Here is a 107,520-nt window from a genome sequence, read left to right as displayed (position 1 = left end):
ACAATGTTTTTTTCAGAAGAGAGTAAGTATCTTCTGTTTCATTGATGGCACGCACCATGTTATAAAACCACCAGGAATACAAACGAGAATCAAACAAATCCGTCTTTATGTTGCTCATTTTAATGTAATTTTTATATCAAAACGAGGGCAATCATCATATATCGGAGAAACAGGCAGGAGATTCGACTCCATGAACATCAGAAAGAAGTGGAATTCCAAGAAGGCAACAAATTCACTAGATCAGAGCGAAAGCATTCACTGTCCCAGATCATTAAATCTGCATTACAGATCATTCCACACTGCAAAATCATATAATTGACTGGGAACATTCCAAAATAGGTAAAACAACAACATCTATGACCAAGTGTTAAACAAAGCATTGTCGAAATGACTACAGTACATTGTTATCACCCTTCGGTTACGCTCCACACTGGTCATTTGTCTGATGAAGGTGACTGTGTAATCATCGAAACGTCACACTCCAATCTACTGACTGTGTTATAAGTACATTTATTCTTTTGACATTACCAACCCTAAGGAAATGTTCCAAAATATACCAGGGCAATCTGTGGATACAATCCTAAAATATATGTAATTCTCACTTGTTCACCCTGTACTTTGAGTCTCAGTTCAATTGAAAACGTCCCGGATTAACAGCGCAAAATAATGCTTTTGACTCGTTTTAACTGCATTTTATTATTACGCGCACTATCACTCTCCCGGATTATCGAGGATACAATTTACTCCAAAGTATTTTCAATTTTTGTTTTCATGAATCTTCATCTAAATTTTCCTTTGTCTTCTAGCACATTGGGAATTATTTTTGTCGAGTGTTTTGATTCATTTTTTGTACATGTACGTCGTCACCTTTACTGTAATTTTGTTTATTTTTGTCGAGTGTTTTGATTCATTTTTTGTACATGTACGTCGTCACCTTTACTGTAATTTTGTTTATTTTTGTCGAGTGTTTTGATTCATTTTTTGTACATGTACGTCGTCACCTTTACTGTAATTTTGTTTATTTTTGTCGAGTGTTTTGATTCATTTTTCGTACATATACGTCATCACCTTTACTGTAGTTTTGTTTATTTTTGTCGAGTGTTTTGATTCATTTTTTGTACATGTACGTCATCACCTTTACTGTAATTTTGTTTATTTTTGTCGAGTGTTTTGATTCATTTTTCGTACATACACGTCATCACCTTTACTGTAATTTTGTTTATTTTTGTCGAGTGTTTTGATTCATTTTTTGTACATGTACGTCGTCACCTTTACTGTAATTTTGTTTATTTTTGTCGAGTGTTTTGATTCATTTTTCGTACATACACGTCATCACCTTTACTGTAATTTTGTTTATTTTTGTCGAGTGTTTTGATTCATTTTTTGTACATGTACGTCATCACCTTTACTGTAATTTTGTTTATTTTTGTCGTGTGTTTTGATTCATTTTTCGTACATACACGTCATCACCTTTACTGTAATTTTGTTTATTTTTGTCGAGTGTTTTGATTCATTTTTTGTACATGTATGTCATCACCTTTACTGTAATTTTGTTTATTTTTGTCGAGTGTTTTGATTCATTTTTCGTACATGTACGTCATCACCTTTACTGTAATTTTGTTTATTTTTGTCGAGTGGTACATGTCATCACCTTTACTGTAATTTTGTTTATTTTGTCGTGTTTTGACATGTTTCGTACATCGTCACCTTTACTGTAATTTTGTTTATTTTTGTCGAGTGTTTTGATTCATTTTTCGTACATGTACGTCATCACCTTTACTGTAATTTTGTTTATTTTTGTCGAGTGTTTTGATTCATTTTTCATACATGTACGTCATCACCTTTACTGTAATTTTGTTGATTTTTGTCGAGTGTTTTGATTCATTTTTTGTACATGTACGTCATCACCTTTACTGTAATTTTGTTTATTTTTGTCGAGTGTTTTGATTCATTTTTTGTACATGTACGTCATCACCTTTACTGTAATTTTGTTTATTTTTGTCGAGTGTTTTGATTCATTTTTTGTACATGTACGTCATCACCTTTACTGTAATTTTGTTTATTTTTGTCGAGTGGTTTGATTCATTTTTTGTACATGTACGTCATCACCTTTACTGTAATTTTGTTTATTTTTATCGAGTGTTTTGATTCATTTTTTGTACATGTACGTCGTCACCTTTACTGTAATTTTGTTTATTTTTGTCGAGTGTTTTGATTCATTTTTTGTACATGTACGTCATCACCTTTACTGTAATTTTGTTTATTTTTATCGAGTGTTTTGATTCATTTTTCGTACATACACGTCATCACCTTTACTGTAATTATGTTTATTTTTGTTTGTTATTACTTACAGTTTTTCTCTTTGCTGGTAGAGCTCACCTTAACACTTGTATTAATTCATATACTCATTGTAAGTCTGTGCACGCTTAAAATAACAATCCTGTGTTACCTTTTAAGGAAAGTAAGTGTTCAACAACACGAAACGTTTGTGTTAACAGATAAAATGTTTTAGGCGCCAAAAATTCAAAGCCACAAAGTATTATACACGCCAACGTTGAACAGAGTAAAAATCAACTTGACTTATTTGAAATCAAGACATAGAACTCAGTTATCCACTAATGTGTTGATTATCATCAATAAAAATCAAAACAGAAATAAATAAATAAAATATATATATATATATTCATTAAGGGTCACATTACAGGGTCCTGTTACAAATTGGGGGGAAAATTAAATATTGATTACCTACTGTCTATAATTATATATAAAGTCGGACATTTTGTAAGACACTCTAAAGAAGCGCCACTGCATGACACTTGCACTTTCCACCATGCCCAATGGAACAATTACAACGCAACAGATACATTTTAACTACTTAATTAACTGTTTAATTAGCCATATTTTTTTTATTGTAGATCTTATTGCACAAGACGTTCAAAATATGTCCTAAAATGACTTACCACTTTTTTTTACACCAGTGAAAAAAAGTACACTAATTATTCGAATTAGAAATAAGTCCCTGTAAAGCATCACGGACACAGATATATCTATATATCTACAACTAAATGTATTTGCATTTCTAGATTATGGCACGGACTAAGATATAGATATAAGTCCGAGGTTCTGACTTCGCTTTCCATTTTGCCGATATAGAAAATATGTTCTAAACGGAATAACTTGGAAGTTATGTTTATGTATTTCAAATTTCCTTTGTTTCCATACATACAATACCAAATTTCCTAAATCGAGAAATTTGGCAATAATAGAGGTAAGTCTAGAATGATCTGGAAGTATATGGCTCTTTATTAGTATGTCTATGTATATAACTTACAAAAAAGCCTTAAATATATATATCTTAAAAGAGTTTTCAAAATGCGTGGTATTAGCAGAAGCGAAGACTTACCAGACCCTGCTGTAAAACAAATACAGGAAAAAATAGGTTTATTTATTAGTAAAGGAAACCAGCGCATGATAGATCTCTTCATTCTTGAATGATTGCCGTTACACAGAATATTGCGTCGTGCCCCTCCTGTATGCAGTTATCGTTCTTGTATAACTCTTCAGTCAAAATTAAAGATGGCAACCATGACTAGTGAAATGCAACCCGGCATGTTTTCATCCGATTTGTCCTGCCCAGATTGGCTGAATGCCGAGCACGAAACCGGGGTAAGTTAACTGTATTGTAATTATGACGATATAGTGTAGATTGTGTATGTCTTAAATCATTTGGTCAATCAGCATGTGCAATGGGGGATCGATGCTTAACTGTTAACAAAGCTTAACAAATGACATTTGTCGTGTAAGATTTGAGTAGTACCATTGTCTGTGTCCCAATCGGCAAGATGCAATTACTATCGATATGTAAATGTCCATCGTCCTAGAGATAACACATGGTGTCTTAGCTAAGAGTAAATACAGTCTTATATTAAATGACGAGTGGTCAACCTGTTAACTGGGAAACTGATTATCTCCTGTTGGAAAGTCTATCAATTTATACTTATAGACCTAAATGTTATCAATTTATGTTTTGTCATGTCTGCCCTTAAACATCTTATTACAACCTCGTGTATCGAATCTTACTTAGTTTAAAGATACATCATTGCACAGGTTGGGTACAACACTGCATATGGGTCATAGTCCTGCATTTGAGGGATTGTTATTGCGTTCAGTAATCATTTAGTTACTCAAATGCATGCTCATTTTCAAATAGGAACTCATATTTTCTTCTAGATATTTATTTATGTAAGGGTGTCATATTTTTATTTTTTTTCAATAACCAATGCAACAGTGTACATTTTTACACACAAAGAAAATAATAAAAAGATTGTCTCATTTTAAATTTTAGTCACAGTGGCTATTGGGTCGAGGTGAAAAGATGCCACCCTGTTTTGTTGAAAAATGGAAAAAAAACCCTGATTACTCAAAGCAGTAGCTATTCCTCAAATGCAAGAGTATTACCCAATGTGGGGTTGTGGTCCAATCAGTTTTGGTATTTTCTTTTTTAAATCTCTATTTCAAAACTCAAATTTCATACTGGTGATTGCCAAATTAACTGAAATAAACGGAACCAACTGGAACTTCCAGTCCAAAATTGGAGATTTGACAGTTGTCATACTGGATATAGAACAAAACCTACAGTATATGACACAATATTAGATTCTAATCTACAACATGTCTAGAAATCTAAAGGGTTCTGACTGTTTATCTGCAATTTTATTTGTGTCTTGTTTGCAGTCAATAGACAGAATTCCTTCCTGTAGAAATCAGGAAATTTTGGTGACCTGTGTAATGAGTTGACATTCAGACATTGTTGTAATAGTTTACGATAGAAAGACATTATGAATTATAGAATAGATAAAAGTTATAAATCATGATGGAAAGGTGAAGCTTATAATTTTTAACCGTCTTGCTTTTGTGTCAAAGCATTTCATCGTTATAAACTATTTCCACTCATTTTTCCAAACAACTTTACTTCTCAGCATATTAACAATGGCTATACTTTATGAAATTTCTCCAAAGTTCTCTTTTTCAACCTAGCTACCAAAATTATACTCTCTTCAGACTGGAGAAAATGTATTGTATTATTATATTATTGAATGTCCATTTGTACATTTTTATTTCAGACAACTATTATGGCTGTACAGTTTGATGGTGGAGTAATAATTGGTGCAGACTCGAGGACTACAACAGGGTAACACTTTTGTTATGAACACACTTGGTAAAAAAATGTAAACTTCAATGCCCAGATTTTCTTGGTTTTGATTTCATTTCCTCTTTTAGAAACCTCAACTGATTTTCAAGTTAACGACATCATTGTATTTAATGGAGAAACAAAATGGATGATACAAAATTCTAAACTTTGTGTATTTACAGAGCTTATGTTGCGAACCGTGTGACAGACAAACTGACCAAAGTGACAGACAGGATTTACTGCTGTAGGTCGGGATCTGCTGCCGACACCCAAGCAATTGCAGATATTGTTACATATCACCTCAACTTCCACAAGTAAGCAGACCCATGTTACTAATTCCACAACTTAAGTGGCATTTGCTGGAGATTACAAAAAAAAAAAAAAAAAAAAACCAGTTCCACAAGCATTGCTGCAAATAGGGGAGTGCTGAAGGAAACAATAAGTAACAGATTCATGAAGGAAGTAATAGCACTTTCAAAAGTAAGTGGGTTCCTGAAAGTGATAGCTTTTCTACAAGTAAGAATGATACTGAAGGAGATAACAGCACTTTCAGACGAATAACAAGGCTCCTGAAGGAGATAAAAGCTCTTTCAGACAAGTAACAGGGCTCCTGAAGGAGATAAAAAGCTCTTTCAGACAAGAAACAGGGTTTCTGAAGGCGATAAAAGCTCTCTCAGACAAATAACAAGGCTCCTGAAGGAGATAAAAGCTCTTTCAGATAAGTAATGGAGCTCCTGAAGGAGATAAAAGCTCTTTCAGACAAGTAATGGGGCTCCTGAAGGAGATGAAAGCTCTTTCAGACAAGTAACAGGGCTCCTGAAGGAGATAAAAGCTCTTTCAGATAAGTAACAGGGCTCCTGAAGGAGATATATCTTGTAATGGCACTTTGAGATAAATAACGGAGGTCCTAAAGGGGATAACAGCACTTTCAGACAAGAAACAAGGTTCTTGAAGGTGATGAAAGCTTTTCCAAAAGCAAGGGTGATACTGAAGGAAATTACAGCACTTTGAGATAAGTAATTGGGCTCCTGAATGAGATGAAAGTACATCATTTTCTTTAACAAGGAAGGGGGTTCCTGCCTCTTGAGAGGAAATTAATCAGTCCCACAAAGAAAGAAGGTTCTTGCAGGAGATATGTTTTCTAAATTCAAAAGGGAACAGAAAGGGGTTTCTTTAGGGATCCTGAAATGATGACTAGAACACTTGCAAAGATAAGAGGACTTCTGTAGGAGCAAATTGAAAGATACCTAACACAATCAGGAGTATTTGTAAACTTTTCAGTGCAATGTTTTACTTACAGAATGGAACATGGTGAGGAGCCACCAGTGAAAGTGGCAGCCAATGTGTTTAGGGACTTGTGTTACAACTACAGGGACAGTCTGAGTGCTGGTATCATTGTTGGTGGCTGGGACAAAGAAGAAGGAGGACAGGTAAAACTCCACCACATTTAGGAACATTCAAATAATTCCTCCTTGATTGAACACAACACTGTCATAATCTCCACTTGATTGAACACAACATTGTCATAATATCGCCTTCATTTAGAACAAGTACAAGGAGTTATTAAACAAGAAAATGTGCAAAACTAAGGACTTCACTTCAACGATAGACCTTAAACAGGGAATATGAAAGTGAACAAATTATTTTACTGTCCCAATTCTTAATCCATGAGATGTTTTTTCCCCTGCTTCATTTGGTGTTACATGTATCTCTCACATAGGAATAGAAATCTAAGACATGTTCTTCAACTCTCAATTGTAGCTTCAGCAAGAACTTGGTGATCAAGATCATATTTTGTATGTGGTTATTTTTCTCTGTAACAGGTGTTCACAGTACCATTGGGTGGCATGTTGACGAGAATGCCATTCGCTACTGGAGGTTCTGGTAGTACTTACATCTATGGTTATGTAGACTCAAACTACAAGGAGGACATGACCAAAGAGGAATGTTTGAAATTTGTATCAAATGGTGAGTTACCTATTTATTCTGCTGAATTTGAAGGATTAAGATTCATGCTAATCATTTTTATATCATAATCAGTTTGATAACGCTTGTAAATTAGATAAAAGCACAGCCATTTTCTTACATGTTAGCGACCGAAGCCTGTTTTAAAACATTTGACCCTCTTTGGAGATTTGAGAAGCATTTACAAAAAAAACTTGTAAGACTGCTGGGCCTCTTTGAAAGAAAGATATTTGCTTTTCTTGTTCAACAGAAATAAGAAAAAAATATTATTTTTATTTTAGGTCTGGCCTTGGCGATGAGTCGAGATGGTTCCAGTGGAGGTGTTATCAGGATGGCTTGTATCAACAGAGATGGAGTAGAACGCTTCGTCATGACGGGGGATGAAATACCAAAGTTTTATGAGACATACTGACCATTGTCTCATCACTGAAAAATCATTCATAAAAGTTCATACCACATAACAACAAACTTAAATTTATGGACCATGAGATGTACCAATTGGATAATGGAGAAGCAGTGTGTTGGCTTGTCCATTTTCACAGGTCAAGTGGAAAGTCAATTCTGATATCGAGGACTGAAACAATTGAAAATGTCATTTGAAGATTAAAAAAAAATAAATGATTGACTTTTGATGTTGGAATAAATCTTGACTCCTCCTGATATACATCTTGTGTGGATAGCCAAGTATGAAGTGCTACAATCCTTTAGATATTCGTGTAATTGTGCGAATTGTTTATGATCATAATAAAAACATTGTTGAACTGATGTTTTTCTCACATTGTATGTACAGAAGAATTGTCTATTTCATATTTGTAAAACAGGTGGAAGAATTAAATAAAAAAGAGGCACTTGTCTTTTAGATTTTGTATACAAAGTAATAATTGAGAGTTCAGAGACATAAAGCTTACTTTATATATCACTATTTTATTAGTTTGCTTTGCTTGTCCTTAAAACATAATTGTGATGCTGAAAACATCATGACTCTTGTGGACCTTAATTAATTTTGGGATTTTACCAGTAAAAAACCCAACATTTAGCATTTAATTAGAACTGAAAGCATATTGCCTATTACTATGGTATACACCTCCTAAAATTTTCATAAAATTAGAAAAGAGGAATAATTCTTATGGAAATGATTGAAGTGAAGCTGTTATCATAAAAAAAACTCTTGTCAAACATTTTGTTTTTCAAATTATCCCAGAATTGACAAAGCAAAACTAACGAACAAGGGAAATCTACAAATTGGTATGATGTGGGCAGTCTGAAAATTGTTCTAATTGCTTACACGGTCATACCGTTTTATTGGCACTTTAAATATAATATTTCAGGCATAAATCCGGACAGACTTGCAAATATAAGTACAGACCTGAAAAGGCATGGTTGAAGCTTGTGAGAAAACAAAATAAGATCTGTAGGTCCACCCTGATTCCATAAGCCAACCTCACTTTATGAGAAATACATATGATCTAAATGTCGAAATTCCAGTTGGAATTTCATATATTTTAAGTTTATCTGGCCAGAAGGGCCAAGTGAGTCATTGATATACGGTGGCATCCGTCCATCAACTTTTTCTACAAATTGCTACTAGTCATGAACAATTGAATAGATTTGACCAGGGCCCAATATTGAAAATAGAGCATATTCTTTACAATCCTATTCCTCCTGAAGGAATGATTTGGTCTGAAGTATGAATGAATGGTATGGCTGATTCACTAGGGTCAAAGGGTTGTGTGCTTGGATATCAAGATTTCCTTTAGTTGTAATGAAGTAATTTTATTCAAGTAATGCTAGGTGAAAGATACAGGCCCTATAGGGCTTTTGTTTATGAAAGAATTCATGAAAGGATTTATTTGCATTCTTTTAGAAATTAATCATATAAACAAACAAACAATATTCTGTTTGAGGAAATCCTTTATAGATCTTACTAGATTGATTTAAAAACATAAGCTGACCCATTATTGAGCCACAACAGGTTTGCTAGCACTAGAATTCTCATCCCAGCTGAAATTATAAATGAAGCATACACACCTATGTATTCCCCTAATACCTCGCATAAAATCTATGATACAGTCAGTGTGGTTTGGATTCCCCGATGTGCTATATTTAGATGGTCTAAATTAAGCTTGACAAGGGGGTATTTTCAATTTCACTTGTCTGTTGATGTTGACAATAGTTTTAAAGGTCACTAGAAAGAGTTCTAAAAAGGCAAAAAAAAACAAAACAAAAACAACATAAATTTGCCAACTTGTGCAGAATATAATGTTAACATATGCATGCTCAAGTAAAGACCAAAAGGTCAGAGATAGTGACATACTTGAATGGTCCAAGCAGCTCGTAAGTGAAAGTTCTGCCTAGATATGACTTTCTTTAGGAAGAAATAGCCAGATTTTTGAGAGGACAGCTTTTGCATCCAACCTTCAATGGGTTTATATTTCAGTTAGGACTATAATTGGACCAGAAAAATCACAAATAAAAGTACTGTCTCAATACAGTTTTGTATACAAGTGAAAAAGATTTTCAAGATTGTGGCTACGGTTCCCTTATTAAATGATACACTGGTTCAAACTTTAGTTTTGTCCTTTTATAGTCCATATTCACCTATTTGTTGAAAGTCCTTCGGATAAAGCTTTCTGTGAAAGTGAAGTATCAAGATTTTCAAAAATTGTGGTTGTGGCACTCGTCTTAAATAATGAACTGGTTCTTTCATTAGTTAGGACCCTTTATGGTCCATATTCAACTATTTGTGTGAAAGCCCTATTGATACAGCTTTGCGTAAATATGAAATACATTTTTATAAAGATTTTCAAAATTGGTTATGGCATTCATTTTAAAACTGCCATGGTTCAAACTTTTGATGGGGCCATTCATGATCATACTCAACTATTTATGTGGAAGTCCTGTCAATACAGCTAAGTGTACAAGTGAAATATCAAGACTGAAGTTATGGCACCAGTTTTCAATGCTACACTAGTTCAAACTTAAGGACTATTTATGGTCCACACTTAACTGTTTGTTCTAAAGCCCTGTGGATACAGCCTTTTGTGCAAATGAAGTATGAAGATTTTAAATGTTGTGACTGTGACACTTGTTTTAAATGCTGCACTGGTTCAAAGTTAATTAAGGAAGATTTATGGTCCACACTGAGTTAAGTTCCTGTCTATTTATCAGGTGAAGTAGTTCATAGACCAATGGATAGACACTGAACAAGGTCTTTGTGATGTAAAGACAATGACCATTAATGGGTTTTTTTCAAAAATGTTCTTTATTCTTATGATCTTACATTACAAAATGATAATCAACATGATTTTGCAAATCACAAATTGTAGACCAAATTTTGTGTATTTCATACAACAAAATGTATATCAATAATAACAAGCACATAATTTAAACAAAACAAAAAAAAAAAAAAAGAAAAAAAAAAGAAAAACCGAAAACCCTATTTAGCTTTCTCTAATGAATGATGACAGTACATAATGACCGTTGCGAACATACTGACCATACCAAACAGAAGAAGTTGTTAACACAATTTGTTAAGGTAAGAATACCATTAAATGAGTTATAGGCGGTTACGAACGGCAACTCTGGAAGATATTGCTACTGTATATAACCTTGTTTGTTTCTTTTACCTTATAAGTGTTATGACTTGAGCTCATAATTCACTGCCAGTATATATACAACTAATAAATAACAGATGTAACATCACCCCTGTATGTAATTCAAACCAAACACTTTAATCCACCAAAAAGGAATTAAATCACATTTGTAATTCATTTTTGTAAGTCAATGTTAGAAAATACTGATTTTTCCATTGGTACAATATTTTCATGTTCATCAAAGTATACTTTGAGACCAGCTGTCCTAACGTTTTCCTATTATTTCCATTCAATCAACTCACGTCCATGACAACAAGATCCAACTTAAAAAAACAATGATTGTATTGTATCTGTATTATAAATACAAATAATCACAGACCCTGGATGATACAATGAATTAGGCTTATCATTGTTCCTGTATTTTTCATGAACAACAAAATGATTTGCCTGATGGCTGCCAGTGATTAGTTAATGTGATACTGTGATTTTGAATGTCTGGTGAAAAGGCTAATATTATGTTACAATAACTTGTGCCACATCTATTGCTTTACACTATGGCAATGAATTATGTTTAAGTAAAATAATAACATAACGAAGCAATTGATTATTTCATAGACCTGTACTGTAATTACAGTGTTACTTCAGAATATCTCACTCATCTTTGCAAATTTGTAATCAGTGCTCAGAGGAAATATAGACAATGAAAAAAGCAGCAGCTGATCATGTAACTACGGTCATGTTTTCACGTTCAAGAAAAATATGATTGAGTAATATATGGTATTATTTATGGATATTCTGACTTATTGGTAAAAACAGTATTCAGAGCTACAACCCCAATCATAATGAAACAAACACATACCAAAATTTTAAATCATTCCAAGAAACTTCACAAACACATACACTGAAAATTTGAAACCCGTAAAGTCAAAAACTTGTTAGAGAAAGTGGATTTTATGTTAGAGTGGATTACCTGCCTTAGTACAAATTATCTCCACTAGACTGCGCACGTTGTATTAAAAAAGCAAAATCTAGTGGAGAGTATAAAAACTATGCCAGGCAATCCAGTCTAATTTTAACCAATCAGGATGAAATAACATTATTATCATTTCCTGTTGATCTAATATCTGGTTTAAAGCACAGAATAAACTAAAACATGAAGCAATATGATATAGAACTACTGCAACATTTCAGGGAAATTTCCAACAATCTTCGAAATTAACATTCCAAAGATCTCAAGAAATTTCCCGGAGATGTCATGATAGACCCAACAAAACCATACTAAAATAGGAAACATTGAAAAGTTTGGCAGGTAACGAAGCCCATGTATAAAGCTATCATCACTTGCCCCTGTGAGCAGTAGCATCAAATTATCAGATAATGAATTATCAACAGATGTCCCTAGTTTCACAAAAAACAAAAACATTGACTCAAGGACCCACTAGTCACTTAGCTGATATAAATTTACTTCTCATAGTATTGAAGACATTGCACTCACTCTACGGCAGTTCCTATTTCTTATCATATGGCCTTTATAGACTTATGTACAGCCTCAAACGTACTGAGCCTGGATGATGAGTGCAAATATTTACACAGCATGGATGATGGAGAAAATCATTAATATGACTGGGGTGATTTGGGTCGCTTTTAGCATAACCAAGCAGAAATAGTTCAACATTATGGTGAAGCTCGAAAAGCACAGAATCGGAGTTTCCTATAAAACATAACAATGAAGCCCAGCCTCAGTCTCAATATGTGTTTGGTGTTTCTCTTGCAGGTTCATCCAGCCTTTAACAGTTTAAGTCAAAGCGATCATGGATAATGATAACAATCATTTGTAGAACCTGATTAATGTGTTCAAACATTTACAGAACCTGGATGCAAGCACGAACATTCACACAACCCTGATGATGTGAAAAATCATTAAAGTAACTGAGAAGTACAAACTTTTGAAGTAACTGGACGATGATTACATGAACATGGATAGACAGAATCACAGATGACCGAGAACTAAAATTCACACAACTCAGACAATAGGTACATCATCAACGGTACCTGGACAAGAACATGTCATCAAGCTCCTTTATTTTTGAGATACATATCTTGCATTTAATATTCATAATGAAGAGAGTCAATAAAAAAATTATACAACTTAGGAACATTAAGCAAAGCACATTTAATAAGATGAAAGTCACACAAACATATATATATATCTGGTTTTATTTAATTCACGATATTAATTGCTAGCAAAATTTCATCAAGTCATTTAAAGCATTCCAGATATCTGCAAAAATACAAATTCACAAAAAAAACCCCGAGATTTATAGTATTTTGCATTACATAATTTGTTATCCCACCACGGTTATTAGATCATCATCATAATTAAATACAATAGTTATCACCTTTACTTGTTTACATATAAACAAGGGATCATGTTTTTTCTCAATAGGTAATTCGGCAATGAGAGTAATTTATTCTCACCGAAGATACTATGAAACAAAACAGTTCCTATGAATAATAAAATATGCAGCATGAATGCAGACGTCTATTCATGCTCAACAATATGCAAATATATATATATATATTATGTTTATATATCTGAACTGTTTCCCAAAAAAAAAAAAAAAATTTGGTCAGAAACACAAAACCATGTAAAAATATCCATGAAGTACATAATAAATCAGAAAGGCTTGAATCAGAAAATTAAAAGATTAATGTGAAGATGTATTTAACACGTGCATGTCCTTAGGTAAAAAGATCTTTCATTAATTAATGATAACCTTGACCTTGGAACTATCATCATAATATAGTTTGATCAAAATTCCTTAAATCAAACAAGTGGTTCAAGTAATGTCACTGAATTGGTTGATTTTCAGTTATGACGACCTTGTTCTTAAGACTTCCTTGAATTCCGTAAAAAATGGAGTCCAAATGAAATCATTGTTGATAATTTTCTATGATTATTAATTAATGGTGACACTGACACTGACCCCTGAAATAGGATTTTATCAGGTAGAGTGAGATTACTGAGTTGGGATGGGACAACACAAAGGACACCAGTAACAATATTTACCTCTCCATGTAACTGAATCATAACAAGATGATTATGACAGTATCAGAAAGTTGCTAATGGCTGCTTCAATGTACAGACCAATGTTATACACGTAGATGACTGGAAAGATCAAACACACACTTCCAGGAGAATCTATTCTGGACATCGCCAGGAGATTCAATTGTTTAGATGACAACATCAGGACAATCACAATTTCAGTATTACAAATTCGGTTAGAATCAGTATTTTCAATCTGAAACACTGTGAATTCAGCTGAATTTCCCACACATATCAATAGGACTGTTCCCTTGTCTTCAAAGTTTCTGTACAACACAATGATCAGGGGAGTGCAATTCAAGCCAAAAAAATTGCTTCTTGTTTATTCCTTAGAGAAGAATTTTTATTATCCTGTAATCAAATGATCTGTTAGCAACATCTTGACAATCTTAAGTAGGTCAAGACAAACTAGGTCCATAAGTGCCATTTTCACTTTTAAATAGTAATTCCCTCTTATCTCCTAGCTCCTCTTCGTTTGGCTTTGGTCATGGCACGAGGCTTTGTTGCAGAATTACTGGCTCCTACATTAAACATGCCTTGACCAGCTGGTGTACCAGGTGCCTGACCAAATCCAGGGGCTGGTGAACCTGCTCCAAAGCCAGGGGTTCCAGATCCTCCTGTCAACAAAAACATATCTATCAAAACCAATGTGAAATCTAAGTGCATGCAATTAACCATCAGGTCGAATATGTGATTTTTTCAATACAAGAATTATAAGTAATAATATGTGTGGGGATGATGGCAATACATATTGTGATACAAGTATATCCTAGGTCTGAACAGAAAATCAAAGTTAGCTCAAGTGAGAAGCAAAGTCTACAGTAAACATGTGGAATTTTTCAATCTGAAATGTGTGCAGGGATAATGATACTTTGTTAGAAATAAAGTTCAAATGTGAGCTAAGCAGAAAACTTTAACAAAGCTTTGTTAACAAGCAAAATCCTATTATATAATGAATGTTTAAATTTTCACTGAAAACTTCTACTAAGATGTATGTAGGGATGATGATGATAATTATACGTACATTAATCATTAAACTTGTGCGGTGATGGTTCTCAGCAATAATCTAGAGTTTAATACATGATAAACAAAAAAAAACATTTTCTGTCTAGTGATAGTTTGAACCCTATCTTTTTTTGCTTTATTATATTATCGGAATGTTTGAAAACATTGAGAAATCATATTTAGTCCAAAATATTGACAGAGACAACGATGTCATAATTATTGCTCTATATATATTTAGTCACTATTCACTTGGAAGGTAATGCTGCTGGAAGGGAGTTGAAAACGACCAGTGTTCAGCTGTTCAGCTTTTCCTTTAAGATTGTGCACTGCTGACACAAATTTTGGCTCAAATTCTCTACAACAAGCCATTGTCAAAGATTGCGCACTGCTGACACAAATTTTGGCTCAAATTCTCTACAACAAGCCATTGTCAAAGATTGTGCACTGCTGACACAAATTTTGGCTCAAATTCTCTACAACAAGCCATTGTCAAAGATTGTGCACTGCTGACACACATTTTGGCTCAAATTCTCTACAACAAGCCATTGTCAAAGTTTCTCATGATATTTTAATGTCTATAAGTATGTTAAGGTTTACTAGAATTTCATTAAAATCTTTCAAGGAATTAATGCTAGAGTACTGACAATTTTCTAAAAAAAATAGTGACAGCAACCTTGACTTAACAAACCTGAAACTCAAACATGTCCAAGATAGTTTATGTTAAATAAGTGCTTTAAATATGATTAAAGGAATGAAGCCACTAGAACATGGACAAACTTTGTCACAGATAGAGAGACAGACGGAGTGACTGAGAAGAAATCTGTACCCCTCCTCTTCCCGTTTCCTAAAATGGGACTAATAACCCTTCTATTTCAAATGGATATTGAGCACAAGTTAGGATTTCATATGATGATTTCATGCAAACAAGAGGCGCATATGATAAGTATCGCATACATGGCAGATTTTTTTTATGGAAACTTAAGGAAAAGGAAATCCAAAAGTTTTCATCTATTTCTTCTATAAGCTCCCTCCATTCTCCCCTCATGTTTTCAGCAAAAGTGTCTCCATCACCAAAGAATGCTTCAGACTAAATTGAGACACAATTCCTTCAGATTAAAAATTTTTAAGAATTTGCGCTATTTGACCCTAGATGTTGAGACCCACTGTTACACGAAAGGATGCTTGAACCAAATTGGGAAAGAATCCTGACATTCTTTTTATTTTTTAGCATTAAGATTTTATAGAATTTGCTTAATTTTCTGATTGGTCCCTGCCCTTCCTGCCTTAGGGAGCCAAGAACTACTGTTTACTCCTTCACCTTAAATTCTTTATAACAAAATTGTGACAGACTACCGTTCCTACAGAAGAAGAATCTTAAGGAATTTGCTTTATATCCCCAATTTGGCCCAGCCTCTCCGGCACATGGAGCAGGGAACAACTGTTTATAAAAAAGTTCAGAGGACGATTCAGGTCAAATTGAGACAGAATCCTGAAATACTTGCAGAAGAAGGGATTTAAAAAATTTGTGATATTTCCCTATAGGATCCTGCCTCTGTTGTCCCTAGTGCTGTCATTAGTTTTAAAATCATTAGAAAGAGTTCTAAAAGAATAAGACCACCAGAAATTTGCAGAATATTCCTTAAGTATGTATTTTTAAACAATGAATTAACTTATATTGGTTTTCTATCAATAATTGATGATATAGTTGCAGAGCATAGAATCGTTTACTTACCAAAATTGAATGTAGAAGAGCCGCCTCCTGCCCCAGCAGCACTGAAGTTAAATCCACTTGAGTTATTGCTAGACTGTTGAGTTGTAGCTCCAAATCCAAACACAGAAGTGACACCACTAGCAGCCTGGGGAGCAGCTGAAGTAGCACCACCACTGAACCCTGTAGATGATGTTCCAAAAGGATTTGAAGGCTTAGGGCCACCACCAAAACTTGGACCAGTGTCACCAAAAGCTGGTGCTGAACCCGACTTTGTCATACCAGTCTGGAATGCGTTTCCTGGCTGGGTCTTTGAACCTCCAAACACTGATGTTGTACTTACTTGAGGCTGTGCCATGCCAAAGGCCGGAGCTGCCCCTCCTTTGTTTGCTGCATTGTTTCCAAAACTGAGAGAAGATGCTGTTGAAGCAGTAGCTCCAAAACTGAATGTTGATGCAGAAGTTGTTGGATTTGATTGCCCTCTGAAATTGAATGTTGATGTTGTTTGCGGTTGGGGATTTGATTGCCCTCCGAAATTGAAAGTTGATGTTTGCTGTGGCGGATTCGATTGTCCTCCAAAATTAAAAGCTGATGTTGTTTGTGGTTGTGGATTTGATTGTCCTCCAAAATTAAAAGCTGACGTTGTTTGCGGCTGCTGATTGGATTGCCCTCCAAAACTGAAAGCTGATGTTGTTTGCGGCTTTGCATTTGATTGTCCACCAAAATTAAAAGTTGAAGATACTGCAGCTGTTGGTTTTGAAGAAGCAAAATTAAAATCGGATGATTTTGTAGATTGTATGGTTGAATTACTCCCAAAATTGAAGGCTGACGCAGCTGTGGTTGTCTGCACTGAAGTACCAAAGTTAAAAGCTGAAGTTGCTGCTGTAGAGGCCGTTGTAGTAAAAGCAGTGGTGTTTACTGTAGAGTTCGTAGCACCACCAAAAATGGGGGCTTTTGCAGTTTGACCAGCTCCACCAACAAAATTGAAGCCACCAGGTGCCGTTTTAGCCTGTGGTGTGGGATTTCCAAAAGCTGGTGTATTCTGTGGTGTAGCAAAAGTGGTTGTTGCGCTTCCAAATGCAGGTGGGTTTACTGTTGAGGCCCCAAACATGTTTGCCTGAGTGGTTGGGTTTGGGGCTCCAAAAACTGGGGTGAACTTTGGCTGATTTGTTTGAGCTCCACTTCCAAATGTAGTTGCAGCTGTTGGCGCTTTAGGAAAATTGCTGGCACCAGAAGTTGAGTCTGAGCTGCTGATAGATTGAGTCGTGTTGCCGAACAGAGGAGTAGGGGCAGCACCACTGGGTTGGTTAACACTGGTAGCAGATCCAAATGGGAATCCTGTGTTGACACTCGGCATGCTGAATGCTGGAGTATTTTTTTCTGTGGCAGTAGCTGTGGGTGCTACAGCTGTGGCTACAGCATTGTTAACATCTCCAAATTTAGATGTTCCAGCCACTGATTGGTTAACCCCTAGACTTGGCTGTACAGTAGCAGCCAACACATTTGTAACACCACCAGGAGGTGCAGTTGTGTCTTTACTTGTGTTTGCTTGGCCAAAGTTGAACATACCTGGACTTTTTGAAGCATATACTGCAGAGATGACACTAGAAAGAGCTGCACCTACTGTCCCTGCCTCAGCATTCGCTAGTTTAGTGACATTAGATGAATTAGATTTTGAGTCATTAAGTGAACTCATAGTAGTTTTTGTTGTCACACTTCCCATAGGGAAGCCGCTTGAGACTGAAGCCACCGTAGTAGTAGCAGACATGGAAGCTGTAGTGCTGTTAGCCAGTCCAGTAAACATGGAGCTACTTGGAGTGGTTACCACAGAAGTATTGCTGCTCTGTATGACTAGACTTGTGGCTGGTGTTACACTCTTTGTGGCACTAGCACCAGAATCTGTAAATGACAATGGAGAGGCTAGAGAGCTAGACGCCAATGTTGGAACATGTGCAGTAGTTGTTACCTGTCCAACCTGCTGTGTAGGGGAAATCTTGACTGTCGTTGCTGCTGTTGTTGATGTGGTAATAGATTTGGAGACAAAAAGGGAGTTCACCGACAAGTTAGGAACCACGCCAGAAGAAGCTGCAGCTGCTGCAAAAGTGTGGAATAATGGATCATATGGAGCGATTGGGTGCCATCACAGGTATGGGAATGATAAGAATTTTATGGAGAAACTTAGTACCATCACAGGCTTAAATACACGACGATGAAATATTGGCAAATAATATGCAAAAAAGGAATATCTGATGGGGTTATTATATGATTAATAAGGTTGGACTTATCACTGGATAAGGTAAGTACCATCAGCGTAGGGATTTTTCAGGTTTTTGATCTGAATTCAATACAACTGCTGACCTAGAGTTTCTGATTTTGTCAGAGCATGCAGAGAAAGTAAGTGTATTCGAAGTAAAACCATTAGTTTGATCCAGTTCTGAAACCCTCATTTGCCTTAGTTCTAACCTAATTGAAGTAGAACCTTGATATATTCACAGCTGATAGAAATTAATTGATATAAGACATTTCACTGAATATTTATGGTTAGTGAGGCACTAAAATCTTTTTTGATCTTTTTAACATTACTCACAAGTACTGGCTATAGAAGAAGCAGCTTTAGGTGTGATGGTGGATGTAGATGTGGCTGAATTGGTCACTCCTAGAAAACTCTCTGTACAAAAAACAATAGGAATCAAGAGATGAATTTAAGTAACATTTTTCTACTTTGTTTATGTTATCAGGGAATAACTTCAATGAACCGTGGTAAGTTTTACATGAATGAGGAAAAAAATTAATCCTTAAATTTACATTTTTTCCCTTAAAATACAGTTTCTTTTTTATCCATTCCAAAGTTTACAGACACAAAAGCGATGAAAACATGTAGTTTGATGGGCAAACCAATCATCATGGAACAGCTGTTTTAGTTTTTCCACAACCACAAAAATAACAACAATTTTCTATATTCATATATCAGTTAAACTAATAGAAAAAGAAAACCTGAAAAGACTGGCATATTTTGCAGGGGAATTTTAAATGTAGGAAATTCAAGCCAAGGGTGATTCATTGACATCATGTTATAGTCCTTCATTCATAACATCTTAACATGTGCCAAGGAAACTATCATTATCTATGTATAATGATAATGAGAATCACAGAGTTATGTAGTTAATTACAATAGTAATTGTAAATATATCTAATCTCAGAACTTTTCCTCAGTTCATATCTAAATACATTTACCAGTTATTTCAAATTCTGACTTCCCTGTTCACACCCTTAAAACCTCCTGATTTGATGTTGTTCCTAAATACTAACCTTTTGTAGTGTTTTTATTGGTCTCTTCACTGGATACTATGTCCTCCAGCATTTGTTCAACTCGTCGCTGCTCTGCCTCACGGTCCGCTTCATAATCCTCCATACAGGCTACAACGTTAGACTTGGGTACCTGTAATGAACACAATGACATTTCACACATTTGAATACATTTAGCAAGAAAGAGTTACTCAGAAACAGAGGTACTGCCTTGGCTCCGTTCTACTGCTATTTATAACTTGACCTGTGTGTGTTGAATTCATCTGTGAAATCTGTCAGTTTTTCTCTGTTTTCATGTATCAGAATATGTGACAAATAATAGCACTATTGAGCTGGATGATCAGTCATTGGTCAACATTGCTTTAAATAAAATATGATCTATTGGTTGAGGTCTGTACATAGGGACAGCTGACCTACATTTATCCTGAAAGAATTTGTTGCTGCCTGTAGCGACATCTGACCTATATATCCTGAAAGGACCTGATTTAGCCTGTATAGAGACATATGACCTGGACTTTCATCCTAATGAAATGTCTCTTGTACCCAAAGAAAACGGATGTTGTACTTACTTTTGAAAAGGACTTGTTGAGGCCTGTATAGAGAGACATCTGACGTTTACGAACAGAGAAACTCTTGTTCAAGGTCACTTTTTGTCTTGTGTTCATCGATTTGTTCTGAAAGAAAAAATATTCTTGATGATAATGTATGTTATCATTTAAATTGTAATAAGCTGGATTCTTATATGTGCCACAATCTGTGCCTCAATATAATTTGATAGCTACTTATGCCAAAAGGGTAAACAGTATACATGGATTACATATTTTACCACTAGCCATGATCGGGTGTACACCTGCTCTGACACTGGTTTATGTATCAATATTGTTCCTGCCAAGATGGTCTTTTCAAGTAGCTTCTCCATACAATTCTCATCACTATCACAAGGTAACACAAGATAAAACCAAAACTAGCATGAAGCAACCATCTGTCAATAACAGTATATAGAGAGACCCACCAACCATTTGTATAGTGTATAGAGACAAAGTGACTGTCTATATAGTGTATACACAGACCCAGTGACTGTCTATATAGTGTATATACAGACCCAGTGACTGTCTATATATAGTGTATACACAGACCCAGTGACTGTCTATATAGTGTATACTCAGACCCAGTGACTGACTATATAGTGTATACACAGACCCAGTGACTGTCTATATAGTGTATACACAGACCCAGTGACTGTCTATATATAGTGTATACACAGACCCAGTGACTGTCTATATAGTGTATACACAGACCCAGTGACTGTCTTTGTAGTGTATACACAGACCCAGTGACTGTCTATATAGTGTATACACAGACCCAGTGACTGTCTATGTAGTGTATACACAGACCCAGTGACTGTCTATATAGTGTATACACAGACCCAGTGACTATCTATATAGTGTATACACAGACCCAGTGACTGACTATATAGTGTATACACAGACCCAGTGACTGTCTATATATAGTGTATACACAGTACACAGACCCAGTGACTGACTATATAGTGTATACACAGACCCAGTGACTGACTATATAGTATATATACAGACCCAGTGACTGTCTATATATAGTGTATACACAGACCCAATGACTGTCTATATAGTGTATACACAGACCCAGTGACTGTCTATATAGTGTATACACAGACCCAGTGACTGTCTATATAGTGTATACACAGACCCAGTGACTGTCTATATATAGTGTATACACAGACCCAGTGACTGACTATATAGTGTATATACAGACCCAGTGACTGTCTATATATAGTGTATACACAGACCCAGTGACTGTCTATATAGTGTATACACAGACCCAGTGACTGTCTATATAGTGTATACACAGACCCAGTGACTGTCTATATAGTGTATACACAGACCCAGTGACTGTCTATATAGTGTATACACAGACCCAGTGTCTATCTATATAGTGTATACACAGACCCAGTGACTGTCTATATAGTGTATACACAGACCCAGCGCCCACTGTTTAGTGTATAAAGAGACAATTTGTACAATAGCTTTCATAAAATACTGACATCAGACAAAAGGTGTCACAAAACAATGACATAAGACACAAGGTTTCATGAAAAAAGAGACATCACACAATAGCTTTAACAAAACACTGAACAATAATAGTAGATAATTGCCTCCATGAAACAATGACAAGAGAACTAACCTTTGATTGGTCCAGTAAAGAAGTATCTGATGCAGAAGCATCTAGTGAGTGGTCCTCTTTCTCCAAAGTTGGTGTCAACATCACTGTTTCGGCTCTGATGAGATTGAAAGTTTTTACAAAAATTCATTAAAAACAAAAACTATCCTGAATGGGTGTTACCATCGATAGGAGTTATTGTACAGACAGGAGGCTAAAAAGGCCTGCATCACTCATCTGGCTACTTCAGCTATTAAGTCATTTAACATAGAAATGTGAAATATGAAAAATAATTGGGTCCCACTGTAGAATGATAAACTTTCAAAGAACTTGGCTCTTTTTGGCCCCATCCCTCACTAACCTGAGGGCTGAGAACCAATACTTATACAAACTTGGTTACCATTCATCCAAAGATGCTTCTTACCAAATTTGGGCAAAAAACATTCATCCCTACAGGAGTAGGATTTTGAGGATTTTATTCTATATCTCTTATTGGGCCATGCCCCTCCTGCCTCAGGGGGCAGAGACCTAACAGTAATACAAGATTGATTCCCCTTCACCAAAGAATGCTTAAGACCACATTTGGGCAATAGCCATTCATTCTTACAGGAAAAGTAGGATTATAAAGACTTTTGGACCAGGTGAGCTAAATATGATTCCATGCCATGTCATGTTATCTCAATATAGTATTCTAAAATAGAAATAAATAATGAACAATTGTTTTTTATGTTCTTTAACCTTTCAAATGTTTTCCCTACATCATGTAAACTTGAACAGCAGAGAAAAACCCTCAAGCAAGGCGACAAATTTGAGTAGGATCCTTAATACTTTCCAAACTCTGATGCTATACATTCTATCTCTTCTGTAGGTAAACAGGTGAAAATTATAATGGTACCTCTGAAGAGCAGACAATGAGGAATCTGGATCCTGAGTCGAGCTGCTGACTGGAATATCCGCATTTTCTTTGCCATTTTTGTCTTGTGCTCCCTCACAGTGCAGCTGAAAAACAGAAATACTATAAACTAGATAAATCAATTAAGGGATGTAAGAAGTTAAATCAATGACATATTAATAATGTCAATGTAATGTTGTTCACACTGACAAATTTATAAACATGTGAGATTAAGTGTACTACTTTTCCTTTTTTAAGCTGTTTCTTTGGGTTAAAGTTGTGTATCTGATTCAGCAAAAAAGTGACATACATGTAAAACTCTTCCACTTCCATCAATGTTCAAAATCACAGTTTCATGTACAACAAGATCATCTGCAGTAAACGGATGATGAGACAGAAGGAAAAAAAAGTGATTACTAAAGAACACCTGCATCATGATATGTAGCTGTAACACAAAAATTTTATTGTTCATGAGACTGGTGAAATAACAAAACTTCATGCTAACCTTGTCTTAGAAAATTACAATCACTTTTGAACAATAGCTAGAAATTACATTTTCAAGCCTTATTCATATTTATGTTCCATGCTAATTAGCAATTAATGCAATTTCAAAATTAGATAATTTCTGACGGGTAGTTTTATATGGTTTGGTGTATCTTCATTGTCCAGGAAGTGAATCATGACTAGATTTCTACAACACAGCCCAGCTGTGTACAATACACTAATCATACCTAGCAATATGTGTTAGCACTAGCCTCTACAGTGGATAAGCTGATGTTGATAATTAGGTAAAGCAAAAGCATTGTTAGATTACAACAGCAGATTATCAGTATATAATTTCTTTAGCTCCAGTTGAGAAACAGTCGAAGTTCCATTCTCACTTGTAAACATCTTTAATGCCTCAGCAATCACATCTCAGCAAGATAATAGTCTCACTCTGTATGGTAAACCTCTGGTCAGCTTGAAAAGGTGGGAAGATCAAACACACATTTTTTTCGGAGAAAAACAATTAAATTTTCTATCTAGTGATTGTTCAAACCCCTTCTTTTTGTTTCACTAATAATTTGGAAAGTTTGAATACATTTACAGATTGTACATATGCCTAACTATTGATGAGATATTGTTGTATCTATTGTTCAGTGTGTTCACTCTGTACAAGGACGGTAAATGACCATCATTGACAAATGATTCAGCCAAATCACATGTCCGCGTTGATTCAGTGTGATTTCTTTCATATCTCACCTTGTAAGGACATTTTTTAACACTTATTCATGAATGATTTTGGACAATGTCAACTCTTATAGATTGAACTCTTAATTTATTATCACAAACATAATTTTTATATAGGTTCAACAATATTTATTTCATTTTGTTTAGCCTCACCAAAAGTTTACCATCAGTAAACAACATTTCCCTTCTCAATTTAGGCTTTATATTGTAATATTAGTAAATAGAATTTTTTATCACAAGCATTAGTAATAATGTAGATTGTTACTGTTACACTTGTCTTGTCAGTAATTTTTACACAGCTGCTTTTAGTATTATATATAGATTAATTTTAGCTAGTGATGGAAATCTATTTTCATAATCAAGAATTGAACCCACATTAATCAAATGATTATTGATTCTAATCTGTCTTAAGGTTTACAGAAAAATATTTGTATGTTTGCATTATAGAAAATATTTCAAATCTTTAATCTGTATGTATTTACTGATGATTGAATATTGTCCACTAAAGTCCCAAAACACATGGAAATATAATGCCTGCTACTTTATTTCGACAAAAACAGCTCTTTGTGCTTTTGAAATAACAAGAGGTTGCTTTTTATATTCCTGAAAGTTTTCAAATTAATTTTTGATGTATAATTATCGGCCTTTTAATAACAATGCCTTATTTTCCAATTTTAATCAAGTGTTGAACACCCTTGGCTAGCAAAGATTTTAATAATACTGATGACTTCAAAATTGTCAAAAGCACACCCCTTTTTAAGGAGGCACTTTTGATAACACAGCAATGAATGAATAACGCACACTCTCAAGACTGGTTTTACACTACTTTTGAGAGGACTGAGAAATCTAAATTTATCCTTTATGAAATCCCCTGCCCAGAGTAAATATTCAGTATATTGGTTATGGGAAAGTTGATTTGTAAAATAATTTAAGCTTATGGTTTTAAAATTGATGATCCTTCCAAAATGAAGAAGAGGGCTTATTTGAGGATATCTTTTGTTTGACTGTTTCAAATTAGTCTTATTGGCTAGTGTAAAAAAGCACTAACATAAGGCACTATATCATAAGTTTCTCATCTTCTGAACAGGAAGTATTGTTGGATGTCTTGTTCTAGATAAAGTTATTAAACAAGGATAATTCTTTCACACCAAAATCAGCCTGAAATCTAGTGTGATTTGTATTTTGATATATGAATAAGTTGATATAGATTAAGGTGAGTGTAAAAACAATATATTGTGGGAGCCCATACAAAAGCATGTTTTAATTGAGCTGATAATTAATTCTAACAAGGCAGAAATGCAAGAACAAGAGACACAAGAGGGATCTTGACACACTCTAGTCTGATTTTCATTTGTTCTAAAAGCTGGATCTCTCTATTCTTTTCTCTTCTATTTTATCTGCTCTTAACTATATAAAAATTTGAGACTTTTATCCATTTTGTTTTTCTGATCAGTTTCAATATCAAGAAGTATCTATGGACCAACAGAAAAATGAATATGAAATTTAAGAAAAGATCCATCCAGTTGTTCTCAAGAAGTAGCAATAACAAACTTTCATAGTCAAAGTCAACAATAGTGACCTGGCAGCCATTTTGCTTTTCTGACCAGTTCCAAAATAAAAAAAATGCACAATTATGTACCAAGGGAAAAGTACATATGAAATTTGAAAAGGATGTATCCAGTATTTCACAAGAACTGGAGATAACAAACTTTCATTATTAAATCCAAGATGGCCGCATGTCGGCTATTTTCTTTTCTGATCAGTCCCAAAATCAAAAGGGCATGACTAGGGACTGAAGGGAACCTACATATGATATTGAGAAAGATCTATTCCATCCTCAACAAATACTGATAACAACTTTTAATTTAAAATCCAAGCTGTTTTCCTAACCTGTCTCAAAATCAAAATGGCCGAACTAGGTACCAAGAGGAACCTTCATATGAAATTTGAAAAAGATCCATCCGGTATGTCTCAGAAATAAAGATAACAATATCTGTTTAAGGACAGATGATGTAGCACAAACATAGAGTGATTTGAACAGCTCACCATCTAATGATGATGGGCTAATAATAGATAAATGCATGTTGATGTCAATTTCTTTTTTATTTTTTCATCTGTCTTTCCAAATTATGCAATACTATCTTTAAAATGTTTTGGATCCCTTGCATATTTCCCTTTATTCTGATCAGGAAAAAATGAGAACACAGTCATCAAGTTGGTTTGGGTTTATCACTGCAAGCAGATCACTTGTCTGAGGAAGATAGGTTATGATAATCATAGGGTAGATAATATCAGTGTTTAGGCAGTTTATAGCGCCCAATGTTAGTATAGCTGTTTGAATCATGGAGACACTACAGTATAATCTTACTCGTAGACTAGTGACTAAATCACTCGGCATTTCCTGGGTAATTTTGTTGATTTCCCTTTGGATAGCTCGTTTCAATTCAGCTGTAGATTCCTTCAAGCAACCATAGAAATCGTACACAAAATTACATTTTAATTTCAATTTTTCTTAGAAATGAAACTTTTACATGATAAATCAAAAGTGTAAAGTAGTTAACACCTCTAAGTAGACACTGCTTCTGGAACAACCAATAAATAATGCTGTGCCATGCAGTGTCTCATTTTTCACAAGACATTTTGAAGGAGGTGAAAAAAATATGAAAGGAAGTGAAAGTTATTGTCAAGGGGGAAAAATAGAAAACATTAAGGAAATGGATTCAAATATTAAATAGATTTTATTTATTTTGAATATTAATCATAATCCTTCAATCTTGATCGTTGTCTTATCAAATGCTTACCTGGGACCAGTCTGGTCTGGGGCTGTAACTGCGATTGTGTCTCTCAAGGTAACGACTGGAACTGAGTGAGCTAGAGATGGAGTTGTATCGCCCCTCCTGACGAAGACGCTTGGCATTATTTCCTCTTCCCTCCCATTCTGAAACCTCTGGGGCAGCTGCCCTTTTCAAGGAAGGTGTTTCCAGACGAGGTATATTGTAATCAGAAACAGAAAGGTCTGGAAGGGAGGCAGGTAGGGGTGGTAATGATGAGGTGGAAGCATTCGACTGTTGACTTTCCTGTCGTCTGTAGAACAAATTTTTTTTTTAACTTATTTCAATAATTTCTAAAACTATCTTCATCATATATGAAAAAATAATGGTCTATCGTTCTCTAACTGTTCTGAATACCTAAAAGAAAATTCATAAAACAAGAGGCCCAATGGGCCTGCAGCACTCACCCGGTGTATATATATACCAGTCTAATATCATACCCCAAGGCCTTTAAGTTCATGAGAGGTCAATTACAAGTTTTAACAAATTTGTCCCCTGTGACCTTGAACAAAGGTAATGGTCATTTATTTTCGCAACTTCGTCTGGCTTCATCCTAAGAAATAACCAGCCAAATACCATGCCTCTACGCCTTTTATTTTATTAGAAGTTTTTTAAAGGCGTTAACAAATTTGACCCCTGTGACCCTCAACATCGGTCAAGGTCATTTATTTTTGCAAACATGGAAAGGTTTCATCCCCGCCAAATATCATGCCTTCGGGCCTCTTAGTTCACCAGAAAAACCTGTTTAAATGTTAAAACAAATTTGACAATGAAACCTAGGTCAAGGTCGTTCATTTGAACAAACTTGGTAGCACTTCATCCAGCAACAGACCTAATATCAGTACCCGGGTCTTTGATTTAATGGGAAGAAGTTTTTAGAAGATGTCCATACATTTGACCCATATAACCTTAACAGTGGGTCAAGGTCATTCATTTTACCTAATTTGTTAGCCCCTTATCCCAGCAAGCTACATACCTAATATCAGTACCCTGTGCCTTTTAGTTACTGAGAAGTTCTTTCAAGATTTTAATACATTTGGCCTCTGTGACCTTGAAAGTGGGCAAAGGCTATTAATTTGACAATCTTGGTAGCTCTTTCTGCCTGTATGCAAAAGGCCCAATATCGTTATCCTTGGCCTTTCTCTTATTGAGAAGATGATGTTTGAAGACATCCAACTCCTGTGACCTTGAAAGTGGGTCAAGGTCATTAATTTGAACAAAGTTGGTAGCCCTTCATCCTAGCATGCTGGAAGCCTAATACCAATACCCTCTGCCTTTCCGTTACTGAGAAGAAATTGTTTGAATCGAGAAGTTAATGCTGGACGGCAACGGACAGATGACAGACGCCGCACCACGGCAAATTGAAAAGCAAAATATTACAACCATTACAAAACACAATTTTTAAGTTATGTTGGCTTCAAGGTAGTGCTTAGGCTCAGTTGACTTCTTATTCAATTACAACCAACTCTGCTAGTAACCTCAGAGATGAGACAAAACCTGTTTATCACATTATGTAATACATGTTGACCAGATTTCTGTCCTCTCATAGCAATATGATATCAATTCATATGATATATGTGAAAGATCAACGCTGTATTTTCCCACATATAAAATAAGATAAAGAATTGTATATGGATGGCCAAATGGATCACAGACTGTGAATGCAGAGTGATCTGAACTACCCGCCATTTATTGACCATGGGGAAAATGACAGAGAGAGAAATAACTGTCATTTTCACCCTGCAGTTTCCATGGTAGACACCTGAAGATTTATATAAGTATTACATGACAGGTAAGCCTTTCAATAATTTTACCTAAAACCTTAATCAAAGTTTAACAGATATCCAGACAAATTCTAGTAAGCTATTAGGGACTGGTGAATAAGAATCCTTCTAGTATAAGTTAAATCAATGATTGCCAAGCTCAACTACAGCAGCAAATGAAAAATTCTCAATATACAGAGTGTGGGATGTTAACTTAAAAAACCGAAGTGATGATGGAGGACATCAGGGGAACAACATTAGCTCACAGTAAATAGTAGCTGTTGAGCTGAAAATAATTTTTCCCATAACATTCTGTACTACCTTAGTTACCTGTGGTCCCTTTCTTTAACCATTCATATGACAACTCAAAATTTCATTTTACCTTCTCTTGGATTTCTGGATCTGTACTTCAGGACAATGGGTATCCTCCTCTGCAGGGCCAGCTGTTCTCTTTCTTCTGTTAAAATATTACATTTATAATCAATGTAGAATAATTTGTTGATGCAGTGATGAAATACACTCTCAATTCAAAACTATCCATTTGCCTATTAAAATCTGAGGAGTGGAAGGGAAATCGTGATTGTACACTTTTCTGATCTAGATGTCAGGATGGTATGTCTAGTCAAGTGGTAACTAGATATCACTTCTTCTATTCTGAAACTATTCTGCAATGTTATCAAGGTCCTATTGTTGCTATTGCACTTTCTTTGAAATGTTGGGCGAACACAGACTAAATGTTTCAGTTCAAACTGACATATGTGAAATGGCAGGCCTTTCAACAGGTGTCGGCCTAAATGTTAATTTTATTTGTTTTTCTATATAGGAATATTTTGCCAATATGTTGAGGATTTTTTCTTAATTTCACCCAAGGTGCTTTTTCCAAATTTACTGAGAAAACAATTTTGCAGAATGTATAGAAACAGTCCACTGAAGACACTATTGTAACTCCTTTGATGAAAATGCATGCACTGGCTTCCTTTCCTAAAAATTCAATGTTAGTCCAACATCTGCTTACAGACGGTGACAATTTTTTCTGATTTTCCAAATGAAAATTGCATCACCTACAAGGTTACATTAACTTAACAATGATATGTATTTTCTGTTGCTCATGAATATATGTATTTGTCCCGAAGCAAGTCCACCTATATGTTAAGTAAGATTTCAAATCAGCATTATTTCATGGTCCTGTATTTATAAACCAAACCCTTGACTTTGTGTCAGAAATAAGGATAAATGCCAAAGTATTTATAATACATTACCTTTTTTCTTTGAGAGCAGTAAGAACAGATTGCATGTCTGGCGTCTTCCTGTTCTCATCTGTCACTGGATCTTTCCTTCTAACTTCTAGCACCCTGCCAAATGTCATACATATTTTGTAGATTAGTAGTAATTAACACATGAAAAATATTGGAGGCAAAAAAGGTTGAAAGATAACATGGAATGATAACCAAGGATACTGTTTTCATACAACTGTACAGCACAATGACACTAAAGCTAGGTATTTACATCAAACTCAAGCACACAATAAGAGCAAATGGAGTTGAAACTTGATTTACAGACAAAATTTGGTATACATAAATAATCGGGAGTTGATGTATACAGTCATGAAATCACTTCCAATGTGATCACAGAGTAGACAGATAGTCGTTAAAAAAAATTTATGTTCAACATATAACAAATTTTGAAAATTACAAATATAAATTTTAATCTTTCTTAATTACTATTACAGCTACTGGCTGTCAGTATTAATGCAAAACAGTCATGTCGCTGATAAAAACTTTGGTTATTGTATTAACAATAGTTTGGTTCCAGTGTCCTGTATCCCTGTAAAATCAACACACAAAATAGTGGGTTTAGTGTAAGCAAGCATGTGTATCCTAATTAGAGTAATGACCCCTGACATAAGATTTGTGTTGTCTGTTCTGGTCAATGGCTGTCAGAGGCCACTTATATATAATTGACACCTGAGATGAAAGAAAATTTTGTGAAATTGTCAGAACACAGTCTATCTATTAGCAAAATTGCAGAATTTAAACAAGTGAATTCAAGAACTATTAAGAATTTTTCTAAATGCTTGAACAAAGTGATGAGAAGTGGGCAACCCACTAAATATTGTGGCTGATGTGACTGTTGGCTGATTCGTATTATATATACAGTTGTGGGATCGCACAACATAACACAATGTGTGATGTGCACACAAAAGGAAAATTGGATGAAATAAGCTATCGCACACTGTTTTGTTTACAAAGAGCCAAACGTTACCAACCATAGTGTACGGCCGCATGTTATATATGTATACATTAAATGGACATCTCTTTATGTCAAAGCAATGATTCTTTCAAAATCTCATATCGACAGAAAGGAAAAGGACATTTTTCATTATGTCTGTATTTCTCTCATTTTTCATTAATTTTTTAAGCAAAAAATATATGCTCAGGTAAATCTTTATGCATAATTTTTTTGTAGTAGGCTGTGTAGTGAAAGTAGGAGTCTGGTTACCTGTCATGAACATACCCGTGGCGAGGTGGAGGTGGCCTGCCGTTCATTGTAGTCAAGGCACCATTACTGGCCACTTTCTGAGATGTGAAACTTTATGTGATAAAATTAATTAATGCAAACCCAGTGTTATGTGCTGTGTTTGTTAAAATGGACCTGTCATAATCATACCCGATCAATTTCAATATCCATGTGATCGGCACCATTACTAGCCACTTTCTGAGGTGTGAAACTATATGTGATAAAATTAATTAATGCAAAAAACAAAAAATGCAAAACGTCCAATCCTTTTGTACAATTGTACACATGATATTGTATCGTGTGTGTATGTGTGCGCACGATGTATTCACAAAATCTTTGGTGTGATGTGTGTTACCACACCTGCAAGACAAAGGTCTGAGTGATATGACAACCATTCATAACAACTAAGGTATATTTATCATCTAGAACCATGAGAAGGAAGCCTTTTTAATTTGTGTATAGATGAGGGATTGTTTTGAAGAAAATTACCATCAGTCCTGTGCAACATAAATTAATTTTTGTCAGACTGAATTTCACTGGTCAGTTTGGGATAATTGGTCATAAATTATGTTTAGTGAAATTAAAACATGTGAACTGGTATTGACAGGGAAACATTGTTTGGAGGAAAAATCTAGAGTATTGATATCCTGCTTGTTCAAAATCTTGATTGTATTGTTTGCATTTCTAATAAGGTTTGGGAATGTATTTCTTACTGTAGAATTGGAACATTTGCTCTTGTTGTTGGAAACATAAACAGGGTATGTATATTGCCATTCCTGACCAAGATTTATAGTCAGTTGTTGTTGTGATGGGAAATTGGTTAAAATCCATAATCCATTACTGGGTTAAAATCCTACAGACCTTTCGATGTAGCTGATATCTTAAATAATTAGCCACTGATCCGAATTGTAAATGAAGTAGGGATCCAGCTGATGTATATTTACAAAAAAACCAGGAAACGCAAAAAAAAAAAACCATACCTTGGACTGCCAAGCTTGTGAGGATCTGGGGGAGCTATCTTTATAGTATTTGGACTTCGCACAACAGAGGACCGTACTTTGGAGAGTGGATGGCGGTCATGGTTGGAAAGTCGAACAGCAGGGACAAACCCTGGAGAGGCAGTCTCAGGGTGACTTGTATAACTGCTATTATCATCTTTACCAATGTATCTACACAAGAAAAAATAAATTTACTAAATGGAAATAAAATGTGCCAAAAATTTGACATTTTTCTATTACTCCATTTTTATCTAATGACGTTCAGTAAAACTTGGCCATATAAAGACAAGAGTTATAGAAAAGTTATAAATAAAATGTAAATACTTTGCAAATATTAAAAAAGACTGTGCGTCAGGCAGAGGTTTTGATTGACTTGTACCCATTGATAACACCTCTTTAACACACTCATTTAGTAATTAAAATGGAAGATGGCAAATTGGTTAAGAACAGAGCAAAGGACCATTATCCAGTTAACATGTCATGGAATGTAAATTTAACGAAAGTAGATTCTTATATTTATCAATTTCAATTTTCTTTGTCATTAGGGAAATTAATCAATTTCAATCTGTTTACATTTCTTGCGATATTACTATCTCGTGGGTATTTCAAAGTGAATGATAAATACCGGCGGTATACAATCTTACCTGGGGCTGACTATTGTTTCAAGTCCCAGTGCTCTTTTGACAGTTGGTAAAAATGGTATTCTTGAATTGTTATTACTATAATGTTTAGCAGGACTTGTTGTAGTGTCTGCGGATTTCACAGAAAAGGAATGTCTTCTGGAAATGAGCTGACTTGCATTTCGAGTTCTTAATCCTGTTCCAACAACGGGCGATGCTACACCACGAGAACGTATACCGGGAGAACCGACAGGTGACCGCCATTCAAACGACCTGTCAAACTTTTTATCGATGAAAGAGGAATTCGAAACTCCATTAGTATGCATATTTTCATCGATAGAAATATCCTTTGAATGTTGATTATATTTGCTCCTTGAAAGTGGAGATGGTGACAAAGTTTTCTTTTTCTTTTTTATAGACGACGATGCAACTTCTAAATTTGCCGGTGACTTCAGCTTCGTTGCACAACGTTCTCGGTTTGAGCGCCTGCCGATGATGAGGATAAAGATACAAATAAAAGTGGCAATTAAAAACGAAATTATACTATAAAACGATAAAATATAAATAATAAAAAGCGAGAAAATAAAAATCACAAGTAAAATCCTAAAATCAAGCCGCATGCTTGATTCACAGGCGGTAAAAATTAAAAGTTCAAAGACTACAATCTAACTTCCGGTCTCGTCGAGGAGGCTCGAAGTTGACGTAAATTTCCAGGCAAAAATGTGTGTATGAATTAAAGCATACACACCTAGCACCTAAAACAATTCTTAGATTTCTTTTTTCTTTGTTGTAGTTTACACGAATAGTATTTTTTGAAATGAAATGAAAATAAATCGACGGGCAAATTATTACACTTTGATTTGATTGGCTATTGGCATATGCGGGCTAAAAGGCGGAAACTTCGAACGACAACTTAGAAGAAACGAAATCGGTGTTGTTGTCTTTTTGATAACTTGTAAGGATATGTGAATTTATGTATTACCAGACTAAAAAATGCATATATATGTTCCTTTTATGTGTTTTGTCTTGTAACGGTTAATTGCTAAAAATTGGTCGTGGATAATCGGTGTTCATCCCAAGAAATAAGTGACAGTTTTAAGAGTACAGTACTTGTGGTACATAAATTTTTGCCATTTAGTTTATTTTTTTTATCCAAATTCCTTCATTGAATTGACTATTCAAATTTACTTTTGATGCCTCAAGCCCATCCTATATATACAGACATACTCCTCTGTGGCGATTTTCTGTGTTTTCGTTCATAAAGAGCTCTAAAATTAGAGCTGTCATTGATGGCAAGAAATTTTATCAATATGCTTGATCAACCAGCCAAATCATTCATATTACTTCATGTTTGCTATTGGTCCTTTTCTTTTTTTCTTTTTCTTTTTTCAATTTCAACATAATTTAATCAAACTATTTCACATTAACTGCAAAACAAATTATTCGAAACTTAGTTAGCCTGGACAGAAGCGCCCAAAGGATCTTACTTTTGAAGGAAACCTGAGTACTCAAGGAAAACCCAATCAGATTTATAGCTCATCCTTATCTGTGTCTGACTATTGAATGCCATGTAAAATTATCTTCAAAATGTTTTTACTTTTCTTTGCATTATTTTCTATGTATCATAAATATTATATATGGTGATGTCATTAATCATTTTTAGTTATCATTAACATGTTAACTAGAAAAAGGATCTCTGACATAAATAAGATGACATATTATAACAGATCAAGATATCTTGTAAATGACCAAACATCTTGAATTATTTTAAATAAGATAAATACTACTTTGGAACATTTTCTACCTTAGTGTGCATAGGATTATAGTGCAGCCAAAAAAGTTGGTCGATTCTGTACCATCTAATACACTATGTATGTCAGTGCTAGTATACTTCACACTTGTCATTCGTCTGATGAAGGTGACTGTGTAGTCATTGAAATGTCACACTTCTAGTGGTTGTGTCATAAGAACTTCAATTCTATAATAAATACTTATTTGTAAAAAGTAATTTATGTCCAAAACAAACTTAAATTATTTATATATACATTACAGCCACCATGAGCTTTGAATTTCTAATTCCTGTTGCCCGAGATGACTTGCTGAACAAAACAAATGTGTCCCAGTTTGTTGTGGATGAGGTGTTATCACCGAGGGAGTTGACTGGTGCATTACATGGTACGTAGACAAAGTTTATAGTTAATTATCTAAGATACCTTTTGTTTTCAGGAAATTGCTTCATACACGTATTGTCAGGTTTATAAATGTATCATTGTATGATTGTAGGTTACAGTTGTATCATCTTAATAATCAGTTGGCCAAACGATGAAAAAAGAAAAGAAAAAAACAAGAAATAATTTGCTACACATTTTGATCAGATGTCAGACACTCGTAAAGAACTTTAATATCTTTGACAAGTTTGGTTTGAGTTTCAGGGTTTTAGGTTATTGTTGATTATTTGACAAAAATCTTGTCAAGAGGCTTTCTACTGTGAAGGATTCGGATTGAACTTCACATTCTAAGAAGAACTTTAAATTTCATAGGAAAGCAAATAATCACTTTGCATTTTCTTTCATATCTGCATTTATATTTCACATTCAATTTAGTGTGTAAAAAATCCATAAGTTGAAATCTTATTCTGTTTAAAGAGGTCGCAATCTGAAAGGGATATTCTGCCAATTTTCTGACTGTTTTGTATGTTTTAAGAACTCATTCTAATGACTTTTAAAACTATAAATATTAGAATTTAAAATATTTCTTCTGTGGTCAGTTCGAACATGTGGAAATAGTCTCAGCCAATATGAATTTAACTCTCTATAAAGCTTCAAGAAATCCAGAACTGAAGAATCACTTGATCAATGATTTTATGCAGAGTATTAGGTAATACACAAGTGTGTATACTGTTCGATAAAATATCTGCTGGGGTTGCATTTTCTTAACTTTATTTATTTTCTGTCGATTTTATAATTTACATGAATATTTCAATAACAACACAATCAGAGCCGTATGAACGTTTGTAAATCAATCTATAAAGAATTTCCTCAAATTAAATACCATACGTTTATTAAAATAGTAAATCAAGGTTACAATTTCCATATTAGAACAAGAGTACATAATTTTGTACAATTTTCTTCAAAAACATTTTATGAAATCCTAACTTGTGCGGAATATCCCTTTAATAATGAGGTAAACAAAATTGACAGACAAAAGTTGAATGACTCCATTAATTCCCCACGTCAGGATTCTTCACATGGTATTATCTTGGTCTCTAGAATAAAATCACCAAACTCACATCAATTTGACTTCCATATTTTCTGGATTATAAGCCATACCTTTTTTCCTCACAAGTCATGCGGCTTATGTGTGGATGGAAAAAAATGGCAGGATGAAAAAATGGGAAACATACCAGTAGAAGATAGTTGAAATAAATAATGACCTCTGTTACATTTACACATAATTTGATACTTTGATGTTGATATTTTTAATAATTTATATTACAAAAGTGGTGGTTATTTTGACTTAAGCTGGTGCAGGTAGTGTTTTCAGGTATTGACCAATACCTTTATAATTTCTATTTATAGAATTGAAGACAAACTTAAGATCTACTGGTGCTCGTGTAATTCTGGAACATTTTGATGTCCTATTCAGTGTCCTATGGTAAGTTTTAAAACTGTGTGACATTGATAAGTAAGGGAAGACTTAATGTTTAGCCCTGTTAATGCCCTTAATTTGGTCAGTTAGCTATGAAAAGCCTGTAATTGAAGTTTCACCATATAAAAGAATACTCTAAATCATGAAAAAAGTTTCAACTTATAGAAGAATATCCTAAATTAGGAAAAAAATCTTATAAAGTACTCGATAATTTCAGTGGGAAGTATGTTGCTGCTGATGGTAAGCAGATACTAAAGCAAATAAAAGTGTTTAGTATATTATTGTCCTCTCTGTGTTTGGACACTATTTACTATTGCTAGTTAGGACTCACATATACCCAGTGCATCCTCAATGGATCCTACATGTAGTTCCACATGAAATTTTTGAAGGATTTTTTTTCAGACGAGTCCAGAACACCAATTTAAAATTACTAAAAGATATAGTGAGTTCTCAGAATTTGAGAGAATCCAACAGGAAAAACATGAGTCGACGACTCAAATATCTGAGTCCCAAAAATCACTTCCACTTATTAACCACTTAAGAGGGATGTTTATCTTTCACTTTGCGTTAATTATGCCCAAGGAACAAAATTTATCAATAACATAAATAGATAAGTTAATGACTTTTTTTTTTTTAATTGTTGAGGTCAGCAATTTTGAATATATCATATGCCATGATTTTAAATCAAGCACTTACAAAATATCTAATTAATTTTCTGCTTAAATTTTGTACCAAAAAAATTATCGTCTTGTCTGTTTATTTAAGCTTACAAAAAGACATTTCTCAAGACGTGAAGGAGGATGCTTGGGAGCTTGTTGTGAAAAGTAAGTCATTTACCATGTAATAAGATATTTCACAGGTGTGAACTTCAGTCTCTTCTTATTGGAAGGTGGCTGAATATTATGGTGTCTTATATATTTTACATAGAAATGAACTGAAATAGATCATTTTGTGAATTTCCTTTGGACTTGTCAACTTTAAAAAATAATCACTTAAGTTATCTTAATAATGGAGCAATTTTATCTGTCCATAATAGGTCAATAAGATTTTGAAAAATTGAACTAGTTAATAAAAAAAGTCACTGATATATACTATTTACAGGTGTATGGCCCTTCATTTTTCTTGTTATAAAAATGATGTTATTTTTATCATTCCAAAATGTCCATTACATATTGATCTCAATCGTTGTCTTGTCTTATTTGATATTAGAATTAATCAAAATGGTATCTGTTTTTTGCTTAGTTGCAAAATCATTGTCCAATGAACTCGTCAATGTACTGGGAGATGTACTTCCCGCTAGGGAGGAGAAACAAGCCTGCCTCAATACTGTCAAGATGGTGTGCTACCTTTTGTGCCAGTACATGGAAATGTTGGATGCAGATGACTCTAAGCCAAGTGCAACACAATTGGTAAATGCAAAGGTAAGGTTTTGAATTGCTGTAGTTCAATCCAGGTATCTGTTCATTATCTGGAAATATTTTCAAACTAGTCTTTACTGCAGAAAATTATTCAAACCTGGCTTTTATAAACAAAATGATGCAGGATGCTACATTTTTTTGTTCAGGGTCGTGCCAAGACCAGTAAAATGAAGAAGGCAAGCACAGGAATGGATTGGGATGAAGAGAGAGCAATTGGCTTAAAGGCCCTGCTTCACCTAGTCTCACTTAATCTTCACCAGCTGTGGGACCCACCAATACCAGATGATGAATTTGTCAAGTATGGCTGATTAAAACAAGAAAGCAGTTCTTGACTACTTGTCAGTGTTTGATAGAATTCCTTGTATCTAGGTAACAGTGAATGTACCTTATGACCTTACGGTGGTCATCAATCAATGTTAAAGGGTCAAAGGTCACTTAGGACACTTTCTGCAAATTCATAAAACACCAATACTTTGAAACAAGGTTAAAGGGTCAAAGATCTCTTATGACACTTTCTACAAATTCATAAAAAAAACAATACTTTGTTACAAGGTCTCTTATGACACTTTCTGCTTTATAAAAACACGAATACTTTGAAACAAGGTTAAAGGGTCAAAGATCTCTTACGACACTTTCTACAAATTCATAAAAAAAACAATACTTTGTTACAAGGTCTCTTATGACACTTTCTGCTTTATAAAAACATGAATACTTTGAAACAAGGTTAAAGGGTCAAAGGTCTCTTATGACACTTTCTACAAATTCATAAAAAAAACAATACTTTGTTACAAGGTTAAAGGTCAAAGGTCTCTTATGACTCTTTTTGCAAATTCATGAAAAATGCCAATACTTTGATAAATTGATGATTACAAAACTCCGGGATATAAAATTGGAATCCAACTCTATGCATGTATGAGAATGAACATAATAAAGTAAGGTGTAAGAATTAACTGTTAAAATTAATAAGATATAGCATAACTATGATGTAATTGGTCATCATGTAAACATCTCTCAGAATAGATAGTGAAGCCATGCGACGGTGATGGTATTGTTAAAGTCACATAATACTATTGTATAATGTCACTGGTGATAGTATGTTAAAGTCACATGACACATCGCTATCCACAATGAAAAGGTGCCCAGAATTTAGTACTTTAGGTCGAAAATTTCTCTATGTTGTCGGCCTGACAGAGCCCTTAAATTTTGGTGAAACCTGTCAACATAACAATAAACAAGAAGAAACAACATACCCCTTACTTGTTGCAATTGATTTCTAATTTTTAGTTTGTCCCTTTACTCCAATCGCCCCTTACAACGAGGGGTATCCAAGCCAGGGATACAAAGAAGTGACCAAGCTCTTTTTAGTATACTGACATTGACTCTGTCCTGTGATTTATATTACACAGCATGGTGACAATAGTTTCAACTCTCTCACTTACACATGAAAACCAGGACATTTTTTCACTGGTTTCAGATAGGTTCTTTTATGGGGTAGAAAATTGATGCACAGAGAAGGAAATTTGTTGGGAGTATTAATTGCAAATTTTGGGACTTGGGTTAAATATACATTAATTTCAATTGGGAATGGGACCCATGATTGGTCCAAAATAAAATAAGCCCTGATTGCACAGTCTCATTAGTGAACTTAAATACTTGTGGAAAACAGAATATCCAGAACAACCTAAAACAAGAAAGATAACCCTTGATAGTAAATACACCATTATATGACCTGTTATAGTTACATTGTATACGTGTTCTCTATGAAATATATTCAAAACATTCCTTTTATAGAGAATCTGTTTGGAGCAAAGATGAAGATTTATCAATCGTTATTTTTCATCTTATTGGTAAAGAATTGATAATATTTTCTGTGAAAAATAAACTATTCTAAGTACACTCCATAAATTCGTTCAATCTGTGATCAGAGAGTAGATATTTGCACGATATATTGATGTATTAATTTGATCAGAGTTGACGTACGTAGAATGATGCCTGTTTCTATTGCTTTTCAGTCTGGTTACAAACTGTTGTTACAAGTTATTTGAAACTCCAAGACTAGCATATGCATCTGCATTGGAAACAAGACAAGTAATGAATCACATCATAGCTGTGATGGTGAAAAACTACAACCACAGTTTAGGTAAAATTCATCTTTATTTTAGAGATGTTGATGTCAGAATTGTAATTTGTCTTCGTTTTGTAAAGTCACTCAGATATTCACAAAACTTCAGTTGGCAATTGGAAAAAAATGAATACATCTTGCTTTTATAAGTGCCTTTAATTTACATAAAAAATCACTACATGTCATAATATGTGTTTTCAAAGGCAATTCACAAGTGTACAACTTAATTTGATCATCGTCCATGAAAACATTTTGAAGATATATTGTAAAGGTTGTTTTTCTCAACGGTTCAAATTTTCACACAAAAAATGAGAATGAAATGGACTATTGTTGTCTTTATTAGTGATATTTCAAAGATAACTTTTTTCACTGTCTTCATTCCATCCTCGAAAATGTAGAAAAATAGAATACCTCAAAATAACAACTTTTATAGTTAGTTAACGAGGAGAAAATTAAACTTTTTATATTGATCCTAGGCTGCAGTCTAAAGCTAGTACAGTTGGTGCAGCACTTTGAACACCTTGTTGCTCCTCTGGCCCAGACACTACAAGTCATCACAGAGGAATTTGGAGTCAAAACAGTTCTGTGTGAAATTACAAGGTACAGACAGGGATGTAAAAATGTCTATGTCGCTAGCCTGCAGCTACTGGAAAGTAAAAATCTACCAGAGCTTTTAATATCTATGTTATCAGTTTTTGATGAGAAAATTGACAAATATGTATACATTGTATGATTACTCCGGCCCATAAAGTCTCGACTTACATTTAATATTGTAGGTCAGACATAATGAAATCTTCCTTGATACTGATTTTACAATTAATTAACCTTTGAAAGATTATTAAAAAAGTTGTCATTAAATCTCAATGTGAAAAAAAGTTGTTGATCCAATCAGACATGAGTGTTAAAAAAAAAAGAGAGTACATCATCTACGTTGAGTATTTTGCCTGATATGTTAATTATCCATTCATGTGTAGCAAATTTTGCATTTACAAGTGCAATATAAGGCACTCCAAATTCTGATAATTTAAATGTAGGAATAGTCTTGAATGAAAGAAATGAAAAGCATTCTTTAGATTTAGATATTTACACTGACAAACTGTTGCAGAGAGATTGGGCGTCTTGCTCCAGAGGACGCAGCAAAAGACTCGTCAGGGACTCGCAACTGTTCCACCTTCTTGGTGGAGATAGCTGACAGGATCCCTGCGTTGGTCCTTCCCAATATGAGTCTGTTGCTGTGCCATCTTGACACTGAGCCATATGTCATGAGGAACTGTGTGCTGGGAATGATTGGGGAGATATTGATGAAGGTCCTCAACAAGGATGGTTTGGATGACAAGACCAAAGCCACCAGAGACGAGTTCCTTGACCATCTGGAGGTAAGACCAGCAGAACATTTTCCTGCTCTGAACATTCACAATTGGTTCAAAATTTGGTCAGAATTAACCAGTTAGGTGGAAAATTGAATACAATCAAATTTAAAAACAGAATTGATCATTTAATGATAATGTTTTTTAGAAGCAAATTAGATTTGTTATGATACGTTAACAAAGCTTTGCTGTGAAGGCATCTTCTCTTACCTGCACTAATTTGATTTTTTTTTTCACTGGTTATCAACTGTTTAAAGCAAAATAAGCTCAATAAACCTGGCCTATAGCACATTCTTTTACTCAGACTATCAACTTTTCTTAGAAAATATGTCTGTACTGATGTTCAGTGAACCAGGATTTGATTTGACAAATCAATTATTGATCTGAAATCTTTCAGTGTGTGATGTTGTTTTTGTGTGACCAGTCGGTAATGTTAAAACTCACTGTAGCAAGGCAGTTGCTTTCATTGAATTTTGAAAGACAATTGGATCCGACTTAGAAATGGGGTCTGATCATACTTACAGATAAAACAGAATATAATTAAATAATCACTGCAAACATGGAAATGTTAGATTTATACCCTTCAAACAAAGAAGGGATTGAGTTTAAGTTACGTGGTCAAATGTCTGTCTTTTTGTAACACTGGCTACATATCTTGTGACCGAAGTTTCAGTAAATTTTCACATATCTGTTTCTCACTCATTCCTACACAGTGTAGATGGTGTAAATCTATGTTCAGCCTTGAATCCTGGAAAAAGATTTTTGTGAAATGGATACAAGATTTCAGGCTTTAATACAATGCATGGAATGTTTCCTTTTCATCCCCCTAATAACGTATGAGTGGAGGGATATATATATTGTTACCTATGTCTGCCCTTTCTGTCAGTCAGACTTAAAATATCTATGAAGATAAAAGAAGTTCTTAAAGTCTGCATGTGACAAATTGGTTTACCGGTATATTACTAGAGCCACTTAAGCACCTGTAGAAAATATTTGTTATGATGATAATTGTAGTTTTTAATTTGGTTTTGTATTTCAGGAACATGTCCATGACTGTAATGCCTATGTCAGGAGTAAATGTCTGCAGATCTGGACAGCCATAGTAAATGAAAATGTAAATGTTACCTCACTGATCAAACTAATGAGTCACCAGGACAATCAATAGAGATACAGGCTGGTTTTCTCAAGTATAAAACAGCTTTCAATGGGAGGAACCATTTTATAAGAAAACAGTTACATTTGGAAAGAATTTGATTTTGAAAAAATACTTGCTGTCCCTGTGGTATTAATGTTATTTTAGGGACATTGGTCATTGCTGTTTAAAATCTAACACTTCAAAGATATTACATGCATAGAGCCTTGTACATGAACTGTAAAATTGCATAATTGAGTAAAGTTACATTGTGTTTTACATATAAAAGGAAACATTTGCATTAGTGTATGTATTGTCATGTTTCATACACAACACAAGGACATGATTAATATTGTAGAATTACATCTATCCTGAAAGTCTACAGAATTTTATTTCATCAGAAGTAAAATTAGAACAATGTTGTAAACACTAGCATTGGACTGCTCCTATCTATATTGATTAATGAATTATAGAATTCTGTAACAATTAAAAGCATGGCTTTTCCAGTGCCTTCCACTGAGGAGACAAGTCAGTTTGACCACTCTGGTTGTTGGTCGGCTAAAGGATAAATCAAGCTCGGTTCGGAAACAGGCCCTCCAGTTGATCACAAACTTGTTCAAGTGTAACCCATATGCAGCGAAGGTAAGGCTCAAACCTGTCTATATTTCCATTCAGTCTTGTAAAAACTACCTTCACAAAGATCAAGTAATGACAGTTTCCCTTTAGTCCAGTCCTGTAGAAATTATTCACAAAAAGACAAAGTAATGACAGTTTCCCTTTAGTCCAGTCCTGTAGAAACTACCTGCACAAAGACAAAGTAATGACATTCCTTGTCATCAAACGCTGTTTCAATTAATAAAATAAGTAACTGAATAATGATGAAAGAATCCAAGTGTATGTGGTGATCAGGGCATTTTGACATGTGGTTCTTCAGGGTGTTTTTTTCTGCCTTTCCATTCTGACATGCCACCTCCTTCATTTTTTTATTTCAATCCATCATACACATTCTCTTGGTGTGCCCTCTGCACTTTGGTTTAGGTCACATGGGTCAAAGATGTTATAATGCTCACACAAATTCTGATCAAAATAAAGACCTAGAATCATGGTAATTCACTGTTAGGTTTCTGAAATGGGGCTCAGCAAAGATTGAAAAAGAATTAATCTTTAAGCTTATTCAAGATCACAGGTGTCAAATTTGTTAAAACATCCAAACTACTTCTGATTATCCAAACTGGTATTTGATGTTGGGTTAAATTAATTGGATATACCCTTTAAATGTTGATGATGTGAGATGTTAATGAATTTGTGAAATATATTGAATACCAGGTGAGTGATATCATTATATCCACTTAAAATTCCATGTATTCTTGTTTTAACAATTGATCCAAATGTAATTTTCACTGTATCGTGTAGTTTTCAGTGAAAGAATTGGAGCAGAATTATGAAAGCGAGGCAGAGAAGTTGAAACAGCTGATGAAAGAGGATGAAGAGAATGGCGGACAAAGTTTGTATCAGTGATTTGAAGAACATTTCTTAAATCATATTAACTTAATAACAAATTGTCTTCAGGTTATACAAGAATTCTGAATTCCCAAGTTTTTGAGATATTATGAATACTTTGAGATTACTGTTTCGTTTCAATTGGGTTACTTCATGAACCAATATTGCTGAGCTGTTTGGTTGTTAACCATTGAATAGTATTTTTTTCCACTGTTGTGCTTTATAACAGCTTTTATATAATAAACATGTATACATGTAAATTTAATATTTCATCACCTTAATATTGTATGCATTGCTCCTAATGAAAAAAATACATGCAATATTTAACAATGATACTACATGTGTACCGTTTTAAGCAGAAGCTCCCCTTGCTGTAATAATTGGATCAAAATAGTTGATTCATTTAGTTTGCTGACCAGTAGTTCAGTCTGTACCACCCAAATGTGGTAAAGTTTAATGGACAAGTTTTTGAAAAGCTTCAAAGTACCTATTGGTATACAAATGTTAGGGATCTGAACTTAATGTTAAAACAATTTGAAACTGATTCTTTTTAATAAAATTTCTTTGTTTTGGACCTTTTTATGTTGTGAAAGGCTTCTAAGTCTGTTTTTTTTAACAATAATGCCCTTCCTATAGGGCAGTGCCACATTTACTGTAATTTAACATCATGCAGTGGCTACGACTGGTGGGCTTGGCTATCATCGATTGTACTTATAGTTACAACAGAATCTAGATCTGTTGGTCATTTGTGAGAAATGTTTCTTATATAATTCTGTTGGTCCAGCAGAATGGTTGGTAGCCTTTAATTTGACAACTACCATTTTAACATCACCTTGTTCGTTTTTGTGATATTATTACTAAATTCAGGCATTGATTAATGAATTGTTTGTCTATTGTGGTCAATTATTGAAAACTTGTTTAATTAGTAATAAATGTTTCCGTGATACCCATCAACAACCTGACTGTTTACTCTCTGTTTGATGTTTTACTTATCAAATACATGATTTCATTGAATTGCCCAGTATGTAATTAAGTTAACATAATATCTTATATAATACTATATTAACAACTAAAAAATAGAACCATCGTCAGTTCCAAGTTTGAGGGTTGATCAGTGGGGTACTTCGCGTTGGGTATGGATACCAAGAGGTATGCAGGGCGATGAAGTAAAATATTAAAATTAATAAAGATAGAATTCAATCACAACATACCCAAGCATTACCAATTAGTGGGTAATTTATTATGGTTGACTAGTTTCGCCTCTAGGGTGAGGCTTCATCAGGACATCAGAAGCTTCACCCAAGAGGCGAAACTAGTCGACCATAATAAATTACCCACTAATTGGTAACGCTTGGGTATGTTGTGATTGAATTCTACCTTTATTAATTTATATACTATATGTATTAAATGCTATACCATTGTGATGGTTGGAAGCTTGAAAATTGATGTTGATTTTCCATTTCATGTTGCCATCAGTACATTGCTTTGGGAGGTAAACTGTGAGTGTTGTGATGTTGGGCGTGAATTCTTATTTGTATTGCAGTCTCATTACACTTGTAATATCTGCTGGTGCCTAAACACATGTCTTGTTTAACAGGTAACCCATTAGTAGAAAAGCTGGAGAATGACTGGCAAAGGATTGAGATTATGATCAAGGAGGCTCTCCTTAATGAAGGAGACTCACAGGACACTGAAGAGAAGACAGAATCTGAGGAGGAAGGATCACAGGAGAAAACCCAACCAGACATTGTTATTACTGATGAGGACACTCAAGACAGGTGTGTTTAAAACTCCTTTTGTTAATAGGTAAATTGTAAACGACTGTTTAACCTTTGAAAAATGATGACACAGTTTTTCTTTTGATTTCTAGTGTGACAGAAAGAGTGATGACACTTCTGATGGAAGAAAAGTGGTGTGCTGCCTACAAACTGATGACGGCCATGGTGAATACCTACCCTGACATCATGCAAGAAGCTTCACAGCAGAATGAAAGGTCTTTCATCTGTTTTGTCTTGTTTCATTATATTTTTAATAATTTGTACATAAATTAGCAATATTGTGTCTGTACCCTAGTTAAACATTTTTTTCAAAATCAAATTTAGTAGTTTTAAATTCTGTTGATTAAGTTTTAGTCAAATTTGTCTTGCTTTAATTTTATCAGACTGGTGTTTTTAAAAAAAAAATGAATGAAATATGAAGAACAAGTTAATATATATACTCACTTTGCTTCTCTTTGCATGTGATGTTTTTTGTATTATTAGAACTGATTCACAAGGATCAACTTCAACTCAAGAAGAGGGTACAAGCATTATTCAGTGTCTTAAACAGATTTTTATGAGTAAGTATCAGATAGTCCATACCGATAGAAGTTTGGATTCCTTGAAGTAAAGATATGTCATTACTTAAATTGCAATATTTTTCTTTAAGACTACAATATGATTTTGTAAATTACATCTTGAGATAGAGTTTAGTGAGGTTACTGAGCAAAAACTACCACAAATACAGGGACTAAACCAGTAACCTAACCCTAGTCATAGTAGTAGCTTATCACAACAGACAAACAGACTGGTTCATCAATTTATTGTCAAGCAGTTTTGCCCCTAACTTGGGTTTCTTTAGGTCCTACTTTGGCAATAAATTGATGAACCTAGTCTCTTCGTCTGTTTTCACTGACTTATACTACACCTGATATTCACTCTTCCTTGAATCACCCTGCATGCCTTCAAGTATCCAGACAGAAGGGTTGAGGAACCCATTACTCATCACTTCAAGCTTACCCAGTTTGGTTCAAACTTCTCCTTAGCTTAATCCTAGTCAGATACTTCTTCAACGGAAATGTTATTACCAAGAAATATCAAAATGACTAAGTATAGATTGGTTAAAGGAGTGTCTCTACACAGAAAAAATTGTTTGTTGTTCTATCTTCTGTATACACTTTATGTTTTAAAGAAGTTTAATCTAATCATGTAAACTATACATTGACCTAGAAAATAAGATTTATAAAGGAAACTGTGTTTTGTTTCATAATTACCATGAAAATTGCTTCCTCTTAGCTGAAAAGTTTTGATAAATAAATTAAATTAGAGCGATCAGAAACAGCTTTGTGAATGGTCCAAAATTCAGTATGAGTACCTGTGATTACCTCTAACTTCCTTTACAAGTTAAGGGGCTACTAACTCCAGAAGGGATGCAAAGATTTTCATGAAACTTCCTTCAAATATTGATACATGTATTGTGACTTTCAAGTCAAGATTTAATTTAATAATGAAAATTGTAAACTAGTTAGAAAATATTTATATCTATGAAGGAAATTGGTCCATTTCATAATTACCATGAAAATTGCACCCTCTTAGCTTCAAAGATTTTGTAAAATTGCAAAATAAATAAGAGCCATCAAAAATGGCTTTGTACTTGTTCTAAAATTCAGTAAAGATACCTGTGGTTACCTTTGATTTTAGGGGCTACTTATTCCAGAAAGAATACATTGATTTTTATGAGTTGTCTGTCAAATATTGATTGTTTCAATTGTTTTTGTTAGTTGAGGTCAAGTTTGAAATTCAATATAATTAGCAGCATTGATTTGAGATTCAGAAATTTTGTTTTTTCTACAAATGATCAACAGTACTATTATTGCAGTTGTAATACTACTGTTTAAGGTAAAAGATATTAAGTAGTATATGCTTAATTCTATAGAAGTGATTTTATGATAATTGTTTTGTCATACAAGGAAATTTATTAAACCTTACAGGACATAAGAGCAGTAACATTGAGCTGGCTGCTGAAGCTGTTCAAAGCCAAGATTCGGAGGACCAGTGTGGAAGGGTCAGTGACGTTTCAAAACAGCAGGTGCTTGTTTGGTACCTAAAGGTAAGTGGCTGTGACCTAGTGAGATTGCTTTTCTGGTATCTTTGTCAGACAAACTGCCTGATTATTCTGTATTTTTTAGAGTTCTGACTTTTTATTCAAATGATGCTTTTCTTTTAATTTAAGATAAGCATTACCCTTTATCAGAACAACAGAAACTTTTAATGACTGATTTCAATCAAGTCATCACAAGTAACAGGTATTCAAAATTGGCCCTTAAGTGATAGATTTAATTCATGAAAGGAACAAAACACAATTATGGAAACGGTTACTTTAATATACCTGGTTAATCATCCCAGAGGATTAAAATAGGTTTATCCCAGAAAAATTAAGATAATTGGTAAAAGTACATTTTATGTGTGACATATTGATCAGTACAGAGTTACCTTTATCAGGCTGCGTTGTGTTTCACAGGTTGGTGGCCCTAGTGACCTGTTATGTGTTGACGGGCTGTTAAGATTGTAAAGATAATAATAAAAACCTTTATCCAGTAAATTACAGATGTGAAACATATTAGCACTGAGGCATACAATGTTAAGGATGGTAATGAATCAACAGAACTGTTGTAATCTTAATTTTCTTACTGGTTGTGGTATAAGAACTTCCATGCTGTATATATCTACCAACGTTAAAAAAACATTTATAATGTAATTGTTTTTACAAACAGGACACACTCGCCTTTGCTGTTGAAACTGAGAAAGCCTTTCCCGTTATCTGTCGTCTTTTGGGGTCAGAGAATGTATCGGACGTACTAGGTGCAGTAGACTTCTTTGTGACTGGGTTTAAGTTTGGTCTGTCCTCGGCCATGCAAGGAGTGCGGCGCATGTTACCTCTTATCTGGTCAAAGGAATCGGGTGTGAAGGAGGCTGTTGTTGATGCTTATAAAAAAATGTACCTGTCTCCTGAAGGCAACAATGAAAGGTGAGAGGACAAGGGGAATGATCTGGTAGCTTAAAAGTTAACGACTTAGGGCAAGCCATATAGTAGCTTCAAGGGGTAAGAAAAGTTCAATTCACAAGCTGTGATGAAAATCTGACCACTCAGTTGTAGAACAAAGGGAATTGGTTAAAGTATAAGATTGGAAACAAAAGTTGGTATTTGTGATTGTGAGAATATTGAAGATCTAGACCATTGAAGACGTGTCCAAATTAAATGTCTATCTGATGTATTCCTCATTTAGCTTTGCTGTTTCTGAATGTGATATAATATGCTATTTTTCAATTTCAGAGCAAATGCCTTAGCTATAGTGAAGAATCTATCAGCCCTGACGTTTGGCGTAACTATAGGAGATCTAACATCTCTGGAAGGCTTGGTAGGACACAGATATTTCCTATTCATATTGATTAATTTTGCAGTTGTTTGAAACAAAATGAATGTGTTAACCTTATTATGATTTAAATGCATTGCTTTTTATTTAGAAACATGCTTTTAGCCAATGAAGCTCCAAAGACTTGCTCATGAAAATAAATGTTAGAGAAAGTATTCTTTATGATCCATTCATACAAAAGACGGTAGAGAAGGGATTTCTCAAGTCCTATCCAATGTGAAGGTTTGTTCAGGACAGTACAGGAAGAATTCTCAAAACTCTTGGTAGTATCTATGACTCTTGCAGACACCTTAATTTATTTAATTGTAAGTCTAAGGTTCAGTCTAGCAGGGCAGTGTTTATAGGGGTTTTTTTCTTCTTATTTTGTAACTTATCTTTTTATTCAATAAAAAGTTTACAATACATCAGTAAATACACTGAGAGACACTTCCACTCAGATGTTCTTATATCCACATACATATCACAGATACCACAATATACATATATATAAATACATTCATACACTTTCAGAGTGGATAGAAAATGTCTACACCCTTCGTATACTTTATATTTATATCTATATATCTAATACAATTAGTCTTTATTGGTGAAATTATAAAAAGATGAATTTTTGCAGATGATAGAGCTGATGAAAACAGGAGACTTGAACAGTACTGTGATGAAGATTCTTTGGGAACGGTTCACTCTCAAGATCCCTAATACATCTGCTGAGGACAGCCGAGCTGCAATCTTACTTCTCTCTATGGCAGCTGGGTATGTTGCTCAAACCAAATATTTGATTGTGTGTGATTTCTTTGATTACATTTTCTGTCATGCTGACAAACTGAATTCAATACAAGATATCTTTAAGGAATTTCAGTTTTGCATCAAAAGGAAGTCAATTTGACCTCCATTTTGACATGAAAAGTAGGTCACTTTAACTTACATTTTTCCATTGGCCGACATCCTAGAAGAAGATTGTACATACTCTATCTCCTACACTACTTGTCACTGAAAGTTTATACTTGAGGTATGGGTTAACCTTGGTGAGGTGTTTGTCATGTAACAAAATATATGTCAATCTGACCTACATTTTGACCTTTGACAGACATCGAAGATAAAGTTTGTCAGTGCTCTGTCTTCTACACTTTTAGTCCCTGGAACTTAATACTTGAGGTATGAGTTTACCTTGGTTAGGCATTGTGTGGGAAGTTGACTGTGATTAGCCAGATTGATTTTATTGTTCCCTTCAAATTTCCGCAATTTCTCTAATAAAACCAGTCTTATATGACGATTAATATAGACAGCTGTTTGTATCGTTTCCAGGGCAGATAACACAGTGGTAAGAAGTAATATCAATGTGATGGTGAGTGAAGGGCTGGGACCAAGAGCACACTCAGACTTCATACTGGCCCGAGATACCTGTCTGGCACTACTCAAACTCCCTAACTCAAAGAGGGTAGGTACTAACATAAGATCTGTGTGTTATTCTAGATACACTTGTGTCTGATCAATCAGAAAAAGTGATTGTTACTCACAAGTTCCTACATATATCATGTTGCTTTCTTACTGTCTGAAATGTTATTTTTCTTTGATAAGTATGTATGGAGAAAAAACAATAGCTATTAATCATAAGTTGTTGTTTGACATGTTTGTTGTTAGGAAATCACATTTAAAAAGACAAAAAGCACAAAAAATCACATCTTAAATTCAGTAAAGCCCCACTTTCTCTCGATAGGACCACAATTAATTGACATGTTTTATAAAAAAATACCATGAACAGGACGAGACGATAATAGATATTGGTTCAAGGAATGTGGAATACTTGGAATAGTGTTACAGTAATTTGAGATAGATAATAAAAAATTGATAAGAGTATCGTCAGGCCAAATGATCACTTCAAGGAATAGATGTATTCAAGTAATGGGAGTCTGAGGCAATGGGGCTTTATGTCAGGCCAAATGATCACTTTAAGGAATAGATGGTATTCAGGTAATGTGAGTCTGAGGCAATGGGGCTTTATGTCAGCCAAATGATCACTTCAGGGAATAGATGGTATTCAAGTAATGTGAGTCTGAGGCGATGGGGTTTTATGTCAGGCCAAATGAACACTTCAGGGAATAGATGGTATTCAAGTAATGTGAGTCTGAGGCAATGGGGCTTTATGTCAGGCCAAATGATCACTTTAAGGAATAGATGGTATTCAAGTAATGTGAGTCTGAGGCCATGGGGCTTTATGTCAGGCCAAATGATCACTTTAAGGAATAGATGTATTCAAGTAATGTGAGTCTGAGGCAATGGGGCTTTATGTCAGGCCAAATGATCACTTTAAGGAATAGATGGTATTCAGGTAATGTGAGTCTGAGGCAATGGGGCTTTATGTCAGGCCAAATGAACACTTCAGGGAATAGATGGTATTCAAGTAATGTGAGTCTGATTCAATGGGGCTTTATGTCAGGCCAAATGAACACTTCAAGGTATAGATGGTATTTAGGTAATGTGAGTCTGAGGCCATGGGGCTTTATGTCAGGCCAAATGATCACTTTAAGGAATAGATGGTATTCAGGTAATGTGAGTCTGAGGCAATGGGGCTTTATGTCAGGCCAAATGATCACTTTAAGGAATAGATGGTATTCAGGTAATGTGAGTCTGAGGCAATGGGGCTTTATGTCAGGCCAAATGATCACTTTAAGGAATAGATGGTATTCAGGTAATGTGAGTCTGAGGCAATGGGGCTTTATGTCAGGCCAAATGAACACTTCAGGGAATAGATGGTATTCAAGTAATGTGAGTCTGAGGCAATGGGGCTTTATGTCAGGCCAAATGAACACTTCAGGGAATAGATGGTATTCAAGTAATGTGAGTCTGAGGCAATGGGGCTTTATGTCAGGCCAAATGAACACTTCAGGGAATAGATGGTATTCAAGTAATGTGAGTCTGAGGCCATGGGGCTTTACTGTATTTATTTTCAACTTTTGTTTCCTTTATTTCCATCTTAGTAAAAGCAGAATTGTATATTTCACAATTTTAATATTGATCTTCATTATAAAGTTTTTGATGGTTTAAAAACAACACATGTACATAAAACATGCAAATGTATAACAAATGTTTATAGAGTTTGGTATAGATTTTGCTTGTAATTACTTGTCTTACAACTCTGTTTAATTTTTTTAATTTTCTGTAGATATTTTCTCAATGGAAATTTCTTAAATGTTTCAGATGAAAGGTCAGGTGGCTGGTAAACCATTCCGTCTACCACAGAACCATGACATGTTTACCAGACTGTCAGACATCCTTGTTAAAGGTTAGCTCACATATTACACATTTACTATTCTAGTTTATGATAAGACTATTTTGATTATCACACCATTAATTAGCCCAAGACTGATCAGATATTGATTCATTTTCTGAAGACCCGAGGGCCGATGGAAGATGTGATATTAAAAGTCATATCACAATCCTTTTCTCACAAATTTCGGAAACAAACCTAAAAAGGTAATTTAGCAGTTCAGCAGTCTAACACAAAAATAATCAACATTATGATAAGGGACTGTAAGAGGTGTTTGCAGTGATTTGCCAAAAAATAAAGCTTAATCCAGACCAGAGAATTTTAATAAAGTGTCACAGAAAGTTTTATGAGTCTGAGATAAAAGTGAGATAGATAACCTTATTATACAGACTTTTGTGTTATAACCTCAGCTTAACTAAGGTTTTGTGGTAATCATTTTGTGCATCTGTGGCACAAAGTTTGTTTAAAAGATCATTACACTTATGAGTAGGTTTTGGTGGTCATTAGTCAAGATTAAATGTCACACTTGACTACTTTTAAATAAAAAAAGCTGGTGTACGAGATGATTCCTCTACAGATTAATATCCAAAGTATCACATCAAGTTTATCCTTCCTAATAACTTTCTAATTGGTTCTATTTAATACAGGTGTTGCTGATGTGGAGAACAGATACTGGATCCCTCTGGCAGAGCAAGCTGTCAAAGTCATATACAAACTCTCAAATCATCCTGATGCTGTTTGTCAGGAAATCATTCGTAAAGTTATTCACGAGTTCAATAGATCTAACAACGCAGATAAGCCCAGTGAAATGCCCACAGAGACGGCTAACGACAAGGAGACGGATGCAATTAGTGACACGCCCACTGAGACGGCTAATGACAAGGAGACAGATGCAATTAGTGACACACCCACAGATACCCAGACAGGTTAAATAAAATTTATAACAATATGGTTATCAACTTACACTGAACTTATTGTAAATGTGTGTTTCAGCTTTACTAAAAACAAGTGTGGTCACTATAATAGTTTCAGAAAAATTCAAGAACCAAGTGTAAATATGATTTGTTTTAATGAGGACTGTCAATACAATGAATTTGTCAGTATAGAAATTGATATCTGTTTCTTGGAATCAAGTTCTATTCTTTCTGGTTTCTAACATTTTAACAGCAGTGAATAGCATTAGTATATATTCTAAGCTAAGAAATGTTAAAGGGTTAATGAATTAAAGAATATGTATGCTTAATAGTTAACCACATGTAAGATGGAAACTGGAGAAGTGTTTAAATCTCTAACAATGAGACAATTTATTTTAAAAAATTTACAAGGAGATAACCATTCATGAAAAATAAAACCAACAACTGCATCCTACACTTTAAAAACCTATCAAATCATCAATGAATATGAAAGTAGGAGTTAAGAACGTGCCTCAGATATTCAGATTTTTTTTTCTAACTGATATACATATAGTAAGTATGATTTCTTTGCAGACCCTAGCTTGTCAGCTGCCACCATGCAGACGTCTGTGGTGGTGCTGACGCGTGTCCTATCACTGGCTGGACAGGTGGCTTTTAGTCAGATGATCTACCTTGAGAGTGATGTCCTGGATGAGCTGAAGCGTCGTCGTGCTGGAAAGGAGGATTCTGGCAAAACTCCAGCTAGACAAAACAAGAATAAATCTAGAGTAAGTACACCAGTTCATAGTCTGGCTTAGCTTTTATAACCAACACAAGCTACAGAATCTAATTCTTTACTTTTATCATAGTAACATTAAATTCTCGAACTCACACTAGATTAATGTGTTTACTGTTGAACAGAATTTTACCCATTTCCTGTATTGGAAGATAAATTGTTTTAATTTTTTTGATGAATTTATCTATCTAAGTCTTATTTTAATAATGCAGAGATCATCTGTAATGAAGTAGTTATCTCGTTGATAAGAACTAAGAATGTGTAAGTACTGTGACTGATGTATTATTAGTTCAGGTTTATTGCTAATTGCTTTTTAACATCATGTGTAAATATCATATTTTACTACTGAAAAATTGTCAGATTTGCATGAAACTTGTGTATTCCTTCGCTTAAAATGTCACTGACAGCTTGTCAAGACTTCTCTTCTTATAGTTACTAATGGATTTAGACTGCAAAATTATATTGTAACACTACAACACATACATGTACAAAATGAAGAATGAAATTGCCTCCGTGACAGGAAAGTAATGCCTCAGAGGCCATTGAGGAGGAGCTTGGTTTAGCTGGTGCAGCTGCTGAGGATGCAGAAGCAGAATACATTCGTAAAGTCTGCGAGAGGGACATCGTCACAGGTATGTTGCTGATAGGAATGGCTGAACATCTACTATCATAACAACCAAATCATTGATTGTAATAACCCAAATAGTAAAGCCTACAATAACACTTATAACAGAGTCTACAATAACCCCAATAACAAAGTCTGTAATGACCCAGTAATAAAGTAATCAGTAACCCAAATTAACAGTCTACAATAACACAAATAACAAAGTCTGCAGTAACCCCATTAACAAAGTCTACAATAACCCCAATAACAAAGTCTACAATAACCCTTATAACAAAGTCTACAATAACCCCAATAACAATGTCTACAATAACCCAAATAACAAAAAAGTCTACAATAACCCTTATAACAAAGTCTACAATAACCCCAATAACAACGTCTACAATAACCCCAATAACAAAGTCTGCAATAACCCTATTAACAAAGTCTACAATAACCCCCAATAACAAAGTCTGCAGTAACCCCAATAACAAAGTCTACAATAACCCCAATAACAAAGTCTGTAATGACCCAGTAATAAAGTAACCAGTAACCCAAATTAACAGTCTACAATAACCCAAATAACAAAGTCTGCAATAACCCTATTAACAAAGTCTACAATAACCCTAATAACAAAGTCTGCAATAACCCCAATAACAAAGTCTACAATAACGCTAATAACAAAGTCTGTAATTACCCAGTAATAAAGTAACCAGAAACCCAAATTAACAGTCTACAATAACCCAAATAACAAAGTCTGCAATAACCCTATTAACAAAGTCTACAATAACCCAAATAACGAAGTCTACAATAACCCTTATAACAAAGTCTACAATAACGCTAATAACAAAGTCTACAATAACCCCAATAACAATGTCTACAATAACCCCAATAACAAAAAAGTCTACAATAACCCCTATAACAAAGTCTACAATGACCTTAATAACAAAGTATACAATAACCCCAATAACAAAGTCTGTAATGACCCAGTAATAAAGTAACCAGTAACCCCCAATAACAAAGTCTGCAGTAATCCCAATAACAAAGTCTACAATAACCCCAATAACAAAGTCTGCAGTAACCCCAATAACAAAGTCTACAATAACCCTTATAACAAAGTCTACAATAACCCCAATAACAAAGTCTGCAGTAACCCCAATAACAAAGACTACAATAACCCCAATAACAAAGTCTACAATAACCCCTATAACAAAGTCTACAATAACCCCAATAACAAAGTCTGTAATGACCCAGTAATAAAGTAACCAGTAACCCCCAATAACAAAGTCTGCAGTAACCCCAATAACAAAGTCTACAATAACCCCAATAACAAAGTCTGCAGTAACCCCAATAACAAAGTCTACAATAACCCCAATAACAAAGTCTACAATAACCCCAATAACAAAGTCTGCAGTAACCCCAATAACAAAGACTACAATAACCCCAATAACAAAGTCTACAATAACCCCAATAACAAAGTCTACAATAACCCCAATAACAAAGTCTGCAGTAACCCCAATAACAAAGACTACAATAACCCCAATAACAAAGTCTACAATAACCCCAATAACAAAGTCTACAATAACCCCAATAACAAAAAAGTCTACAATAACCCTTATAACAAAGTCTACAATAACGCTAATAACCCCAATAACAAAGTCTACAATAATCCCAATAACAAATTCTACAGTAACCCCAATAACAAAGTCTACAATAACCCCAATAACAAAGTCTGCAGTAACCCCAATAACAAAGTCTACAATAACCCCTATAACAAAGTCTACAATAACCCCAATAACAAAGTCTGCAGTAACCCCAATAACAAAGACTACAATAACCCCAATAACAAAGTCTACAATAACCCCTATAACAAAGTCTACAATAACCCCAATAACAAAGTCTGTAATGACCCAGTAATAAAGTAACCAGTAACCCCCAATAACAAAGTCTGCAGTAACCCCAATAACAAAGTCTACAATAACCCCAATAACAAAGACTACAATAACCCCAATAACAAAGTCTACAATAACCCCAATAACAAAGTCTACAATAACCCCAATAACAAAGACTACAATAACCCTTATAACAAAGTCTACAATAACCCCAATAACAATGTCTGCAATAACCCTATTAACAAAGTCTACAATAACCCCAATAACAAAGTCTGCAGTAACCCCAATAACAAAGACTACAATAACCCCAATAACAAAGTATACAATAACCCCAATAACAAAGTCTACAATAAGCCAAATAACAAAGTATACAATAACCCCAATAACAATGTCTGCAATAACCCTATTAACAAAGTCTACAATAACCCCAATAACAAAGTCTGCAGTAACCCCAATAACAAAGACTACAATAACCCCAATAACAAAGTCTACAATAACACCAATAACAAAGTCTGCAGTAACCCAATAACAAAGACTACAATAACCCCAATAACAAAGTCTGCAATAACCCTATTAACAAAGTTTACAATAACCCTAATAACAAAGTCTGCAATAACCCCAATAACAAAGTCTACAATAACACTAATAACAAAGTATACAATAACGCTAATAACAAAGTATACAATAACCCCAATAACAAAGTCTGCAATAACCCTATTAACAAAGTCTACAATAACCCCAATAACAAAGTCTGCAGTAACCCCAATAACAAAGACTACAATAACCCCAATAACAAAGTCTACAATAACCCCAATAACAAAGTCTACAATAACCCCAATAACAAAGTCTGCAGTAACCCAATAACAAAGACTACAATAACCCCAATAACAAAGTCTACAATAACCCCAATAACAAAGTCTACAATAACCCCAATAACAAAAAAGTCTACAATAACCCTTATAACAAAGTCTACAATAACGCTAATAACAAAGTCTACAATAATCCCAATAACAAATTCTACAGTAACCCCAATAACAAAGACTACAATAACCCCAATAACAAAGTCTACAATAACCCCAATAACAAAGTCTGCAGTAACCCCAATAACAAAGACTACAATAACCCCAATAACAAAGTCTACAATAACCCCAATAACAAAGTCTACAATAACCCTTATAACAAAGTCTACAATAACGCTAATAACAAAGTCTACAATAACCCCAATAACAATGTCTGCAATAACCCTATTAACAAAGTCTACAATAACCCCAATAACAAAGTCTGCAGTAACCCCAATAACAAAGACTACAATAACCCCAATAACAAAGTATACAATAACCCCAATAACAAAGTCTACAATAACCCAAATAACAAAGTATACAATAACCCCAATAACAATGTCTGCAATAACCCTATTAACAAAGTTTACAATAACCCCAATAACAAAGTCTGCAGTAACCCCAATAACAAAGACTACAATAACCCCAATAACAAAGTCTACAATAACCCCAATAACAAAGTCTGCAGTAACCCCAATAACAAAGACTACAATAACCCCAATAACAAAGTCTACAATAACCCCAATAACAAAGTCTACAATAACCCCAATAACAAAGTCTACAATAACCCTTATAACAAAGTCTACAATAACGCTAATAACAAAGTCTACAATAACCCCAATAACAATGTCTGCAATAACCCTATTAACAAAGTCTACAATAACCCCAATAACAAAGTCTGCAGTAACCCCAATAACAAAGACTACAATAACCCCAATAACAAAGTATACAATAACCCCAATAACAAAGTCTACAATAACCCAAATAACAAAGTATACAATAACCCCAATAACAATGTCTGCAATAACCCTATTAACAAAGTTTACAATAACCCCAATAACAAAGTCTGCAGTAACCCCAATAACAAAGACTACAATAACCCCAATAACAAAGTCTACAATAACCCCAATAACAAAGTCTGCAGTAACCCAATAACAAAGACTACAATAACCCCAATAACAAAGTCTACAATAACCCCAATAACAAAGTCTACAATAACCCCAATAACAAAAAAGTCTACAATAACCCTTATAACAAAGTCTACAATAACGCTAATAACAAAGTCTACAATAACCCCAATAACAAAGTCTGCAATAACCCTATTAACAAAGTTTACAATAACCCTAATAACAAAGTCTGCAATAACCCCAATAACAAAGTCTACAATAACACTAATAACAAAGTATACAATAACGCTAATAACAAAGTATACAATAACCCCAATAACAAAGTCTACAATAACCCCAATAACAAAAAAGTCTACAATAACCCTTATAACAAAGTCTACAATAACGCTAATAACAAAGTCTACAATAACCCCAATAACAAAGTCTGCAGTAACCCCAATAACAAAGACTACAATAACCCCAATAACAAAGTCTACAATAACCCCAATAACAAAGTCTACAATAACCCCAATAACAAAGTCTGCAGTAACCCAATAACAAAGACTACAATAACCCCAATAACAAAGTCTACAATAACCCCAATAACAAAGTCTACAATAACCCCAATAACAAAAAAGTCTACAATAACCCTTATAACAAAGTCTACAATAACGCTAATAACAAAGTCTACAATAACCCCAATAACAAGTCTGCAATAACCCTGTTAACAAAGTTTACAATAACCCTAATAACAAAGTCTGCAATAACCCCAATAACAAAGTCTACAATAACACTAATAACAAAGTATACAATAACGCTAATAACAAAGTATACAATAACCCCAATAACAAAGTCTACAATAACCCAAATAACAAAGTATACAATAACCCCAATAACAATGTCTGCAATAACCCTATTAACAAAGTCTACAATAACCCCAATAACAAAGTCTGCAGTAACCCCAATAACAAAGACTACAATAACCCCAATAACAAAGTCTACAATAACCCCAATAACAAAGTCTGCAGTAACCCAATAACAAAGACTACAATAACCCCAATAACAAAGTCTACAATAACCCCAATAACAAAAAAGTCTACAATAACCCTTATAACAAAGTCTACAATAACGCTAATAACAAAGTCTACAATAACCCCAATAACAAAGTCTGCAATAACCCTATTAACAAAGTCTACAATAACCCCAATAACAAAGTCTGCAGTAACCCCAATAACAAAGACTACAATAACCCCAATAACAAAGTCTGCAATAACCCTATTAACAAAGTCTACAATAACCCCAATAACAAAGTCTGCAGTAACCCCAATAACAAAGTCTACAATAACCCAAATAACAAAGTATACAATAACGCTAATAACAAAGTATACAATAACCCCAATAACAAAGTCTACAATAACCCCAATAACAAAGTCTACAATAACCCCAATAACAAAGTCTAAAATAACCCTAATGACAATGTCTACAATAACTCTAATAACAAAATCTACAATACCCCTAATAACAAAGTCTGCAATAACCCTATTGACAATGTCTACATACTTGTAGCCTTACATTCTTGTAGCACTCTATAACAATTTTCAATCCTACTTGTTATGGGATGCTAAATACCATATAATTACCTTCAACAATTATGGGCCAGATCCATACAACCACCTTGCAGTACCTTGTACCACTCCACATCACTCTTACAACCTAATGCCACAAAGTGCCACTCTTCACCACAAATGTTATCCAGTACCACCAAGTGCCACTCTACACCACCACTACTCTGCATCATCCTTCAAAACTTACATACAAGGATGGTGACTCTGTTTAACTTAACTATGACAACTTACCATTTAGATATAAAACTGTATATAGGATGGAATAACACATTACCCAAAAGATACAGACACCACAGTTATATGTTCTCATTCATTTTGTGTCGGTATTCTGTGACAATTTTCTTTTGTTTTAAGGTAAAACCCTACTAGGTGCACTGGCTCCCGTCATTGTGGCTGTGTGTACCAATCAGGCTAAATATTCAGACCCAGAACTGCAGTCCGCAGCATCTCTAGCCTTGTCTAAATTCATGATGGTCAGGTAAATACATATTAGTGATTCTGTTGATAATATCAGAGTATCCTCAGAAAACAAAAAGCTTTTAAAAAATTAATGTTGTTGTGATTGAAAAAATAATATTCATTTGAGGCTAAAGGAGGTGTCTACAGTTTTATGCCTCAGCCATTTAGCCACAATAATACCCATGTCTTTCATTTTCATCTCATCCCCAAACATCCCGCTCCAAATCATTCTCAAAACTTTAGATCCTCTACACAGACTTAGTTCATCTATAATATCATAACATCAAGTTCTACACCTAGTCATCATGAGGAGGTCATTTTTCAAAATTGAAGGCAACTTCTGCTAATTATCAAAAATTGATACTTAGAGGTAGATGAATGGGAGGGGAGGCAATCATTTATTACAGACATTTTCTATACTTTTTATTCATTTGATGTGTAAGTTTACCTATGAGTTTTGATGAAACCTTATTTAATTTCAGTTCTGAGTTCTGTGATACACACTTGCAGCTGTTGTTTACTATACTTGAGAAGACAACGCATGCTACAATCAGAGCGAACATCATCATTGCATTAGGGGACCTCACTTTCCGTTTCCCAAACATGATTGAACCCTGGACCCCACGCATATATGCCAGGTATACCTTTTCACTCATTATTTACATAGCCAAATATATTCATTGATTTTCTTGTTTCATAATGTTTATCTGACCAAGGTAATATGTAATATTAACACACACAGTGATTATCACACTTTACCTTCTATGTAACAATCACACTTTACTTACGTAACAAACACACTTTACCTCTGTAACAATTACACTTTACTTACGTAACAAACACACTTTACCTATGTAACAATCACACTTTAGTTACGTAACAAACACGCTTTACCTATGTAACAATCACACTTTACTTACGTAACAAACACACTTTACCTATGTAACAATCACACTTTACTTACGTAACAAACACACTTTACCTATGTAACAATCACACTTTACTTACGTAACAAACACACTTTACCTATGTAACAATCACACTTTACCTACGTAACAGTCACACTTTACCTACATAACAGTCACACTTTACTTACATAACAATCACACTTTACCTACATAACAATCACACTTTACCTACATAACAATCACACTTTACCTACGTAACAATCACACTTTACCTATGTAAAAAGCACACTTTACCTATATAACAGTCACACTTAATCTACAGATACGAAGTTTTAAGAACACATAATGAAGTAAAGCAACACATGGCAAATAAATTGACATTTTCATTATTCATTATGTCTTTAATTTCTTTAGTTCCATTCTGTAAAATGACTTTTATCAACATTATTAAAAAGTGAAATCTATCAATACAGTAAAAATATCTTTTGTGTAAATTTTGTGACACTATCTGTAATTCTGGAACCTACTTTGTAAGTTACATGTTACCGCTTCTAGATGTTAGTAGTTACAGGTTTCAATTAATATGGGAATCAAAGCAAATAAACACTTTAAGATTTTTTAAAAAGTTTTTAAACAGCATCTCTGTTTTTACAGATTGCGAGACGAGTCAACCTTGGTGAGACAAAACACACTGCAAGTCCTCACCCACTTGATTCTAAATGATATGGTGAAGGTGAAAGGTCAGATCAGCGAGATGGCCACATGCTTGGTGGACCACAATGACAAAATATCCTGCTCAGCCAAAATATTCTTCACTGAGTTATCTAAAAAGGTACAAGATCACATTAAGTTGATAGAGAGGGGCTTTTATTTATTGTTACACTGAATAAATTTCATCAAGAGATTTTCAGAATTCACCTTTGTGACTTATCAACAAAAATTATTCATGGTTGTTTAACATAAAATGTTATTAAACCCCAACCAAGATCAACTTGTTATTTACAAAAGAGTGACTCTACTTAGAAATTCAAGTACTGGAAAACCACATATTGTTGAGTTCAAATACCATGGTTTTCCTTTAAATTACTTTTTATTGACATTTGATTTCGTGTATAAATAGAACTCAACAATAAACAGGAATCAACAAACATAAAACGCACACAAATATTAATGACTTGACAGTAACTTTACCACTATAGAGAAACTAGGTACAAACAGTATCAAATCAATGAATCAACAAACATAAAACGCACACAAATATTAATGACTTGACAGTAACTTTACCACTATAGAGAAACTAGGTACAAACAGTATCAAATCAATGAATCAACAAACATAAAACTCACACAAATATTAATGACTTGACAGTAACTTTACTACTATAGAGAAACTAGGTACAAACAGTATCAAATCAATGAATCAACAAACATAAAACTCACACAAATATTAATGACTTTTCAGTAACTTTACTACTATAGAGAAACTAGGTACAAACAGTATCAAATCAATGAATCAACAAACATAAAACTCACACAAATATTAATGACTTTTCAGTAACTTTACCACTATAGAGAAACTAGGTACAAACAATATTAAATCAATGATATTTTTTTTCAAAGGGAAATGCTGTTTATAACATCATGCCAGATCTTATCAGCCGTCTGTCTGATCCAGACGTTGGAGTTGACGAGGAACACTTCAGGACTATACTCAGGTACACTAGTTATAAAAGTAACATGTACTTCTGTCAGGTAACAAGGCAAATATAAGGTATTAGTAGACAAATTAAACACGTACTCAGTAGTAAATAGTCTGTTGTGATTAATTTCTGATTAGTTTTCGTTTAATCATCCTGGTTGCCTTTTGGTTTCATACTCACAGGGAAGTACCCCACTCATCACCTGTTTACACCTAGTTTTGGCTCCTTCCTCCTGAAATATTTAAGGAAATTACATCAATAATGATTATACCTCTAACTGTTTACTGAGAAAATTAGAACTCCATCACATTGTAACTGGACCTGTTTATAGACATGGCTTACTTACTCACCAAATTCAATCACCGTTGAAATTGTCTAACCAGACCTACCCTCAATGCAAGAAATGCCACAATAGCTCAATCTGTAGATACAACCTGTTGTGAAGTTCTGATGTGTGTGGTTTGAGGCTCCATACATATGGTGGTTTGTAGTTCTCAAGAAGATGAGAAACAGACCTGTCTGTGCCATCATGGTTGTTCCTTGGGAAAGACACAATTACCCTAGTTAACATGTAGTAGGCCTGAAATTTAATAATTGAAGAAGCCATCGCCTACTTAAGTAGTCCCCACCTGAAAATGACCCAGACTGTTCACATGGTGATAAACATTCAAACAAGCAAACCAGTGATGAAATCAGATTCTTTATGGTTTTTATCAATATATTGACATCTGTGCAGTGATCTAAAGCCTCATTTAAGATATAGCAAGGTTTTTCTTCTACTTGTATGTCATAAGAGTTTATGTCTGTTCCAGATACCTGTTTGCCTTTATACAAAAGGATCGACAGTGTGAGAGTCTAGTAGAGAAACTTTGTCAACGTTTCCGGGCCGCCAGGTGTGTTACTTAACTAGTTATTTTACATAATTAATTTCAAATTATCTGTTTTGATAAATACCTTGTCATACCTTTTTAAAGTAATCATTGAAACTTATTTCTGGAAATAACACACTGTTGAAAATTATAGTTTGGTTACAGTTAGGATGCAGTTGTTCACAGGAGTCATCAAATGGTCCATTTTTCTTTCTAATTGAAACAGTTTTTTTACTCTCTGCTTATAATGTGAACACTGTTTCTGATTACTTTAAAAAAAAAATAATCAAGTTCACTGTAACATCATTGGGTGTCAATCCAGCTTCACTTGAATAGATGGTAAATTCATCATGTATGTAACATTGGAGTAGTCCGAGAGGTCACATACAACACTTGTAGTACCCATGCCTGCCTGGTCACAATGGTGAAGAGTAAGAGGAAAGTAGTAAGGAAAGGGAAAGGATTGGGAGGAAAGTAGAAGGGATGAGAAATAGAAGGGAAAAGCAAAGTATATGAATACAATTTACCCCCAATATCTACAGGAACGAAAGACAGTGGCGGGATCTGGCCTTTTGTCTGTCCATGCTATCCTACAATGAAAAGAGTCTCCGCAAACTCCAGGAAAACTTTGTGTGTTTTGCTGATAAGCTGGCTGATGATGAAGTCTACTCTTGTTTCGTTTCCATCATCTCAAAGTCTCAATCATCTGGTAAACTTGGAGCAAAGGTAATATAAAAAGTATTAATATAAAAATATGCTTTACTTTAAAGTCTTTATGTTGTTGTGTAAACATTTGTTTTACTGTTTCCTGTCCAGCTTGTGTCTAGTATAAACATATGTTTTGTTGTCAAATCTGTATGTAAACATTTTGATTTATTGTCTAGCCTGTATGTTTCGTAAACATTTGTTTTTGTCAAACATTTGTTTTTGTCCAAGACTGTATGTATGTTTTTGTCTATGTAAACATTTGTTTTTGTCAAGACTGTATGTTGGGTATACATTTGTTTTTGTCAAGACTGTATGTTGGGTATACATTTGTTTTTGTCAAGACTGTATGTTGGGTATACATTTGTTTTTGTCAAGACTGTATGTTGGGCATACATTTGTTTTTGTCAAGACTGTATGTTGGGTATACATTTGTTTTTGTCCAGCTTGTATGCTATGTAAACATTTGTTTTATTGTCAAGCCTGTATGTTGGGCATACATTTGTTTTTGTCCAGCTTGTATGCTATGTAAACATTTGTTTTATTGTCAAGCCTGTATGTTGTGTAAACATTTGTTTTATTACCCAGCTTGTATGTTTTGTAAACTTTTCTTTTTGTCAGCCTGTATATTGTTTAAACATTTGTTTTATTGTCCAGCCAGTATGTTGTGTATACATTTGTTTTATTGTCCAGCCAGTATGTTGTGTATACATTTGTTTTATTGTCCAGCCAGTATGTTGTGTATACATTTTTTTTGCTATGTAAAATGTATCATAAAACATTTGTTTTATTATCCAGCTTTTATGTTGTATAAACATTTATTTTATTGTTCAGTCGGTATGTTATGAAAACACTTTTATTACTGCCTAGCCTGTGTGTTGGGTGAATATTTGTTTTACTGTCTACCCTGTATGCTTGGAGTTTTTCTATAAAATCTGTACATACACATCTTATTGTGAAGCCTGTTTGTTAAGTAAATACACATCTTGCTGTGAAGCCTGTTAAGTAAATACACGTCTTACTGTGAAGCCTGTTTGTTAAGTAAATACACATCTTACTGTGAAGCCTGTATGTGAAGTAAATACACATCTTATTGTGAAGCCTGTATCTTCAGTAAATACCAATCTTACTGTGTTGTAACAGGGGGCTTCTTTAGCACCTCTCCTGACGGAGCTGGAGGAACGGCTGGAACGTTGTCACAATAAGGGGATGGAGGAGGATGATATTGTACAGAAAGCCAGTCAATCCAGTCAGCGAGGAAAGACACCGCACAAAACTCCAGGTAATCATCTCTCCGATCACTTTAGAGATTGAATCAGTACTCAACTGGCTGCCTGTGGGTTGTAGACTCATTAAGACCTACCTGTGGGTTGTAGACTCATTAAGACCTGCCTGTGGGTTGTAGACTCATTAAGACCTGCCTGTGGGTTGTAGACTCATTAAGATGTTTGTTATGATCAGTTTCTCGCAGCAGAAGTTTGAAGTAGGCGTGGCCACAGTCACCACCCCCAACATTAAGAAGTTAGTTAAGATCAGTTTCTCGTAGCAGATGTTTGATTCAGGGGTGGTCACACTCTTCACACCCAACATTAAGTAGATTTGTTCAGATCAGTTTCTCGCACCAGAAGTTTGAAGAAGGCATGGCCACAGTCTCCACACCTAACATTTAGAAATTATTTTTATTTCACTTTCTGAGATGATATATGAGTGCTAGAATCTCCAATAAATCAGGACAAAATCAGAGTTAATGAATTTCTGAATGGATTTTCAAATATAGTGAGAATGATCTACAAATAAACCTCCTATATCATAGACACCTTCAACAAACGGCAAATGCAAGCTGTTTAATTAGTTAGTTAGAAATGTATCTATAATTATCATTCATTTTGATACATTATTATTCTAGTGAATCAAAAGGAAAATGGCTAGACATAAGATTTTGTAGAATTTTTGTTTATGATTATCTTAATCATGTGATATGTTTAATTCAAGGGAAATAAGTACTAGTCAGTGTGCTTTATGTTTTTTCAATTTTGAAGTCTGAAACCGAAAAAGAGGAAAAATCTCTAGCAAGAAATTTATACTTTTGAACTCTTATAATAAAGTGTGTCATAAGGAGCTAACTTTTTGTGGTGTTTGATTGACAGCTCGAAAGGGCAAAGCTGGACGACGTACTAGAAAGATGATTTCTGACAGTGAAGAGGATGAAGCTGAGAACAAGACACCAGTAGTGAGACGGCAGACACAACGGAAAGCCAAGCCTAAAATATCTTTTGATTCAGATGAAGAGAGTGATTTGGAGCTATTTGATCTGGATAAATCATGTACAGGTATATTTGACAATACTTTCTATAATCTTGTACAGGTATCACTGAGTAGACTTTCTATAATCTTGTACAGGTATATTTGACAATACTTTCTATAATCTTGTACAGGTGTCACTGAGTAGACTTTCCATAATATTGTACAGGTATCACTGAGTAGACTTTCCATAATATTGTACAGGTGTCACTGAGTAGACTTTCTATAATATTGTACAGGTATCACAGAGTAGACTTTCCATAATATTGTACAGGTGTCACTGAGTAGATTTTCTATAATCTTGTACAGGTATCACAGAGTAGACTTTCCATAATATTGTACAGGTGTCACTGAGTAGACTTTCTATAATATTGTACAGGTATCACTGAGTAGACTTTCTATAATATTGTACAGATGTTACTGAGTAGACTTTCCATAATCTTGTACAGGTATCACAGAGTAGACTTTCCATAATATTGTACAGGTGTCACTGAGTAGACTTTCTATAATATTGTACAGGTATCACTGAGTAGACTTTCTATAATCTTGTACAGGTGTCACTGAGTAGACTTTCCATAATATTGTACAGGTGTCACTGAGTAGACTTTCCATAATCTTGTACAGGTGTTACTGAGTAGACTTTCTATAATCTTGTACAGGTATCACTGAGTAGACTTTCTATAATCTTGTACAGGTATCACTGAGTAGACTTTCTATAATATTGTACAGGTGTCACTGAGTAGACTTTCTATAATATTGTACAGGTATCACTGAGTAGACTTTCTATAATCTTGTACAGGTATCACTGAGTAGACTTTCTATAATCTTGTACAGGTATCACTGAGTAGACTTTCTATAATCTTGTACAGGTGTTACTGAGTAGACTTTCTATAATATTGCATATGTATATTTACGTATACTTCTGAAATCTTGAACAGGTGTATCTGAGTATACTTCAGTTGTAGATAAATCTAACAGATATTCTTGTTACTTAATAAATTAATCCATTACATGGTGATCTTGTGTAAATTTTTCAGAAGTATGTTTATGCACCATGAGTACATCAATCATAATTTTGGTCTGTATTTTCCAGAGGACAGTCAGAGTCAAGACTCGGCCAGTCAGAAATCCAAAGACTCTTCAGATGATGAGGATCTCATGCCAGTCAAAAAGCCAAAACACAAGGGTGGCAAGAAAACAACACGTGCTCTCCTGACAGTCAACTCGCCCCGATGAGGATAGAGGATGCCCTCATATCTAATTTCTGATAACAGAAATAAACAACAGTGCAAATAAGAATATGTCTTAGCATGACATGCTTTACACACTTTTCAAAGAGATCAGAACATTTTCCTGCATGACTGATTCATTTTATATAATATATCCAACGAAATATTTCCAATTTCCATGAACTAGCTTCATATAATGAAATGTTATAGTGAATGTTCACTGAATAAACAATACAGTAGTCAGGGTTTTTTTCATCTTTTTTGTCATCTTCCTTTACCCTCATTATGTCATTGATATAGTATACACAGACTGGTATAAACTTTAAGGTATGTATATACTGCCACTTTTACCAGACAAAATTTATATCAAAACAAATGGTGCATCAACATTTTCTTGTAAAATGGAACCCTTGTCTAAAGTCTTAAAACAGATTTGTCAGATGGATACTGACTACATTTGGTTGCCATTTTTAAACCATAAGTCAGTAAAATTTCCTGGGCTTCTGAATGGTGCACAAATTAAAAGTTAAAACAATGTAAAAATAACACTATAAGGAAATGGCAATGTTCTACATTTTCAAGCGATCTTTCAGACCTGATAGACTTGATCACCATGACATGAAATTGTTTTCCAAATCCTTGATTGGTGTTTTAATTCATATATCTAATCTTGTCTGGAGATCTCTCTCATTTCAACCTTTTTTTAGGTCATCTGGACCCGAAGGGTCCGATGACCTATAGTCATCATGCTTCGTCCGTCGTCGTCCGCCGTCCGCCGTGCGCCGTCCGTAAACTTTTCATTCAAACGACTTCTTCTCAAATACTAGAAGGGGGCTAATACTTTACTGGCATGGAGCTCTACCAAGTTTGTTCAAATGAGTGACCTTGACCCACTTTAAAGGTCACAGGGGTCATGTAGATATTGGGCCTGTGACATGCTGGGATGAAGGACTACCAAGTTTGTTCAAATGAATGACCTTGAACCACTTTAAAGGTCACAGGGGTCAAATATGTCAAAATCTTTAAATAACTTCTTCTCAAATACTAGAAGGCCTAGGAATACTTGGCCCATAGCATGCTGGCACCCTACAAAGTTTGTTCAAATGAATGACCTTTTTTCAAGGTCACAGGGGTTTCAAAGGACTTCATTTCAATAAGCAAAAGTCTATGAGTGCCGATATTGGGTCTGTAGCATTGGGAGGAAAGGTTACCAAGTTTATTTAAATGAATGACCTTGATTTCAAGGTCGCAGGGGTCATATGTCAAAATCTTTAAATAACTTCTTCTCAAATACTAGAAGGCCTAGGGGGCTAATACTTGGCCCATAGCATGCTGGCATGGAGCCCTACAAAGTTTGTTCAAATGAATGACCTTGGCCCACTTTCAAGGTCACAGGGATTATGTTAAAATATACAAAGGACTTCATCTCAATAAGCAAAAGTCTATGAGTGCCGATATTGGGTCTGTAGCATGCTGGGAGGAAAGGCTACCAAGTTTATTCAAATGAATGACCTCAACCCACTTTCAAGGTCACAGGGGTCAAATATGTTAAAATATACAAACGACTTCTTCTCAACAAGCAAAAGTCCATGAGTGCTGATATTGGGCCTGTAAGATGCTTGGAGGAGAGGCTACCAAGTTTGTTCAAATGAATGACCTCAACCCACTTTCTAGGTTTGGCTTGCTTTTTGTCAGATGACCGTTAAGGCCCATGGGCCTCTTGATTTGTTATTTCAAACTTGTTGGGTTATATTAAGTCATTTGACGTGAAGGGGCCTGATAACATAGTCATCGTGTTTTGTCTGGCACCTTGCATAAACTTTTAATATTTCAAATTTCTTCTTTCTTCTGATGGGATTGATCTAAAATGATCCTGAAGTGGTTCTGACCAAGTGTTGCTATTTTTTGAGTTAGTCTGAAATCCAATATGGTGGCCATCAGGAAAAACACATTTTAAATTTCATAAGTTTCATAACTATTCCTACTACTAATACTGCTATCCTGAAAAGCATTTTAAATCAAGAATTCATGATCGAGTTATTGCACTTTTATTTTTCAAATGTCTTTCTTTGAGACCTCCCTCAGCTTTTGGATTCACCAAATTTCAATAGAAATGTTTCTCCTTTTATTTATTAGCATTCAAATTTCTTTTGGAGATCTCTTCAAACAATTTCTATGAGATTTTGTTTTTTGTAGAACCAAAATATATGAGATTGTATTTACCTGAATAGTATTTAGTTTCTACAAATTTTGAAAGAGTTATTGCCCTTAGTGTTTTTCAGCATTTTGATCTTCTGAGATGTTTTTTCTCACTGTTAGACATCTCCTTGCCAACTTGATATGCTTCATCATCAAAACATAGCACGGTTTTTCCCTGTACTTGATGTGTTTTGAAATAGTACTTGGTCTTTGTTTTGATCGTGAGATTTGAATATATCCATATCTTCTCCCTCAAATTTCAACAAATTTCTTCCTAGTTTGCCAGGTGCTATTACATTTTATGCTTTCTGAGGACATTTTGATTACATGTTATTGTTTTATTTAAATACTAAATAGTGAAATACTATATATTGTACATCACTTTGATGAAAGACAAGGTAGAGTGCATGTATTTTAGTACCCAAATAACTATATGGTGACAGAGTAATCTTGATATTTATCTCATTGTTGAGAATCTAGCTCCACAGGGAAATTTGTACAGAGATGTTTCAATTATAAATAGAAGTGGCATAGAGGGAGTACAAAACTTCAGGTGATTGTGTTCAAAGCCTTTTGATTGTCATGTGGCTTCAATACAACATTTTGATATAAAACTTCCAGTGTATATATTCTGATTTGGCATTGAAATTTTTTCTCTCTAAGAGGTTTTGCTGCATATGGGAAAACTTTTACCAATAGAATGAAATGTTGGTTAAAATATGTTAAAAATACATGTATTAATTTACATGGATAATGAGGGCAAATCTGGCAGAGATCAACTTCATTAATATACACAGGCAAAGATAATGTTGGACAAATGCTTCCCCATACACAAATCATTAGTGATGATCACCACAGAAATTGAAACCAATTACAAAGTCATGTCACATTCTCAAACGAGAACAAGGTATACAACAACTGAACCAATAAACAAACAAACATATCTAGCTTCATATCCCACAAAGAAATATATTTTATGATGAAATCACTATGACAAATGTAAAACTTCTCCATAATTTTCTTCAACCTGCATCTTTTGAAACGATCTTACTATTTGTCCATCAGTTGATAACTTCTTGCATGAAAATCAGCAGATATGTAAACTTCTAGGTTGCGGATGTGGGGATGTTGCTGTCCAGAAATGGAAATTCTCAAGAAGGAAATTGGAATCATCACACTTACACAGCTTGGCGGAAAGCTGATCAAGATAAATGGTTGATGCAGAAGAATCTGTCGTGTCTTTGATTTCCAATTCTGATGGATATATACAATGGACGTGGTCAATAAATCTTTTATTATTTAAAGACAAGATGTCATCAATATAACTAAGTAAACATTTTTACAAGGTCTTTGTTACCTGTTATGATAAGTTCTTGAATAACTTCAGCCTCATATGAAAACAAAAACAAGTCAGCCAACAGATGGGCAAGGTTAGTTCCCATAGGCACGCCAATAGTCTGTTGGAGGATCCTATCACCAAACTTGATGAAGATGTCAACCAGAAACTCAATCATTGTTATGGTTTCGTCCTTGGTGTATTTCTTTTGATTAGGACATATGTGATGAAAAACACTTCAGTGTAGTTCACAACCATATATTTGTATCTCTATTGACCTTTCTTTGTAATGAAATGAAGCTCTCATAACAAGAGAACGGTGGTGTTCTATCACTTTAGAATGGGGTATGGTGGTATATGTACAGAATGGAAAAATTCAATGTTCTTATAGAAGGTGTTGAAGATTGGTCAAAGGCTCTTTGGAGTCTTTTAAAATCCACATACTATTAATTCCACAACTTCAGTAGACAGTATCACCATAAGACTGTAACCAAGATTTGATAGTATCTAAATGAGTAGTTTTGACTAAAGTTTGGTTGAACAGCTAGACATGCCAGCAAAACTTTACTGTTGATTCTATTGAAGTTTAGGAATCCAATATAAACAAGGGAGGTCCACATCCTTATCATTGAGAGGCAATCATCCCAGTAAAGTACAATGATTGTAATACTGAAGTCTTGTTAACAGTAGCTGTTCACCATAAACATAGTTTTGTATATACAGTTGTTCCTAAATAAATACAGTTATTGTTCCTCAGTAGAAATAACTCTTTATAACAACTGTCCCACAGTAAATTTAACCTTCGCAAGTCAAAATGTTTCGTCAATGACTCTAGATATCTGCTTCAGTGATTAGACTACACCTTACTGGAATAGTAATTAACAATGTACCATATGTATTGGTGATGTTAATCCTTTCCATCCTTGGTATGATATTGATAGTGTTTCTTGCTTGGATGTAATTAAACCTGAATCAATCTGGGGTGATATTTCAGCTGTCCTTTACTGAGGGTATTTTTCACCAGTACCATTCTCAGGGGGTATAATCCTGTACTATATACACTGGGAAAACCTTTTTTTCAAGAGTCTGCCTTACTGGGGTGATATTTAATAACCTGTACCTTACTGAGGGGATATTATCCTGTACCATACCAGGGTGATGTTTCACTTGAATCTTACCATGGATGATGTTAAACGTGTATCTCTTCGGGTCAATATTTAACATTTCCTTACTGGGATGATATTTAACATTTCCTTGCTGGGATGATGTTTAACCTGAACTTTACTCAGGACAATATTTCACCTGTTATGCCATATAAAATGGGGTGATAAAGAGCCAATGTTAGCAACTAGTTGGAGTGATATTTAACCTGTATTTGGTGATCTCAATCCCTACCATCCTGGGGTGATATTAATCCTGTATTTTGTTGGGTTGATATTTAACCTTAACCAAAACAGGGGATAATATTTCATTCACCTTACTGGGTTGATGTCTGGTGCCATACATCAGTGATATTTGACTTATAGACCTTACAGACTTCATATTTGACATGTAAAATACTGTGATGGTATTAATAATATATCTTACTGGTGTTGTCTGGGGTGATATTTAATCATATTTACTCGGTTGATATTTTACTGTATTTACAGGGATGATATTTATTATTACCATACCATGATGATATTTATCATGCATCTAGCTGGGATGTATTTTAACCCGAATGTTACTGGGGATGATATTTTACCTTAAACATACTTTGATGGTTTTACTATACTGGTGTGATGTAAAACCTGTAGCTTACTGGGGCAGAATTTAACCAAGACCTTACTGGTTAGGGTATTTATCCTTTCCTGGATGATATGTAACCTGTACATTAATGGGGTGATATTATCATGTGCCCATATATACAGAGATGATATTAAATCTCTACCATAATCAGTGGAATTATTTTTAATCTGATCTTTACAGGGGTGATATTTTACCTGTGCTGTACTGGGGTGATATTTTACCTGTACTTTACTGGGATGATATTTTACCTGTACTTTACTGGGGTGATATTTTACCTGTGCTGTACTGGGGTGATATTTTACCTGTGCTGTACTGGGGTGATATTTTACCTGTACTTTACTGGGGTGATATTTTACCTGTGCTGTACTGGGGTGATATTTTACCTGTACTTTACTGGGGTGATATTTTACCTGTACTTTACTGGGGTGATATTTTACCTGTACTTTACTGGGATGATATTTTACCTGTACTTTACTGGGGTGATATTTTACCTGTGCTGTACTGGGGTGATATTTTACCTGTACTTTACTGGGGTGATATTTTACCTGTACTTTACTGGGGTGATATTTTACCTGTGCTGTACTGGGGTGATATTTTACCTGTACTTTACTGGTGTAATATTTTACCTGTGCTGTACTGGGGTGATATTTTACCTGTGCTGTACTGGGGTAATATTTTACCTGTGCTGTACTGGGGTGATATTTTACCTGTACTTTACTGTGGTGATATTTTACCTGTACTTTACTGGGATGATATTTTACCTGTACTTTACTGGGGTGATATTTTACCTGTGCTGTACTGGGGTGATATTTTACCTGTACTTTACTAGAGCGATGTTTGGGTATTTTTTTAATGCTATATTCAACAATCCAACAATGTTACAATATTAAAAATGGGGATGCGTCAACATCAAATATGGAAATATGTAGCATTGGAATACCAGGGATATTAATTGTTTCAGTAGAATTTTTGCCATTTTTTTTATTTTCCACATTTAATTAAACATGTCACATGGCTCATTGATTTTTACATAGAATAGGTTAAATATCATAGCAGATCAGCATGAGTATTACATTGTTTAGATGCAGAAATTGATGTTAGCTGAAATATTTTCTGCAAAATATAAATTTTCAAATCATCCGGATTTTAAATATATTCTGTCCTATCTTTTACAATGGTACGTACACTTCCTGTTTATCTCCACAGACGCACCTGTTTAAATTTGTATGCGGATAATTATTAATTAGAGGTAAATTCTCTCCTATTTATCAAATATGCTTACTTCTATTGTTGATACATGTGCTTAAGTCATGAATATTATTCGAAGAAAATGTTGGCAATATGACAGAATGCTATTCCGTTAAAGGTAGGCCTACTGAATTTTGCAGTTGACACATCTCGTAGACACCTGTATCGGGAACGTAAACAATTCGTGCAAAATCAAGTAAACTTTGCATCATGCAAGTAGATTCTGAATTTTCTGAACTCGGATGTTTCTCAACGAATATCAGTCTGTTACATTATCAGATACACCTACTGCTGGTGTGGGTGAAGTGTGACACTCATCCGTGAATATTTCTCAAAAAAAAAAAAAAAAAATTGAAGTTGGTGTCAGTGATACGAAAAATCTAACTTAAAGCTTTGCTTATTGTGACATGGTGTAACATGTTGCATGTATTGAATCCGTGTCTTAAAATGCAGTAGACAAGGTAATCTTCTAAAAGGTCACAACACATATAGTATAATACAACAAAAGTTATTGATCAAGAAAAGAAAAACACGGTCAAAAACATAAGTGAAGCTGAAAATGACACCCGTCTTTGAAACAAATTTCCATAGCATGCAATACATACATTTATAGGTATTGGTCCAGAAAGCTATTTTTCAGATCCTGAAGAACTTATACTGTGTAATGATGTACAGCATATTACAATAGTTATAATATACATGCATTGTATGTTTTTATGAGATTATAACAATTCTTCCAAAGAAAATTGTGTTTCAATTTCAAGACATTTCAAGATTTGAATCATATTCTGTTCTCATCTGGGAAGAAGCCCATGCCTGTTGATAAGCCCATCTATACCTATTACTGTTCAGTACCAACAAATTTTTCAATGTCCAGCATTATGGCATCTGCAGGTTTCATAACAAGCTTTTCACCTGTGGATTGCAGGTTTGAGGCATATGTGGGACAGTTACCAGGTACTGGCTGCTGGTCTGTGGTCTTTCCCAGGAATTTTAGCTTTCTACCATCCAAACCTGGCACGTCCTTAAATGTCCCTGGCTCTTAATAGGACATAAAGCAGCAGCAAAGCAAACCACCCTGTGATAAGCCCATCCCAAGACTTTGAGAGTCACTGGTTATATTTTCACCTTGTTTGGTTACTTTTAGTATAAATACTTAACTATAAAACAAATTAATCATGTCACCAACATGTGATTTGAGAATTATTATTTGAGTTTGTGAGCTGTATATATTGCCATTGTCAGGGCCTTGGAGTTGGAGCTCTGTAATCCATGATGTTGTCATCCGGATCATTGCTCAACCTAGACTGGCACAAGACAAAAGAGGGACAGGAAGTTCTGGCTTCTGTGTTACAAAGAAACCTCAACAGACTGAAGAGATTTGGTAACAACTTTAATTGTATTTAAAAAAATTTTTTTCATTATTTGAAAAGAAATTTCTCTGAACAAATGAAAATGTTTATATGAAATATCACATTTAAAGAACCCAAACCTTATCATTCAGATGGTTATATGTTGATAATGTTTTTAATACCAAGGTATAAGTTTTTGCTATGAACCTAATACATATTGAATTTATCTAATAATTACATGATTAATGATCATTTTTGGGATGGAATAGCTCAGTCAGTTAAGAGTGTTGGCCAATGTGAAGATCTGAAGTGTGTGGTTTGATGCCCTCTTCCCCTGGCAGTTGGTGTTTTTCATTTTGCTGAAAAACAGAATGGTCTGTGCTGACATAGTTGTGTTCTTGGGCAAGAAACTGCCCTAATTACTTAGGACAGCATGTGTAAAGTTTCCTGTATGTTGAACAGTAGGGAGCCACCATTTCAAAATAACCCTGGCTGTTCAGAGTGGTAAACTAAGCAAACAACAGTTTTGCTGATGTATAGTTAAAAAAAGATTTTTCTTCATTGTTGTTTACTGATGTGCAAACTGTTAGTAATACAGATATTTTAGATGAAATGCATTAGTGTTTTATGTTGAAATAATTGTAAAAATTGCAGTTTACACACCAGTGAACAACAAATAAAGAAAAATCATTTCTTCTATATGTACATTTTGACAGTTATTTTACACTACCTTGACAAAAAAAAATAATAAAAATCATCATTCATCAGCCGATTTTATTTTAGCGGGGAAAGTTGTCAGACCTTCATGGAAGTGTAAATATAATTTTGTTGGCCAAGTAGAGAATACACACCAGACATGTAGATATATTTCAGAGCGTCTGATCCCGTATGTGTACTGCAGTAATACAGCATTAACATTGTTGTAGGACTTAAATATTTCCCTCATGTTTTTTTTAACGATTTAGGGTTGCTGGAAAGACCAATGGTACCACTTCATATATCCATCAGTGAGGTTCGCTACAAAGTCTTCCTTCTTGGCAAAAGTGGTGTTGGGAAAACCAGCACAGTGGCTAAATTATCTGGCTGTCAGATACCAACAGCTCACAGTGAAACACAAGGTAATCATGCATCGAAATCAAGTTATGTTGTACATGTAGAATACATCAAAACTTGATCTTCTGTATAACAGGTTTATTTTTACCACGTGCAAAACAGGCCAGATCTAAGATTCTCCCACAGACTTAGATATAGATCCATTATAAGTACATGATTCTGTCACACATTTGTGGTCCATTGATATCTTGAGAAGTGAATGTGATTTATGATATATATCTAACATATATATGTCTTTTCAGGTATTCAAACAACAACAGTATTTTGGCCAGGAAAAATTTTACAACTGAACAAGACCTTTATGTTTCAAATACAGTTCTGGGATACTGGTGAAAATTCAAATAAAAAATATGATCATATAATGCCGGTGAGTCTTTAATTGTTAGTTAGAAGTGTGGATGTCAATAAATGAAAATAATAATTATCTATTTCACACTTGTTACAGTGTCGTTGATGTGACTAAGGGTTATAATGATGGAGGAAACCAGGGTAATTAGGCCTAGATAATGAAAAACAAGGTCCTGGAGATGACCAAAATTCTATTGTTCATTTATCTTCAAAAGATGACATCAAAGGATACTTCATCCTCTAGGCCAGCTACATGATGTCCTGAAAGTGATTTTTTAGGATAAATTTTTGGATCTTGTTATCAAGGTTACTTTTCAGTTACTTATTTTAAAGTTGAATGGTACAAGTTTAAATGCTAAGTTTAATTCTAATACTAATGTTAAAGGAGATTAAGGTAATTTATTTGCCACAAAAGCATGATTTGTAAAATATCTTTTTGAAGCCACCAAATGCCTTTTTCTTTGCAGGCTTGTTTAGACAAGGCTGATGCTGTGATATTCCTGTTTTCCTTCATAGACAAGAGTAGCTTTGAAGACATTCCACATCAGCTGACCCGAATTAGTACTCCAAAAGATGACACCACCAAACTAGTGATGGGAACAAAGTATCCTTTACCGTTCTCAATTATTAACTGGAATCTACTTGTAGGGATAACTTTAATGTCATCACCATTTGTCTGTCTTATTGTCCGAACAAGAAGTTGTCTATCCTGTTGTTTGATCTAAATGTTTGTATAATACTGTTCATTCCTTTTAGCTCACCAAACTCAATTTTTTACTGTTTTCTTCTGAAATTCCTTAAGTGAGATTGATTTTCAAGTATATATCAAAAAGTCAAGTCATTATAACTATTAATAGAAAATTGTTTATTAGGTGACTCCTATGGGTCTATCACAGCTTAACTTCATACAGTGTTTCCTAATTGAAAGTGCTAGCTTTGGATATTATGTCTGCTCAGATCAAAAGTCAAGGTCATTGCTACTTCAATAGAAATTACTTTCTGCTCAGGAAATTAAAAAAAAAAAATTTATCAGAACTTTTCATGAAATGTTGTACTATTTTTTGAAAATTAATTTCTTTGGTCAATATAAAATAAACATTTACCAGCAGTTTTGATGCTTTTAATGAAAATCATTGTTTCTAAATTCCAAGGACCTGTTAGAGGAAAGTATTTATTGTCTAATGTGTGAACTGTCAAATTATATCATAAATGAACAAAAGATGACTGTTGTTATCTTTAGTCTGTCCTTAATCAGTCAAGATTTGACCAGTTTGCTCACAGTGAAATAACCCAGAGAGACATCCGAGACTTTGAACACAACTGGAAAATACCAATTTTGAAAACAAGAAACATCCCAGATGCAGAAAATCAGAACAGTTTTAATGACATTGCACAGAATCTCAACATAATTTGTGAACATCTGTGGCAGAGAGACTTAAAAATAGGAGGCAAGGGACCTCCGACTGATAATAAAATATCTTATTGCTAAATGATTTCTTTACAATTATTATTTCTTGATAAAAGAATTGAATCCTTAGTATTTCTGTTTGCATGGCAGTCCCTATGTAACTCAATTGCCTGTTGATTTAGCTGCAGAAATAAGATTATCTGCCAGAGTTTATACATGTAAACTTTAGTGAGGCTATTCCTGACCAGTAAAACAATCTACTTGAAGCCAGGTCTCCAAAATAAATCAATAATATCCATTGTTTTGTTTTCTGCTTAATGTTTCAAAACAAATCAATGAAATTTTGGGTACCCCTAAACAAAAACTGGAGTCCTGAGGTGGGAGAGATGTTTTACCAGAATAGCTCAAGGCAAAAACACATCCTGATAATTCAGGATGAAATTATTAACAAGAAATGATAAGATTTATGCAAATGTTTTATTCATATTTGTGTAAATCCTCGTTGAATATTAGCTTACCACCAGGAGATCCCTAAAGGATCTTGGTGCCCACCATCCTTTGATCTTTATTCTTTGAAAGTTGGATTTTTCCCCTTTTCTCTGCTATTTTTTGCTCTTAATTGTAAAATTGTAAAAATTCATCATTCCTATGAAAAAGCGATAATAATCTCTATCTGTCAAATACAAGATGGCCTTCCATGTCCGCCATTTTGTTTTCCTGATCAGTCCTAAACTCAAACCGACACAGCAAGGAACCAAGGGGAACCTTTATACAAAATTTGAAAAGTCATATCTAGTACTTTACAAGATATAATGATAAAGACTTTTTGTCAAAATCCAAAATTACTGCCTGTCAGCCATTTTGTTTTTGTGATCAATCCCAAAATTAAATGAGTACAACAAAAGACCATGGGGCACTTATTTCCAAGAAATAGTGACAACAAAGATTGTTTATGGACAGACAATGAACGTAAGGTAATTTGAATAGCCCAAAACAATTCCTATTCTGAAAAACAATCACTAATTTCTAAGCAGTGGGAACATATCTAAAGATGGAACATTTAGAATGAAATGGAAGCTGTATGTGAGGAATACTCCTTAACCCTTAGGTGGAATGTTTTGTTAATCTTTCCTATGTTTGTGTTTCTTTTTCTTTTTATGGTGTGAAACTTCTGTCTGAGTTTCTATAGAATCATACTTCTCAGCTAAATCTTTCTGTTTATGTTTTTTCTTGTGTTTTTTGACACTATGTGACATGTCCTCTACCGTTTCATTGGCTTCAATACATTCCCCACCAGAATGAGAACCAGTTTGTAAATCCTTCTTTTTATGCTTTTTCTTGTGTTTTTTGATTTTCACTACATCTGAATTGTCTTCCTTTCCCGATTCTGCTGCCTCCATAAAATCATCAACAGAACAAGCACTAATATCTAAATCCTGTTTATGCTTTTTCTTGTGCTTTTTGACCCTATCCCGCTTGCTGTCCTCATTATTTTCCTGACTTGTAAGATTTCCGTTTACACAAACACTAAGATTGTCCACTTGATCCTGATCCTCTGTAACTTTTATTGTATGACAGTGTTTCTTCTTTTTCTGTTTGATGTCAGGTTCACTTTCTCCATGTTTATGCTTTTTTGTTGTGTTTTCCACATTAAAACTTTCCTCGCTTTTTTCCATGCTTTCTTCACACTTCCTCTTTTTCCCTGATGTGATAGAGATTTCATTATCAGACAGTACTCCTTGTTCCTTGCTTGACACATCACTCCTCTTCTTTTTTTTCTTCTTCTCTTTGAGCACCTTTCTGGGAATGTCTGGGCTTGTTTCAATCCTTTCAAAACAGGCTACAAAGAACCCATTGGTTAGTGAGTGTTCAGGTGACATTCGTAGAAAACAGTCTGAACTGTCATAACCAGGGAGACCTCTCTTTGGCCAATCAGGAAACACCTTACACACTTTGAACCTCCCGTCAACAATGGTTTCCAACTCCTTGATGACTTCTTCATTCTCTTCGAGATGAATAGAACAAGTTGAATACACAAGTCGTTTAAGGTTTGGGAAAGTCATTGCATGTTTCAGCATTGTCACCTGCAGGAAATAAATTACAAATTATTTATTGTCCCTATCACTAATGTTACGCTGTATTTATTTCTTACCTTCTCTACATTCCTTATTTATCCACAAATAATATCAATTTAAATAAGTAAGTTAAATGTCAAATAAGCCCTTTTATATTAGTAACATCTTACATTAGGAGAAGGCTTATTTAAGGACAAATAGAGTATATTACTGTTTACAGAGAAACATTTGGCAAGAATTATTTTCTCTTGGATCAATCTTTTCATTATTGCAAAGTGTTAAATTTGCACTAAAATACATCAATGCATTATCCACCTGTTATTTTTGCCCTATCTAAATAGTTTCCCTGTATATAGTACAATTTCTTAAAAGTCACCCGGACTTTTCTTTTGGTTATAAAATTCTTTGTCGATATCAAAACTTGTACATTTATATAAAAATACACATCTTCAAAAGATCAGTTACCTGAGATTTCAATTTCGACAGATGATGATTAGTTACAAACTACAGAATCTTGCTCATCCTTAGTGACTTGTTCTATAGTGTATATATATCATATTTTACTGTAAACATGCACATTTTAGCAGTAATCTCATTTCAAGAAGTTTTGGAAATATTGTGCTTAATTGTGATTATAATTTCTGAATGTTGTTTATATAGAAATCAGAGTGGATGTCCTAATTCATCATTGGTTAATTTAGCAACCAATGGCAATGTGATGCAATCTGATTACGCCATATAAAGTATGTTTACTATAGATCCAGCATAGCTGAAATCTTGTTAACATTGTTTTCAAGTGCTATTTATGTTGGACTATGAAAAGGTATTTACCATCCTGGTAAGCCAAAATACAAGCATATCTCCAATGACACATCGTCATAAAATCGTAAACTTTTCATTAACAAGAAAACTTATTTACCTGAAAGTTTGACAAGGAGTCAAGTCTCTTAGAAGATGATGATGACTGGTCATCTATTGCTTCGTTCATTCTGTTAACGATACCTGTAAACAAGGTGAATTTCCCTGTAAACTTTACCAACACTACACTTGGATCACCTTGGTTAATAATCAGAAAGCTTAGTCTCCAAAGCAACAAATATCAAAACTATCAACAACATAAATCAGGGTTTTTTTTCTTCTAAAAATAGAATTTTAAATTTTTGCTAAAAATAGAATTTTAAAACAGTGAATTATAGTTTCTGGGCTGACTATTCTGTCCACTGGGTAGACTACAAACCCATTCTTACTAAATCAGCTTGGAAGATTTTAGTCTAGACACTTTAAAGAGGCTAAGCAAGGATTACACTTATGTCACAGCATCAGCTTCCACATCTTATCAAGGCAGGAAGTTAAAATCGGGTTAAAGTCCTTGCATGCATCAAGTCAAGAAATCTTTATTTATAGTCGGTACATTTTATAAACATTGCAACACAAGCCTTTTAAGGCCTTTACAACTGACTGTTTAACAAATGAGAACAAGAATAACAAAAACCATTCACATAATCACACCAATAGACATACATGTTAAACCTTGTGAACTGATTGAGAATTATTTCACAGAATTACCCTGCAATAACATTACAGTGCTATAGTAAAACATACAGATATTAGTCCAAGTTAATTAGCTGCTTTACTTAAGGATGATTTACAACATGCTTGCTCCATAGGCATATTTTAGGCTTGATTTACAAAGTTTTTGGTTTAGCAAGCTGTGGGTAAGCAAAGAGCGCCATTCATTAAATAGGTATGTAGACATCAATTGATACACTGGGATATCAAATTTTTGTTTTGAATTTTAGGTAATTCTCAGTCATATCCAAAATTCTAAACCTTTTCAGGATCATAAATAAGCTACTAGAATTACCATATTTATCCTGTAACAAGTCCAGGGAGTCTATACCTAAGTTCTAATCCAAAGTAAGTTTATTATAGGACAATGATAAAGTATAGTTCATTTCTACTGAATCTGCAGTGGGACTTTTTTTCTGGCATGAGTTTGTCGTAGGATAAATAAATATAGCCACCAACAATTGGATCAAACTTTGCAACACTATTCAACTTCCTTGGTTTCAACTATGTGTCATAGAAAACTTACCAGCACTGCATTAAGTTGAATTTACGACCATCAACACTTTCTGCCCGTCTGAAAACTTACCAGAGCCACTGCAAGATGGGTCGACCAGCATATACTCCACATCCTTAAATCGGTCATCATGGGCATCCACCTTGAGGAAATCCTGACAGCCTGGAATGACGCATGTTACTCCCACCTTCCTCATCATACCCTGGAGCGTAGCCATCCGGCGACCATCCTTATCATAAGCAAATACTGTGCTGTGTTAAGAGAAATAATTTGTATTGAAAATAAGGGGAGTGAAAGAAAAAACATCATTACATGAGAAGAGTGAAAGAAATTAAGGAAGTATTGTGTTGATTTGAAAAAAGTAAGAGAATTGTCAAACATCATGAGAATTGTGAATTTCACTTAATATAATATATATGTGTCTTACCCATTATTATTAATCAGGCTGGCAACATGGCTGCTTTTGTTACCGGGGGCAGCACAGCAGTCAAAAATGGTGGAGCCCTCTGGTGGGGAAAGGACGTGGGCAGGGAAGCAACTGGCCTGTTAATTACCAAAATGTTGTTTTTTTATGATAGCATTGAAAGGATATTATGTTTTTGTAAATACACTAACTAAAAGCTTTCACCAAATCATCAAGGTAGTATACTTGTGGCTTGCATAACTAGATTCTCTCATGTTGATCTCACGAGGTGTGTAAAAACTTTCATCAAATGGCCATTTTGGTCACAACATAATGACTATTTGTTTATCAGTATAAAATCTACTTCAAGTTTATTAGTTGTGTGTTTGAGCAGCGATATTAAATCCAATTCCATCAATTTTGAATCCTACTATGCTTGTGTAAACAGAGGAATTAACCAGCTAATCAGGAACAGTATCTAATTATCAGGGATTTATAATCAGAAATAACAAGCATTTACTGCACTGAATCATTAATTAGCAAGACAGAAATCTATTGAACTGTATTTAATGAAAAACACATGTACAGATATCTACCTGGACTTGATTTATAGTGATATTCATGGAATCTAATCTCATTAAAACAGGTGAAACAGGTATGTGACTGTTTATTGAACAAGAGATCCAAGAGGGATCTTGGCGCCCACCATTTGAGGATCTGTTTTCAGTTCTTGAAGATTTGTTTATTTTTTTTTGTTTGTTACAGGTGTTGTAAATGTTCATGAACTGGTCTTCATTGAATGTACTCAATGATGGCACAAGATATTTTTATTAAGCACCTATTAGCAAATATCATTTGAAAAAGATCCCAAAGTATTATTAGATAGCAGTCAGTTACAGGTGGATAATGGACAATATGCTTGTGCTGTATTACTGTCGACATCCAAGATGGCTGCCTGTGGGCCACCTTAATTTCAAATCAGTCCAAAAAAGGTACAATGCACAACTAGGAACCAAGGGAAACCAATACCTATGAAATATCAGAAGGATCCATCCAGTACTTCCTCAGATATAGTAGTAACAAGATTTTACTCTCAAAATCCAAGATAGCTGCCTGTCAGCCATCTTGATTTCGAATCAGTCCAAAAAGGTATAATGCACAACTAGGGACTAAGGGGAATCTGCATATGAAATTTGAGAAAGATCCATCCAGTACTTTCCAAGAAATAGCAGTAACAAACTTTTACATTCAAAATCCAAGATGGCCACCTGTCTGCCATCTTGAATTCAAATCAGTCCAAAAAAGGTACAATGCACAACTAGGGACCAAGGGGAATCTGCATATGGAATTTGAGAAAGATCCATTCAGTACTTTCCAAGAAATAGCAGTAACAAACTTTTACTTCCAAAATCCAAGATGGCTGCCTGTCGGCCATCTTGAATTCGAATCAGTCCAAAAAAGGTACAATGCACAACTAGGGACCAAGGGGAAACTGCATATGGAATTTGAGAAAGATACATCCAGTACTTTTCCAGAAATAGCGGTAACAAACGTTTACTTCCAAAATCCAAGATGGCCACCTGTCGGCCATCTTGAATGCGAATCAGTTCAAAAAAGGTACAATGCACAACTAGGGACCAAGGGGAACATGCATATGAAATTTGAGAAAGATCCATCCAGTACTTTTCCAGAAATAGCGGTAACAAGAATTGTTTACGGACGGACGGACAGACGACGGACCACGGACGCAGGGCGATTTGAATAACCCACCATCTATTAGATGGTGGGCTAATAAAATACTAGCTTTTGTTTAACTTAACAGATATCATACATAACCTTAAATAAACTGTCTAAACAGACAGACTAAACTAATGTAAGCCAGGTTTTATACTTAGGTTTAACTTTAACTCCCTAATCATCACCTTATCCTGTAAAATGATCTTCCCAGATGTCAGCAGGTGGTCGTCATGGAAATCTGTTCGTGGAGGGAAAACGAGGAGGTCGAACAGATGAGGGTCCTGAAGGAACTGGTGCTCCTGTAGACTAGCCACTGTGTCCCTGAAACTATAACCAATTAGATAAGTAGCTGCCATTGTTTACTACTGATAAGACCTGCACAGAAAGTTCAACTTTGCTACATCTGTTCAGCTCTATATTAAGACCACCAGGGTTTATCTAATTGCATTTCAATATAAATCAACACCATAGACATCCTACAGTAAGCCAAAAGGGTCTACAACAGAGCTAGCTCAAATTAGAGCTTAGTAAATTACCGAGCAATGAATTATTTCTACTGAAACTACGACATATGTTGATTACCAGGCATGGTCTTATTGTTAGTAAAGTTAAAAGCCTAACAACATTGTAAATTGAATTACAAAACGTATTTCCCTGGGTTCCCAGCCAAGAATATTTTTTAATTTCCAGATAATCTAGATAACATTATAAAACAATAAATCATTTTAATTAAACAAGACAATCTGGCAAATTAGACTACCTGAACAACACCTGCCTCACAAGGTAAACCTATATCCAATGAAGTTTGAGTAACAAGAGAACCAGGGCAAAATTGTTTTCTTTAGGTCAAAAGTTGAAATGTAGGTCAAAGTGACCTACTTTTGATACATCACACATCGCCTAACCAAGGTGAATCCATAACCTAATTATGAAATTCCAGTGACAAGGAGTAGGAGAAAGAGCTTGGACAAGATACCAAAGGATGGAAAGAAAGATGGACACATTGCAATACTCCCCTGGTGTTCAGTGGTCACATGGACTAAAAAAAGGTTAACACTTGATTAAATTTACAAATAACCGACTCAATGAAGCTAAGTCAGCTCAAAAAGATATCAAATTGGCTACGAAACTTTTGTTAAAACCATCAGAGTCCTAAAACTAGCGAATTCTTTAAGAATCTGGTTGTAACATACCTCTCTGCGTCCTTGGTAGGAGTGACAACTTGTTCCCAGCCCTCGGATTTTAAAGTACTGGTCACTTCTGATACAGACGACTTCAACAAGTTGATCCTCACATATCTTGGTAAGGTGCCTATCATGAAAAAAAAGAGAAAGCAAAATATGTTTGAGAATCGCTATGCCCTGAGAGGAAGCCATTCATGAACACTATGCAAATAAGAGGGCTAGGACATTCAACTGAAAGGCATTTTTGAAAAAAAATCAAAGGTTTAGGTGAACGAATATGGTATATGGTTGAGTGAAAGGTCATTAGGAATACACGGACTGAATAAAAAAACATTTTCTAAAAGGAAAAAAGATACTCATTGGTATGAAGACCATTGGACACACTCTTCAAATTAAGTAAAGCAAAATACAACTAAAGCATTTAAGTCCAGCAAATGAAATGGGGCACCTGTTGCTTACTATTATTTTCATCATTTAAGTCCAGTAACTCTAGCAAATACTGACAGATTTTAACTAAAAGTAAAATTATTTGAGAACTCACTGATATAAATCAATTCAAAATTCAAAGTATGGCAGTACAGACTTGGGCGAATCTTCACAGATTTATCATATTAACCCCAGATCTTACTGATACAATGCATTATATCAAATTTAGTTTAAAATCTCTCTGTAAAAATTAACATCATGTGACACAAACAAACAAATGATCTTTTCTTACTTTTCAAAGTCCCATAACTCTAGCATATATCAATGGATTTGGTTCAAACCTAGCAGTGAAATTCAAGTAATTTGACACGAGTTTAAAGACCTATAACTACAACAAATGTTTGGGGATTTTTACCTACATCAAATTCGTATGAGATCTTATGTAAAACAATATAACAAACTTGGTTCAAATCTGAGGAAAAAATCAATTTAATTGTTGAAGCTCCTAAAACAAAAACACAGACAGATCAAAAACATAAGAAAGAAGGGATATATTTTGGACAGATTACATGACCTTTTGTCTAGATTTATAGAAGATTCAAAACCTTTTCTACTCCATAAAGTTTTGACAACAAGAATACTACAACAGGTAAATGGTACACATGTAGACATCAATGTGTGTGTCTGAGAGACAGCATGGTGGTGCATTGATGTGTATGTGTATCTTAACTAAAGTGATTGAAGTCTAGTTAGCTTTGCAAGTACTAGCTATAGAGTCATGGAGCTAATGTGATGAAATTTACCGATTTATTTGCTACTTTCAAAATAAGAATCAGGAAAAATAGACATATTGATACTCTGTTTACGATTTCTATGAAGACATAGCAGTACATGTAGATATTTTTCCCATCAGTATTTGGTTGAAGTTTATACAATGTAAATGACAATAGACAGAGTAACAGGATGAAACGAAATACAGGCATATCAAAATGACAAAATTTACCCGCAAATGAAGTCACACTCTGAGGCAGAAGTTGATCCCATGATGAAACTCCAGCATTAGCCAGCATAGAGTCATACTTCTTTGTCAGTGCAGCACGATTACGAGTTATGACTTGCTGCAAAAATTGAAATGAACATTTACATACATTTTAATAAATATAACAAATGAACTGAAATGGATCAATCATCTCTAATGAAAATGACTAAGGTGCTGCCGACACGAAAAACTATCACGCACCAGAAAAGTGCAAGAAGCACTAATTTGACAATATTCAGATTTGCTTCACTGTTGACACCAGCTTGGAAAAGACATGAAATTGAGATAGTCTGGCTGATGCACAATATCTGTGATACTCTTTGCAACAGCCATGAACCTAATGATGACAGCTGTAAATAAGATGAGCAGAGTTCTTCGCATTAAGGCTGGCATAAGACAACCATCCACAAGGTAGCCTTCATGGTCCACATGACAGTGACAACAAAGAATGTGATGGAAGAAAGGTGGGCCCTTACAGTTCTGGAAAAGACTGGCACATATGAAGTTCAAATCAGCTAAGTCTGGTTGTCTCATTATCAATGCAGGCAAGATGAGAGAACAGAGGTTTATGATTAGCAGAGTTGACACATAGAAAAAAAAAAACACGGAAAAAGCCACAAAAGAGTGCGGGAAGTGGTTTGACAATTGCATGAATGACACAATCAGTGCTGCAAGAATGAAGAAACAATTTAAGGGATAGACAAGTGTGGCTCACAAAAAGTGGACTCCCAGAGAAATTCAAGTCCTGGATCGAACAGCATGATGTTCTTTGTGGTCAAAAACCACCAAAGTTTCACCCATCTTTCAGGAACCAGACTAAAACTTACACACAAGTCCGTGAAGGAGGAGACAGTGTAGACAAAAAGGTCACAGGCACATAGGCAGAGACAAAGACAGGAAGGAAATAGAAAGCCAAGCAAACACTTGATGTTGCAAAGGACAGACTGGCATGGAGACTTTGTTGGAACTGTGGCATCAGGTTGTCTTGGCCTGGGAGTAATTCAAAAGACCATGCTGGGGTATTGCTAACCAGTTGGAATGCAGGGGCATGAGATTGGAATGATGGATGAGGTGGCAAGATTTGTAAGAGCCGTTACAATACCATATGATAGCTGGATCAACAGGGAGAGTTTGAGATGGCAGAAAGTATCCTTGGTCAGCATCTGGAGGATGATAGTACTATGAACTGCCAAGTTCTTCAAACCTGTTTGTCTGGGGTACTAACTTGACTCATGTTCTCACTTTATGCCAGGTTGCAATGATGGATGGAATATATATATGACAGCATAACCAGGTCCTTAAAGAGATAGCAGCAAGTTTCCACTGCACCACACAAAAGAAGAAGTCATTTCAAAACTAGCATAATCTGTCAATATCGTGAAATCTGGAGCAGACAGGAAGGACAGTACGGAAACAAGCATGGTACTAGCAACAGCAAGAAGTTGGGCATGGAGGGCAGGCATCAATCAAAAGAGGAGTTTTCAGTAGAGGTGGCTTCAAGTACTGTCTGATTTATGAACAGAACGACAATCGCACAAAAAATTCCGGACTCATTGAATTCCACAGATACACCATTCGAAATTTATTTTATTTTACTTTTTTGTTGTTGTTGTTTTCATCTCCAAACTATCATATAAGACCGACGACTTTTACATATAACTATGTGAAGGGAGGTAATCCAAAATGGCGGACGCAGAACTCGTGAATGATAACCACAAGAATGGCATGTTCCTGCGTATAATGCGCACCTCCTTTTTGACACGACAGTTTTAGCTTGAAAAAGTGCGCACTATACGCGAAAATTTACGGTAATCACTCATTTTGCTGTGGTCCTGCAGCCCCAAGCAGGTAGCTGTTTGGGGCTGGATATGGAGGAACAGGGCAGGAAGGTGAAGCATTCACCAAACACTGCTAGATACATGGGGACAAGAAACAAGTAGGCATCACTGCCCTCAGTGTGAAAAAGCAGCAGAAACATCTAGCACTCCAAGCTGTGACAACAACATGTAGCAGTAAGAGTCAACCAGTCCGTGGTTGGGCCTGATGAGCTGGCACACTTGCAGAGGCCGACATCAAAAGATCATTTGAGAAAGAAGTAACTGTCTAATAATTGAGCTGGGCAGCATTGAATTATATTATACAGTACATTCAATGTAGGAAGTTGTTTTACAAAAGGTAATTGCTGTAAACTTGTGATGTAGAAATTGTGAAAATAATTGAATCATTATATACAGTCACAAACGTATTACATATGGAAAAGTGATCAAACAATGGTACAATGACAATTTTTATAAGGTTATAAACACCGACTATAAGGAAGCCTCACCTTCAGCCTTCCTGCTTGTCTGATTTCACGACCAACCACAAAATCATGGACAAGAGTCTGAGCAAGGAGGTTGTCTCCCTTTAATAGGCGCTCTTTAGTCAGGAGTTTGGTGCTATCCACTATTTGCTGCAGCAAGGTACCATATTTCAGTGTCTCGCAGACCAGACCAAGCAGTTGGGGCTTATTCTGTAAACACATAATCAAATTGACAGATTCATGATTCCTATTTGAAAAGGATACCTCTTTGAGAAATTTTTGACACCAAAATGCCTGAAAAAGTAACAAAAAAGCAAAAGTTATGTTACAGTATATTCACTTCAAAACAAGTAAAGAAAATACAAAAAAAAGTTATTTTTGATAAGTTGAATTTCCTATAAACAATTGTGTGTAATGATGCCTTGAACAATTTCTCAATCTGTCTATAAAATAGTAGAAATTATTCTTCATATTATAATCATCCGCTGATAGATATATAATGCTATTGACAAGTTTGCAGCATTTGTTATTGATGTCATATTGCATTAATATAAAGTAAATTCTATTCAAATTTTGTAATGTTTGCTGTTTAGATGTATAGATGACATAAAAATAAGTGTTTGCATAGGATCTATATGTATATATCAATACTTTTGGATTATATACATATATAGTATCATTTATTGTGTTTTAGTATCAATTTCATTGAGGTTACAATGTATTAGTATCTTTATTCTGTGTGTAAATCATATGTAACCTTTCATAATTGTTATGTAATAAAAACTTGCATTGTGTATTGGTCAACATCTTATATATATTATATCATATTATCACTTTCAAAACTGTACAGACTGTGATCCTGCCCAGGTTAGCAATATCAGGGAAGGATATCAGCAATATGTAAGACATTGGTCAGTGGCTATGTGTGCATATCCCAAATGCCAACAAGAGTGCTGTAGACACAATATATGCTGCCACAAAATATATAAATCCTACAAAAATCAATGAACCAAGTAGTGACATTGAGCAAGTTTCATTAAAATCTGATGATTAATTTAGGAGGAGTTGCGTTCACACGAAATGGATGTACAGACAGACATACGGTGACAGATGGAGAAGATGACGCCAATATACGACTGCCTCCTGCGGTGTATAAAAAATTGTCCAATTACATTTCTTTTGGGCGTTTTGGTTCAGTTTTGGAGTGTACCGGGGTAAATCATACTGCCCACAATTACATATGATTACCTTTTGAAACACATACATGTTGTACATGCACATGTCTGATTGTGCATTGCCAGAAGTTAGCATTGACATGCGAGTATGCAGAGTGTGGATTGAGACTTATGACTACTTATCTTTCAAAATCAGTCTCAATAGTGATTGTAAAGCATATCTAAAAGTCTTACAATTACTTATTCTTAATAATAAATAGGGATAGTCTTGGTGTGATTATCTTTTCAAAATGAGTAGTGAAACATAATTATAATATACACATGCCGACATTCTATACACTGCTTGCAATACAGACTTTGAGCCTCGGATTGTATCAGGTGATGTGTTCATATTGTGATAGCTTAACATGAAAGAAAACTTCAATCATGGAGACTATAATAACATTGTTTGGTAATGCATAATATTATGTGACAAGGAATATTAACCAGAGATATCTATGTGTAATAAACATCCCAGATAAAGTCATTAAATGATACCGAGATTAATTTTTTCTTCTGACTGAAACAACTATTAACAACAGGACGCTGCTCCACTGCTCACAAGTGTACTGTCAGCAACCAAGGAAGATTTATGTCTCAGTAACTAAACCAATTATAAAAAAACATTAAAGCTTGGTACAAGGATTTGTTAAAATCAAACTAATAATATATCTTTTTGCTAACTTCTTTGAGAATTTTAGTGTCAGAAGACACTTCACAAACTACCCATCTATTTGTATAAAACGAACATGTGTGCCAAACTGTCAATCTCGCTAGTGTAAAATCCTGATAACTTGGTCATTTTTTAAACTAAGACATTATATTAATGTATTATGATCATATTAAGCACTTATCTTTTCATGTCTCTAACTTTATTTTGTATCTTAAGCTAAAGTTTGAAGATGCTGCCCGTGAGTGTGACACACAATGAACACGTTCCGCTAGCAATCGAGAAAAAATTATCTCTCCTTTACTCATCCAATATGTTTTAAATGTCAAGCTGTCCCTTGGCACAAAGGTGTTTAAAAATCATCTTTGATGTTGCTATCTGTATTAATTATTTCAAAGGATATTTTTTAAGAGTCTTTATGACGCTTACTATTGCTTGTTCTCATTGGTGGATCCTGTACAGATGGACTGCTATACATTGATGTCAGTGATCCAATAATCCTGTTCATTCTGCCATATTGTTCCATATCAAGAGAATTAGTTTCAAACCAGAGGAATGCTAGTTTGTCACTTTCGGCAAATTTTTTGTGTAATATTTGCATGTCTCATTGCAACCGTATGCATCCATAAAACTGTTTTAATAGGTGGTGGATTAATCTATAGCACATGACTGACGATGGAGGTGATGGGTAATTCATTGGAAGGTTTGGACCAATCAAAAAGCTTTGAAAAGGATTGGTAGTAATATCTACTTCCAGGAGCTGAAACAACAGGTTGAAACCAAAACTATGTTATATTTCGCCTCAAATCAAGGAGTCAAGGGCGCTTACAGATGCTGTGCCTGATGCAGTGAAATAAAGCAAGTGTTTATCAGAATATAACTTGATAAAGTGTAACTACTAGAAAAACATATTTTCAATTCATGGTAAGTATTATTATGACATTGTAAACTTGCTGTTATCACAAAATTTGGTAAGACTTACATTTCGATAGGTGATCTTGAACTTTAACCTGTAATGCATTTGTTTGCCTAAGGTAAGTAGGTTTAAATGAACATACACATGGAACTAAAATGTTGAAAAATTGGATGATTTAAGTTACCTCAAAAATGAACAGTGGCTAGGGTACTTTTATCCATTAATCACCCATCATGAACATTAATTTTGTTTTTCAGTATTTAACCATTGAAAATACATTGCCTTTTATTCCATGCCTAAATCTTATCATGTCCTACACAGAGCAGGCCTCATAGACACTGATACAGTTAATATGTATCACACCAACATCATAGTGAGATTTTAAATTCATATGCACTTAGCCTTAAGTCACATGAAGGAAATTTTGAGCAAAAAAATGCAACCTCTTAATGGCATTTATATGATACTATATTTATATTGCAAGAAAGAGCTTTGTCGAAACAATTCTAAAGGTACTTCCATCTGACTAGTTTTCATGATTTGATTGTTAAAGAATGGTTAAATCAAGCAATGAGACTATTTACTGCAAAATTGTCATGAAAAATGTAGTATTTTCATGATTTATTGTTGAAATTATTCAGGTGGACACTATACAATTCAGAATGTTGGATTCATTCTGTCTACTACTGACACCAAAGTTTCATTATACACAGCGGCCACAGTTTGCACTATTGAATAATCTGCATCAATGTTAATGTCACTCAAAATTAAAGGAACTCTTTTGTGTTTCTTGTACACCCGTCTATGACAACGGCCGTAGTAACAAGTCAGAAGATGTATTCAATTGTAGAAATCTAACCACTTGACAGCATAAAACATGATATAATGTTATAACGATATGTTATGAACATAAGTGTACCGGAACTGGACGGGGTGGATCATCAATGACCAGTTAACTCGTCTAGAGTTTAGAAGGTCTCCTGTTCAAACGCCACACAATTTTTTGCTCCTGTTACATTGGGTGCCGTGACAAACCGTGTTTCAAGATGGGAATACCTGAACCTGGGTTGTTAGATATGATGTCTTTGGGGGGAAAGACTAAAAATTAGGAGGGAGGAATGTAGCTAAACTGGATGAGGTTGATCATGGGTGACCAGCTAGTTCAGTTGGTAGATCATCAATCTAGATTTCGAAAGGTCCCGGGTTCAAATCCCGGTCTGTCCATGTATTTTTCCACTCCCGTTACATAAGCGAAGGATGTGTTGTTGTTTCAGGAAAAGTCAGGTCGTCATGTAAATGTTACGACTCGACTACGGCACAGCTTAAGACGCTGGTTTCTAACATCTAAAAGACAGTCCTAATGATTACATTTTTTTTTATATTTGATGATCACATATTTTACAAAACATTCATAAAACAAATCACCGTATGACATATCAATATAATAGTGACATGCTTAACTGAACAGCCATTTTCTCGTGAAACGTTAAAAAGAACTTCACATGTTTCTGTTTCAAAGCATTTTCGTACTCAGTAACTGACACTCAAAAACAAGACTATTTGTTTTCTATCCCTAACTCAACATACTACTGCAGTACTGGAGAGGTAATTAAAGTTCCGCTAGATTAATTGTAAAATGGCAATCTTTCTTACCTCATATTGGGAAGTGTATACAAGGTTTTTGATTGCCCCGTGCTTTTCTAAAACTTTGTGCAGAACTTTCGATCCCTCAATGTAAAGATTCATTCTAAGTGAAACTTCTTCTCACCGTCCGCCGATCGTCGCCGACCATGTGCTCGGAAAATATAAATATCAGATCAACAACAAATGATGTCAAACGACTCCCCTTATAAGACACTAGAGCGCGTTATTCAGAGGAACTTGATTAAATGTTTTATACTTGAATCATTAAGCGTAAAGAGAAGTGTCGTTTTGGTATTTTATATAATCTATAATTTATATATGTGTTCCGTTATGTTTGTTGTTATATCTTACAGAATGTTATCATACGGGCACTTTGAAGATGTCCGCGCCCTTGTGCTTGCCTACGTGTCAGTGTTCCTGAAATAACGTGTCAGTGTTCCTGAAGTAACGTGTCAATGTTCCTGAAGTAAAGAGGTTGTGATAGCATTTTACAGAAAAACGAAGAAACATGCGTGGATTTCTGAGCTTCTTTTCTTCCAAGAAGAGTGAGTGCGAAGCCATATGCAATATAGTAGCTCTCAAGAGAGAAGTCCTGATCAGCTGTTTTAGATGCTATTATCAGCTGATTATCTGATGATGCATAACTGCATTTCATCAAGAAAAAGTCGTAGTCTAAATAGAACGTTTCTTTTGTTAACTTATTGCAAACGTATTTTTAAGACCGAAACGGAAGCATCGACTGAAATAAGTCATATTTACTTGCTTCCTAATGCCTTTTGATTCCATAGGGAACAAAGGGCCTCAACAACACTCCTCCATTGCACTCGGTTCTGACTAGTCCTCCTTAGCTTGGCCCACGTCATTCCGGGGGAGGGGGGCTTCGTCTCAGCATCAATGCTGCTTCACCAAGTCTAATTCGGTCGACCCAGTCACCAGTTGATTCCAGTCAAAGGGCTGCCTGGTGATGTTGGGCGTAGGCTTTCATAGTATGTGACCTATCTAACCCAATTTTCGCTTTTAGATCTCTGTCTCAATTGGGGCTTGTTTTGTCATGTCCCAAAGTTGTTCGTTGGAGAAAACCTGTGGTCACCTGAAATTGAGAAAGTTTCCAAGACCTCTGTCGGTAAATGTCTGTAGTTTGTGGGTGCTGGTCTTGCTCACTTTCCATGTTTCTGATCAGTAGAGTAGGACCGACTTCACATGGATGTTAAAGATCCAGATCTTGTTGCAGAGTGAGAAGGCTCTTCAAATTGGTCAAAGGGTGTTGATGGCATGTGGTGCTTTGTTTTTTGACTCTTGATATCTTTATCCATCCCTCGTTTTTACTGACTGTGCTGCCACAGTAGACAAACTTATCAACTACCTTGATGTATTCTTGTTGTAGTTGCACTTGATCTTGTCTGTTGTTCACACTCATAACCTCGGTCCAGGTCATTGAAGGTGCAGAACTCTACCAGCCTACTTCAGCGTTCATGTGTCACATGATGATCTTCAAGTCTCTTTTGGGTTTTTTTTTACTATGACTACTTGGATTTGCTCTTAGAAATCTTCTGTCTTCGATGGCCTCCATATTGGCAGGGGTGTAACACTGCACGATGGCGACTTTCTGGCCCTTTGAGTTGAATCTTGCCATGAGGATCCTTGGTGACAGAGGTTCCCAGGACAGCAGTGCCCGTGTTGCCTTGGATGTCATCAACAGTGCAACTGCATCAGTGTGTGGTTGGCCTTCCTGTCCCTAGTAGATGATGGTATCACCACTCACTAGTCTTGTTCTTCCTGTTCCTGTCAGTCAAGTCTTACATAGGTATAGTATCTTCAGGTTGTATCTGTGCATCTCACTACAAACTTGTGCTCTCTTTCCGGCCTCATATAGGGTTCTGATGTTCCAGGTCCTTATCCTGGTCTTGACCTTGGTCATCAGAAGAGTTGACAGTGCGCTGGCTTCCTGAAGGCTTTCACAAGCTCTTGTCATGAGCTCTGCTAGAGAGGACTCCTCCTTGACCAAGTTGTTCTTAGAATTTGTCATTATGGTTTCTGTAATGACCTAATTTTTACAGGACTAGGTTATGAGTCTAGTTTATATCCCCAAACCTGGAGGACCACTGAGTGCTCTTTGTCTGGTCTCTAACCTTTGACCTGTTTGACTTGGGTGGCTCTACCGGGAGACGAATCTCCTGCCAGCATAGCTCTCATCAGGGTCATAGAGACACACAAGCCCTCCAACCAATGGCAAGGTTGCACTTTCTGGGGAAGAAATAAGGCATAGATACAATGTAATTTCATTTGTGAATAAAGCAAACATAAAGTTTAAATACTGTGTTGATAAAAAACATTTTGGTTGATTTTTTGTTTGTATTGCTGTGCTGTTGTCTCACCGATGATGATCAATGAACTTATGCTGTCAAATGCAAAATTGCTCATCTGGTACCAGGATATTTGCTTAGTCAAAAATTTAACTTAAAAAATATTCCGCTTACTAATATGTCAGCAGCGCACTTGTCTATAAATAAAACCAGAGACATATATGACACATTTATATATGAGTGTTATATACATCTCTGATAAAATGCAGTAAGGCATGCAATGTTGTGCCATGCATTTCAACAGATAGGGGTACCCAAAATAGAATGCCTCTGATATTCTGTTCATGTATAGAAAGAAACTTACATAATCATGAATATTTTTCTGCAGTTTAAACAAGTTCACTGTTTTCTCATTAAAATCAGTCACTTATCTATCAAAGATGTTGATTTCAGTAATACTTTTCATTCTTTTATAAATTTATAAATTATTAAATTCAATTCTCAAACTATAGTCTATGAAGCTTTAAAGTTATTGTGTGATTCCTGATTCAAATGATGTTATGTCAGGACTCTGTGATGCTTAGATGGTAGATTATTCCATAGACAAATGATACAAGAAAAGAAAGACTGAACATGGTGGTTTGTGATTGATTGGGGATATTTATGGTCTTATGAAGGAATTAAAAAGAAAGAATTAAGGATCTTTTTTAATTGCTAATCACGATCACATTTGGTATATGTAGAAACACTTATTTGGATCTTTTCAAACTTATTTCTCAGCATAGAGGGAGTGAGGAGGGGAGGGGGGAACCAATGGAAAATTTACTTTTCCAAAATGCTAGTGTATTTAAAACTATTTCATTTGAAACATCGCTTTGGGAGGGTAGTAATTTCTGAAATAAATAATTAATTGTCATATGACCGTTAAGGCTCATGGGCTTCCCATTAAGATCCACTGTTCCTTTGTAAGATATCTAAGATAGTCTAATAGTCCTATGTTAACATCCATTATTATCTGAGGGAAAACTGATGTGATGTATACATACATGTCCTGTTTTTATCTGTAAATGTATCTTATACTACATGTACCCATGAGTTGTACTACTTTCTGTTACAGTTGGCACTGCTCTGATACTGATATGGCTTGGCTTCCTCATCTATCTGTGGCTTCCATATTTTCTGCCAAATAACAGAGAGAAAAATTCAATTGAAAAAGGTTTGTTTTAATCCATTTTTATCAAAATCTACATGCAAACAAAAAGAATTTTGATTATATAAACAGAAAACTTCCAAAAACTTCAACTTAAATGAACCTGTCTTACATTATCATTTTGTTTACCACATTATTTGGCATAAGTACAACTATATATATTGGAGTTCAATGACATGACCAGTTACCATGGCTACATTATTTCATTGTCCTGTGATAAGCCCACCCCTGAATTTGAGTCAGAGGTGATTGATTGGCTGCTTGGGCTTATTGCAGAACAAATATGGTAATGTAACATAATCATTATACTTGTCTAGAGATGTACACTGTTAATTCACTTGATCAGGTATCTACAGAAAAGAGGTTATACAGTACAAAAAGAACATCTCATTGACTGATGCTGTCCATGTGTGTATCATGTCCGACGTAAACACACTCGGTGGCATGATGGCTTTAGCCAACAGCATCATGGTCAACACAAAACACGACGTCATGTTTCACCTGTTTGTGGACAGACAGAGTAATGACCATGCCAGGTAAATATAGACTTATCATTTTATTCTTGTATTTGCTGATCTTTATGTCCTCAGTACAGAAGATTTGGAGCTTGTTGTTTTTGTGTTGTCTGTCTATTTGTCCATTTGTCTGTTGTCAACTTTAACATTGTCCATGACTTTTGCACAATAAGATGTAGGGCTTTCATATTTGGCATGTGTGTTCCTTGTGATAAGACCATTCTGTAGGTACCAAATTTTTTTAACCTCATGAACTTGACCATGACTTTTGACATACATGTGTAAAACTTTAACATTGGCCTTAACTATTGCAAAATGAAGACATAGGTGTTTCACAAAGTGTGCATGCAATCAACACATGGCTTACACAGTATAGTTTTAATGCCCCACTTCAGGATTTTGTTGCAACTGGGGGCATAGTGTTTCATAGGCACATGTTCTTAACTGGTAATGTTGGTTGATATGTAATGTGCATTTGTATTATAGAGTTTCATTTTTGGATATATGATGTTATCTTGATAAATTATTCTTTGTTTCCCAAGCTCACACAAAAAGGTTACATACTGTGGATTATGTAGAGATTACACACTATTGATATAGATGTCACACACTTGGGATCATGTTCAGATCACACACTGGATTGTGTAGAGGTCACTCATTGTGGATCTTGTAGAGTCACACACTGTGGATCTCGTAGAGTCACACACTGTGGTTCATGTAGAGGTCACACACTGTGGATCTTGTAGAGGTCACTCATTGTGGATCTTGTAGAGTCACACACTGTGGTTCATGTAGAGGTCACTCATTGTGGATCTTGTAGAGTCACACACTGTGGATCTTGTAGAGTCACACACTGTGGATCTTGTAGAGGTCACTCATTGTGGATCTTGTAGAGTCGCACACTGTGGATCTTGTAGAGTCACACACTGTGGATCTTGTAGAGTCACACACTGTGGATCTTGTAGAGTCACACACTGTGGTTCATGTAGAGGTCACCCTCTGAGGGTCATGTAGTGATGTAGAGATAACACACTGGAGGTCTTGAAGATGTCACACAAAAATCAGGATTATGCAGGGGTCACATTCTAGGTCTTGTAAAGGTGAAATACTGGGGAACATGTAGAAGTTACACTCACAGGGTCCTGCTTTTTGACAAGTAGCATAAGGCCAACCACAATTTTATTTTCAGGACTTTAAAATTTATCTCAATGAATTACCTTGGTTCACTCTCAGTGTCATTGTTGCAAAATGTGTTAAAAATCCTCAAACAGCTTCTGTATAACAAAAAGGCCCAGAGTTATGGTACTTTGCCCACAATGTCACTGGGAAACTATTCTGAATAACAAAGGTTATCATATCAGGTCTTTACTGTGCTTGAAAAAAGTGCTCCCAGGTTTGTGTGTTCAAAGGAGTTACTTTTGTTGTCATGGATTTCAATACCTTCTTAATAACTCTTCTTAAGAAATCTGCAAGATAATTGTCATTTAATGCATATATTACAGAATTTGGATTGAAACATCAAAGTTGCTGAAAATGAATTATGAATTACGTGTCTTTCCTCAAGAATGGGTCAAGGGCAAGATAAAGATTAGAGGGGGTCGTCCAGAACTTGCCAGTCCTGTAAGTGTTTTTATCTCTTATTTTGTGGTACACCATCATCAGATTATCTGAAACTTTCACATGTCACTTTGCCTTCGTCCCTAGTTGTGCCTTATAGATTTTAAGACTGATCAAAAAAGAAAATTCCTGGCAAGTGGCCATCTTTAAATTTTACAATGAAATTGTTGTTTCTTCAGAAGTACATTATGTACTCGATGAATCTTTATAAACTTTCATTTTTTGATTTTGAGATTGGTCAGAAGCTAGTAAAATGGACAACAGGTGGATTGGCCATCTTCATGTGGACAATGAAAGTTGTTATTGCTATTTCTTTAGAAGGACTAGATAGATATTTTTAATATATGTTAGTTCTCCTTGGTCCTATTTGTGCCCTTTGAATTTGGTGACAGATAAGAAAAGCAAAATGGCTGAAAGATGACCATCTTTGATTTGACAGCTATAGATTAGTATTACTATTTCTTTAGAGGAATGATCAAATTTCATTTACATGTAGTTTACAGCAAATGAGAGGAAAGAGGAGTAGCAAAGGGACAAAATCTTCACAAAGATCAAACATTTGTATAAAAAAATTTATTGTTAGATACATGTATTGATTTTGATAATTGTCATTCCCTTTATTGCTACTATGTCCTAGTGGATTTTGACTTAAAATATTGATTGCTGTGAATAAGATTAAAATGATTGACAGTACTAACACACCCGTTATAAGTTATAAAAAATAGCTGTATCAAAGACATAGCATTTACAGCTGATATATCAGGATTACTTGAGCCAGGAGTTATTGACAGTTATACCTCTACGTAAATTAAAGTTCTTTATATGTATTTCTTTTGTCATTTCTATTTCCAGTTAAACTTTGGACGTTATTATCTACCACAACTATTTCCAGACCTTCATGGCAGGATGCTGTATATTGATGATGACAGCATTGTTCAAGGTGAGTTTTCTCCCCTGTTTATGTTTGATTGATTACTTACATCTTCAGATGAGTTATCAATTTATCTTCTCATCATTCTCATTTGTTGAAGGTGAAATATCAGCTAAAACTCACACCTGGTCACAATAATTTATATTCTCACCTGTTTAGGATGAATTATTGTTTTGTATTCCCATCTGCTGAAGATTAGTAATAGATCTCTAATATATCCTGTTCAAAGTCAGTGATTGACTTATTTGCACTTGTACAAGATGATTCATCACCTTCATCTTAATGATTGTTGCATGTTAACATACATGTATGACATCCTACAGAAGTTAAACAGTTTTTGGATGGGGTAATGGTAATGTGATGAAGTGGTAAGTAAGTGAAATATAGGTAGATAATAATGTAGGCAAAATGAAGGAGGTTGTAAGGCAGATGAAGGAGATATTGAAAAGATGAAGGGGAATGCAAGAAAGATGAAGGAGTATTTTAGAAAGATATTGATATTCGGAAAATATTAGAAAGAAGAAGGGATATTTAATGAAGGTGAAGGGGAATGTAAGAAAGATGAAGGGGAATATTAGAAAGATGAATGGGAATATTAGAAAGATGGAGGGAAATTTAATGTAAGAAAGATGAAGGGAAATTTAAGAATGATGAAAGAGTATTTAAGAAAGGTGAAGGGAAATGTGAGAATGATGAAGGGAAATGTAAGAATGATGAAGGGAAATGTAAGAAAGATGAAGGGAAATGTAAGAAAGATGAAGGGAATGTGATAAAGATGAAAGGTAATTTAAAATAAGAAAGAGGAAAGGGAATAAAGATGAAGGGGAATATAAGAAGGATACACTTTGCTTATTCATGAGCTGTCATTAATTTCATCACACCTACTGCAATCTCCTTCCTATTTCTTTGTCTGAGTGGATATCTTCATTAGCCTAGGAATAATACATGTAAATGAATAATACTATTTGTCTGCCTGTCAAAAATTGATCTCTAAGGCTGTCCTTATAACAGTGAAGATGATAATTCTGTTTTTGACATTTTAAGGATTTACTTAAACTTTTTTCTAGGTGATATTTATGAGTTATACAACATGGATATGAAGAAAGGACATGCTGCAGCTTTCTCCAAAGACTGTGCTGGACCAGCCAAGAGACTATCACTTATGAAGGTAAATCATTATTCACATTTCCTAGCCTTTGATAATAATTTCTGGTCATAAAGAACATGTGGTCAGTGTCTTAACATGTAAGTTGTATTTTGGTGACGGTAATGACAGATAACATGGGTTATCCTTGATTCAACAACTTTTGTCTTTCAGTCAAAAGCCAAAATACAGCAAAAGTTTTAAGAAACTTGACCACATATTCTATTTATCCAGCAACATTTATTGAAGGTTAAAATCAAAACTTTGAACTGTTCATTGTTAACTGTAAAAACAGAATCAAGCCAGATATGTACACCCAAATAGTTGTTCTGGTCAGAAATATATTTTCAAACTTCAACAGATATTCAAACATGTTCAAAGAATTTTATGACTTTTCCTCAATAAACCAATTTAATATTACGACAAAAATTAATTATTTTGTAGGATTTTTTTATTTATCAGAATGTACTAAAATGTAGTATTCAAGTTATTCAGAAAGCAGTTTGAGTGAATTGTTGTACTGTACATCTTAACAAAGAGCTACCACTGCTAAATACAGCAAAAATATCTGTAACCTGTGTATTCAGACAAAAGGATATCTATTAAGATGAATTATTTCATCAAACCTTGTGTCTCCTAGTTCTAAACAAATACCTTATGATATCTACTGGACCAGGCCCCACTTGTATAAAACATCTCAACTTGAGATTTCCTCAAGTCAAGATTTTCCTCAGCTAATATCTCCTTGAAAATATCTTGTATGAAAATTCCTCAAGGAATTTCAGGACATCCTAGCCGATGCCTTCCTCCTGTTCCTTGAGAAAATTTTATACAAGCCGTTTTTGAGGAGATATCAGCTGAGGAAAATATCGACTTGAGGAAATCTCAAGTTGAGATGTTTTATACAAGTGTGGCCTGATGTATAAATAACACATGTGGGATGATACTCTATTCATGTATGCTTTATGATGTCATTGAAAATCAGTAAAATTTAAAGTATATGTATATAAGTATATATGAAAATTTCCAAAACTGACAGAAATTTTTTTTTTATTTATGTTTTTCTTCAGAATAATTAAGCAGATCATCTTGCTACAAAAGTACAAGATTTATAATTTGCCCAAACTGAGAGAAATACTGATACATGTAATCATTAACTCTTTTTTTCCTTTATCAAATTTTTTTTTTTCAGAATAATTATGCAGATTATCTTGATTTCAAAAATAAGCACATTCAGCAACTGAAACTCAAACCGACAGAATGTGCTTTTAACACTGGAGTGTTTGTAGCAGACCTGGATCTATGGAGGAAATACAACATCACTAAAAAGCTTGAATACTGGATGAAATTAAATACACAGTAAGCTTCTCTGTATAGTGTACATGTATCATGTTACATTATGTATTCTTGTGACTTTTATAATTGTGAGCACTTGTAAATTTCTTCATATCACATATCAATATAGCTATAGCAATTGAGATGTGATTTTGAAAATACATGTAAGTTTAACATATATGAATACAGTAAAATCTCACTTAAAGACCCCTTCACGATTTAAGACCATCTTACGGTTAAGAGTACCTCATGATTAAGACCACCTTACAATGAAGACCATTTCATTATTAAGACCATCTTACGGTTAAGACAGCCTCATTATTAAGACCGCCTTACAGTTAAGACAACCTCATGATTAAGACCATCTTACGGTTAAGACAGCCTCATTATTAAGACCACCTTACAGTTAAGACAACCTCATGATTAAGACCATCTTACGGTTAAGACAGCCTCATTATTAAGACCACCTTACAGTTAAGACAACCTCATGATTAAGACGATCTTACGGTTAAGACAGCCTCATTATTAAGACCACCTAACAGTTAAGACAACCTCATGATTAAGACCATTTAATTTTGGTCCAAAAATATCTGTGTATTGAATACTTGGCATTTAAGATTACCTCGCTGATAAGATCACCTCAGACCAATTTTTAAAAAGTTCCAAACACCAGTTTTGCATTTAATGTCACCTCACTAATCAGACCACTGACCTGTGACAAAGTATGTTTAGTTGTCAAAATGGCTACTGATGATACCTACATAGTTTTAAAAGGATATACAATCTGAGATACATGAACCAAAAGCAGAATCTTATTTAGGAGTTAATTTCAGAGAGGAAGTGTATGGAAATGAACGAGGAGGGGGAGCCTCTCAGCCACCGATGATGATCGTCTTTTACCAAAATTACACAGAACTTGATCCCAACTGGCATGTCCGCTATCTAGGTATGTATAGTGTTGCTCCATCAGATACTGTTATAGTATACAACAGTCAAGCTACCAGGCCCTGGTTTCTGAAAGGTTAATGAAAAATTCAAATAATTCGCACTGAAAATAAAAAGAGCATAAAAAGCAAAATCAATACTCAAAATATAATCAGTCACAACAAATATACAGTGAAGAAATGATAAGTGATGTTCCCAATTTAGCTTAATTCACATTTGAAAATTTTTAATAATTACTTGTCATTGCCAACCAGCATTGAACAACAGTGGTCAGAATGTTTTATACATTTTGTAGTCACAGTCACCAAACTATTTAACAGTCAAGGTTACCAGAATGTTAAACTATCAAGGTTAATATAAACTTAGACATAAGCTAATCAAGTAGTCACTGGAACTTCATTTTTAGGTAGTGGGTTCTCTTTGGTGTCATGTATCTAATGAAGGTCTTTCTAAACCACATTTTGACCTTAGACCTTCAATATGTACATCAAAGAAAAAAGTGTAGCCTCTTTCTCTTACTCTACTAGTCTTTGGAACACTTGGGAAAGTGGTGTGTCATGCAGCAAAAGTAGGTCGCTCTGACCTGCATTTTGACCTTTGACCTACATCAGAGAGAAACTTTGTCTGGGCTCTATCTCCTACACTTTTAGTACCTAGAACTTCTTACATGGTACATAGTTTCACTGGTGTATTCATTGCATATATAATCTCATTTCTGGAGGTTAACTGTAACTCCTGGTGTGATAATTCTGTTGAGTCATTGTTTAGGCATTATATGGAGTGAATTATATAATACTTGTATACTCAAATTTACACTGTATAATGAAACATATTTAACAAAAATGAAGTATGTGACAGTTCTGAACAGCGATTACGAGTGAATCATGACCTGTTATCTGATAATTACAACAAGCATGGAGGTATGTTTTCCATTGAAAGATTTTGTTACCACTACCATTGTCTTATTTTGTTTTGTTCATTCATTATTACAATATATTTGTAGTACATTTGTATTGTAGTGTAAAGAGATCCTGACACTTTATATATTTACAGGATGGACAAAGAAAACAAGCTATAGTAAAACTTTCCTAAGCTATGCCCACCTTCTCCACTGGAATGGACGCTTCAAACCCTGGGGGGGTGTATCATCTCATTCAGACATCTGGGATAAATATTATGTTGCCGATCCAGAGGGCAAATTTCGTCCTGTGCGTAAAAACTAAGGCAGCCATAGCCTGTTGTGTTCATTTTCTGTACCTTCATTTTTTCTGTCTTCTTAGGTTTCAACTCAAAATTGTCGAAGTGTGTCTGAAAGTAATCTATGAAAGCAAATTCATTTGTTCTTTTCTTATTGTGATCCAAAAACATACTTTTTTTCTGAAGAAGTTTATACTGAATCACTGAGCAGTCACAGATGTATGTACATTATAACTCTGATGTTTTTACAGTACAGTTTTTACATGTACTGAATCACTGAGAAGCTTGTACTGTATCACTTAGAAGTTTGTACTTTATCACTGAGAGGTTTGTATTGTATCACTGAGGGGTTTGTACTGCATCACTAGGATGTTTGTACATATACTGTATCACTGGGATGTTTGCACATATACTGTATCACTGGGATGTTTGCACATATACTGTATCACTGGGATGTTTGTGCTGTATCACTGAGAGGTTTGTACTGCATCACTGAGATGTTTGTACAGCATCACTTGGATGTTTGTGCTGTATCACTGAGATGTTTGTTCACATATTGAACCACTGATAAGTTCATACTATATCACAGTGAATTTTTTTGCATGTACTGTATTACTGGGATTTTTGTACTTATACTGTATCACTTAGAAGCTTGTACTGTGTCACTAAGAAGTTTATACTGTATCACTGAGAAGTTTGTACTGTATGGAAAGCCATATGCTAAATGCTTTATGTGAATTGCTTTATGCCTAATACTTCATAATGCAAAATGTTGAACTGATGTGAGATGCTAAATGTGAACTGTTTTGATCATGAAGTAGATACATTGGGAATAACTGAAATAGAAAGAATACACAAAGCATCCATGGGTGCCTGTAGACATGGAGCAGCAGATATAGAGCATTCAGCATCTCATATTACTAGGGCTAATTTTCATAAAAGAAAGTACTTAACATTAAGCATTTCACATAACTCTTATTTAATCACTTTTGTTGGCATGGATGGAATCAGGTGAGGGATATTAATGTGGAAGGAAACCCAGGGAAAGCCCACATGTTTGGGCAGGTGACTCTGTGCTTTTCATGTCCATTCCGGTGATTGATCCCTGATTGTAAAGGTGTTATCACTGCACAGCCTGACCATCTACTGAAATTAAGAAGGACCCTATTCAATTTCAGAATTTCCATTCAAACGATACAGAATGACACCAGTTAATCAGAAAGGGTTTCATTAATAAATTGCCAAGTGAAAACCTTGATCAGGCTACTTAATGCTGATTAATTGATTGTATTTTTGGAATAACTCCCTTAAAGTTTGTATGTAATACTGTCACATGTAAATTAGTGTGT

At 34.7% G+C, this 107,520-nt stretch overlaps 6 protein-coding genes across 6 annotated transcripts; 4 read left to right on the top strand and 2 right to left on the bottom strand.

Moving 5' to 3' along the window:
- The first annotated feature begins 3,576 nt into the window (after nt 1-3,576).
- On the top strand, nt 3,577-7,921 carry LOC132549404 (proteasome subunit beta type-6-like). The gene is made up of 6 exons (XM_060213332.1): nt 3,577-3,666; nt 5,124-5,191; nt 5,374-5,505; nt 6,492-6,621; nt 7,015-7,159; nt 7,438-7,921. The coding sequence occupies exons 1-6, from the start codon at nt 3,577-3,579 to the stop codon at nt 7,566-7,568; spliced, it is 696 nt and encodes a 231-aa protein (XP_060069315.1). The 3' UTR covers nt 7,569-7,921.
- A 5,463-nt stretch (nt 7,922-13,384) lies between these two features.
- On the bottom strand, nt 13,385-33,541 carry LOC132549410 (nuclear pore complex protein DDB_G0274915-like). Its single transcript, XM_060213341.1, has 14 exons — nt 32,946-33,541; nt 32,284-32,472; nt 30,046-30,138; nt 29,169-29,243; nt 26,994-27,276; nt 26,561-26,650; nt 22,966-23,069; nt 22,095-22,188; nt 20,444-20,548; nt 19,874-20,007; nt 19,162-19,232; nt 18,479-18,662; nt 16,593-18,442; nt 13,385-14,472 (listed from the first exon to the last, which is right to left on the bottom strand). Exons 1-14 carry the CDS (start codon nt 33,539-33,541, stop codon nt 14,309-14,311), a joined length of 4,032 nt encoding a protein of 1,343 aa, XP_060069324.1. The 3' UTR covers nt 13,385-14,308.
- A 303-nt stretch (nt 33,542-33,844) lies between these two features.
- On the top strand, nt 33,845-68,643 carry LOC132549413 (condensin complex subunit 1-like). Its single transcript, XM_060213346.1, has 33 exons — nt 33,845-33,876; nt 34,974-35,096; nt 36,500-36,575; nt 37,335-37,393; nt 37,812-37,990; nt 38,134-38,285; nt 40,000-40,127; nt 40,586-40,709; nt 41,215-41,485; nt 42,516-42,590; nt 43,116-43,250; nt 44,022-44,112; nt 45,706-45,886; nt 45,979-46,101; nt 46,370-46,446; nt 47,857-47,975; nt 48,640-48,893; nt 49,200-49,284; nt 49,916-50,052; nt 50,605-50,737; nt 52,498-52,582; nt 53,215-53,370; nt 54,055-54,248; nt 54,777-54,888; nt 60,674-60,797; nt 61,261-61,416; nt 62,341-62,518; nt 63,306-63,400; nt 64,198-64,278; nt 64,797-64,980; nt 66,103-66,241; nt 67,107-67,289; nt 68,354-68,643. Exons 2-33 carry the CDS (start codon nt 34,979-34,981, stop codon nt 68,494-68,496), a joined length of 4,347 nt encoding a protein of 1,448 aa, XP_060069329.1. The 5' UTR covers nt 33,845-33,876; nt 34,974-34,978; the 3' UTR covers nt 68,497-68,643.
- A 6,385-nt stretch (nt 68,644-75,028) lies between these two features.
- Nucleotides 75,029-79,362, top strand: LOC132549418 (ciliogenesis and planar polarity effector 2-like). The gene is made up of 6 exons (XM_060213353.1): nt 75,029-75,061; nt 76,306-76,444; nt 77,378-77,530; nt 77,768-77,892; nt 78,341-78,477; nt 79,134-79,362. The coding sequence occupies exons 2-6, from the start codon at nt 76,333-76,335 to the stop codon at nt 79,360-79,362; spliced, it is 756 nt and encodes a 251-aa protein (XP_060069336.1). The 5' UTR covers nt 75,029-75,061; nt 76,306-76,332.
- An 831-nt stretch (nt 79,363-80,193) lies between these two features.
- Nucleotides 80,194-95,076, bottom strand: LOC132549392 (28S rRNA (cytosine-C(5))-methyltransferase-like). The gene is made up of 9 exons (XM_060213318.1): nt 94,984-95,076; nt 90,555-90,740; nt 88,193-88,307; nt 86,773-86,890; nt 85,765-85,906; nt 83,867-83,982; nt 83,512-83,690; nt 82,276-82,358; nt 80,194-81,365 (listed from the first exon to the last, which is right to left on the bottom strand). Exons 1-9 carry the CDS (start codon nt 95,074-95,076, stop codon nt 80,403-80,405), a joined length of 1,995 nt encoding a protein of 664 aa, XP_060069301.1. The 3' UTR covers nt 80,194-80,402.
- Nucleotides 95,077-95,378: 302 nt separating this feature from the next.
- Nucleotides 95,379-106,673, top strand: LOC132549393 (glycosyltransferase 8 domain-containing protein 2-like). Its single transcript, XM_060213320.1, has 9 exons — nt 95,379-95,519; nt 98,395-98,493; nt 98,834-99,023; nt 100,505-100,622; nt 101,472-101,559; nt 102,618-102,718; nt 103,887-104,053; nt 104,863-104,975; nt 106,028-106,673. Exons 1-9 carry the CDS (start codon nt 95,483-95,485, stop codon nt 106,195-106,197), a joined length of 1,083 nt encoding a protein of 360 aa, XP_060069303.1. The 5' UTR covers nt 95,379-95,482; the 3' UTR covers nt 106,198-106,673.
- Nucleotides 106,674-107,520: the final 847 nt, after the last annotated feature.

This window comes from Ylistrum balloti, unplaced genomic scaffold, assembly GCF_031769215.1.
Source record: "Ylistrum balloti isolate Yb309-2 unplaced genomic scaffold, AGI_CSIRO_Ybal_v1 Utg370056, whole genome shotgun sequence".
Lineage (NCBI taxonomy): Eukaryota > Metazoa > Mollusca > Bivalvia > Pectinida > Pectinidae > Ylistrum > Ylistrum balloti.
This window is presented reverse-complemented; position numbering and strand designations above follow the sequence as displayed.

Excerpts from the sequence above, each read along its gene's own strand:
- LOC132549404 (XM_060213332.1), top strand. The coding sequence starts at position 3,577 with ATGGCAACCATGACTAGTGAAATGCAACCCGGCATGTTTTCATCCGAT. Across the intron at positions 6,622-7,014 it reads ACAAAGAAGAAGGAGGACAG|GTGTTCACAGTACCATTGGG; the intron begins GTAAAACTCCAC and ends TCTCTGTAACAG. Across the intron at positions 7,160-7,437 it reads TTTGAAATTTGTATCAAATG|GTCTGGCCTTGGCGATGAGT; the intron begins GTGAGTTACCTA and ends TTTTTATTTTAG.
- LOC132549410 (XM_060213341.1), bottom strand. The coding sequence starts at position 33,541 with ATGCGGCTTGATTTTAGGATTTTACTTGTGATTTTTATTTTCTCGCTT. Across the intron at positions 22,189-22,965 it reads TCATTGTCTGCTCTTCAGAG|AGCCGAAACAGTGATGTTGA; the intron begins GTACCATTATAA and ends CAATCTCATCAG. Across the intron at positions 20,549-22,094 it reads CTTTACTGGACCAATCAAAG|AACAAATCGATGAACACAAG; the intron begins GTTAGTTCTCTT and ends TTTTTCTTTCAG.
- LOC132549413 (XM_060213346.1), top strand. The coding sequence starts at position 34,979 with ATGAGCTTTGAATTTCTAATTCCTGTTGCCCGAGATGACTTGCTGAAC. Across the intron at positions 43,251-44,021 it reads GTAACCCATATGCAGCGAAG|TTTTCAGTGAAAGAATTGGA; the intron begins GTAAGGCTCAAA and ends TGTATCGTGTAG. Across the intron at positions 50,738-52,497 it reads AACTCCCTAACTCAAAGAGG|ATGAAAGGTCAGGTGGCTGG; the intron begins GTAGGTACTAAC and ends TAAATGTTTCAG.
- LOC132549418 (XM_060213353.1), top strand. The coding sequence starts at position 76,333 with ATGATGTTGTCATCCGGATCATTGCTCAACCTAGACTGGCACAAGACA. Across the intron at positions 77,893-78,340 it reads AATATGATCATATAATGCCG|GCTTGTTTAGACAAGGCTGA; the intron begins GTGAGTCTTTAA and ends TTTTCTTTGCAG. Across the intron at positions 78,478-79,133 it reads AAACTAGTGATGGGAACAAA|ATTTGACCAGTTTGCTCACA; the intron begins GTATCCTTTACC and ends TAATCAGTCAAG.
- LOC132549392 (XM_060213318.1), bottom strand. The coding sequence starts at position 95,076 with ATGAATCTTTACATTGAGGGATCGAAAGTTCTGCACAAAGTTTTAGAA. Across the intron at positions 83,983-85,764 it reads AGATCATTTTACAGGATAAG|GCCAGTTGCTTCCCTGCCCA; the intron begins GTGATGATTAGG and ends GGTAATTAACAG. Across the intron at positions 81,366-82,275 it reads ACTCCTTGTCAAACTTTCAG|GTGACAATGCTGAAACATGC; the intron begins GTAAATAAGTTT and ends TATTTCCTGCAG.
- LOC132549393 (XM_060213320.1), top strand. The coding sequence starts at position 95,483 with ATGCGTGGATTTCTGAGCTTCTTTTCTTCCAAGAAGA. Across the intron at positions 99,024-100,504 it reads CAGAGTAATGACCATGCCAG|AATTTGGATTGAAACATCAA; the intron begins GTAAATATAGAC and ends CATATATTACAG. Across the intron at positions 100,623-101,471 it reads GTCCAGAACTTGCCAGTCCT|TTAAACTTTGGACGTTATTA; the intron begins GTAAGTGTTTTT and ends TTCTATTTCCAG.